Here is a 137,283-nt window from a genome sequence, read left to right on the forward strand (position 1 = left end):
GTATATGTCAACTAGCATAGTCAAAGATAGTGAATTAGCCTGCAGGTCAACGGTTTGATCGTAAAAAGGTAACAGACAGAAATATTTATTTCGCATTTATAGGTAGGTATTACTGTATTTTAGGATATTATTGTATACTAGCGGACGCCCGCGACTTCGTCCGTCCTTAGACCTCTTTAATCCAGCCCTTACAGTTGTATTGCTGTAAAAATCGAGTAATTTCTCCTGTTTTCCCAACGTTTCCCTTCACTGCTCTGCTCCTATTGATCGTAACGTGATGAAAGTATACTATAACCTGTCCAGGAGTATGAAGAATAATTGTACCAAATTTTTTTAAAATCCGTCGAGTAATTTTTGTTTCTATAACGAACATACAGACAGACAGACTTTACTGATTGCATTTTTGGCATTAGTATCGATCACTAATCACCCCCTGATAGTTATTTATTTTGGAAACATATTTCATGTACAGAATTTACCTCCCTACAGATTTAATATAAGTATAGATATTGTATATATTTTATGCAAACCCCTGAATTTGTGGTCAAGCAGTACCATGAGGCTATGAGTAGCTACTAGCCATAGCTCATCCTACCACCGTTTCAGAGAAGAGCTGATTTAGACTAAAAATTAAATTTTTAAATGAAAATCCCGACTAGAAACCAAGCCTCTCTGATGTGAGCTAAATACAATTGGAGAGGTCGTTATTACTAAAAAATAAAATTCTTGAAAAAAACCTAATCATCGGAAAGTCTAATTACCTACCATAATTATTAATTAATGAACTAAATAATTATTTGACTCATTACACTTCATTCAGAAAAGTTTGTTTATGATTCACTCTGCAAATTCGATCAGTGACCGGTGAAAAGGCGGTACAAAACACGCAAAATTTGATTAAAACGTAATATGTAATTCTATTTTATCCTACACCTGTGATTACAATTGTTAAACAATTTTCGTAAAACAAATGATCAGTTCCCAGTGAAAAGTTGGTACAAAACATTATAAAAAAAAATATTAAAAAGTTCGATTATTTTATTTAATAACGCGTCTTTTCAATCGTAGATTAAGGGAAGGTCCAACCTACCTTTAATCTATGATTAAAAAGTTGATAAAATTTGTTAAAATTATTGTGATAGTGATGTATTTTGCGCATTTAACTAATTTAGTTTTATTTTCGTAAAGCAGGTATTAAAAAAAAATAAAGTTGGCCAACCCATTGTGTTGTATCACTGTATCGGTTCGGATGGATGTCAGTGCCATAGGGTTATTGTTCAAGTGCGATGCTGCCGGGTGTACGTGCTTATACCAAGTTGTCGCTCACGAGTTATCATTGTTGTAATAAACATGGCACCGCGCGGTTTGCTGGCGTGGCTCGCCGGCTTCATATGCTGCGCTTACGCACGTGAATGTATCGAAGTTACCATAAAAGACAACATACTGAAAGAATCGATCTTCAATAGGACATTGTTGAATGTTGTCAAAAATGATAGTTACGAAGAAAGTGTGCGGTTCAATGTACTGGGACTGTGGGATAAGTTCCCCAGGATCATGGTGCCGGTGAATGGGACCAGTGAACAGTGTCGGAGGGACAGTCAGCTGTTTTTGGACAGCCTCGACCAGTTGGAGTTGTGGGCGTTGAGAAGTAAATATTTTAATTTTTTTTTTATTGGATAGCTAGCATATTTGAATTTGTATGTAGCTACTGTTTGTTGATTGTATGATTTATTTTTTAATGAAAATAATGTAGGTAAGTTGGTATTATTTATATCAATTAGTATCACAAAACAAAAAGATAAGGCTTAAGCTATATAAATATTTATTTTATCTTCTTTTTATTGAGAAATCTATCATCGATTTCATATGTGTTTTTTGCAATTGATTTAAGACTTGGTAAAAAGATATTTAATTTGACATTATTTATGTTGATTAGAATCACGAAACAACAAGAAGCTAGTTCTTGTAGCTAGCGCAAAGATCCCCTTAAATATTTTGTAACTAAAAAGGTGATTTTAGTTAGATCGAATTACTGTTTCTTGAATAAGTTGAAATATATTTTCAGTTGATCAGCGGGTGATCATGTACTAGTGTTATAACTTATTTTTTTAAACATAATAACAACCGAGGAAGAAGCCGGCCGGTCAGTTAAAAATTTGAACTTGTATTTTCTGTTACACCGCCTGCTCTGTATATAAACATAGGTACACTTACCTAATAAATTAACTTTTATTTTCACCGGAAAATCGAAGATAGATCGTGTTGATAACAATCTTCGATTTGACAACAAATCTATTGACAATGACAATATGTCATCTACATATACACAGCTGAGGTGGATACCTTTTTTGTCCACGACCAGATATTTGTGTGTTCTGTTTGTTTATTTTATTTTATTACTCGTGTGTGGACAAATAAAGATATATTCTATTCTATTCTATTCTATTCTATATACCTACTATACGATATCCACCAGTAAGCACCGGATGACATTTGTATTTTATATCATAGCTACATACGTACATACTGTGATATATAATATGACATGTTGTCAATGTTGTATTTTTTTAATAGGTTGATAATAAATACCAAAATAGGAAATAGGCCAAGTAATCATATTAGCTTTTTATTTAAAAAATAATAATTGATTTTGTTGCGCAATCAACTAGAACTATACTATCTCACTCAAGCACTCAATTATATATTATTAATTAACATCAACCAACAGTAATAAATCAAAAATCAAACGTTGTCAGCCTACTCCACCAAACCGCATTGGACTTTTATACTAACCTGAAGAAAATATAAAAAATATTTATACGCCGTATAGAAAGATTTAGGGTCTGGGACTTAGTACCTACTACCTTCATCATCATTATCAACCCATATTCGGCTCACTGCTGAGCACGAGTCTCCTCTCAGAATGAAAGGGGTTAGGCCAATAGTCCACCACGCTAGCTCAATTGGCAGACTTCACACCCCTAGAGAATTAAGAAAATTCTCTGGTATGCAGGTTTCCTCACGATGTTTTTCCTTCACCGCTTGAAACACGTGATATGCGAACTCCTAAAGTCACGCTAATCCTAGTCTGTTGCCCATCGTAATTAGCAATGGTAGGAGCACTCACTTGTTTGAACGCGCTAACCTCAGGAACTACTGGTCCGATTTGAAAAATTCTTTCAGTGTTAGATAGCCCATTTATTGAGAAAGGATATAGACTATATATTATCCCCGTATTCCTATAGTAACGACAACCACGCGGGAGAAATCGCGCGGCGTCCAGCTAGTCTTATTATAAAATGCCAAAGATCTGGGCATCGCTGGCTGTGTTAACATTCAAATATTTATCAAATAATCGCAGTATAATGTCAATCGCTAACTTGTAACCAAATAAAAAACCATGTTTATGTATCGAAGTATGTCGAGGACTTTGGTACTATTGGATTCGTTTGTATTTGGATTTTTGTACACATTACGAAATAAGATTTGCTCTCTAATTGACAGTACCATGGCATATATTCTAATGCTAAAATCCTCTTTTATATAAGCTACTTATATGCCATACATACGTTGCGTACGTACTGAATTTATTTGTATCCGTAGGTAGGTACTGCATTTTTTTATTAAATAACATTTTTTAGTTTTAGTTCATAGTTATAATTTGGCAGTTGGCTGCTGCCAATTTCTAACTATGAACTAATCTATACTAATATTATAAAGAGGTAAAGTTTGTGGTATTGTTGGGGATATCTTTGGATCTACTGAACCAAATTCTTTTACCACTAGAAAGTCGAGTTATTCGGTAATGACAGACAATATATTTTTATTCCCATAATCTCCCAGGAACGGGAACTACGCGAGTGAAACTGCGTCGGCTAGTTTAATATATATGTTATAGCATAACATATACATACATATATAAAACCACTCTTTTTTAGGGTTCCGAACGTACGTAGTACAAAAACGGAACCCTTATTTTTATTCTCGCAGAAACGTGGATTTCTATCGATAAAAGAATTATCAAAATAGATTCAGTAGATCCAGATATTACCCCTACAACCTCGCAAACTTTACCTCTTTATAATATTAGTATAAAAGTATTGATTACGAAGGTCTAGCGAAAACAGCTCTCAAACTATAAATGGTTAGGTACATAGTAATTAGTTACCTACTCAAGTGTCGGGATTTCGACAGCAAAACTTCGACAGTAAACAAATTCGTAATATGATCTATAATAGTTAAGGTCAATGACATGCTATCGGTAATAATAATTATGACTAACCTAAGGAATTTCTTTTTTAGACGAAGTCATTCAATATCTCGACCAATGTGACTGTGAACCAATTTTAATGTATTTTTTACAAATTAATGATTAACTGCATTAATTTGTAAAAATTTCACATGCTGCCCTATTGACTAATTTGGTCTTCACCTATTATAATTTCTCTCATTTATTTATTTATCTTTTTTTTATTTTTTAACAATGTTAATATAAAAATATAAAATATAATAAATATAAAAATGAAGCCTCCCGGTGCGGGACATTTGAGTGCCCAAGCAACCGGTACAACAACCTATTATATTATTATTATCTATACTAATATTATATAGCTAAAGAGTTTGTTTGTTTGATTGAACGCGCTAATCTCAGGAACTACTGGTCCGATTTGAAAAATTCTTTCAGTGTTATATAGCCCATTTATCAAGGAAGGCTATATATTTTCCCCGTATTCCTACGGGAACGAGAACAACGCGGGTGAAACCGCACGGCGTCAGCTAGTATTATATAAACATCAAATGAACCGAGAAAGTCATCTACCTACTGATGATATCCACAAATAGATTTTACTCTGGGATAACACATAGGCTACTTTTTATTCCGAAAAAATCCATGGTTTCCCAAGATTTGCGAAAACTGACGATTTTGATGATATGAATGTTTGTTACTCTTTCACGCCTCAATTACTGAACCGAATTATCTGAAATTTGGTATTGAGATATATTATAGCCTAGATTAACACATAGGCTACTTTTTATCCCGGAAAAATCCATGGTTCCCGATTGATTTGTGAAAAACTAAATTCCGGACGAAGTCACGAGCTAGTGATGATGATAATTTTGAGCATAGTGCAAGTGAAGTGAACCGCTCAAACGCCAATCTCGGCCGCATTACGCATTCAGAGCCCACTCGCAGGAATTTCACCATCGACGTAACAAGGGTCAATGTTAGCCGGCGACCAACGAAAAACTTGCTCCCATGTTATTGGACGTACGACCGTAACCTTGACTTGACAGTGTTTTACTGCACTGTTTTTTTTTTCTGTTTTTTTTTGTTCATAGTAAGTAATAGAAGAAGACTATTTCGCCACAGTGCTTTAATAACGTGGTATTCCAAAAAACACTTTTTCAAAAGACAATTTTTTTTAAATTAAAAAAAATTTACTCCTGCAAAATAATGTTTTTTTTTGAAATATCAAGTTAGTAACTGACGCCACACGGTTTCACCCGTGAGGTTCCTGTTTCCGTAGGAATACGGAGATAATATATAGCCTATAGCCTTCCTCGATAAATGGGCTATCTAACACTGAAAGATTTTTTTAAATCGAACCAGTAATTCCTGATATTAGCGCGTTCAATCAAATAAACAAACAAACTCTTCAGCTTTATAATATTAGTATAGATTGTAGAAAAATGCAAAGATGCTGATTGTTTGAGTGATAAAGTCCGGAACGAAGTGATTCGCCAAAGGAATAAAACCAAAACCGACATAATATCTACTTGGCTCGACTATTATCTAAGTGGCAATGAGCTGGTCATATAACTCGACCGATCGATGGTCGTTGAAGTTGTGAAATCAGGAACTGGAGACCGCAACTTGGCAAGAGGAGTATTCTTCTTCTTCTTTGTCGTTACACACGATCACCCTTCTCATTCTGAGAGGAGACTCCAGCTCAGCAGTGAGCCGAATATGGGTTGATAACGACGACACTTATGTATGTATGTTTAGGATGTCTCCAATTAGGTGGACCTCCTGAAGATGGTAATAGGATGCAAAATAATAACATAAACCAACAATAAATGTTTGACATTTTCCACGCAACTCCATTAGCCAATAAAAAAATATTTATTTTCCCCGTAGAGAACCATTCAATGTAAAACGAGTGTTCTTGTTATCTTCAGTTGGGATATTCGTTCAAACGCTTTCAGAAATGAATCAATATCACCATTCATTTCTGAAAGCCATCTAACGAATAGCCTGACTGATGAAACAGAGCTATGCTGCTTGACGAATATAAGAACATCGACACGATAACTACAGCACCTGGCTCGAAAGATGTTTGTACTGTGTTTTTATGGATGTGTTTGATAGCCAGGTGTCAAGTTAATGCGCACGGGCTATACATTGTGAAAGGACACGAGAGTAGTCAATTCATATATCAATTACAGAACAAGACATCATTATAGTTTGACGGCCTCCGTGGCGCAGTGGTATGCGAGGTAGATATATAAGACAGAGGTCCTGGGTTCGATCCCTGGCTAGGCCGATTAAGGTTTTCTTAATTGGTCCAGGTCTGGCTACCCTACCGGCAAAGACGTACCGCCAAGCGATTTAGCGTTCCGTACAATGTCGTGTAGAAACCGAAAGGGCATACCATTTTTATCCACCTCCTAACAAGTTAGCCCGGTTCCATCTTCGAATGCATCATTACTTACCATCAGGCGAGTATGTAATCAAGGGCTTACTTGTAAAGTATAAAAAAAAACTGAATAAAAAATAAATTTACCAACCAATGTCTCCAATCACTTAGCTTTGAAAACCCTTTGAAAAACACTGTTATCCAAATTTGAAATGCCTCTAGCAAAGGGTTTTTAAGGGTTGCCACGAAGCGAAAGCGAAGAAGAACGGCGACTTGGATCATTTCTCACGATATCTTGCAGAAAATGTCGGAAAAATGCATTTCATACTTATACTTATGAGAACCATTGACACGTGTTAAGCCGGATTTATATTTGTCTGACGTGTCGTGTTGTGACGCATCAGAACAGAATCGGTTTCATACATTTTGTATGCGACGCAACAGAAGCCATCACGACATGTCATAACACATAAGTGTAAACGGTGCCATACAAAATGTATGATACCGATTCTGTTCTGATGCGCCACGTCCCATCACGTCATCATCATATCAGCCGATGGACGTTCACTGCAGGACATAGGCCTTTTGTAGGGACTTCCAAACATCACGATACTGAGCCACCTGCATCCAGCGAATCCCCGCGACTCGCTTGATTTCGTCAGTCCACCTGGTGGGGAGTCGACCAACACTGCGTTTACTAGTGCGGGGTCGCCATTCCAGCACTTTGGGACCCCAACGTCCATCGGCTCTTATGTGCCCCGCCCATTGCCACTTAATCAATCAATCAATCAATCAATCAATTTTATTTCGCCAGAATATGGTACATTTACATAGTTTTATATTAAGCTTCGCAACTCGTTGAGCTATGTCGGTTGGTTCTTTTGTGTCATTTCTCATTTCATTGCACATCACGTCAGACAAATGTAAATCCGCCTTTTCGTCCTAAAGCCACGGTGTCAGCAATAGTTTCATAGTAACAAAAACGAAATTCGCTGCGTCTTTCCAGATATGACCTCAAAACATTCTAAAAGCATGCAATAGCAATAAAATTAAACTGAAGTTAGAACAACAAAACAACTAAACTCAGTTCACGCAACAAATTCCTCTATCCGAATACCAAGCACACATTTTAAACGTTCTTGTTGTTTTCCTGAAACTCGCACCGTTTTATTTTATCCCTACCCCCATGAATCATATCCAGAACTCTCACATAGTTCCAAAACAAGATTGACCTTTTATCTTTAATCTTGTAGGAGTGCTTTTGTTGACTCATCTGAAAACAAGACAACAAAGCAAGTTCGGATTAAAATGGCCAAACTTTGCCGTAGCTCTTAAGATAAGCTATAATCTAATCGCAAACATTTGTTCCAGTGTTTGACGCAACGGCCAAGCCGCCGGCCGGTATACTGAGCGGGAATGCCAACCAATATGGCGACTTCGACGAATGCTTGGCGGTCGATGGGGCGGTGCGTGGCAAATACTGTTTGGCGTCACTGCAAGTTGACATCGGTGGAGATATGGGATACGATTATTTGGACTATTTGATACATAGTGGCCATTACCTCAGAAGCAATGTCACAGATGTAAGTATTACGACTTATATTTAAGGCGCGTGACTTGTTTTGTGTTAATTGCCGTTGCAATTTTATCCGACACTAGCTAACGCCGCGCGGTTTTACCCGCGTGTTTCCCGTTCCCGTAGTACGGAGATAATATAGCCTATAGCCTTCCTCGATAAATGGGCTATCTAACACTGAAAGAATTTTTCAAATCAGACCAGTAGTTCCTGAGATAAGCGTGTTCAATCAAACAAACAAACTCTTCAGCTTTATAAATAAGTATAGATTATGGTAAAATACCTTCGATGGATGGTAGGATGCGATGTATAATATAAGTCCGTACAAGCTGACTTATCCCATAACTATAGAGCCATTAAGGCCTTCAACAAAAAAATATTTAGCTAGTACCTAGTAAATATTACTATAAAGCTTCCTTTCAGTCCAGCACTCGAATTTACCTACCCATAATTACTTCTAAAACTGGAATTTAATATAGTGTAAATTAAAACATCAAAATAGACGTGGAAAAGCAAACCTTTACCTCAAACAAATTAAATGGAACGCAACACAAATATATACAGTAATCAATACATATCCCACACACACATACATAATATATTAAATGCCTGCGACTCACTACGAGGCGAATATATCCTCTGGGATTAAACTATACTTACCTCTGGGATTAATTAATACTTGGAGTGCATCCTACGGTCTAAGTGTTAATCCAAAAAAGTCCCAGGTTGCCATACTGGGTGGTTCCAAACAACTTGAAAAGATTGCGTCGATTAGTTTACCTCCCATTCTACTTGGCGATGCAGTTGTCAGCATTAGCCCGACTGTGAAAAACTTAGGATTATTAATTGACAATACATTATCCTGGCGCCCACAAATTGCTGAGGTGAGCCGAAAAATTTTTGCCACTATCGGATGCCTTAGACGTTGGAAGAATTTTCTTCCTATTAAAACAAAAATTTCCTTAGCGCATTCTCTTATTCTTCCACTCTTAGACTATGCCGACTCTTCCTATCCTGACTTGTCTGAAGAACAGCTCAACAAACTTGAGCGTCTTCAGAATATGTGTATTAGATTCATCTTCTGTTTACGCAAGTTTGATCACATATCTGAATATCGTGCTCGTCTGAAATGGCTTCCTATCAGACAACGTCGTAAACTGCATATTCTGTCTCTTTTATACTCCATCCTTTATCATCCTTGCACTCCTTCTTATTTAAAACAGAAATTTTCTTTTCATGGCTCAAATACTGAGCGCCAAAATTTGAGAGCTTGTACAAACAGTCGGTTGCATGTTCCTCCTAGCCACACTAAGTTCTATAATAAGTCATTTACACGTACATCAATTACTCTCTGGAATGGTCTTCCTTATGAAATACGTAATTCAAAGACACTGGGAACTTTTAAAAGTCGTTTATTCAAATATTACCTGTATAGTTGTAATTCGTAGTTTCTTTATAATTATTACTCAGGTATATTTATATATTTATTTTATTATATATTTATTTATTTATTTTATTATATATTATGTATATTTTATATTTATACATGTATTATATATAAATATACTATTTTAATTATTATATATATATTTTTTTTTGTTGCACTATCCCGCATTTAATTACATTAATTCCTTTATCCAAAGGTTGTCTGGTAGATATTGCTATAAGCAATAAGACCGCCTTTGCACATACTTGTTTTCTATGTTTTCCTTTGTTATTGTTTTTGTTTTATTTTGTGCAATAAAGTATAAATAAATAAAAAATAAATAAAATATACGTAGTACCTATTTACTGTATAGAGCGGGGGCACACGATGCGTTGCGGCGCCGCATCGCAAAGATTTCACCGTATCAGCGGGCACAAGAGCGGTGCGGCGACGCAACGTTATGTCGCAGCGGCACCGTAGCAGCGTTGGACAGTCTGTTAAAGAAATGTTGTGACGCATAAACAACTGAGCGGTGCCGCTCCAACGTCGCAACGCATTCACCCCTCCCCGCCTCGTCTCGGTGCGTGGTTGCAAGCCCGGTGCGGCGCCGGAGCGCATCGTGTGGAATGCCACAGCTATTGTAAGACGACGCAGCGACACCGCACCGCCGCCGCAACGCCGCCGCACCGCCGCCGCACCGCCGCCGCACCGCCGCCGCACCGCCGCCGCACCGCCGCCGCACCGCCGCCGCACCGCCGCCGCAACGCAACGTGTGTAGACAGGCTCTTACGTAGGTAGACAGGATTATTTTGATATCCTTCATAATTTGTTAAAAAGAGAGGATTATGAAACTTGCGCAACCAGTTAACTTACAACAATATAATTATATGACATTAATTGAGGAAATATTTATTAACTGACATATCAACTTTTGCCTGAGTTTTGCCTCAGAATTTTTCTTTGTTATCTATCATATTTTTAAACATAATTAATTTTTATATATTTTTTATCATACTTAGGCTATGAAAAGATAAAAAAACAGCTTATAACAATTATACTGACAAAAGCAAACATAATTGGATGTTTGGCACTAATTATTTAGAAACAACCTTATGACACTTCGTTCAGTTATTTTTTTGCGTGAAAATAGAAAGATAGACGCTGCTGCGGACGTTGTGGTAATATGAAGTGATTTGCATGTAATAGTATATTTGAAAGAAAGGACGGACGGACAGATACGAACATGACGAAACTATAAGGGTTCCTTGTGGACTACGGAACCCTAAAAAAATATATAACGTTATATTCTTTTACATGTTATTTTTGTCTTTCTAATATTATCTAAAAACTCTTATTTATGATTAGCACTCAAAAGTACCTAAGTACTCATATAAGTAAATCACACTAATATTATAAATGCGAAAGTTTGTGTGTGTGTGTAAGTATGTTTGTTCCTCCTTTACGCTGCGGCTACTTTAGCGATTTGGCTGAAATTTGGATTGCAAATAGATTTTATTCTGGATTAACACATAGGCTACTTTTCATTTCGAAAAATTCCATGGTTCCCGCGGGAATTGTGAAAAACTGAATTCCACGGACGAAGTCGCGGGCGTCCGCGATAATATTTGTTGATCAAACACTTGGCAACAAAACGTATTTGGACCGTGCATAATATATCTATTAAACAATCCGATCAGACTGTTCCAATAGACTGTCATCTTGATTATACAAGTAAAACCATTACAGCCGCCAAATAGTTGACTCATTTATGACGTCATACTATGGTCTTACACGTGCGTCTTATACCGTCAGATTTGGTGATTTCTAAACGATCTTGGGACTATCTTGGGACTACGTTAGGTGCATTTTATAAACCGACGAAAACCGGCATATTTTATTATAGTAATTTAATTAATTAGTAATAAATAGTTTGTTACCTACCGTGACAGCCCAGTGGATATGACCCTTGCCTCCGATTCCGGAGGGTGTGGGTTCGAATCCGGTCCGGGGCATGCACCTCCAACTTTTCAGTTGTGTGCATTTTAAGAAATTAAATATCACATGTCTCAAACGGTGAAGGAAACCTGCATACCAGAGAATTTTCTTAATTCTCTGCGTGTGTGAAGTCTGCAAATCCGCATTGTGTCAGCGTGGTGGAATATTGGCCTAACCGTTCTCATTCTGAGAGGAGACTCGAGCTCAGTAAAAAGCCGAATATAGGTTGATCCTACTAAATAGTTTGCTAATTTACAATTTAATTAAGTTAAAGAGATAGATATTAATATGTATATTCAATATAATATATATAAACGATTCAATATATGAACGTGCCAGAACTCTAACTAAATTTACAGCCAGACATCAATCAACGATGTCTGCTATAAATTATTAGTATTCCGCACGAAGACGAATCTCATTTTGGTATTCACAATCGTTTGGTACTAACTAGGTGTATGATCATTGTCTCAATTTACGCACAAGAACCTTAATTGAAAAGCAGACTACGTACCGTTCTAATGATTTATTGAACAATTGGGTAATCCCAATGATTAAATAGGGATAACAAATAAACCAGTACGATTGATACAAATGTTATCAATAAGATGTAAAAAAAAAATATTAAAAAAGTTTAACCGACTTCCAACCAACTCAACAAATTAACCTAAACTAAAAAGCAAAAAATAACATCTCACCTATGTGCTACCTACCTATGTGATCAGTTTGAAGGCGATGCCAAACCAATGGGTGGAATTAAAGCCGTTTCAGAAAGAACCACACAATTTTTGTGATTTGAACGTGAACCGTCGAGTAGTTCTCTTCACTGTCCTTCATATTCATTACCAGACCCTTAATACAGTCACAACCTATGTTGGTGGAAAGTTCTCATCAATACAAATTAATCAAGATCAAACAAAATGTAACTGCTGTAAATCGTTGACGAGCTCCATCATCTGTGTTTCGGCTCCATCATCAGACCTTCATAAAATTGTAGCGGTACGCACTAACCGTCTCTACAATTTTCGAAAGTTCCCCTCAATTTCTCCAGGATGCCATCCATCATCAGATCCTGACATAAAAAAAAAAAAAAAAAAAAGCCGAACGTAGAACCTCCTCCTTGTTGGAACTTGTTTAAAAAATAAAATAATGTACGATTACTTTTGATATTAAAATATTTTCCAGTAGGTAATCAAGCCATATTAATTATCCTTAAATACTGGAGTCAGTATAAATTATTTTAAATTATTGAAAATAAATTCGATTAATAAGCTTAGAACAATTACATAATATATAAGTAATATATTTTGAATAACATTTTATAAACAAACCATACATAATTTAAAATAAATGAGTTACGAAATGACATGCGTTTTCTACCTTCATTTCTAATTTATTTGTTGGTAAACAGTACACATATAGTAGGGATGTAATATAGACTATAATGTGACAACTTTAGTAGGTATATAGATATACTCCGCGCCATAAAACAAGTCCAGTACAAGCGGCGCTAATGTCTTATTGGCGCTCTTTGCATTTGGTAATGGCGGTCTTATTCTCTTTTGTGTAAAGGGCTGTAAATTTAAGTTCAGTTTTAACCACGGGACTTATTTTGTGGCGCAGAGTCTAATAACAAGATCTTGGTCAAGTGCAAACCTGTCAACTATAAAAAGGCATCTTCCTTTCTTGAAGTCAATTGCAAAATTTCACCAATCTGTTCGGAATCAAGATAGGGTGTACGACCTCAAACGTCCGGCGAGACTTAGCATTTCACGTGGGTAATGTTACGTTAGCTTACGTGATCTGGTTGAACAGTTTAGAGGATAAACAAGCGAAAGGTCACTGATTTGCGATGACTCATAGTTGGTTTAGCTTAACGGGATTTTGGGACTCCTTAGAAACCCTTTTAACTGTTGTTATCACTATCCTTTTTTAGGTAAAGGTCTCAAAAGAAAAGGGTGGAAAAAAGAAAGCAATCGTGATGATTTTTTGGCTTTAGCATATTTTAATTTTTTTTTTTTCGTTACATTTATTAAGTGAACAATAATAAAATTGCTTAACAACTTTACCGTGAATGTAAGTTTGTTTGTTTTGACTTTACGTTTTATTCTTAGAGTTTCCCACCTGTTGGGTGTCGGGCCCGTAATGTAACTTACTAAAAGCCAAAAAAATATTCGGTAAGTCCTATGTACCCCAGATTTATGATTAGAGTGGGATAATGACTGCATTATCCCACTCTAATCATGAATCCGCCTTCAAAGTGATCAGAAGGTAGCACATACGATGTTATTATTCACTTTTTAGTTTATTTTTGTGATTTGAAGTTCAATTTTTTTTGTTAAAAAGATTTCATTAGACATAGACACAGACATGTTGTAAGTAGGTTGGCAAAAGGTAGTCATTTTTGTATTTTTTTTATGACTTGCTTAAGTTGAATGTAAGTTTTAAATTTATTCAAATAACCACTGGTATTTGGTTAAGAAATCCATGTTACTGAAAAAGATTTGCGAGACGACTGAGGTCAATGTCCGGAGAAAGGATAAATGGATTGAGCCACCCGAAACATACAAAAAATGCGCTAAAAGATCATACCTATTACGACAACATCCAGCAATAAATTTGGATGTAAAAACTGTACTAATTAATTTGCTACTATTATTTCCAAAAGGTGCATTTGTGATTTAGTAATAAACGTTTTATAGTGTTACAGAATATTTAAATTACATTCTTCAATAATTCTGATTGATGATATAAAGCAATATTCGTCTTTAGAATGAGATTTCACATTGCATCCAATTTACATTTTCTGTTATCTGTATGTTGCATTTTGATTTATATTATTGATCAATAAAATAAAAATTAAAGTATCTCGCTGGTCCAGTGGTTAGCCTATGTGGCTTAAAATCACGACTGGGTCGGGCTATGAAGTACTTACCAAGCTATTCTTTCTTCTAAAAACTTATCAGTAAAAAGTGAATGCCTATGTGGGTTCGAATCCGGTCCGGGGCATGCACCTTCAACTTTTCAGTTGTGTGCATTTTAAGAAATTAAATATCACGTGTCTCAATCGGTGAAGGAAAACATCGTAAGGAAACCTGCATACCAGAGAATTTTCTGCGTGTGTGAAGTCTGCCAATCCGCATTGGGCCAGCGTGGTAGACTATTGGCCTTATCTCTCTCATTCTGAGAGGAGACTCGAGCTCAGCAGTGAGCCGAATATGGGTTGATGACAACGACGACGACGACGAATGCCTATCCCTGACCCTGGCCTATCCTAACCACCCGGCATTTTTTTCTAATTATTTAACCAGATCTTTATTTATACACTCCGAATAATAACCTGTAGGCTCGCAACACCTAACAATTTTTAACTACAAACGTAAGACATCTTACTTTACGTTCACATAGTCACACGTTCTGTGGCTATGTGAACGTAAGAGCTAAGCTAAATCACTACTTGTACATATGTTTTCTGTGGCTAAATTACCCACTCCGACACACACACAAGCTTACTTATCGTAGTGTAGCAATGCTTCAAGGGCTCCCATTTCGGGGCACATAAAACGGCTTACGAATCCTGCGACTACACACTATCTATGTGTTTTAAATCTATGTCATTATATTATCATCTCCAAATACTTTTACACGGGGGTAAACCTGGATTCTTGAGGCCGACGTTGTATTGGCAGGTGGGCATTCCCCTTTCTCAGAACGATGTTGGACGGTGTTGATACTAAACTATCACTAAGAAATGGTAGTCTTCGTTATATCGTAGCAGATTCGTGGGTCTTTTTTTTTTTTTTTTTTATTCTTTACAAGTTAGCCCTTGACTACAATCTCTGCAATGCAATCTAAGATGGAAACGGGCTAACTTGTTAGGAGGAGGATGAAAATCCACACCCCTTTCGGTTTCTACACGGCATCGTACCGGAACGCTAAATCGCTTGGCGGTACGTCTTTGCCGGTAGGGTGGTAACTAGCCACGGCCGAAGCCTCCCACCAGCCAGACCCGGACAAATTAAGAAAATCTCGATCTGCCCAGCCGGGGATCGAACCCAGGACCTCCGTCTTGTAAATCCACCGCGCATACCACTGCGCCACGGAGGCCGTCAAAGGGTCTAAGCTCCACATCCCCTCTCATAATATGAGGGCGGATATTACTAAGTATATTTAATATAATAAATTCAATACACAAGCGTTTAAATCAGTCATGCCCATCATTAGGTATTTAAGCTCATCAGAGAATTGTATGCTAATGTAACACGTCTTCCGCGAACGGAATGAGATTGAATCAACGAGATGTTATACATAACACTGTATGTACTGCTTACCTAAGATATATGTATAATATTATAACTGACAGACGCCGCGCGGTTTTACCTACGTGGTTCCAGTTCCCGTAGAAATACGAGGATAAACTATAGCCTGTAGCACTCGGGGATAGTGGAGCTTCCCAACAGTGGAAGAATTTTTCAAATCAGTTCCAATTTATCTCTTTACCATATCTCATCCAAATCGGCTCAGTGGCTTATAAGTAAACAGATAAGAGACATAGAGACTTACTTTCGCTTTTATAGCGATTAACAATTATAACGTTTTTCTAATTGTGAGTTTTTAGAGTTTACACCTTAAGAATCGATTTTCATGTGTGAAAAAAAAAAGTACGAATGACAGCGTTACGTTTTTAGTGCGCAACCTATTCTGCACACACACTTTTTTTAATTTGTTAATTATAAGTATACCGTATTGAGACACATTATGTCATGGAAATATTAAATATTCTATTATTAATAAATATTCTCAAAACGGTGAAGGATAAACATCGTGAGGAAACCTGCACACCAGAGAGTTTTCTTATTCTGCCAATCCGCATTGGGCCAGCGTGGTGCAATATTGGCCTAACCCCTCTCATTCTGAGAGAGACTCTAGCTCAGCATATGGGTTGATAATAATGATGATGATGATGAATGATATACCATTTTGAAATCCTCATAAGCCCTTGAATTTGATACCCATATCGCAATATTCCACAAAAAAAAAATCACCTCGAGTCTATAGCGTCTCACAGTCGTAGTGTTGGTTTTTTTTTAACTTACACCTATCTAAGAACACTTGAGTTATTAATACAAATCTCAAGATATCTTAACACGTAAATCCATGTAGCGGTTTGAACGATATGAGGTAGTAAAAAATATTACATACATACATACATATTTATACATAGGTAGGTACATACTTACAAGATACGCGCGAAAAACATAACCCTCCTTTCAGTCGGGTAAAAAATCGCAAACCGACAACGCATACAATAACGCCCATATCATCTGGATCTCGATCACGCAAATTCCAAGGTCCGACAATTCGTTAATATTCCGCGGAGAGTCCAACCGTCCACATTGTCAGCTTATTTGGTCTCTGGCTTTATTTCGATCACAATTCTATTGTGTAACACAATGGCCCTTGACCAAGGCGACACAAAGTGCAGACCGCTGGAAGACTCCCACAATGCAATCGCTACCCCTATTTCGGCACAACAATGGTTCAAAGCACGTAGGGTTTATATTTTGTTTTGTGCTACAAAGTTACCAATCTATCTTATTGTACCTAATACTGCCAGAGGCCCGCTGCTTGGAAACCCCTTACGCTTCGTTTTTAAAAGTACATGTTTTCGTACACAGTTTGCAACCACCTATCCTCCCCTCTATTTGAAGGGTTTAGGGTCATTCTTCATACTCATGAGTCTATAATCTACAAACAGATTTTTTATAATCCTACTGGTAGTTCCCATTAACGTATAGTACATATATTCTTGGTATCATCATCATCATCATCATCATATCAGCCGATGGACGTCCACTGCAGGACATAGATCTTTGGCAGGGACTTCCAAACATCACGATACTGAGCCGCCTGGTAGTGAGGGGTCGACCAACACAGCGCTTACTAGTATACGGAGATAAAATATAGCCTCTGTTATTCACTGATACTGTAACTTTCCATTGGCGATAGAGTTTTTAAAATCGATCTAGTAGTTTCAGTATCTATTAAATTAATTAATTAATTATAGTACCTACTTACTATATTATTAGTACAGACAAACACTTGAACTTTTCCGCTTTATATTCTTTTTTACCATTACATAACTAGGTATGTCCTGCGGACTTCTCCGCGTAGATTATATTCCTTTGGGCACGTCAGGGTTAAAATAATAAGCTATTGCAGATTTGTTCAAACGTTTTAATAGATAAAAATTGTGTAAATAACTCTGCATTGTTTTCTATTTAAATTAAAATAAATTACCTTACCTTACCTTACCTTATCAGCTGATAGACGTCCACTGCTGGACATAGGCCTCTTGCATGGACCTCCAAGCACAACGATCTCGAGCCGCCAGCATCCAGCAGCTCCCTGCAACCCGCTTGATATCCTCGGCCCACCTAGTGGGGGGTCGCCATTCCAGCACCTTGGGACCCTAACGTCCATCGGCTCTTCGAACTATGTGGCCCGCCCATTGCCACTTCAGCTTCGCGACTCGCTGAGCTATGTCAGTAACTTTGGTTCGTCTGCGGATCTCCTCATTCCTGATTCGATCACACCTTCTACCTACTTATTTTATTTTCAAAATAAATTATAGAAGCAGAATAGTCAAGAATAGTTCGACTAAATAGTTTCTAAAACTTTATTTCATATAATTTATACCTATGTATACTTCCATTTACCAATTCGAACGCATTTGAATGCATCTTGAACTTAAAATTGCTTTGGAATTCTGTTTCAGCTTTCCAATCAACATAGCCTTTTGAACTGGGTCAGTACTCCACGCCCAAGTTAAACTATAAATATCCTGATACCATTGCCTAGTCGGCCCAGTGGTGAAGCCTAGATGATATTTCAGATTAAAATGTCCTAGGTCCTAGAGGCAATGAAGTGTTCAGGGTTTCTTTCTTCAAAGAAATGCTTTTTTTATACTTTACAAGTTAGCAGTTGACTACAATGATGGAAGCGGGCTAACTTGTTAGGAGAAGGATGAAAATCCAGACCCTTTCGGTTTCTATACGACATCATACCGGAACGCTAAATCGCTTGGTGGTACGTCATTGCCGGTAGGGGTGGTAAGCACGGCTGGTGGCCTCAAGGTGGGAGCCAGACCTGGACCAATTAAGAAAACCTCAATCAGCCCAGCCGGGGATTGAACCCAAGACCTCCATCTTGTAAATCTAGCACTGCTTTAAGGAGCCCTGAGTTAAGTTGGTTGTGTAACACTCTCGTGTCTCAGGGTAAAACAGTCGAGCCGTTACTATCATTAACATCTGATAGTGATTGTTACAAATTACATTACCATTTATAATCACCCGCCAACCCGCACTAGAGCAGCGTGGTAGGTCTACGTTCCAAACCCCCTTCTAACAGAGACCTTAGCTTTGCGGTAGACCTTGAACTTTTTTTAAAGAATTAGTCGGAAAAGACTGTTTTAGTGGGTATGACAATAATCCAGCAGACAGGGAATGAACCTCCACCTATGATGAGTATCTATGTTGAGTCCCACCCCCTACTACTGAGCTATTGAAAGTTATAGGTAATTCATTAAGTAATATTAATTGTATGTAATCACCGTCAATAACATCAATCTACAAATTATTGTTAACCTGTGTGTTGTTACCTTGTGTCATTGTCAACCCATATTCGACTCACTGTCGAGCTCGAGTCTCCTCTCAGAGTGGGAGGGGTTAGGCCATTAGTCCACCACGCTGGCCCAATTCGGATTGGCAGACTTCACACACGCGAGAGAATCAAAGAAAGAAAGAAAGAAAGAAAGAAAAGTTTATTTAGAATACACATCATACAAAGAAAAGAGAGAAAAAAAAAAAACAATAAATTAAAATACATTGCAACTTGCATGATGTGATCCTAAAAGGGTCACCACTCAGCATATTGCAGTGTCCGTGGGGACACCGCGCTGATCTTCCGTGGAGCCATTAAGGTGACGTTTGGACGGTATCGAGACGTGCGGAGCGCCTCTAACAAACATCGACAAATATTAAAAGAAGACAGATACGTAAAATAAATACAAAAATATTACTAGTAGAAACAAGTGGTAAAAATAAGCCAATTATAAATAATAATACAATAAATAAATGATAACATAATAATTTGGTAAATAAATATTATAATAAATTAAACAAAACAAAGGACCCATTACTTATATGTTTTGAATTAAAAGATAATGTTTTCGAATTTTGGTTTTAAAAGTGGTCTTGGATATTTTTAAATTACGAAGAGGAGGAGGCAAATCATTCCAGCACTTTGTTGCCGCGAATTTAAAGCTTCCTCGAAAGGCAGCTCTGAAATGTTGCGGCACTTTAAGGGTCCAGACTCGATTTGATCTTGTCAAGGATGTTTTGTTCCACTCTAGCTTATCAAATAAGTAAGCAGGCTGCTGAGACTTCAATACTCCAAATAGAAGTGTAGCAAGGTGAAGATTCCGTCTCGCTTTCATATTGAGCAGTTTAGCTTCGTTAATAAACGGCGTAACATGCGTTCTGGGGGGAATATGAAAGCAGAACCGGGCACATGCATTTTGGATGCGTTGTATTAGCCGTTGAGTGCGAACGAGCAGTCGTGGCCCATACAAAGCATCAGCGTAGTTTAATTTTGAGAGTATTAAAGACTCACATATCCCAACACGCACATCTACACTCATATAATTCCGTACACGGTATAAAGTTCTTAATCTATAAAAACAACTGCGCACTGTTTCCAAGATATAACCTTCAAAACGCAATTCAGTATCTATCAGTACCCCTAAATTTCTAGCCTCATTAATACGCTGCAGCACTTGATCTTTAATACATATAGCAGAGAGGTTTGGCGATACCTTTGCGACTGCCTGACGAGAGCCAAGTAACATGAACTTTGACTTGTCAGCATTTAGCACTAACTGATTATTATTCGCCCAGTTTGCTATATTTTCCAAGTCATCGTTTAGTTTACTAACGGCATCACTATAATCATCAGGTTTAAAAGAAATATACAGTTGAGTGTCGTCTGCATACATATGATAATTTGAGTTATTAATACTGTCTACTATGTCTGCAGTATATATAATGAAAAGTAAGGGACCTAAGATAGAGCCTTGTGGGACTCCTCGAGACAAAAGTTTAGATTCTGAGGTAGCTATCCATCCCGTGGAATCGCGCAATCAAGAAAATCAAGAAAATTCTCTGGTATGCAGGTTTCCTTCACCGTTTTAGACACGTGATATTTAATTTCTTAAAATGCACACAACTGAAACACCCTCCCGAATCGGAGGCAGAGGTCATATCCACTGGGCTATCAAGGCTCAACCTTGTATACTAACCAATATTTTTTTCCAGATGGGCCACCGCCTTCCAAGGTATTCAAGTATTCTATGGGGTGTCTGCATTCCGAGCACATGCAGCAGCTTCGACCTGGAAGACGAGCTGTCCTACAAGCTGTCTCACCTCGGCATATCTGTGCGAGTTCAGAACACCATGTGTACTGTCAAAGATGTTAAACGCCCATATTCTTTTGGGAAAACATTATCTATGTAAGTAGATACTTACTGCTCCAAAATAAGAAATATATAATTTATACGATTAGCACGTTGGTCACGTGGGTTTTTCAAGAATCCATTAGTATTAGAAGTGCCAAAACATTTTTTTTTCTATTCTTTACAAGTTAGTCCTTGACTACAATCTCACCTGATGGTAAGTGATGATGCAGTCTAAGATGGAAGCGGGCTAACTTATTAGGAGGAGGATGAAAATCCACATCCCTTTCGATTTCTACACGGCATCGTACCGGAACGCTGAATCGCTTGGCAGTACGTCTTTGTCGGTAGGGTGGTAACAAGCCACGGGCGAAGCCTCCCACCAGCCAGACCTGGACAAATTAAGAAAATCTCAATCTGCCTAGCCGGGGATCGAACCCAGGACCTCCGTCTTGTAAATCCACCGCGCATACCACTGCGCCACGGAGGCCGTCAAAAAGCAGTCGAGCCACATGACAATATTGAAAATGAACTTGAATCTCAAACTAAGGAATTCTGTAAGAACTTTTGCTAATTACTGTCAAAAGCGTAGGTGAATATCATCAACGTCATGTCAGGTCATGGCTACGAGTTCATAAAAATCTTGAAAGTTCTGAAAAAAGACACGCTTTCATATTTTAACAACACCTACAAAAAAAAATAACAAATTAAAGTCTATTTAAAATGAAAGTATAATAAAAAGAAGCCTTACTCGAATAGAAAACCTAAAAACCTCCATCAGCAACCCATATTTGACCCACTTTTGAGCACTAGTCTCCTCTCAGAATGAGAGAGTCCATCACGCTTGCCCAATGCGGATTAGCAGACTTCACACACATAAATAATTAAGAAAATTCTCAGGTAATGTCGTGATAGCCCAGTGGATATATATGACCCCTGCTCTCGATTTGGAGGGCGTAGGTTCGAATATGATCAGGGGCATATATCTCCAACTTTTCAGTTATGTGCATTCCAAGAAATTAAACATTACATGTCTCAAACGTTGAAGGAAAACATCGTCAGGAAACCTGCATACCTGAGAATTTTCTTAATAAAAACCTTCACATCATTTAATTCACAATTTCTACGTGTACTATCAATCTTCCAATGCAACCCAAACTGAACACTTTTTAAACGTTCCTATTTCTGTTTCAGAACATTTTTTCTGGCCATTATCCTATTGTTAAGTTTGGGAACAATGCTGGATGACGGCAAGGAGGGCGGGACGAACTTCGAGAAACTTCTCAACGCGTTTTCTTTGAAACGCAATTTGAGGAAAGTATTCGACTTGTCAGACTCGCCAACAAGAGTTAAAGGAGTCGACGCTTTCAGAGGATTAAATGCTTTTGCTCTGCTCCTTGCGCATAAATCGATGGCTATGGCACACAACCCTTATGTAAACAAGACAAGCTTTTCTGAGGTAAGTATTTTCGTAATTTTTCAAGGTAAGACTTGCGATTGACTACAATCGTAAGCAATGATAATATCTAGGATTTCTATCCTAGATCTCATCATCGCTTACTAACCTTGCTTGCCTAGAAAGTGCCTAATTACTCTTACCTTGTAGATCCTTAGATTATTTCAGAACGCAGTACAACAGATTGTTCAAACGTCTGAATTTCGTCTGTTGTAATATTTAAAAATAAGTTTTATTGTGCTCTGAGCTAATGATAGTTGCAAAACAGTTTCAAATAATAACTAGCTGAAGCCGCGCGGTTTCACCCGCGTGGTTCCCGTTCCCGTAGGAATATGGGGATAATTTATAGCCTATAGCCTTCCTTGATAAATGGGCTATCTAACACTGAAAGAATTTTTCAAATCGGACCAGCACCACTATTCCACCACACAAAATATCAGTATTGGGGTATACCAATACTATAGTATCTTGGCGTTTCCCCATAAGGTGGTAACTAGCCACTATCAAATCCTTCCGCTGAGGTATGTCTGACCAAATTGCCAATGAGATCATTAAATACGACATGAAACATTTATAACTGTGTTACTTTTGAAAAATAAAGCATATACCTACGAGTATAAACCACGCTAGAGTGGTTCAACCCCTTCAAAATAAAATTTAGAAACAAAGCAATCAACTAACGTAACCCAATCCTGAAGGTGGCGTTAACCGTGACATATTTATTTTTACCTAGGACTAAATACCCTAAGATAAAGTTATATAACCGCGCACGCAAAGCAAATCAAACCCACAGCGTCAGCCACTCCTCCATCTAAAACACTTCCTTCATAATAATACAAGTAGATACACGCATTTCCGGCTATTATGACTGTTCAAACCACCTTGACCTGTTCAAGACAAATCAAACTGTATTTGAATGACTATTACTGAGTAAGTCTCAATAGCACACAGGGGTAGGATTCGTCACCGGTGGTGGTTCGTTCGCTGCCCGCTAGACGATTGTCATAGCCTCTCTAATTGGAGGGCAACGAGAATATTGGTCATATATAAAAAAAAAATTGAGAAACCTCCTCCTTTTTTCGAAGTCGGTTAAAAAAGGATATGGCAAATATTCTTAAAATATATATATCTGTACGAGTATATATTTACGCTCTAGCGAGAAGCTCTCAGAATCCACACCTCCTTCGGTTTCTACACGACATTCATACCGGAACGGCTTTGCCGGTAAGGAAGTCCAGTATAGGACCCAGAGCCCGACCTAGACCAATTAACAAAACCTCAACCGGCCCATCCGGGGATTGTACCCAGGACCTCCTTCTTGTAAATCCACCGCGCATACTACTATGCCACGGAGGCAGGCAAACTTACCGTCAGGTAAGATTGCAGAAGAACTTGTAAAGAATAATAATAAAAAAACTGTATTCTATAAAGCGGAAGACCTGGCCCTGTAGTAGTCGTTACAATAAGCTGATAATAATATTTTTCTAACTTTCTTACTCAAGCAATATAATATTTTTCAGGTATTCGGAATGCCGTGGGCAGTCATCGGTCGGTCAGCTATAGTATACACGGACAGCTTCCTTTACCTCAGCGGGTTTCTGAACGCGCACAATTTGCTTCAAGAACTGGAAAGAAAAGGCACCATCGACATGAAGAGCAGATTGCTAACCAGATGGTTCAGGTGGGTTCTAAACTTTAAATCCTATTTAGATATTAGCTGACGGCACACGGTTTCACCCGCATGGTTCCCGTCCCGTAAGAGTACGGGGATAATATATAGCCTTCCTCGATAAATTGGCTATCTAACACTGAAAGATTTTTTTAAATCGGACCAGTAGTTCCTGAGATTAGCGCATTCAAGCAAACAAACTCTTCTGCTTTATAATATTATAGATTATAGATATTAAGATTATAAAGCCAAAGGATTTGTTTGTTTGGTTGAACACGCTAATTTCACCAAAAGAATTAATAGCTTTAAAATATTTTTGTGATGTATATATAGTCTGTTTATCGAGGAAAGCTAGATCAAAAGGAGAGTTATATTGATAAATTTGACATGAACGGAAAAGAACATCATTTTGAGAGCTTCCACGGTATGTAAATGGTTTGAATATTGCAATAATCTTGTATGATGGAATCGATCTCCTTTTAAACTTGTTCCAAAAATATCCGCGGTAATACATTATGTCTATTAGGGAAGACTTTTGTCAACGCTTTCCACGCGGACGAAGTCCCGGGCATCCGCTAATAAAGATTAATAAACAAGGCGAAAAGGGCGTTTTCTAACAAGGCCTTTCCTGAAGAGATGTCGTCGTAGTTTCGGAAAGAAAATTGATAAGATATAAAAATAGAGGAAATCCCTTCATAATGAAGACATCCTATATTTATCATGAAGGGATTCCCAGCAGCAGTGCAGTGAAATCTTTAATTGAAAAAAAATATAGAAATTAAAAACTAATTATGAAATACCGGCTTTATTGTTCAAGTAATTAATAAAACCCCAAATCTTAAAATAAGCACGTGGACATCGTTTTCATTTTCTTTAATCAAATTGCCTTTTTAATGATTATCAAATGACACCACTTGATATTTAGGGCGAGGGCACACGTTGTATATCTCGACCGCAACTAGTTCACCAAAATATATTGCGACATATGAAGAAACTTAGACGATACTTAAAGGAGTATTTTCCGAATGTTATGTACTATCAGGAAGCTACATGTAACATTCGGTATACTCAAAATTATTTTAAAGACCCATAGGGCTAAGACTACCTCGTTATAGGAAAATGGACATGAAACATAGACCATCCACGCTACTGTAATTTGATTGCCAGGCCTTTATTTGACTTTGTAACGATCAATATTAGATGTTATTCATAACAGCCAGGACTGTAACACGTCGATTATCCTTCTACAAACGCTAACGCTTTGAAAACTAATAAAATGTACAGGAATGACATATCCGATCGACAACTGGATCACGTGACATGTCCATAGCAAATGTCATTTCCTTACATTTTTAAGTTTTCGAAACAAAAATGTTTCTACTAAACTAAAAAGTGAAATATAACATCGTATGTGCTACCTTCTGATCAGTATCATTGTCAGTCGATGGACGTCCACTGCTTGACATAGGCCTCTTGCATGGACTTCCAAACAAAACGGTCTCGAGCTAGCATAGCTAGCTAGCATCCAGCGGCTCCCTGCAACCCGCTTGATGTCTTCTGACTACCTAGTGGGGGGTCGACTAACACTGCGCTTTCCGGTGCGGGGTCGCGTCCATTGGCTCTTCGAACTATGTGGCCTGCCCATTGCCACTTTAACTCCGCGACTCGCTGAGCTATATCTGTGACTTCTGGTTCGTCTGCGGATCTCCTCATTTCTGATTCGATCACGCAGAGAAACCCCAAGTATAGCTCGCTCACTGTGATCAATATGAAGGCACTTAATGTGATAAAATCAAAACGATATGGGTACGTGCTGAATTGAAAACCTTTTCGTTTCTGAAGTAATTCGAAAGTCGAATGAAATTCTCCATACTTAGATTAATAACCTATAAATCTATGGCTATAATTAATTATCTGAAAATAATTTCGCGAATCGCTAATAGTTCGCAGTTATCAAATGATACATCAAATGTGCTGTAAGCGCTAAGTACAGAACCCGATTAAGTACTTTAGTTTCAATTGCCTGCAATAATCCTACGTGAATGGGTTTATCGTTCATAGCTGAGTGCCTTCCACTGATGTACCGTAGTGTGTGTAGTGTATATTATCATAGTGTTGTATAAACACAAATCTCTATCTATTTCGATCCCCCAGAATACCTCCAAGACTTGCACTAATTTGCTAAGATACACTTACGCCCGCGACTTCGTCCACGTGGAAATCAATGTTTCACCACTTTAGGGGTTGAATTTTGAAAATTCTTGATTCATTTCGCATTTTTTTCACACTCACTCACACTCACTTTGTGCCAAGTTTCATTTGAATTCATTCAGTAGTTTCAGCGTTATGCCCGGTCAACAAAAAATACGGACAGACTGACAGACAGACAGACAAGAAATCGAAAAAAATATATTTTTGGCTTCAGTATCGATTATACATATACCCTCCAATAAAAGTTTTAAAAATATCTTCAATGTACAGAATTTAATCTGTTACAGTTTTATTGTAAGTATAGATAATGTTTTTTTACTAAACTAGTTAGCACTTGTCTGATGGTCTACAGTGTAAACTCTATACAATGTAATATAAAAGAGAGATAGAGAGCCTCTAGATTATACCTGTATAATCTAGAGGCTCATTGAATCCACCCGGCGCCTCATCATAGATATGGACTCATTTATAAATCTAAAATGGAAAATCACGAAATCTCGAAAACCGCCTGATGTACAATGCTGAAATTTGGCAGGGAGGTAGTTTATAGTTAGTAGGTATCTACTAAGAACGGATTTTGCGATAGGGAAATATTAAAAAGGTCTAAGGGCAGACGAAGTCGCGGGCGTCCGCTACTATAGTATAAAAGCGAAAGAACACATCACAAAATATACAAAAACCACTTGACGTGAAAAGTTAAAATTTGGCAGGGAGGTAGTTTATATTTACTAGGTATCCACTAAGAACGGATTTTGCCAAAGGGATGATCAAGAAGCCCTAAAGGCGGACGAACTCGCGAGCGTTCGCTAGTAAGTATATAAAATGCCACGCGATTTTGTTTTACAGTGCGGGTAGAAAGAAAAATCGAATTGAGTTGAATCGAAGGAATCTCGGTGGAAATTCACTTGCCGTTAGAAGTGTTTTCTGCTTGAGTGTCAATAAAGTATACAGTAGGATAATAAATCGTATAGATACTAGTATATACATATTCTACACGTATAACTCAAGACCCGTGAGCAATAACTTTGTGTCAACACTATTATTTATCGATGCAAATAATCTTGACGGAATTTATAACAAGCTAGTAACCACCACGCAGTTTTACACGCGTAGTTTCCGTTCCTGTAATACGAGGATAATGATCTAGGAATCTATTGGTGAATGAATTTTTCTAATAGGTAGGTTAGCGTCTGAACCTATACAATGAAAACAAACAAACAATCAAACCTTTCCATATTAGAATATTCAAAATTCATTTATTTCTATTAGGCTTAGTTTACAAGAGCTTTTGAAACGTCTAGTTATGTCATGATTTAATGGTGGTAAGTAAAGTCGAAAACATAAAATTAAAGTTACGAGAGTATCAATAGCGCCTTGGTCCGAGAAGAGCTCACAAAAACTGAAGCAACTTTTTTTTTTGTACATCACCATTTTACAAACTTATTTAGAACTAAGTACAAAGTCATATAGTGCAGTTCAACACCAAGCTTTTTATCATTTATATAATTAATCTTGCGTTTAATAAAAACACTTTGAACTTTTTGCCAGTGTCTTCATGTGGCAGTTTCTAATACAGAAAACTGTCATTTTGGTTCAAATTACTTGCCCGAGTTTATACCTACCTACAAAGAGTTTCTTTGTTAATAACGTAGGTAGGTAATTATGATTTTTTGTTTTTTTTTTTTGGTGTAATAAAGAGTTTTATTATTATAATTTATAATATTTTATATTGCATAGATGTTTCAGCGATATGACTGTGTATGTTTAATGTCGTTTCGTTGTAAAAATACTCTGGTCGACAGAAAAGAAGACTTTTTGCGTGTACCTACCAGTAAAATGTTTACACCTATTTTCTGCCTCCTGCCTGGAACATTTCTAGACATTTTCATAAGCATCTGATAATGTCAAATCAGTGATAATTCAAGAAACGTTATCAGCCTAAGCCCATCAAACCGCATTGGACTAGCATTTTTTTTATTCTGTAAATCCACTGCGCACACCACTGTAGGTTTGAATTCGGTCCGGATTGCACCCCTAACTTTTCAGTTGTATGCATTTTAAGAAATTAAATATCACGTGCCACAAAAGGAAACACATCGTGAGGAAACCTGCCTACCTGAACATTTTCTTAATTCTTTACATGTGTGAAGTCTGACAATCCGCATTGGGTCAACTATTGGCTTATCCCCTCTCATTCTGAGAGGACGCTCGTGCTCAGCAGTGAGCCGAATATGAGTTGATAATGAAATAATGATACCACTGCGGCACGGAGGTCGTAAACTTACACAATTAACAAAATAAAATTATGATTATGTTGAAATGACTTGCAAGGTCGAAATTTAAAATAACTGACTCTTTTTCCTACTAGACTGTTTCCATTGTTCCTGAGCCTAATGCTGTTCTGCACGTACATCCTCCCTGACGTCAACAACGGGCCCCAGTGGAACTTGGTGGTGGAGGAGCACAGCCGAGTCTGTGAGAAGAACATGTGGAAGAGCTTCCTCTTCATTCACAACTACTTCGGCTTCGAGGAAATGGTGAGTTTACTTTCTCGATCAGCGCCTACTACTGTTATTTATTATATATCAGCCGATGGACGTCCACTGCTGGACATAGGCCACTTGTATAGACTTCCAAACATCACGGTCTCGAGTCGCTGGCATCCAGCGGCTCCCTGCAACCCGCTTGATGTCCTCAGTTCATCTTGTGGGAGGCGACCAACACTGCGCTTTTCGGTGCGGGGTCGCCATTCCATCATCACTCGCAACACGCACTGTTCGAAGACTTTCCTCTTCAGGCATTGAGGAATTTTGGTCGCCAAGTTTTCCGTACGCTGCCCAACCGAGTTGGATTTGGCAGTTCTTCTCCTTCTCGATATTGGACAAACCTAACTGGACTGTATACCCTAGGTATATTTATACTTGTCTTTAATGTCGAGTTGAGACCTCAACAATAATTGGTTAGAGCGGTACCCATAATCTTTGTCTTACATAAGTTCATTTTAAGGTCCACCTGTTGAGACACTCTGCAGAGGTCATTGGCATGCTAATAAAATCATCCACAGTCTCTGCCATGAGAACCACATCATCGACAAATCGCAGTTAAGTAATGTACTGATATTGATGCCAAATCCGTTACAGTCAGTCATTGGATTGTATTTTAAGGGAAAATAATAAAAAAATATATATTGAAATATTTTTTCCTCTGTTAACAAGTGACCTCTATCGATAGGTAAACATACGAACAACATCGAAATTGAATTCGACATGTACCTACTTGTAAAAGAGCGTACCTAATAAGTGATAATAATCTAAGAATCCACTCGATTGAACAATACTTGCCCGTTATTAAAATAGTTCCCATGGCGTTATATAATCTGTCACGCGTTGCATTTATGTCACCCAGTTAATGAATACTGGGTTTCACTCTTGACTTCGCTCGGTTGAAATAGATCGAAACTATACTAAAAAGTTTGATTAATACTAATGAGACAAAGTATTAGTTAAGCACACGAAATGCATTAATTTTTTTCATAATATGTTTTAATATAAATTGCCTCCTATCTCCTTCATATCTAAAATTATGGTATAAACCTTCGTTTCACATTCTTCATTCTGTGTGTTCCTTTTTTACTAGATCACATTTAAAAAAGTGACATAATCCAAAGGCTAACTAAAGATCTAGTCTTTAGCAGTTAGCCTTTAGATTATTCTTAATATGTATTCTGTGACTTCATTGGATGATTTGTTAAAAAAGCAATATATCTAAATGTAACTACATAACTAATTAGCCCAATAAGAAGGCTACACCTTATGTGTATTTAGTACCTAATTGGTAGGTTCGATATAATACAAAAAACTCCTCTAAAGTTTAGTTCTAAAACAAGAAGGTCATGAACAACAATTTATTGATTGCTTCAGGCTCCAATCCATCTTGTCAAATCTTGCCATCAATTTTCATTTCCTTAATCTCCAAATAATGTTAAATTACGTTAGGAAGAGTACGCTAATCCAACCATCCAGGCGAAGATCGAATCCAAGACCTCTCGGATTTCTGTATCAAAATTAGACAACAAAACAGACTGAGCCACTTTCGCTATGAGTGTGGATGTAAATTTTTTCTACGGTGATAATCATATGATACGCCGCGTTGCGGAGTGCAGAGTTTTTTGCTGAGTTGGCACTTTGGGGTTCATTGTTTGTAAGTGCGACCCAATTACTGGCGCGAGATGAATGGATGTGGGTTAACTGTGATACGGTAAGCTGGCCCATTCGTTAATGCCAACATCTGACTAGAATAGTTATATCTCTCTTTTCAACCGCCTTCAAAATAGGAGTTCTCAAAAGAGGTTCTGAATTCGACGCGTACGTTCTTCGTCATTTATAAACTAACTAGCGGACGCCCACGACTTCGTCCGCCCTTAGACCTCTTTAATTCAGCCGTTACAGTAGTATCGTAGAAATAGTGCAACTTCTCCCGTTTTCCCAACATTTCCCTTCACTGCTCTGCTCCCATTGATCGTAGCGTGATGAAAAGTATACTATAACCTGCCCAGGAGTATGAAGATCAATTGTACCAAGTTACGTTAAAATCCGTCGAGTAGTTTTTGTTTCTATTACAAACATACAGACAGAAAACAGAATGACAGACAGACAGAAAGACAGATAAACAGACGAAAATTTTACTGATTGCATTTTTGGCATCAGTATCGATCACTCATCACCCCCTGATGGTTATTTTGGAAATACACTCCATGTACAGAATTGACCTCTCTACAGATTTATTATAAGTATAGATTTCGAAAACTCTTTTTTTATTTGAAACAGTATACCTACTTCCAGATTGGTCCCATTTGATTTTCTTCAATCAAAATAACTGAAATACGTCTTTCAAATCGGTTCCAATTTTATGTTAAAAAGATTATCTTATTAGCACTCCATGATGGTTAGCGACACAGCAAATAGTTAAATTTTACTATATAATACTAAATCTATGACGTTGATGACTCATCAAATGATGAATGAGAGGCAAGGCCTCCCTTCTTATAGTAGAGGCGTTTTATGAAATCAACTTAGTAAACTTCCACGTAAAGCAGTAGACCAAGTTAATGAAAGTTAATGCCATCAAAAACAACACTTGTAAAATATATGCATCTCGCAACTCAGTTGTTCTACCGTAAAAAGTTGTGAGATCCATGTAATACCAAGATGGTTACTTTATTCACCTTCTGTCTCAAGTTATTGCGTAATTATAACCTAATAACGTCTTAAACGACCATATCAAAATTAAAAATCTATTATATTTATAAATAATATAGATTGACTTGCTTCGAGAAAAGTATGGTACTGCCGTGCTGCTTTGACTTATCGGGGGCACTGCCGTACCTCAGATAAGTACATATAAGAAAGATTAATAAACAGTACTGTCCCAAATTTTAAATTTTTTTTCTTTGGTTTTTTCTTGGTTCCCGGTTCCGTAGGAATACGGGGATAATATATATTATCCTCGGTCTAAGCCTTCCTCGATAAATTACCTATCAATCACTGAAATAATTTTTCAAATCAGACCAGTACCTTATTATATCTACTGTGCCAGTACCTAGTTCCTGAGGTTAGCGCGTTCAAACAAACAAACTCTTTAGCTTTGTAATATTAGTATAGATATAAGTATAAAACTTGTACTTGACGTGATAGTAATCAGCCATAAGTCAGCCATGATTAATACAGATATTACCATTTCGTATTATAATTCCCAAAGCACGGGATCAAAATAATATTTAGTAAATATAACACCGCTTGGGAGCAAATCTCAACAAAAGGTACCGGGCCCACTCCCGCAAGGGTATTTTACGGGGTCAAGCCAACCTAACCCCTTAACCCTAAATATTTCATTTCACATTATTTTCGGGGATTATTTATCGTCTTTGAGGGAAAATTCTCAGTAAAATCTATACTCTACAAATAGTACCTATTCTATACAATTTTAGTTGATCACAAAAGAACAGTTCAAAACACGTGTTCAATACAAATACTTTCTGCTCAATAACATGGACGTACCTGATGTGGATATTAAATAACTTTTAAAAAGCTTTGCGATCATATCATAAAACTAAGTGGGCCTACCTATGTCTCTGGAAATAGCTCTTCTACAAAATATTTTTTTAATCGGTTCTTCGAGGAATCGGTGGACATACATAAATAGGAGACGTGATAGTCCAGTGGATATGACCTCTGCCTCCGATTCCGGTGAGTGTGAGTTCGAATCCAGTCCGGGACATACACCTCCAACTTTTCTGTTTCAAGAAATTAAATATCACGTGACTCAAACGGTGAAGGAAAAACATCATGAGGAAACCTACCAGAGAATATTCTTAATTATCTGCGTGTGAAGTCCAATCCGCATTGGGCCAGCGTAGTGGACTATTGGCCTATTCTCATTCTGAGAGGAGACTCGAGCTCAGCAGTAAGCCGAATATGGGTTGATAATGATGATTGTTTTTTAATTTTTCAGTGTCTAACCCACACACACCAGATCGGCATGGACATGCAACTGTACGTGGCGACCCTCCCCCTCATGCTTGTGCTGTGGAGGTTCCGCACCTTCGGCCTGGCGCTGATACTGGGCGTGGCCACAGCATCCACTGCTCTGAGATATCTCGCCATACAGTGGTACGACATCAGCATGTTCGTGTATTATGGGATTTCGTAAGTATTTATTTTTTTCATAAAGAATATTTCCCATATCTTTACTTATGAATAATATTCCTGTTAAAAACTGTTAGGCATGTACGATAATAGTACAACGGATTCGAATTCCAGACCTCTCGGTATAAGTCCGGGCCGTTTACCGTTGAACTATTGAGACTTTTATTACTAATGTCAGCCACTGACGGTCAAGTAATCTCACATACCTGCTAACGGTTTGACATCCGATAACACTGACCGTGTGTCGTTGATCAGTTTTATCGGCTGTCTTTACTTGATTGTCAGTGGATGACATCACGTCATACACGTTTCAATTATGTTTCAATAGGCGGGGTCGGTCATCGTAGAGCTAGAATTTTATCGCACCCTTATGTTTCAAATGATGTTCGAGGAGACGATGGACGTTGAAGTCCAGAGGTTTGGGATGGCTGTCCCCCATCGGGTATCACATTCAGCACTGTAAGATTGTACGTATCTCCACAGATGGACGACAATAACTGCAACACAGTGTCTCACTAAAGCAGTGTTATCAAATTTATGTTACTGATACACAATGTCATATGTTATACAGATTTTCTTGTGTTGTAATTATTTAATCCGTTACTAAACTTATCTAAGCCGTTATTATATCAAAGCCGTGATAGCCCAGTGGATATGATCTCTGCCTCCGATTCCGCAGGGTGTGGGTTCAAATCCGGTCCGGAGCATGGACCTCCAACTTTTCAGTTGTGTACATTTTAACAAATTATATATCACGTGTCTCAAACGGTGAAGGAAAACATCGTGAGGAAACCTCCACACCAGAGAATTTCTGAACTATTGGCCTCTCAATCTGAGAGGAGACTTGAGCTCAGCAGTGAGCCGTATATGGGTTGATAACGACGACGACGAAACTTTTCTACATCTGTCGTAATAAGTACTGAGATATGACTTGAGAAGTTTACTTTACGCAAAGCGTGATTTTCTCATAACGCCTCAGAAAATTTGAGCTCAAAGTCTAATTTTCTGAACCGTAATAGGTTAGGTACACAATTATATTACACTTTAACAATACTAAATAAATGATAACGACAAATATGATTGCCTCGTGTCTCACGAGTCGCTGGTCTCTGTCAACATGGCCGGCAAACATCGTATAAGTAATTCGCTAAATCCTAAATCATAATATACAGCACAAACAATGTAATCGGTTGGTATGTTCAACTCCTAAAAATATTATATAACTAACTGAAGATGATATTATTTATTTTGATTAATAATATAATACTTATACTACAGCCTTTCTTGATGAGTACTGTTTAGTAACAAACATTAAATAACATGTGTCTCAAACGGTGAAGGAAAATCATCGTGAGGAAACCTGCATACCAGATTTATCTTAATTCTCTGCGTCTAAATTCTGCCAATCTGCATTCTGACAGGAAACTCGAACTCCATAGTGAGCCGAATATGGGTTGAAAATGATGATGAAAATTATAATTAAAGGGGCCTAGGCAAGTGTATAGAAGCTCTAGAAAGCATTCGAAACTATAAGAACAGTGATGAAACTACTCTCTAAGGCCGTCTCCTTTGAGACACGGACTTAAAGCTTAGCTTAGATTTGAGGAATGCACGAAACTTAGGTACTTATACGTAGGTATAGTAAAAGACAAGACACAAATGTGACGTCATTCAAGGATATTTTTTTCGGCTCCTGTCAGTATTGCAATCTCCAGTTAGGACATGCTTCTTGAGATGTTTGGACTGATGATGACGGGCTTTGTGAGTGCTGAGTGAGATTGGCACGTCTATTCTGTAACTAAGTTTTATATCCTTCCTCATTCTATAGTATCGTTTTAGACAGAGAGAGAAAGAGGGGAATTGGAAACTCTCACTTGTGAAAGACATCCTTACAGATTAACCCAGTAGTCCTGGGCTTTTCAGTTATGTGCATTTCAAAAAATAAGAGGGAAATCCATCGTGAGGGAACCTACCAGAGAATTTTCTTAATTCTCTGCGTGTGTGAAGTCTGCCAACCCGCGTTGGGCCAGCGTTGTGGACAATTGGCCTGACCCCTTTCATTCTGAGAGCAGACTCATATTCTAAATAGATAAAGTTTGTGGTATTGTAGGGGTAATCTCTGCATCTACTTCACCCAATAATTATTACACTGATTTTGAAAATTCTTTTACCATTAGAAAGCTGTGTTATTTATGAGTATCATAGGCATATATATTTTATCCCCTTGTATTCTCAATTGTACTATGAACGGGAATTACGCGGGTAAAACTTCGGGACATCGGCTAGTATTCAAAAAACTCAAACAATCAATAAATATTTATTTTTCAGAGTCCAGAAACTGTTAGACGCCGCGAGATATTCGTACATTCTGCCGACACACCGCGCAACTATATATTTAATTGGAGTGATTATGGCATATTTCATGAAGTCCAAACGGTCACACATTAATCTCAGTAATGTGAGTATTTTGTTTTTTTTTTTATTCTGTACAAGTTAGCCCTTGACTATAACCTCACCTGATAAGTAAGTGATGATGCAATCTAAGATGGAAGCGGGACAACTTATTAGGAGTAGGATGAAAATCCACACCTGTTTTGGTTTCTACACGACATTGTACCGAAACGTTAAATCGCTTGGCGGTACATCTTTGCTGGTTTAGTGTGGGCATGAAGAACATGTTGGGCAGGGAAAGTGAGTGCTTATGAGTTCTAAAGGGATTTTTTTCCTTAAGCGCACTCCCAAGGTCACAAGTCCTAGGACCCTAATAAAAGTAAAAGTAAAAGACCCTAATAAGTCCTCTAAATGATGATACATTCTCTGTCCCTGTTAATCGTCACGTCACACTTTATACCATTATAAAGGGAGTCTCGGCTTTTTGTCGCAGTGACGTAGTTCCCATGTTCGCGGGTGTTTATTCTTGTATTTTTTTACGAAGACTTGAAAACTATTCCAGAGCCAAGTGCGACTAGTGTGGGCGGCGTGCTTCGCGCTGGGCGCATACGCCGTGGCGAGCCCGTACCGGCAGGGGCTGGCGGGGTACCGCTACGAGCACTTCGACGCCGCCATGTTCGCCGCGCTCACCCCCGTGCTGTGGGGCGCCTTCATGTGCATCGCGCACTGGTGCATCTGTTATGACTACGCCGGTGAGAGCATGTGCTTATACTGACCATTCATCGACATCATCATCATTAATGATTAAACGAACTTACCTGTAAGTGAAGTTTTTTTCATAATTATGTGAGTCGCTTCATTCGATGATATAATTTTACCAAGTAGTTTCCCTTAACTTACAAGCGGTCCATAGATTTATTTTCTTTGAACCGGTGAATATGTTGTGTGTTGACATCCGGTTTAAAGAAAATAAATCTCTGAAACGTGCGTTGTTGCTTGTAAATTAAGGGAAACTACTTGGTAGAATTATATCTGAGAATGAAGCGACGAAATATAATCATTATCATCATCATCAATCATCAAAAGTCGATTAACGTGAGGACGTCCATCGCCAGCAGTGATGCTGGACATAGGCCTCTTGCATTGAATTCCAAACACCACGGTCCCGAAGCGCCAGCATCCAGAGGCTTCCTGCAACCCGCTTGATGTCCTGGATCCACCTAGAGGTTCGAACAGTGTACGTCCATCGGCAGTTAATGATGATGATGAATACCGTAATATCAAGCTATAAGTATAATTCTAGACAAGAAAAGTTGAATGAAACTTCTTTTTTAATTTCTACAAAATTGTGTTGTCTTTCTAGGCATAGGCTCGTTGTTGGTAGAATCACCAATGTTTAAGTTCTTCAACAAAATCGCTTACGCCGTCTACCTCACCCAGTTCCCAGTGTTCTTCTATAATGTGGGCATTCAGAGACATTCCGAACACTATACGCCCTTCTTACTGGTAAGTGTATCTTTGATTACAGTTGAGTAGTCATTATTTTTTCCCTTCTGAATTTCTGCAAGGGGGAATTTATTATTAGTCTAATTAATAGGTCACTGCATAGGTCTGTTAACAGAAAACAAAAAAAATTTTGATTCTTAACTCAACTATGCTACTTCAATAGGCGGACTTAGGATATAATAATATATCAGTCATCCTAAGGCCGCCGAGTCTGCGAAGATTACTATCAAATACTTGATATTATCACTGGAACCGATGTAGTACAAGATAATAATTTGTAGATTAACCATAGGACCAATGTGGCCCTCATATTGTTTATATTATCCACTCTTGGGTCTTGGTATTAATTATGTGCTCGTCCAAATCTCTGGGTGAAGCTGCGTCGACCTGAAGTTATCCACTATAACCATCCACCGAACCATAGGTAGAGCGATGCATCATTAGTGCGTTGCATTCCGTCATCATAACGAAGCAATGCCTTGTATGCCACACCTGCGTTGCGTTGCGCATAACGTCGCAGTGTAAGAGGACGACGCTCGCATCCAGTCAGACTCAATAATGCAAACAAAAAATGCTCTGTCCGGCGTCTTTTGCTTTATAAATACTCTAATAAAGATTTTTTCTTTCTTTCTTTGAAACGTCACCTGTGACGACGTTTGTATTTTAAAATATATTCTGAATGAAACGATGCGACGTCGTAAAGTAACACAACACACTAATGGGGCATCGCTCGTAGACTAGTATACATCACCGTAAGTAAACAGGACGTACTCTCTTGGAACATGCTCTACAATGCGCCTGTAATCCTGCACCAGTCAAACTGAGAATTTAGTAATCTCACCAGCAATAACACAGACACACAAATAATGTATTCAATTGTTTCCTTTCAGATCCACGTCCCAGAAATGGCCGCAGTATTTCTAGTTTCAATCATGGCCACAGTCACCATCGAGATGCCCTTCAACCAAGTGTATAGGATATATTTTGGTAAGTACTTTATAATGCAATATAAAAAACTACTTGAAGAGTCTGGATGCTTCTATACCTTGTGCTACAAAGTATACTTTTCTAACCCGGGTGGCCAAAACTAGATCTAACGCCAAGATGGTCGCCATTTTGCACGACAACAGACACGACACTAACTAACTTTATGCCACTATATGTATCCTATAGCAAAACTGACAACCTTAAAGACAATTGGGCACTGTAGTTCACTACATTCACAATTTTGTTCAACTCACCATAAATATCACCTTCACAACATTTAAGCAGTATTTGTCATGGATAAATACTGCTCTTTGTCATGGATTAGGCGTCATATGAAATTGGTGTTTTGTCGTGCTTTGATCTCAAATATCTTTGGATATGAATTCCAATTTCACAGCTATTTACTCATGCTTTTATTTTGTTCTTCAGCCCAAGGATCTCGCAAGTTCTAGCGATTTTTAAAGCCTAACAAAATTATCTTATTATATAAAATGTATATTTTTGTTACAGGAAAATCACAAACGAAATTAAAAGACAAATGAGAAAACATAAGATATGACTGAATTATAAATAAATGTGTGAATGGAACATCACGTATAATTAGTTTGTATTGTTTGACTGTTTTGTACGATATTTTATAAGTGTAGGACAAATTGTTTAATGTAAGAAAAATAAATTAAAGAAATACAAATGACGCTAATTTTGGTATTTTTCATTCTGTAATTCACACAACAATATTATTTTTTAACATCAACATTATAATAATACTAAACCTAAGTATAAAACACTATAACAGACAACCCGCTGTTTCTCTCGCTTAGTTCCTCTACCAGTGAAAATACGGGGATTAAATATAGCCCATTTTATTTGGTGAAGGTGCCTTCAAATGCTGAAAGAATTTTAAAATTGGTCGAATACAAGATTATGGAAGTTATCTATCCATCGCAGTAGGTCTAATGACATGACATTTTAAACACTGAGCAATGGGCCACGTGCAGGGGTGGATAACTAACAGACACCATCCCAAAAACAGGCACACGGCATCTTGGCCTGTAGCCATGTGACATGACGATTCTTTTTCTACAATCGCAAACGCTTGGTAAATTAAAAGCCGCATGGGAATGACATTTGCTATTTACAGGTACGTGATCAAGATCTGTCATTCCATATTTTTTAATAGTTTTCGAAGCGTTAGTGTTTGTAGATGTCTTATCACCGTACCGCGTGCCTGGTTTTGGGATCGTGTCTCTGTTGGTTTTTCGACCCTACACGTGGCCTATTGCTCAGTGTTTGAAATGAAAATCAACTTCATTAGACCTATTGATTTAACTTTCTTATCTACTTCACACGTAAACTATTCACACCGACAAAACTCACAGTTAATTCAATAGGTATTTCTGAAAACGAACTTAAAAATTCACAATAGGTCAGAAGACTAATTCACTATCTTTGATGTATGCTAGTTGACTTTTACGAAATTGGTATTCTATGTAACAAAATATGTCATTGGGTGTATATTGGTGGATATTATATAGTACGTAGATGACATTTCTCAATTGACTTGATGTTTATTTTAATAGGTTGATAATAATTAATAGACCAAAATAGTAAATAGGCCTGCTGGTCTCATATTAGTACACTTTATAATATAGTGACCTAAAACTAAATTAAAATTACCGTCAACTGTACGGCTTATTCTGTTGAGTACAATTAAAGCCAGGTCTACACTGACAGACAATCTGGTCATCACTGTCTCTGATGAGCCAGGAGCCGCTGGAGCACGGGCCCTGCGTGTTGAGGATATGGCACGCTCCGTCGAATATCGCCGTGCCTTTGCGCGACGAACATGACGATATCTGAAAAGAGTACAAAATTCTTAATTTATTCCGTTAGTGGCAGACACCGCGCGGTTTCACCTGAGTGGTTCCCGTTCCCGTAGGAATACGGGGATAAAAATATAGCTTATAGCACCCCGGATAATATACACGTAGCTTCCGTGAAAGAACAGTGAAAGAATTTTTCAAATCGATTTCGTAGTGTCAGAGTCTATTCAATGCAAACAAACAAACATACAATCAAATCTTTCCTCTTTATAATATTAGTATAGATTATATATTTTGGTGGCCCGCAACGTGTTGCAATTTTCCAGGACAAAAGTGCCTCTGTTTTAATCTAGGGTATAACCTATCTCCATTAAAATTTTCAGCCAAATTGTTCCGAGAGCCGTGATAGCCCAGTGGATATGATCTCTGCCTCCGATTCCGGAGGTTGTGGGTTCGAATCCAGTCCGGGCATACACCTCCAACTTTTCAGTTGTGTGCATTTTAAGAAATTAAATATCACGTGTCTCAACCGGTGAAGGAAAACATCGTGAGGAAACCTGTATACCAGAAAATTTTCTTAATTCTCTGCATGTGTGTAGTCTGCCAATCCGCATTGGGCCAGCGTGGTGGACTATTGGCCTAACTCCTCTCATTCTGAGAGGAGACTCGAGCTCAGCAGTGAGCCGAATATTAGTTGATAATGATGAAATTGTTTGAGTAATCACGAAGTAAAGGATTAAAAAACATACACACACACGCACACACAAACAAACTTAGGTACACACACAAAAACTTTCGTTTATAAAATAGTGCAGTGTATTAAAAATATTAAAAAAAAATATTTACGAGAATATTTACCTCCTTCCTACCACAGTGCTGATTCTCGCAGACACAAACCCCGTTGTAGCTGAGTCCATCCAACGCTGGTCTTGCATCGAAGTCAAACGCTAGGTGTTCCCCAACTCGGCAGGGCTCAGCCGTGCCTGGTCGATAGCATCGCCGCCTCTCAGGGACGTACAGGCGACCCCTGCCGCATGGTACCTGGAAATGTTAATATGTACTGTCTTATTACGTGTAATCGACCTCGTCCGGGAAAATACTATCGCCTTTGTGTATTTATGTGACAAACCATTACTGCTTTATTCCAGCCTAAAGGCCATGGTTGTAGAATGTAGAACGTCTTTAGGCACTTATGACTGAAATGGGCGTTAGGTAGCGTTAGGTACGTAAGTTGCTCTATTAATTATGGATGGATGTCCATAAACATCGGATATGTAATCTGCTTTTTCTAAATATGTATGTATTCTTATTGTACGGAATCAAAGGCTCAGAGTCAGTCAGCGGGCGTTGGAGCGAGCTATGTTCTCTGTGATCGAATCAGAAATAAGGAAGCTCAAGCTGCTGGAATGATGGCGATTTCGCATCGGAAAGTTGAGTTTTGATCAACCCCTAAATGGATTGACGACATTAAACATGGTTACAAGCAGCTCAGGGCAGGAGCTGTGCTTGGAAGTCATTACAAAGACCTGTGTTCACTGACCTCCAATGGTCGATTTAAAGAGGTTCTGAAGTTCTCACCTTCACACACCGTCCACCTCTCGAAATCATCTCATCTTGAGCACACGGCCCTCTGGTGTAGAGCCTGTAGCATGCGCCGTCTGCTGCTCGCGCGTGGAAGTTCTTACATCTGCACTCGGCTCGGGACCCGTTCCCTGACACTTCAGTGATCGCAAACACGTGGCCCTTGGAACAGGGGCCCAGAGAATCTGGAATATTCCAAAGTCTTTATTAACACAAATCTTGATTACTTTTTAGTTTAATCACTTGTAATTTGTAAATTAATAAGTGGCGACATTTGATTCGATCCGTGGTCGTTGGACTATGATAAATCAAATCACACATAAAGTGCAGTTAATTTTCCATTCGTTTAGTGCTCTTTGTGACAGAGCTCGTCCGGGGAAGTACTGCGTTCATGCTTATTTCAGCTGTTAAATAGTCAAACAAGGTTCATACAAGAACATTTGGAAACAAGTCACCATTTTCCAAGAGTGAATACGACATAGCCCAACCAAGAACTCTCGGGTTTGTTTCTCGCCCTATAGCCGTCGGACATGACATTTCTAGATATACGTTACCTAGTTCATAACAGCCGGCAGTTTCGCTGTGGTACTGTGGCAGTTGCGGGTCACAGCCACAGCGCGCTCCGGGCAGGAACAACTGCCCGCGCTCGCACGGCCCGCGCGAGTAGTGCGCGTAGCACCCGCCGTCTGGCGCCCAGTAGTGAGGACTGTCCGGCACACACTGGAGATTGAGAAATTGACAATTAATGTAAGTATATTGCGGTAGGTTTTTTGTTTAATGAAAGATAGGATAACTAAGCCTGTTGGAAAGCATTAATGCGGTCGAAGTTGGAGCGCGTTTGCCTATAAGATTTCACTCTTGCTTCAAAGGTGTTTCAATTGTAAGTGTCAGAAAACAAACGCCGGAAGGGCGTCCAAATGTGCGGGTTAAAATTGTGGATGCAAGTCGTTTCGTACGAGTTATCTGGATATCCACAACGTAAAGATGCCACCGTTCGCGGCATCTTACTGTTATGTATTTGATTGCGGTCGTTGTCAGACACAGTATCCCAGACTAAAACAACTGTTCTCGTCGTCCACTTGTAAGAATTTTCCGGCACGCATCTAGTATTATTACGTCACAATTTCATAACTCAACAACACAAAGAACTATACGTCACGTTAAAATATTGGGCGGCCAGTAAAGCAAGGTCTCGTTCGCACACTGCTGCGCTGCTGCTTCAAATACCTATACTCTCTAATAATCTTTATATTCTCTATCTTTTGCGTTAGTCATTATCAGCCTATATTAAGCCGTTGGGCGTTGGGGTATGGCCAACACCTGGCCCACAAAGTAAAGATTTGGGTTAGCGTTTAACAAAAATATGTTCCAAACTAACCGTGCAATAGGCGAGTCCATCACCACCCAGATCCAATATGGCGCCAGGATAGCAGGGCCCCTGAGTGAGGCGGTAGTAGCAGCGACCGTCGGGCGGCCAGTAGAGCAAGGTCTCGTCCGCACACTGCTGCGGCTTTACACACATGCCCTGACGTTCACTGGAATACAAATAAGGCTAACGGATTACTCATGGCGACACCATTACTAGCTTAAATGGCTTTCGCTGGGTATGGGTAAAACCCTATTCTGTGTGTCAACGGTGAAGGTTAGCAAGGTTTGTTTAATAGGTCCTTTGTACGAGCTTGTACAGTCAGCCGGATCACCTAGTCAATACAAATCAAAAAAAATAACAGTGTCTAAATTCTAGTTCTAAATTACCAGCTTTTCACAAAAAGCTTAAGATACGCTTTGGAACAGTGTTCTAAAAATTTATATTTTTGTCTGCCTGTTTATTCTGGCTAAACTCTGAAATAGCTAGACCTATTTTGACAGAACTTTCACTGACTGACTAATAATATTATAAGGAGTAATGTATGATATATTTTAACCGCGTATTCCCGCAGGTACAGGTTTGACTTCTGTGACGGCCTCTGTGGCGTATTGGTATGCGCGGTGGATTTACAAGACGGAGGTCTTGGGTTCGATCTCCGGCTGGGCAGATTGAGATTTTCTTAATTGGTTCAGATCTGACTGGTGGGAGGCTTCCGGTACAATTTCCGTTCTGGTACAATGTCGAGTAGAAACCGAATAGGTGTGTGGATTTTCAACCTCCTCCTAACAAGTTGGCCCGCTTCCATTTTAGATTGCATCATCACGTACCATCAGGTGAGATTGTAGTCAAGGGCTAACTTGTAAAGAATAAAAAAAAGTACGGGGTTAACGCGTGGAATAAGTAGTTTTAAATATATTTAAACGAAATCTTGGCCTCCAGATGCTTACCTACCCTCGCATGTTAAAGGACTCTTCGACCGGCGCGAAGTACTCCCCCGCGCGACATGGGCCCTTCTCGAACAGCTTGTGGCACATCTTGGTGTGGGGCAGCTGCGCCGTGCCCGGGGGGCACTTGCACTCCGCCACCGTCCGCCCGCCCAGCCGCCCGGGACTCAGCTCCTGAGTCTCAGAACATGGGTGGCCTTTCTGAAACAAGTTGGCAATACAAATTAATCTCAAGAAGACCACATCATCATCATTATCAGCCGATGACCATCCACAGCTGTACATATGCCACTTTCATGGACTTCCAAGTACATCGTCTCGAGCCGCCAGCATCTAGCGGCTCCCTCCACCCCGCTTAAGTCTTCGGTCCACCTAGTTGCCCTCTACTAGGTGGACCGAACGACGGAATTATACTACAGCCTTTCTTAATGAAAACTGTTTACCAACAAAGAAATTAGAAATAAAGGTAAAAACTTGGTAGAAAACACATATCATTTCAGAACTTATTTATTTTAAACTATGTATGGTTTGTATAAAAAATATTACATAAAATATTTTAAACATATCTAAATGTTGTAAGCCTTTAAATCAAATTTATTTTCAGTAATTTAAGAACAAGTTATTTATAACTATTATTAATAGGTGTCAAATCCCTCATTTAATTAAATAATTAATTAATTTGTTTGTTGGTAAACAGTACTCATCAAGAAAGGCTGTAGTATAGTATGCAATTTTCGTTTTTCCAATTACGTTTTTTAAGTTGGTCGAATATAACTCTTCAAATACCAAGTGCTACTTAGCTGTTGTCCTTGTAATTTCATTATATATACTATTCTTGTGAATTTTTTCACGTACTACCCATAAACAGCCGTTTAGCCGGTAGAGGGTGGGAACACTTGACTAACAAAAATTTGCTCTTAAAAGCTTAGCTTTCTCTTATTTCACAAACGGATCCCTAAATCGAAATATATTGGTAAAAGACCCCTTATATCTTTTAAAGATCTATCCAACGATCCCCCACGCTATGAAAAAAAGGAGTAAAAAAAAAAAATATCCCTACTTTACATGTAGGGGAGGTAGGTACCCTAAAAAAGTAATTTTCAGTTATTTTATTTTACGACTTTGTACACATTTTTAATGTACAGCTTTCTAGTAATCTCTGCGGTAAACCGCGGACGGACGGACGGACAGACATACGGCGAAACTATTAAGGGTTCCTTGTGGACTACAGAACCCTAAAAAGCACAAATGCTTGACCCATCATACACTACCGTTTAATTCAAATAGGGAAGTAATTATAATATATTTTCATGTAATAGTCTTAATACAAAATTCGTCTACCGGAAATCACGTATACGGTGCATATATACGTGACAAGCGATTCTATTCACTAACTTATATATAATAAAGTTTACAATGACCTAAAACGTTATTTCGACAACTGATTTAATCTGCCATTAAACGGTGCATGATATGAATGAAAACATTTTTATATCCACTGCATTTTCGTGTAGAGAATAGCTTAATCGTGCCAAGGCGTGTTTGGAAACCTCGTAAATTGAAAATAAGGGTTGATGATAGAAGGGTCAAAATAATATATTCACAAATGTATATATAGCTAAAGGCACAGTCTATCTAAAGATATAGAAATCCGATAAAGCTATATAATTAGATGGTTAAGCTTAAACTTAACCATTTTATTCGCCAATTGCCCAAAACAGCGATAATGCAATGTAATTCCCTCAAATGCAAATACCTCAAATGCAAATCCCTCAAATGCAAATCCCTCAAATGCAAATCCCTCAAATGCAAATCCCTCAATTGCAAATCCCTCAAATGCAAAATCCCTCAAATGGAAATCCCTCAAACGCAAATTCCTCAAATGCAAATCCTTCAAATACAAATCCCTGAAATGCATAATGTGCTAATTACCTTCCATTCTAGAACTGATCAACACAATAAACAATATTATCACAGTCATGTGTAATATGAACGGAGTTCCCAGGAATGCAACGTTATCTCGAAATGCAATCTCTTCTACTCGTAGCTACTATGTTGCACAACATAACCCTTGAACTCTAAGCAACCTCTTTATGTGAATAGAAGATACATCACGGAACGTTATCGTTACGACTTATCAAAATTCCTAACCGCATCTGTCGGTCTAACCACAATAAACTCAAAAGCTAGTGCTTTTCAAGCGGCTTTCAATTAATAGATTGATTGCTTTATGAGAAAGGTCATCGATTACCCAGGTTTTTTACACACATCAAGGTTTTGAGTGTAGATTGAATTATCATTGATAATAGTCGGAAATTTTGGAAAAAGACAAGTTAAGGGGCTTTATTCGAAAACGCTGTCTAATACCAACCAAAATATACCTACCTAAAGAAAACAATGCATGATGGGATACTTTTCTTTTGTAGAAATTGAAGAGATTTTCTGTTTCGCCTTAATTCTCCAACATAATAAGTACCTAAATATTCCTACTCTAACCCATAATTCTATGCACACATTGCACTTTTTTTTTAATTCTCTACAAATTATTTTTATAATACATAATTTAATTGGAGTTATTATGACATATTTCATTAAGTCCAAACGGTCGCACATTAATCTCAGTAATGTGAGTATTTTGTATTTTTTTTTATTATGTACAAGTTAGCCCTTGATTACAATGTCACATTCAGTAAGTGATGATGCAATCTAAGATGGAAGCGGGGTAACTTGTTAGGAGGAGGATGAAAATCCACACCCTTTTCTGTTTCTACACGACATCGTACCAGACGCTAAATCGCTTGGCGGTACGTCTTTGTCGGTAGGATGGTAACACGGCCAAAGCCTCCAGACCTGGACCAATTAAGAAAACCTCAATCGACCGAGCTGGGGATCGAATCCAGGTCTCCGTGTTGCTGTTGTTCTTACAGCTTACGAGACGATAGCTTACGATACGTATCGTATCGTAAGTTGTAAGAATACTCGCATACTCAACAATTATTCTACTAACTTGTTCCCTGGACCTTATCTTGAAGGGCGTTAGATCTAATAAAGATATGAACGAGTCATCTCCCAAGTGCAGCGATGAGACGCACTACGTAACTAAGGAAACTGCGTAACTGTATATTAAATTAACATTTCCGTAAGTTGAGTAACTTTACTCTTCCACGTACAGGTAACATTGACAACAGAAAACTTAATATATTTGCTAACGTTATATGGTCATTGAGTTTTTTCATGAGTCTCTCACTCTATGTTTAATGTATCATCATCATTAACAACCCGTATTTGGCTCACTGTTGAGCACAAGTCTCCTCTCAGAACGAGAGAGGTTAGACCTTAGTCCACCACGCTGTCCCGATGCTTGATTGGCAGACTTCACACACACAGAGAATTAAGAAAATTCTCAGGAAACTTATTCATCGAACATAGGACATTGTGAATTTATATTATTAAAAATTTATGTTTAACTATTTATCCAACGTAATCTCTGAATATACTAAATGAATTTTCACACGGTTTCCATAACCTTGCTTATGCTTTACTTGCTTATGTTTGATGCTACCTTTCCTTCATTGAAAGTGGGTGTACAGAAAAACGGTTTATATGCTATTCTAATCCTTACCTTACCTTATCAGCCGATAGACGTCCACTGCTGGACATAGGCCTCTTGCATGGACCTCCAAGCACAACGATCTCGAGCCGCCAGCATCCAGCGGCTCCCTGCAACCCGCTTAATATCCTCGGTCCACCTAGTGGGGGGTCGCCCAACACTGCGCTTTCCGGTGCGGGGTCGCCATTCCAGCACCTTGGGGCCCCAACGTCCATCGGCTCTTCGAACTATGTGGCCCGCCCATTGCCACTTCAGCTTCGCGACTCGCTGAGCTATGTCAGTGACTTTGGTTCGTCTGCGGATCTCCTCATTCCTGATTCGATCACGCAGAGAAACTCCAAGCATAGCTCGCTCCATCGCCCGCTGAGTGACTTTGAGCCTTCTAATAACACCTAAGGCGTGGCACAGGAGCGTGGTGGTTCTGTTCTTCAAAAAAGGTGACAATACCTTACTGAAGAACTACAGACCCATCTCGTTGTTGAGTCATGTCTACAAGTTGTTCTCGAGAGTCATCACGAATCGTCTCGCCCGTAGGTTTGACGACTTCCAGCCTCCCGAACAAGCCGGTTTCCGAGCAGGCTTTAGTACCATAGACCACATTCATACGCTGCGGCAGGTTATACAGAATACCGAAGAGTATAACCAGCCACTTTGCTTAGCGTTTGTGGACTATGAGAAAGCCTTCGATTCGGTGGAAACTTGGGCTGTGCTGAGGTCTTTGCAGAGATGCCAGATCGACTACAGGTACATTCAAGCGTTGAAGTGTTTGTATGAAAGCGCCACCATGTCAGTCCGTATACAGGATCAGACTACGAGGCCAATCCAACTGCAGCGAGGAGTGCGGCAGGGAGATGTGATCTCCCCAAAGCTATTTACCGCTGCATTGGAAGATGTCTTTAAGCTTCTGGACTGGAACGGATTTGGCATCAACATCAATGGTGAGTACATCACTCAACTACGTTTTGCCGATGATGTAGTCATTATGGCAGAGACTCTGGAGGACCTTAGTACCATGCTCAACGACCTCAGCAGGGTTTCTCAACGTGTGGGCCTAAAAATGAACATGAGCAAGACGAAGATCATGACTAATACTCATGTACCGCTCCACCCAGTTATTGTTGAGGACTCTGCGCTCGAAATTGTAGACGAATATATATACCTAGGACACACAGTCCAGTTAGGTAGGTCCAATTTTGAGAAAGAGGTGAATCGCCGAATCCAGCTCGGCTGGGCAGCGTTCGGGAAACTCCGCGACATCTTTTCGTCCGAAATTCCTCAGTGCTTGAAGACGAAAGTCTTCGATCAGTGCGTGTTGCCAGTGATGACATACGGATCCGAGACTTGGTCGCTGACTATTCTAATCACATACGGACAAATGTTTTTTTAATTATTATTATACCTATTGCTCATTTTAAATTATTATTATACCTATTGCTCATTAGTTAAAGTACCTATCACACAAACGTGTCAAGATATTAAAAGCTTATAAAAATGCGCTGATAATGCGTGCGAACGGCCCGTTAACAACGTGCGAGCTATAGTGACATAACCGACAATTACATTCGTAAACAACAACTATTGCATCGCATCAGACAATGAGTTATGACACTCTTTAAGTGCAGTGGGTCAGTGAGTGAGTGAGTGAAGCGTGTCACGAACCATCGGTCACGGTCCTCGCCCAACACGGACCGGTCTTCACAGTTTTTTAAACAACCATTGTTGGCTAACAGCACAAAATATGATACACCTAATTCTAATTCACTAACTTTGACGTATGTCAAAGTAATTGAGTTTCTATATGAGACAACTGTCATCCGGTGGTTCCTGACAACCCTTCGTGGTTGGGAAGCTGGAAGAACATTCAGCTTTATAATCAACAGCCACATTACGATAACTTTACGAGTATTCAAAATATCTATTTATGAAAAGTTTTTACATCTACCTAATCTATGGTAGATATGTTATATAACCAACCTTGTATATGGTATAGCATTTTCCATCCGAAGGCCAGTACAGCATCAGCCAACCTCGAGGATGAGATGCGCAGGGATTCCTCTTGACATCAGCCCAGGGTGGTGGCAGTACTGCAGCATGACTTCCACAGAGCAGAACTGTCATCCATATCCATACCGCCATTTTCGAAGTTGACTTTTTAAGATCACAATTTTCATTTACATTTTTGTCTCAGAGTCACTTTTCATTTCATAATAATAGTCAAAGTCACACAACTTCTATGCATTTTATTTATACCAAATATTTTAATATTAGATATAATTTTTGCATTACTTTTAAACCGAATGTCTTATAAATAGTCTATGTTCAATCCTTAATAAATTAATTTATTAAACTGCACTGCTTCGTTTATTTTATTGCAATTATTTTTCATGATTTATTTAACTTTATTATTGTTTATTTTATTCTTTATCGTTTCTACGATTCACTTTGGTTCACAACTCACTCTGATTAAAAAGGTTCCTCCATCTACTGCGTTTTTAAATTACTTAATATCTGCAAAAAAATCCCACTATTCCAACAATTTCGGTAGAATAACAAGAGTTTCTGGCCTAGTACATACTGATGTATGATGATGATGTTGGTATTCTGTGCTGCTGCTGCGGTATCTGCTTATTCCTTAATTCCAACTTAAATTATTAAATGTGGAGTTATTATAAGAAACTCATGTAGGTATGTAAGCGATAAGAAACATGGTTCAGATTCAGATGGAACTTCAGGTAATCCATGTAAAGGAATCGAAATCAATGATTTTACAGGTTAAGTACCTATCTATATATAATTACAATACTCATTTGATTTTGAAACACTGCCTAGTTTCTACGCCTAGTATAAGTTTGTAACATTGGAACACTAAAACTTGGTGCTACGTCTACCGGTAACGAGCCACAGCCAAAGTATACCACTAGATCAAACCTATCGTAATGTAAAAAAATAACTTAGGAAAGGAACACAGATTATAAAATACTCACAGTTGGTAAAAGTTTATGGTAGGTTTAAAGAGTTACACCTCATGATTTTCCCAACTGCGGCTATTTAATAACTAGGCACGCATTCGCAATAGCTTGGCGTGAGCAAATTGCTCTAATCTGCTGTAACGATGTAATGTTACCGTTTGATACCCCGGCCCCCGCGAATGTCGAAACAGATTTCATCTATTAAGCTACGAGTACCAATACAAGTTGTTGCCAAGATTACGTACTAACACGCACTCTACTTTCCATGGGTATTGTATACAGTTAGGATACCAAGGTTATTAAAACCCGTACACCTAGCTTTTTGTCGGCCTCCGTGACGCAGTGGTATGCGCGGTGGATTTACAAGACGGAGGACGGAGGGTTTGATCCCCGGCTGGGCCGATTGAGGTTTTCTCAATAGATCCAGGTCTGACTGGTTACCACCCTACCGACAAAGACGTACCGCCAAGCTATTTAGCGTTCCGGTACGATGTCGTGTTGATACCGAAAGGAGTGTGGATAGTCATCCTCCTCCTAAGTAACAAGTTGCCCGCTTCTATCTTAGATAGCATCATCGCTTACCATCAGGTGAGATTGTAGTCAAGGGCTAACTTGTATGTATTAGTACGATAGCCGAATTACAGCTCAATATTGCCTCCGAAGTCATAATTATCCCTACCTTTAATAGCCAAATATAACCCGAATTTCACAAGGATATTACAAACTGCACACAGCAGTGAGCCAAATATGGGTTGATAATGATGATGAAAATGACTAAGTCTGAATTCATCATTATCAGTGTATTTTAATGGCCCACTATATTGCCAGTCTTCCTTCCTTATAGGACAGGGGATATGAGGTCAGACCTACCACTTTTTAAGGCACACATGTTTAACGTTTTAACGATCACGGAATATCAAGAGGTTTCCAGTCACTAGCCCTTTATTATTATAACTACCCTTGGCTAGAAAACCTTAAAATTTAATATTTAACGGTGTTTTTTAAAGGGCTTGTTAGCCGCGAAGCTAACTGACAACTGATTTCGAAAATAATGTAAATAAAATACGGGTTATATTTTGACGATTGGGGTCTGGATCTTTGAAATATCTACTTTCCAAACAAACCATTACTTACGTATGATATAATAATAGGCTGACAAACTTTCAGTCTTCATAAAATGAAGTAGGTCAGGCTATCACCAACTCACACGGCCATATTTATAGACATTGATTAAGATTTAAACCTCAATTTTCTTCAAGGTAAAGTGAACATTAAGCTGTAATTTTTAGGTTCACTTTACTTTGAAGAAAATATGAATAAATATAGCAGCAAAAAGTAGATGTGTAGGAGTCGTCCGAATTTCATGTTACTAATCAAACTGGTTTCATTTTCCGGTTGAGGTAACTCATTTATCTTATGATGAATATAGATTAGCCATTGTGTACACCTCATTTAGTTGTATTGTTTATAACAATTTAAGTTTAATTCCCAAAGTTTTCGACAAATTCTTATCAGATTGCGTGAAAGAAAACCAGATATACTTAATTAAAAATTACACAACTTTAACCTACTGACTTATAAAGTATTTGTAAAGACTAGATTTATCGATGACGAAAAATATAATATTAATAAGTGTGTAGTAATTTATACCTATGTTGGTTGGCTAAGGTAAAGAAAGCTGCATTTCTTCGTGAATTACACAACTGTTTTTATATTCATCATCATCATTATCAACCCATATTCGGCTAACTGCTGAGCTCGAGTCTCCTCTCAGAATGAGAGGGATTAGGCCAATAGTCCACCACGCTGGCCCAATGCGGATTGGCAGACTTCACACACGTAGAGATTTCAGGTTTGCAGGTATGCAGGTTTCCTCACGATGTTATCCTTCACCGTTTCAGACACGTAATATTTAATTTCTTAAAATGCACACAACTGAAAAGTTGGAGGTGCATGCCCCGACCGGATTCCACACCCTCCAGAATCGGAGGCCGAGGTCATATCACGTATCTATATTATATCGTTTTTATACTCAGACCAATTATAGAAGGACCTGTATCGTACTCATAGTCACGAATAAAATTGTCTGTAATTTTCTGAAGAAAACGAGCTTAGATTTGGTATATATCTTATACTAAACTAGAAGTTTTTGCCCGTTTTTTACACAATTCAATTACACAAAAGGTATTTTTACGGAGCTCTTTAACCGACGAACACGATTAGAACTATTTAACATCGATACTATAGAGACAGTTTTTATAATCGCATTAGATCGTTGATCATATACTTTGACAGAAAAGTAACGTCTAGCGAGGCAGGTCCTATACAATAATTGGTCTGAGTTTTTATATTACAGAAGTTATATTTTTTTTTTAGAGATTGTTCTGAAATATCTGCTTCAGAATAATCTACGCCCCATTTGAATTTGGAATTTTACAATGGGGCATAGATTATGATTTAAGATATCAGGGTAATCTAAGCACAGTGGGCTCAATATTGCAGATAATCAAATAGTTTCATAATAACTTAACAGCAAGGCATGATCGCTTGCTCATATTTTGTTTGCTACTGTTTTTGTTGCTACTCGTAAGCATATGGACTAGCAATTATTATACTCGTAGACTGAGCTTCTATTTGAAAAAGTTCTTTTTAAAACCATAATTCTACGCGGACGAAGTCGCGAGCGTTAGCTGTGCTTATAAGTACTAATAATAAATATAATAAATAAATATACTTAAACAATACACATCACTATCTAGCCCCAAAGTAAGCATATAGAGTAGCTTGTGTTATGGGTACTAAGATAGTTGATATTATAATATTCATATACATTTATATACTACATATAAATACTTATATAATGTATAAATACACACAGACACTGGAAAAAACCCATGCTCATCACACAAATATTTTCCAGTTGTGGGAATCGAACCCACGGTGGATGCAGAAAGCAGGGTCACTACCTCTAAGTCTAAGGGTCTAAGTAACGTTAATATGACCGCAGTATGTCCGCAGTATATGAGTTATTTATAAAGTAAATATAATGCCACTGTTCTGTCTGTTAAATTACCCATGAACGTAATATTTCAAAACAGAAACTAGCTTATTTTAAAACCTGACATCTTTTTGGAAATATTGTATGTAAATCCCTAGTTAAATTCTCGTCTCAGGTTTATTTAGAGATTTATTATTTTTAAAAGACACTCAGGAAACGATGTGTTATACTCTAGATATGTTACGTGCCTATAAAATCACCACAAAAAGTGATCCGAATTTTAGGGATGATGACAGTTTTTAAATTGTATATAAATTAGGCGTATGCTAATAGTAAAGCAATTTTCTAAAAGTAACAGGACATCTGCGATCATTACTTTCGAAGCTACAGGTATATAAAGGGTCAGATTTACAGCACTGCCACGGATCCCTGAAAAACGCCCCCATACATAATGTAACTAATAAATGACGTCGTTGATTCGCTGATCGTTAGATTTGTATAGGCGTTCAAATAAAATTACAAATATCTTTGTTATTTGTGCGTTTATATTTATAGTTCATGTATTGAAAAAGGTCACGTTTAATGTTAGGAAGCCAAAAATGTATGAATTTTAATCTAATTACGATAAGATTTTATAGTCTTATTTATTTTGCAAACCAAACACAAATCCAGTCAATCTTTGTATTTACATACTTATTAATTTGTTTATACCTTATTTACCTGAATGTATCTTAAAAATCAATACATTAAAACCTAGTCATCATCCCGATTTTGTGTTACATACATTTGTGTGTACTTAGTAGGTTTATATAATTTTACAGTTTTTAGGTATTATTTGTTCAAATAACGTTCGTTGTTTGATAGGTAAGCGACTAAATGAAATTAAGACAATTATGCACTTAAGTCCGCCTCAGTTTGATGCCCTAGTGCCCTATCTCTACATATACAATGTCTCTACATAATACATACCAGGTCTAATATAGTAACAAGCGCTCTTTAGAATCAAGTAGATATAAACTGAATGATTTGAAATGGATAAAATTTCACTATTATTTTAAGTAGGTATTATTTTAAGTAGGTATATAGGTAGGTACCTCCTGCATTTTAAAAATGATGATTTCTTAAATTTGTGTGTTTAAAGATAAAATTAATATCGAAATTCCGAGAGCAGCACATAATAATATACCTACTATTTTAGTTACTTGTTATGATCACTACACACGTGAGAGGCGCGTTCACGGGAACGTACGTGCGGGTATCACGTACCACGGCCAAACATTTACTGAGTTGATGAGTTCCGTACACCGGTCACTGTACCGACTACCGTAGTCTATAGGCCGGAGTGCTTTGAGCTTTCGAGAGGAACTCAATAACGCCTTTATTATGTGTCGCTATAGGAACAGCGAAACGGTCTAATTGCAATTCATAAACGTTGTCTCTATACAAATGATTTACATCTTTTCAACTATTGTTACAATTCGTAAACGTGGTCTCCATACAAATAGTTTTTATCGTTTCAATTATTGTTACACCTTATACATGACATTTAACTTGATCATCAAATTATTTTGTAAATTATTTTCCGTCTACATAAATAGGAGTATATTGCCAGAACAAACCTGCTTATTTTTAGAATTTCATGCAAAACTAACCAACCACAAAAGGATCGAAAATTCACTTAAAAAAAAAAATTTTTTGTCAAAATTTCGAAAACTCTTACGTGTAAAATTTTTTTAACCGTTTAAATTTTGTCAGCTGCAGCAATATTGTTGTACGTTTTAAATCGTAACGTTACAATCGTTATTTTTCAATAGATTGATGTGGGCTACCTGTACTTTTTCTTGGAACATCATATTTATAATTTTTTATTTTACAAGTTAATTAGGTACTATTTTTTGTCATTTTATAAGTTATTCACCCGCGTGGTTCCCGTTCCTGTAAAAATGCGGGGATAAAATAAAGCCTATAGCACTCAGGGATAGTGGTAGCTTCCCAACACTGAAATAATTTTTCAAATCGGTTCAGTAGTTTAAAAGACTATTTTTTTAATGCAATTAATCAAATATTTCCTCTTTAAATATTAGTACAGATATCTGTTGAATTTGTGGCTAAAAAATTGGTTTGACTGGGGGTGCACCACGTAAACATACGAGTAGCTCAACACAAAAATATACCTAAATCTATAATTATATAAAACAGTGATATTTTGTTAACTTGTATTATAGATAGGTAGGTTCAGGATGTATTTTCAGTTAGGTCTTTTTTAAACTGCGATGTTATCGCGACACGTAATAGCACCATTCAACAATGTAAACACGGCTTATCGCAATGATGAAATGTTGATTTTGATCATTAGCGCTATAAACCTTAGCATTTTTATTTACCTATTGCTTCCCCTTTACATCACGTTCTTAATACTTTTTTTTTAAAGAAACATTTGTTAACAAACTCAGCTTGTTAACAGAAAACCTAACTTTTTTCAGGATTACCAAAGGCCGGTATACCCCTGATATACTCTAGAGCCAAAAACTACTCTTCCCATTGTTTGCATTTCATAAGACGAGATATTATTAAATTCGTCTCAGTCATGACACTCATAAAATGTAATTATCCACTCATATTAATTCATCAATTTAAACAGTCGGGTTTTTGATTTTTATATTAGTCTAATTAATAATTTATAGTATTCAATTACTCTTCTTAATGAATGAGTAGAATCGATGTAGCTACGTTTATTATGCATGAAATCGCATCACTACCTAATGAAGTTATTCAAAGTTTAAACCGTGATTGCTAATTCTCAACACAATAGATATCGGCCGCAAGCCACAAATCACGTACCGTTAGATCTAAGCATGTAATCAATTGACTTTGAATACAGCCGACGATCACCGTTATCAAAATGATTCTAGTCCGAGAGACCGACGCACAATTTACAAAGTGTAGAACATCTAAGTATTTGTCATAGATAGAATACAGCTAACGCTAAGCCATCATTCGCACTGCAGTTTTTTTAACGGACGTTAAAAAAGCGTTCAAATAGAACAAATGCATTGTGTATCCAAAGTATATGTTCACACGACAGCGTTTTAAAAACACAACGCTTTTTTTGAGCAGTGCTGCATTTTTAATTTTGGACGTTGGAAATAGACCTTAATTTAACTTCATACTATTATAATATATAATTTGAACACTTTCTTAACATCCGGTAAAAAAAACTGTAGTGCGAATGAGGGCTAACGATCAGTATTTTAAATTCGGATTCTAGTCGGTGAGACAGACTGACACAAATGGCCTATGTGTTAAGAACTTCCAATAGATAAGAACAGATAGAGCACGTAAGAAACACGCTTTGCAATGAGCTGCTTTGCGCCCTTCAACGTGAGGCTTAAATGTTTAGCCTTAATGTGCTTGTTCTTCTTCTACCCTACTGCTGCTTTATTTGATGAACGCCAAGGAACAAACGCACCTACAGGACGCTAGAAGGTCAGGACGAGATTGCGATCGCTGGATCAGTCAGGGACGCCGGAGTGGTCAATGCTCATACTCGAAAGCTACTTTTGTTCAGGCCATCAGTGAACCTACTACAACTGAATTGAAACGGTACGATTATAAAGGTTTTTACTAGTAGTTAAGACCAGTACTGTTTAACTAGATTACCTACCTGTGATGGCGACCCCGTCATAGTGACAATTTGACAAGCATACCCTTCAGACGTCAGATCACAATATAGTAATGATGTTTGGCGGCATAAACAAGCATAGTCGAAGTAGGGTGGACGAGCTCTATCACGAAGAGCTCTAATTCTACAAATAAAACGCTCTCCTAAATATAAGGTCAAAAAAAGAATCTGTTCCAGATACCATCTCCTGCACTATTAAGGCCCCACCGCACTGTTACCGTCAGTCGTTGCGCAGTGACGCAAGGGTCTATGCGAGGGTCCCGTTAACGCAAGTTGATCGACCCTGATCGCCTCTCTATAAATCCTATACCGGCAATAAGCGACTACAACTTACGTGACAAAGTTTGTACTACGGTACCTGATATACTGGTAAATAAAATTGCTAAAACACGTTTTGTTTTTGTTAAAAAAATTAACAATAGCCATTTGTATATCTCTTTTTTTTGTAATATACAAAACGTACGATTATATAAAACACGTGTAGAGTTTATCAAATCAATGGGCCTGTCTAACCAGGAGAAAATAACTTTTTTTAAATGGCTTAAAGAGCTAAACTTTTACTTTCGCATGGATAGGGAGGTATACCTGCAGAATTTATTTAAACTGTGTGACGAAAACGCTTGATTCTGGCAAGAGAGTGGATCTTTTCTACTCGTATGTCTTAAAAACTATGATTTTTTTGTAATGAAAAGTATACCCTATGTCCGTCTTCAAGATGCCATCTATTTCTTATTTAGATTGTATTAGCATTCAGAAGTAATAAGCGAACAAACAAGCTCACATTACCTGTATAAAGGGTGCTGGGAAGTATTTCCCATAACTCTGGGTCTGGAGTTATATTCGAAAATTAATTAAAAATGTTCAAGGAACATGTGTTCTAAAATTAATATTTTCAGGTTAAATAATATTTATTTTGTAAATAGATCTTAAAATGTGTACCTTATACGCATTCTTAAAATTATGACGTTGCTAAATACGTATTTTAAAGTGCAAGGATATGAGTAGATAAAGGTGTGTTTTACATGAATAGTCGGAATGATTTGAATGTCTTTGTATGAAAACATAAAAAGTATTTATTTTTTAGTTAAAAAAAATATTAGTTATGCAGTTCGGCTCCTTTTAGTGGACTCGTCAACAAGTTAAAGTTATGGGAAATACTTCCGAGCACCCTGTATCCAATCAATCCATATTAGTATAAATAAAAAGAAAATAAAGATTACATTACAACTTGTAGATATTATACACGTACGTAAGTTAACTTTTATTACTATAGTGTTCCTGCCTTCCCGGTTACATCGTCGGCAAAAAAATGTTTTCCATGGAGAATGCTGTCGCTTGTAACTTATGGGAACGGTTTTTAAAACTTGCTTGACACATCAAGTAACCAGTATAGAGTAGCAATTTTTTTGTGTTTTCTGTACATTGTGTTTTCCATACATATTTATATCTATACTACTTGTTAGTTTTAGTACCTACGAATACGAGATGTAACTATACTATTTCCATTTCTTTATTTTCTCGATGACATATCTAATTTGATAGTGTTGTGACCAAATAAGTAATGATGTCGATCGCATATACAATCTCGTAATTAATGAATAGAACACAAATGCACCACCTAATTATCTAAAACTAATTTGAATATTTTTCCAAAAATCCCTAGGGTGACCAAGTACCTAATATTTTTTTTTTCGGATATTTCAAATCTTTCAAATTTGAAACAGTTTTTTCAATTCTGTAGCTGCTGTAATTAAGATTTTAAATATCTAGTTTTTGTTAAACATTACGAATTAAATTACCAATGTACTATTTTTACAAATAATGTTTTTGTAAAAATAGTAGTCTTCTTTTAGAAGAAGCTTGGAGTGCAAGAATTATTTCCCTTTAAAGGGCCTCTCTGTATGTATATCTGCGTAATTGATTTTTATTAATGCAGTTATTATAATTGACTTGGTATTTACATACTTACCTTCATAAAAGGAGGTATACCCATTTTTAATTTCTTAAAATGCACATAGCTGAAAAGTTGGAGGTGCATGCCTCGGTGACGGTATAATAAAGTTGAAATCCGGTGTAAAGTTGAAATCATGTAAAATCAATTTATTAAATCATGAGAAGCATTAAATGATTTATCAACAACCGGAAGAGGCCCTATAAAATACAAGCAAAGCATTTCAAATACCTCCACGTCTTCCTTGAAATGCATCTCACGCACGTTTCATTTGTGAGTATCCTCGTTAGGAGCTGATTGGAGCTAACGAGCTGTCTGCAGTGAGATGTGTTCCGCGGATCGATGGACAGCAATAGATGCACTATCGCTAGGCGCATTCCTTGGCGGCTTTGCTTTAGCAGACATTTATCCGGAAATGAGAACCTATCTACCCAAGTTACGGTGGTCTTTACAAATCACAGTAGGTAAACAAGATATGTCCACATTATTGTGACAGTATTAGTGCTCTTTGTGACTCTTCTGGAATAGTTATCTACTATAGTCTACTATAGTCATGCTTTTAAGCACATGTGTGTAAAGCAATAGACATCTGGGCAAGCGCTGCCTGACTTAGACCTCATCACTGCTTTCCATCATACGCGATTGTCCAGCGCAAGCTCTGGAGCATGTACGATATGAGAGATACGAGCTCCTACAGCTCTTCCTGATTGAAAAAGTGGCTTAAATTGAAGAAAAGGAAGAAAAAAAGGCCTGATTTAAAGAACTGATGTCCTCAAACAATAAATCCTAATAAACCAATTTCTAATATTGTAACTAACATAGATCAACGTATAGAATAAAATTTCCTCCTGCTGCTGGATCGAAAAAAGAAGTATTTATACTACATAGCCTTTCTTGATGAATACTATTTACCAACACACATCACTAGTCATTTCACACCTAATAATAATTATAATTAACTTGTTCTTAAATTAATGGAAATAAATTTGATTAATAAGCTTAGAACAATTAGATATGGTTAATATATTTTATATAACATTTTATAAACAAACCATACATTATTTAATATAAATAAGTTATGAAATGACATGCGTTTTCTACCTTAATTTCTAATTTATTTGTTGGTAAACAGTACTCATCGAAAAAGGCTGCAGTATAAGTTCAATTATGTCAATAGTAATTACTCGTAACGCGTTGCCAAGGCCGCAGTCTTGGCTATGGGCTTAGGGAAGGAGATTGCAAAAAGTATACAAAACTGAACGCTAAATGGTTCCTAGTCAAAGATCCATCTGAAAAAGGAGTAGAAGTTTAAAAACAGGAAATTATGTAACTAAATTGATAAGTCCTTTAAAATTACCGCAAGGAGATACGTGCTGCGTCGACGATGGATATATTTTGCACGTGACATCGCTCGCATACTTCTGCGATTACTACACCGTTTACTGGAACGCTTCTTCAGAGAATATTAAAATTGTCATACTCGTACCTCAAAAATTAAGCCTTCCGAGTTTGCCTTTGGGTAACGAATTTGGCAGAGGCGTGCACAGAATAATTGACCAGGGTATGCTCTGGAAACGCAGTTTATTTTATGTCAGAATTGGTTTTTTTTACGCTGCTAGTATTTATTGTAAATTTAATAATAACTATAATAATTTTTTACCCGATTTCGTCATCAACCCATATTCGGCTCACTGCTGAGCTCGAGTCTCCTCTCAGAATGAGAGGGGTTAGGCCAATAGTCCACCACGCTGGCCCTTTGCGGATTGGCAGACTTCACACATGCAGAGAATGAAGATAATTTTCTGGTATCCAGGTTTCCTCACGATGTTTTTCTTCACCGATTGAGACACGTGATATTTAATTTCTTAAAATGCACACAACTGAAAAGTTGGAGGTGCATGCCCCGGACCGGATTCGAACCCACACTCTCCGGAATCTGAGACAGAGGTCATATCCACTGGGCTATCACTGCTCTCACCCGATATAATATAATATTATAATTTAATTTCCGACTTCTGTGAAGATGAATAATAATAAGATGAGATTTATCATTTATTATTTGGTACATAAATCATATTATCTTCATTTTAAGTTAAATGTACATAAGTATACCTACTTATTACCTGCAGTAATCTATGTTTATTTTTCGATATTTCGATTATTTATTTAAGAAAGAAATATGAAAATTTTAACCTAATTAAATGAAATAATAACAGGCGGAAGATTATAATATATGACAACAGCTTTACAAAAAGCTACATAACACAAAAAGTCATAAAATATAGCTAGCAAGCAGATTAAATACAGCAACTCATTCATCGCACGTTTTATGCGGATCTTCCGAGGGCAACATTTTATTTACTATCTATTATGTACCGTTACATAATCATAGTAAAGCACCGTAAAGCACTCTGTAGTAAATTACGTAAGTGGCGAGTCAGAATTCATTTAAATTGCAAATCTGCGGCGGTTTGAATGTGATACAATGTTAAACTTGTTTTAATACTGAGTTTGAGTCGCCACAGGTAGGTACCCAGTCCTGGAGTAGCCTATAAGCTATATATATTACACTAGCGAACGCCCGACACTTCGTCCGCGTGGAATTCAGTTTTTTACAAATCCCGCGCGAACAATATATTTTTCCGGGATGAAAAGTAAAGCCTATGTGTTAATCCAGAGTATAATCTAGTTCCATTCTAAATTTCAGCCAATTCGCTTCAGTAGTAGCGGCGTTAAAGAGTAACATACATCCGTACAAACTTCCGCGTTTATAATATTAGTAGGATTTAAGCAATTGCTTAGGGCATCCCATGTAGGCACACCAGTGTGCTTAGTGGCAGTTTTCAATGTTTTCATACTGTGACTATCTCGTAACCGTAAACGCAAATTTGTAAGGAATTTAAACAGTTTTGTAGTAGTGGCACTAGATGGCACTACTAATGGAAGGATGGAAGCGGGCTAACTTGTTAGTTAGGTAAACGAAACAAAAGTTGAAAGACCGGAAGTTGATCCCTTATCTATTTGGAAAAAAACAACAATAGGGTTACGAAAATAGGGGATGATTGATTGTTTACCTACTCCACGGACGACCTATGTAGCTCGTGGTTTACTTAATGAATGTAAGACCACGCATAACTTTTACAGAATACCCAGGCCACTCTAATCTCAGTTACACTTTAACTATAAAATCATATATTTAAAGTTGTAGGTGTAATAAGATTTACAATATTATTTAGACCGTAAACTTGATGTAGTAGGTACCTGCCTACTTCGTTAGCAAATTGTCGTAAAATGTGGAATGTGTTCAAACGAGATGTTATCTTCGCTTCGTTAAAATGTTACATAAGTTGTTACAATTCAATGTTACGAGCTATTAATTTCTATGCCAACGGTGGTATATGCGTGACCAACTTTGTAATTTGTATTACTGGTATAACAGTAGGTAAACACAACGGCAAGTAAGTGTTATATACTTCATCCGCGTGGAATTTAGTTTTTCAAAAATCCCGCGGGAATCATGCATTTTTTTTCGGGATGAAAAGTAGCCTATGTGTTAATCCAGAGTAAAATCTATTTCCATTCCAAATTTCTGCCGAATCGCTTCAGTAGCCGCAGTGTAAAGGAGGGACACACATACACACACAAGCACATACTAACTAATTCATGGTTTCCTAGATTTTGTATGGAAAAATGTGTTTGGCCGCGATTTAACTAGGCAACCTATTTGCAATGCGTCAATGTGAATAATTACTATCATTTATTTCTTCAAATAAATAACAGATGAGGGTAGGTATATATTTCTGCCGGATCCACCTTAACTGAATAACAAATAATGGAGCAGATTAGTCACAGTGGCAAGCTTAATTTGATCCACTTGGTGATTGCGAGGTCAAACGTGGTTCCATCCATCCATCCATTGCAAAGCTGCAGCGGTAATTAACGACTCAAATAAATTAATCGCAAAGCGAAAATGTTAGTGTGGATACTTAGTTCGATGAGCCGATGGAATTCCTGAGGTGCTGAAATGGCGAAACCCCGTACCTGAAAGCGCACTGTTGACTGACCAGCTGCTCTCCTCTAGAAGATAAGTCGATAACTGGTAATGCTGACGAGCTCACCTATATTTTCAAAAATTACTTAATTTAAGATACCAATCTCTCTATATTATTAGGTACTCAGTACAGTTAATAAAGAGCATGATAGATCTCCTTTTAGATATTATGTTCGCGAGAAGAATCCAGGGACGTGTAACAGTTCTCGACGTCTCGTTGAGATTGGGAATCCGGGATTTACTTGTATATTCATAGGTACTTACCTACGCTAGAATAACAATTATACCTAGCTACCTAGTATAAAATACCTTAATAATTAATTTGTATAAGCTAAAACCAGCAATAATGAAGAAACAGTTGCTGCATTTAGGTATTCTAAATAATGGTAGAAAGGTAACCTACCTACTTAAAAATGAATTAATTAAATTAATTGAAAATTTGAGAAATGTGTCACAAACGGTGACGGAAAAACATCGTGAGGAAACCTCCATATCAGAGAATTTTCTTAATTCTATGCGTATGTGAAGTCTGCCAGTCTGCATTGGGCAAGCGTAGTGGTCTAACCCCTCTCATTCTGAGAGAATACTCGAGCTCAGCAGTGAGCTGAATATGGTTTGATAATGATGAGGTACTTAAAAGGAGTTCCAATCAACATTCCAATCGCCAAAAATATAAACTCAAATATTTCTATAATTAGGTATTCTACTCTACAAGTCTAAATAATACGTATGCTCTACGGGCTTTCTTTCCCTGAACGTATTGTTGCATTGACGAAGGCAATAAGATTAATGTTCCAACATTTATTACATCACGTTGCCCAAGGATTTCGCTTTACGCTTATGATTCAACGGACTTTGCCGCAACTTGTTGGCAAGTTGACACGGCTGTCGTATACGAATTATAAGCATTATAACTAATGTTATATAAATACAACTGCATATTGTACCATAATATGTATGCAACTCAGAATCTGAACTGAATATGTTGCTTAATTTATCATTTAATACATTTAAAAATAATCCATCACATATCGATTCGTAGATTCAATATTTCAAAAATAACGATGATTAATAATATATAATATACGGTACAATCACAGACCCATTCAGCTGAGCTAAGGAGTTTTTAATTAATAAATTGTTAGTATCCTCCCTTTCCGGTTTAGAACCAATGCGATAATATTTCTATGCAAATAAGTGTTTTAAGGGTGGGAGTAGGAAAGAAGTTGGAGAGGAGGGTAGAGTCAGGGTAGGGTAGGGGTAGGATTGGGTAGGGATAGGGTAGGGTAGATTTATGGTGGGAGTAGGGTAGGGTAGTGCAGATAAAAAAAGCGGAGCTTGACCCGGTCAATGGTCGATACTGAAGCCTGAAATATTTTTTGTTATTTCTTGTTTATCGGTCTGTCCGTCTGAAACTACTGAATGAATTCAAACGAAACTTGGCATGATTTGAGACCATAATACATAGTGAAATAGGGGTTCGATTTTCATAATCGATGTACCGTCTGCATCCGCTAGTTTAGTATATTTTTATTTAAATACTACATTGGATCGAGTTATGCTTGGACTTTCTCTTTGTGATCAAATCAGAAATGAGCAAACCCGCAGACGGACCAAAGTCACTGAACTCACTGACATAGCTCAGCGAGTCGCGAAGCTCAAATGGCAGTGGGCAGGCCACATAATAAGAAGAGCCGACATTGCCATTGGGGTCCCAAGGTGCTGGAATGGTGACCTCGCACCGTAAAGCGGAGTGTTGGGCGACACCCTACAAGGTGAACCAAGGACATCAAGCAGGTTGCAGAAAACAGCTGGATGCTAGCGGCTCGAGATACTTTTGTTTGGAAATCCATGTAAGTGGCCTATGTCCAGCCGTGGACGTCCATCGGCTATTAATGCTGATAATGATGATGATGATGATGATGATGATGATGATGATGATGATGATGATGATGATGATGATGATGATGATGATGATGATGATGATGATGATGATGATGATGATGATGATGATGGAGGAAATATTTCTGATTAGAGTTGGCAACACTGGATACTCAGCCTCCTTACTGTCACTGTCACTATCAATGTCAATGTCAGTGTCAAGTCTCAACAGCCGAGTTTGTTTGAAGTGTCAATTCAATTCAATTCAATTCAATTTTTGATTTTATGGCTTGCTGCTGTGTTTGATGTGTCATTCATTTGCATTTTGTGTGTATTTGCATAAATTTATTTTCAATTAAATTAATAATTTTGACTGTGCAAGTGTACAAACTCCAATAGTTAATTATTTCAGCGTTTTTAAATGTAGTAAGTATTACTAACATAATAAAGGACATGGAACCAAACAAGACAAAAAGTGCAACAGAAGGTATTGCAGTAAGTAGACATTATTTCCATTCGTTTATTATTCTTGTTGTAATTTGAGAAAGACAAGCTTTAATTAGGTGGAGGTCATCACCGTATAATTAACATCACAATAGAGATGTTCTTTGCACACTATTTTTTAAATCAGTTACCATGTAGCTTACATACAGACTGATGTCTATGCAATAATCTACTGGACTTTTAGAGTATGAAACTAAAATAGTGATGAGCGATATTCTCCCAAGGTGCTAGGTTTGCAAGGCAATTCCGTTTGAATTAAAAAATAGTCCAATTAATAGATGGACATCTAGCCATCACTTAAGACATTTTAAACTTGAAAAGTTTTGAAAACTCACTGATGTCTGCATGCCAAAAATCCATGTAGCTACATAACTTTATTATTATTATCAGTATCCAAGTAATCTTTAAGAAAGTCCCACAGTGCCAAATGACTGTCTTGTTGAATTATAAATGCCAGACCAAATACTTTATTAATTTACTTTAATAAAGTATTTGGTCTTTTTAGAGTTTTTCGCTCATTTCAACTAATTTTATAGAGGCAAACTTTGTCTTTGACCAAACTTGTTTACAATTTTGCATGATTTTTATGAATATGAAATATAAAAAGAAATTTGAAATTTATTTATTTAAAGGTCAGCTTTTAATAGAGTAAAGTTTTTATTTTGTAGCCAATGGGTATAACAGCATTACATGAAACTGTCCTGAGCAATCAACCAGAGTCCCGCTATGAATGCCCGGTGTGTCTCAACTGGTTGCGAGACCCCGTCATCACGACATGTGGGCACAAGTTCTGTAATAGCTGCATCACATCTTGGTTACAGTAAGTCATGTTCATATACTGTGTATTGAAACTCTGTGTTGGCAATAAACAATACCTAATTTATTTAACTCTTAGCCACCTACCTTATATTTCAGTACCTTAATTTAAATAGATGATAATTAATTTTAAATGAAATTTTTGCCAATCAGCAATCTGCATTGGGCCAGTGTGGTGGCCCAAAAGTGGGTTGATAATGCTGAATTTAGTTTATTAACAGCTTAGGAAAGTTAGATGTGGCTTATAGCTTTTAAATAACATTTTTTTGAAAGAGAATAGGTACATAATTTCAACCCTTAATCACCTGATATGTGTGATGATGAAAAAAAAAATAGGGAAGAAGCAAAATAAAATATATTTTGTACACAATATGTATAAAGCTAGAGGGCCTGAAAGGGAATTCTCACACTTAAAGATGTTAGTTAGGGATAATGAGTAATTTTATATTCACATGATATAAAAATACTCCATCATTCTACACTAGAGATAACAACATATAAAATTCAGAGTCAATTTCACTTAAAGAAAAGTTTGCTGTAACATATAGTTAAGTTAGTAACTGCATTTATTTGTGTAGTTATTCCTTATAATTAGCATTGTACACAAAAAGGTGCATGTGTATAATTGTACACCAAACAGCAGTGCAAATCTCTTATGCATAGTCCTCCATACCTTGGAAAGCTCAAGCTGCATACTTTAAGTAGTAAACTTTAAACAAAAAAAAAACATTTGTATGTTTAATTTGTTACAGGAACAGTGGCCACTGTCCCATAGACAACATAAACCTCAGCATGAAAGTTGATATTTTCCCAGACAACTACACTAAAAGGGAAATCCAAGAGCAGAGAATGTCCTGCCCATTTGCAGCTAAAGGTACCTATTTACTACACTATAATTTGAAAGAATGGATTGAACATCATGTTACACAATAGGTTTGAAATTCTCCTTTTGCTAATGCAGTGGATTGAGTAATATTATAAATAGGAAAGATTTGATTGTTTGTTTCTCTGCTTGCTATTGCTCTGGATCCACTGGACCCATTTGAAAAATTCTTTCATTATTTGTTAGCTACATTATCCCTGAGTGCTATAGGCCATATTTTATCCCCGTATTCCTACGGGAAAATGACCTGGGGAGCAAGATCCCTGCGCCTTACCCGTACCCCCACCCGAATTTATCGTCTGGGAGGAGATGACCTGCCTGCATTGAAGTAAATAGTAATTATAGAATGAATAGGTTATAATCTTTTTTTTAGGTTGTGCAGTCAAAGTGACCCCCTTAGACTTGGACACACACATAACAATGTGTGAGTTCAACCAGCCAGACGTGTCCACTCGTACTGAAGCGAGGGTGCCCTGCTCCTTCCATGCTGTGGGATGTAGAGACTCTTTCGACAACCAGGAGGAAATGAACAATCACCTGCACAATGATATACAGACCCATATGAGTGTGAGTTATAATTTTTATTTATTGACTGTCCCTGGTATGTTATTAACTTCTGGGCAATCTACCTCCCTGCCACACGCCAAGTGGTTCTCCATATTTCATGATGAGAGACGTTTTGCTTTTATTGCTTTTTTTTTAATACATTGATTCATAAAAAAAAAAATTTACACTACACTACACTAACTAATGCCCATGATTTTATACATATGAATTTTTTTGCGCACGTCCGCGACTTCAGCTTTTAACAATTCCGGCGGGAACCATGGACTTTTCCAATGATGAATAGTAGCCTATGTGTTAATCCAGAGTAATATCTATTCCCATTACAAATTTCAGCCAAATCGCATCAGTAGCCGCAGCGCAAAGGACGAACAAATACCACCGCCGCCACCATGTTATACTACATTATTGCTTTACATTAGGTGGGCTAGTCATCATAGGCTAGCAGCGCAAAAATCTAACCCTATGATGACTAGTCCACCTTCCCATTGTGTGGTCATTACTGGGCAAAAACGTTTATGAAAAAAAAATGAGAGAAAATATTCAAACATTATTTTAAGAAAGCATTTTTTTTCCAGTACCTGATGAATGCATACTCAAAGATCCAAATAGACAACGACATATCGAATGCCAGCATCGACGCCAAAGAGCAGGAAGCCATGAGTCTATGGGAAGCGCCGGACAAGAATGGTGCCGAGGCCACGCCTGCGCCGCTACACAACACTAGCGCACTCATTAGGTATAATATCTATATAGTTTTAATCAGGGTTGTTAGGGAGCTCCGTAACCGAAACTTCCGATAGTTTCGGTTACGGAGCTCCTTAACAACCCTGATTAAAACTATGTAGATTATCCGATATAAAAAATTATCCGTAACCGTAACCGAATCCGAAATAAAAGTTTCGGATAATATCGTATAGGGCGGAGACGTTATGACAAGTTGTTTTAATCGGCCGGGAGCAGCTGACACACAAGCCGCGCGCATTGTTAGTTTTCTTCTGTTAGTTTTCTACGGAATTGATTGAATTTCTATTTGTATTTTTCTTTTAAAATTCCTTACAAATGATAGCTATTATTTATTTATTTATTATTTATTTTATATTATTATGATAGAAATTATCCGAAACTTCCGGATATAATATCCGTATCCATATCCGGTATAATAATTATTCCTATATCCATATCCAAAATTTCATATCCATAACATCCCTAGTTTTAATCCATACTAATATTATAAATGTGAAAGTAAATCTGTCTGTTTATCACCACTTCACAGCTAAACCACTGAACCAATTTGGATGAAAAAATTTCACGCAAAAGGAGTCGCGCGTACACTAGTAACATAATATGGCCTTGAAATGTCAAACAGTTATCCATTTTACTTAAATCATAGACTAGCCGACGCTTGGCTCGTCCGCGTAAAAATTTTTCATAATTTGTGAAACGCGAGAACCAATATAAGTTGACCAATTAGATATATCTTCTAGTGACAGTTGCATTGAATTCGGTTCCGCCGTACAAGAGGTAAACCTGAATAAACGCGCAGACAAAAAAAAATTATCAGTTCCTTTTAGTGTCCTGTGAGGAACAATAAACATTTGAGGAAACAAGTTCTTGAAATCACACACATTCATCTCATTCAATGTTTCAATGTCTCACCAATTTTCAGCCAAATCGGTCCAGTCGTTCTGAACTTATAAAAAGTTTAACTAACACAACTATCTTTTATACATAGACTTTTATATATATAGTGTGTTGACCTCAATGCAGATGTAAATAATAGAAAGTCCACTTCATTTTCTTCCAGAGCTCTATATGAAAGAGTAGTAGTGCTAGAACAGAGGAACCGTGAACAAGACATAGTCATAGCGAACATGTCCAAACAGCTCTCGGCGCTGTCGGTGGCGAAGATGAAGCAGAACAACGACATGTTGCTACGCTACTGCATGGGCAACTACATCTGGAAGATCGACAACTTCAAGGCGCGCTGCGACGCCATGTTGAAGGACCATTTTAAGATGTTATACAGTCCCGGGTTTTATACGTCGCCGAATGGCTACAGGTATTCATATATGCTCAGAAGCATAATTATCCGCCTATTTTAGTATACTCGCGCATATTAAAGTGGGCGGATAATTATCCCTCTGAATATATTACTTTTTCTCTCAGACCAATTTATAGAAAGACCATTATGCACGCACCCAAATTCAAGAACAAAATTGTCTGTGTTTTTCTGACGAAAATGTGATTAGATTTGGTATATATCCTACACTAAACTATGAGTTTTTGCCCGTTTTTAAAACCATTCAACTACACAAAAAAGTATTTTTACCGACGTGCTCTTTAACCGACGAACACAATTACAACTATGAAACATCAATACTAAAATGCATGTCACTACAGTAGGCCCTTAGAAAAAGTTGATGATGATGGCTATGGCCAATGATTGCACCATTATTTTGTGGTAGAGGAAACACCTCGAGCAGGTCCCAGGACTTGTGACCTTGGGTAGGTTTGAGGAATCCCTTTAGAATGCATAAACACTCACCTCCGCTGCCCAACGTGTTCTCCATTCCCACAATAAACAATTTATGGTCAATAATTACAACAAAACATTATTGCACAAAATCACTAACGCGACTAGCAGCGTGACGGTGTTCACGCTGCCTAACAAACATCACTATTGCAACAACTACAAATACCTACACCTCACCTCCACAATAACATAATAATGAATGTTAATACCACCTTAATCGAGGGACTCGTTACAATCCATTAGAACACAGCATTACTGCCTTAACACATCCCGTTACTTTCAGGTTCTGCGTCCGACTGAACATTTCCCCCCAGAACCCGCTCTTCTTCGCTCTACACGTGCACCTCATGAAGACTGAATACGACGACTGTCTCGAGTGGCCCTTCAATGGACGCATTTCATTCGCAACCATCAACCAATACGACCCAGATATGACCCAAAGGGACACTATGATGTCCAATTCCAACCTCGTGGCGTTTAGGAAACCGACTTCGGAAATATGTGTGCGGGGATTTGGCTACACTGAGTATGCGGTGGTCAGTGATGTTGTGAGGAATGGTTTTGTTAAAGATGATGTTTTGATTGTAAGAATCAATATCAAGTGTGTATGACATGAGGAGTGACTTTTTTGTTGTTTACATTTTGTTTTTTATATTTTTTACTTGGACAAAGCATTTAAATGTGTAAATTTATTTATTTGCTACCTCGAATGGAAAGACAGAATATGTACTTAAAGGATCATTTTTTTTGATTTTGACGTAAGGACTGAGGATTTTGTTTTTAAACTTTTTTCTTGGATAAACTATTTTAATAGCTTAACAATTAAGTACCTATGTATTTTTAAGCTACCTCAGAAGAAAAAGACAGAATAGGTAGAAATAGGAGTTACAGGATTACTTTTTGATATATCAGATGACATAAGGAGTGACCACCAATATAAGCCAGAAATCTTGTGGAAGTGACTTTTTAGTCAAATTAAATTTTGATTTTTAACTGTTTTTTTTTTTTGGAGGAAATATATTGGTGCTATTTATAAAATTGTATTATTACATTGGTTCATATTTTTTTTTAATGCAAGGTAAATTTTATGTTTCTTTTTTTAATTTAAGACTTGCAGTATTCAAAACCTCGTTTGGTTTTACCTGTTTGTTACTGCAAACAATGCAACCGCAGAACACATTGATTGAAATTATACATTCCTTAATATTAGAGAAATCTTTTTGAACTGTCAATAAAATTAATAAGTAGCATAAGTAAATACAACTCACTTTTTATATTAAAGACTTAGAATTTCAAGTACTTATTGTATCAATAGTGAAGGAATTTCAACTTCATTGTCGAATATTCATTATATTTACTGTCAAACAATTAATGTTTGGCACTTATAACGGAGCCCGTCCAAGTGTTAGTATTCTATTTAGTGTTTTTGTAGTTTTAAGATACCTAATTAAAAAAGTACAGTATTTTTATAATCTCGGTAAGATCTGTCATCACTTAAAAGTATTTTTTAAATGTATCAAAAAGGAATTAGAGCACAAAGTAAATGATATTATCAAGATATTTTACATTCCACGTACTTATTCGTACTTATTGTAACTTTGTAAATCGTACCATGTACCTCTTTGTATTACTAATTTTGTATGTCATACCATATTTATAAATATATTATGTTGATTTAAGTAAAATGGTGCCTTATTATTTTAATCATGTTATAAAAATTTTATACTGTTAAATTATACATACATAATTTTATTAAATAAAGTAGGTATGTATTTCAACTCTCGTCTTTTATTTTCATTAAATAGGTACTTGTCGAAAATGCTTAAATTTTTATAATGCAAAATGCAAAATAACAAACTGTTCAATCAAATGACACTGAGACCAGCCCACTTTCAGACAGGTAACATAGCGTAAACGCCTGCAATTTGTGTCGTTCTTGATAAAAAAATATGGTCTAATTTAATTTACTAATAATCGTCGTCATCAACCTATAATCGGCTCTCTGCTAAGCTCGAGTTTCCTCTCAGAATGAGAGGGGTTAGGCCAATAGTCCACCACGCTGGCCCAATGCGGATTGGCAGACTTCACACACGCAGAGAATTAAGAAAATTCTCGGGTATGCAGGTTTCCTTAAGATGTTTTCCTTCACCGTTTGAGACACGTGATATTTAAATTCTTAATAAGCACACAACTCAAAAGTTGGAGGTGCATGCCCCGGACCGGATTCGAACCAACACCCTCCGGAATCGGAAACAGAGGTCATATCTATCACGGCTCATTCATTTACTAATAATAAACTAAATCAATCATCGCCATGCAACCAATTTACACAACACCCAATTGTATTTTTATTTGTGGAAACTGTATTGTTTATGAGAACACAGAAATGTCAGAATTGAACCATATTAAAATCTATAGTCTATAGTCTCTGGTCACTTTTTGATCATTAAATTAAAAAATCGCTAAACATATGTATAAAATGCGAAAACCAATGTATCACAATAAAATGAAACGTGAATTTTTATATATTTTTATTCAAGACTTAGAAAACATTGACTTACAAATTAAGTCTTATAATAAAATATAGGAATATTACTTATAATCTAAAATAACGTAACGCCCAAAGTCCATTATCACATTCAACCATCACATATTTTCTCCAAAAACTTTTAGTTATATAGGTACTATTTTAAGTAGAAATACCAATTTTATATTCCTATATGGAAAAAACGATTACATTCATTTTCGCAGTACTCTAAGAGACCAGGAATATGTGAAAATAATATGAAACTCAAAAAATGTTGTAATGCAAGGATCAATTTCATAAGTAATTTCGAAAAAAAAATAGGATAGTTGAAATTCACGTGATATCTACGAGAAATTTTAATAATAATAATAATAATCATTGCATACTTTAAATTAATATCAATTATAATAAATAACAATCATATTTAGAAAAAATGCATAATGAACTAATAAATAAGTAAATTATTAAAAATACAGATCATTAAAAACTTAATTGATTTCTTGCTAAAGTAACCCGGCTCTATATGTTTTGGCTAGCTCTATGGTCTAGCCCATTAAACCCTGTAGTATTAACCTGACCGGAAATATACATAATGTCGCCATGTTGCAAAAAAAGGAACTAAATTCTCCCATTACCATACACCATGCACCGACTGCAAAAAATACGCTCCCAATCCATTTTATATTTCTGGTCAGGTTTTAATTAAAAACAGATAAAAACAAGGAAACAGATAATAAAATTACAGAGCTAAAGTACGTAAGTATTTTATAACGCTAGTTTAAGTTACACACCACCCGATAAGTGTTGGATAGTCTAAATGTAAGTTTAATCATGGTTTATACATTGACCTCTTATAATAAAAGGATGCACAATCATGTAGAAAATTTCACTTAAAAACTGGGCATTTTGTTTTGACAGTTTTAGAATGATTGGTAAAGAAAATTGTACCTAAAGGCCTTTAAATATAGTACAATATTCAATAAATTCCCAAATTCAAAGCAAACTTTAAGATTGAAGTTAAGGTTGAGTTTTCAAATGCGACTACTTGAATTTAGTGCCAAGAAGTTGTGTTTGGCACTCATTGAGTGGGGACGTTTTTTGGTCGCTGATTGTGCATCTACTTTTTAATAGGAGATCGATAGGTTTATATCACTTTCTTACTTTATGTCAAATGACAAAGACATAATACCTAACACCCGACCAACGACATAATATTTCGTGAAAAGAAATAAACAAATATCAACAAATACTGGCGCAACCGGAAACACTGTATGTCTTTTTCATTGCGTTGGGATAAAAGAGATGGGACTGGGACAACTCCGCCGTCATTGGTCGACATTTTGTCTATTTCTTTTCAGTAGATATGTCGTTGGTCGCATGACATACTGATACTTTCAGGAGATGGTGAAACCATTCCTGTCTTGTCAAATTAGACAAATTTATCATACGTACAAAACTCGCCTTAGTAGCCCTTTATTATTTAGGAATTCTATTTGCTTACTGTTATCTTTAAAATAACAATAATCTGTATTACAAATATTACTATTGCTATTTGTATATAATCGAATTTGCACTACTATTAATCTTATGATTAGTTTTAATAATAATGAGCATCGTGTACTTGATATTTCATACTTTTGCCATATAATTTTAACATTGCTTTGCAAAGTGTATTTTATTCTTTTCCGATTTTTTTAAATGGCAACATTTACCCTGACATTATTTTGTTGTAACTACGTCTATTTTTACCAAATTTAAACTTGGATGCGAAATACATTTAAAAAAAATCTAAATACTCTAGACATGACGATGAAAATCTATTTAGATATCAAGAATTGTTTATATCAAAAGAAATTCACATAGCCGAACACAACAGTGTTTTTGAAGTCTGTTATAAATAAAATATTTTTAGGTATTTTGTTTTATTCGTTCGGTGGTTACCCATACAAATCCCACACAAATACTTTCCATATTAAATTATCATACAAAAGCTACGATTAAAATATATAATTACATACGATTATGAGTTTATTTATAATGTTATACTTATTTATAATATAAAAGTGTATTTATTAAACACATCACCAAATTGACACCAACCAATTACTCGTATTGTTTAAACTTAATTTCAAATGGAATAAAGGAAGACTTTGTAAAACGAAAACGGTGATTTAGAATGTTATATTAGTTATAGGTAGAAAGTATATCATGTGATCTTGATTGCCTGTATTAGGAGTGGGTACGACAATAGACCAACGGGGTGGGAATCGAACCACCACCCCTCGGTGATAAGTCCGACCGCTCTTACCGTTGAGCTATTGAGGCTCAAGCCGACATTGCTTGTGCCTCAATATCGTATCGCTTGCACAGAATTGCAGACTACCCTCCAATAATAACTTAAAAAGATGATAGCATGTCTCTTCAATCGGAATGTTGCGGAAAATTGTACCAATAAATTATAAAGAAAATCAAATTTCTAACCGAAACTATCAATGCGCCAAGTCAGTTAAGAACACTAAATAAAAAAATCCTATAATCTAAAACATATCACAGTTACGGTAAATAAAATGCACGTTTACATAATCACGTGTTCTATGAATATTTGAAAACAATTAAAAAATAGTTTATCAAGATATAGCCTGACCTGTCCTGCCTAACATGTGCGCTACGAAATATCTGGTGAAGACAAAAAGACGAAAGATATAGGCGCGGAAAGAAAATATTGCGTACTCTTTCTACCTATCGCAACGAAAGAGAGATTGATATTTTCGATTCGCCGCTATTGGTCGACAATATGTCTTTTTCTATTTATGATATGTCGTTAACGCATTTTGGCCTTCAAAAAAATAAAGAAACCTCGCCATGTTGCAACCACTTGCTTGTTAAAAACAAAGGAACTAATTTCTTTTACTAGCAAGTATGGCAAAAACTATTACATAATTATATGTATATTGTAATAAATGTGATGTAACTAAAAAGCAAGCAAACATTCACAACACATACAAGTTACATTAAAAACTTACAAATGATATTAAATCTACAAATACACATGAAACTTTCCTACACAATAAAGCCCTGTTTCAAGTCTAATCACTTTACGCAGAACATGAACATTCCAATATGACACATTTATGTTTTTGAAGTAATTTAAAAAAAGGCAAACTGCATAAACGATATGCCTCAATAGTGCGTTGCGTTGCGTCGTTGCAACGGATCAACGCATTGCAGCCACACCTGCGTTGTGTTGACGCACGATCGTCCTCGAACCCTCGTCGCCCTCCCCCCTCACCTCTATACCCCGCAAGCAAGGACTCAAGTTATGTAAGTTTGCCTATAGTCTAAATTCCTCGGCCATGAAGATTTTTAAACACTTCATAACACTATTCATTATTTTATTATTAAAAAATATGGTTGAAGAGATCATGAATGTACTTTTTAACAAACGCAATAAAATAACAATAACCTTTAAACTAAAATTATTATCATTTTCTGCAAATGGCGACTGATTTTAGTTCAAAATCCAGTGTAGATGAAAGTAAGTTATATATATAACTAAGCATACTAACATTATTTTACTAATTTTGTCGACAAATTTATATTTCGACGTAATTGAATAATAATTAACCATACACTTAATACTTAGTTTCTATATTACTTAATTGCAGTATAAAAATATCCTTATACATTAAATGTTGTTTATTTTAAGTAAACTTAGCATTATTTCAATTTTTTTTCTTTCTAAAGACTATATTAGGAAATATTTATTTTTTCCTTCAATATTAATATTTGATGTCAACGGTAGGTATACCGTAAGTAATTTATGAATACATAAAAACAGTTTTGAATTACTTTCCATTATGAATAGAAAGTGTCCTAATTATTAAATTAATTTACCTGGCAACTTAACACATATCACATTATACTTATGCAGTGTCTGTCAAGTGAAAGACAGACCAGTGTTGCCATCTCTAATAAAATAAAATAAATAAATAAAAAATTTATAAATTGGAAAATGTAAAATTGTTTTTTATTTCTTCTTTTCACGTGAACGTCCGTAGGAAGAAATCATCCCGGTTTACATGTACCGTCACCCGACATTCGGAAATTGAATTGAGACAATTTAATAATTGGACGTTCAGGTGGTTCAAACTCGTATTCGCGGTCACATTAAACATTAGTTTGCATTAAATTATTATTACTCACACACTTGTAATTTAGTAGACTAAACAGTAATTTAGTGATTAAAATGCTAAATATACTAGCCTCAACCCTCCATTTATTGTATAATACACAATTCAAACGTTGGCAACAATTCGTAATAAATGTTTTTATTTTTCCTGGCTATATTATTACATAGATAGACTAGAAGCGAAATAGTTGCTAGATATTATGGCAACACTGGCACTGGCGTCGTTCAATCATAGACAATACAAAAACACAACGTACAAATGAGTTGAGATGCTTGGTCAAATAACTTTAGCTACACAAGCGACTTCATTGTTAACTTAATAAAAAATGGCATATGATTATTTTGACTACAACTTTTGTACCATTTCAATACATTTGTAACCGTTTGTCAATCAAAATTTTTCATTATCAAAATTCTTAGTAACTAAATTCTTAACTTCAAAAAGCATTTGGAATATAATTATTACACTCAATAATGTTATAACATTCAGGGCTTGTTTTATCTCTTTCTGATAAGTGTTGTGTAGGCTAAATATGACTTTTGTCACTCTCTTACTTTATGTAGAGTGACAAAGACAAATCTTGTGAATATGCTTTCTGTCACTTATCTACTTATCAGTTGATAAAGAAACAGGTCCTCACAACTCTTAAATATTACACTGATGTGATAAATAAATGATATACAACACTAAGTATACCAATATAATGATAGTATAATAAATAGTTCATGAACTCACTAAACCCTTTTTGATCAAACATTTTGCTGCCGCCAACTCATATACTACCAAAACCGACTATTGGGATCACCAGAACTGAGGGCTACCACACAATCTATAACATCTCAGAAATAATTACATCCATGGCCTAATAAAAGTAGGTAAGTAAACTTTACGGTTAGAATCTTCATGTTTAAGAAATTTTTAATAGTTATTTCGATTTTTTTTCGATTTCGCGGCTATTGGTCGACAATATCGTCGTTACGAGAGTTGTCGACGCATGCCAGGTGTACAGGTTTACTAGCTAACTTATGTAAGTACCTACGAGGGCCATTCATCACTATAACATTATATCAACAATCATCAAATTTTACGATTAGCTTTGCGATATCGCTATTTGCGATGTTAAACTTTCAAAGAAATTTATTTTAAACTGCCAAGTTAACAACCTAATTTACTTAGTATATAATAATTTACCAATGGGGACTTTTTTGTTATTTTTCGCTGCTGGCGCGACTGGGAAAGAATCGGATTAACGATCTAAAAGCCAAATTTTAAATTATCTGGATTCCTTGTTATTCATTTATTGTTTTATATTGTTATTGTTATTATGTTATTATGTTATAAATCAGTGTACCATAGTAATAGGTATTATACTCTTTTATTTTTAGTTATGGTCACTTGAAAAAATAAAGATATATTCGTTATTATATCGTGATCGTCGAAGCGCAATAACCATAATCATTGATTTTTTAATCGCAACAATCGTAATCGCAAAGTGACAATCGTTTAATCACTAGTTCACATTCCTCTTTCCATCATTACGAGCAGTAGCCCAAACGCTAATCCGACACACTACACAATATTACGATGCGTTTGAGGTCCAAATAGGCAGCAAATGTTAACGAAACCTCAGAGGGAGCTGCTGGAGTCGCCGGGGAAGTGCATGAGGTTGTCCCCGCTGCAGCTGGGGGTTGGCGAGGAGGGAGGGTCCAGGGAGGCCCGGGACGCTGAGCTGAAGCTGCTGGAACTTAACTCCTCCGGCTCTGCTTCGAATCTGCCTGTAATTCCTGAAAATTAAATTCAGTTTTAGGATATTGGACTGCATAAAGCTGATTACAAATGAATCGCAAGAAGTTTGAAGGATGGAGTTCAAGGTCGACGTTGTTAAATGTCCAATTATGTAAAAGTTTAATATTTAACTGACTTTCTGTAGCAGCTTTATCTTTTTTCTTATCTGTTCCATTATATACCCAAGCCGCAATTAATTATTATTAGATTCAACTTTTCAAACTACTTTCTGTCTTTATTATGGTTTCAGACAATAAAAACAATATGGATTTTGTTATTAATCAAGTAAGCCAAATCTTTTAACATCGTAAAGTACAAAAGAATCAACGTTTCGTATACACATGATTATAGCATTCCATCAGTCAGACAATCACTCATGGATGGTCCTGACTGAGGTACCATTCAATTATCAGATCAATCTGGATTTCTGGAATACCTATTATAAACAAGCTCTAAGGCTTATTATACGAGACCCACTGAATTGGAGAATACTTCGTCCATTAAGAAGTCAGGGCTGGTAGCCATGTGGCACGTCGATTATCTTTCTACAATCGCAAACGCTTCGAAAATTAAAAAATGTATGGGAATGACATTTGTAATCGACAAGTCACGTGATCAAGTTATCGATCGGATCACGTAATTTTTTTTTAGTTTTCGGAGCGAGGCGTTCACATGGCTTCAGGCCCAGGCAACTTAAAATTTTTCATTCACAATTGCTTACTAAAAAAAATGCCTTAATTCGTTTGTCGGCTAAAAACTAAAATTGGTATTAGAGGAATATATTTTTTATGAAATAAAAAGGCAATGGTTGGTTGTTTTAAATGTCATTTTATAATTTTCCTAAAGATTTTTAAACACTCCATAACATTACCAACACATGTACTCTTACAGTGGTGCCAAATCTAATAAATTTGTCTACGTAATATACATAATAGAGTCAGAATATTTCTATATCGACAAACACTTCTATGTATATACAACTAGACAAGACAAGTTTCCTACCATAGCCAGGGATCCGTAGAACACTTTTTGTACAACTGACTATCCTGGTAACTCAGTTAGCTACCAGAATCAAGAATTTTCGTAAATAAAAAAGTTGATCATCTCATCGAGATAAACAACTAACTTGTTAGTAATCAGTTGTAAAAAAAATTTACGGATCCCGGACTACCAATTTATCTTCTTTCACAAGGTCCTATATTATTTTCTGAAAGAGCCTCAAAATGGTAAAAACGGGTAACTTTGTAACAACAATGTTTACAGTACGATGCAAACTTTATGACGTTTCGGAATATCGTGCGTTAGGTTACGCAATGCAAGATTTTAGGTACACGCGGTAACGTAACGGCGTGGCGGCAGAGCCTCGCATCGAGCGCGCCTCCCACCCTACCGCCGTCGACTTATGCGTCTTGATTGTATTGTATACTCCTTTTCATGAAAGAATTCCCCTAGACGCAGCGCTAATGTCTTCATGGAGCTCATTGTCATTTAAGGCGTTGTCAATGTTAGTTCAGGTTCTAGCGGCGGACTTCTTTCATGAAAAGGACTCTATATACGAACTGAGCGTCGCGGCACCCACAGCTTTTTTCCGAAACATCATAAAGTTTGCATCCGACTATACCAAGAAACACTGGTCATATGGCTCACTTGCAGTTACTGAGAACTACACGCATTTTATCCGACAATTTCTCCTAGAAAAGCCGGAAAAATAGTCTATATAGTACTATACATAGAAGTCTTTGGATTACAATAAAGAATAATAATATCATGGAGTTAAAACGGTGTAGAATAAATTTAGCTTAGATCGATATTGTAAAATTTCAAAAATAAATTTTAAACTTTTTTTTTTGGAATATTATTCGTCAAAAAGACTAACAATTACTTTTACAATAAGCTGCAATTAATATTAAATACTTAAGTGTTACATAACTGATCGTATGGACTGTTTACTGTTTTCATATACATATATAATATCTGTTAAAAATGTATGTTCATTTAAGCAAAATAATTTTATTACTAGAAGACACTACAATTTGTCGTATAACTTCGCTGAGAATAAAATTAGTATGTAACTCTTTTTGTAATATAAAATCTTAATAGGTATATAAAGCATCCTTTGGTGAATCAAATTATCAATTTTAAAATTATAATTGTCCAGAAATATATAAAAACCTGGATTGGGGAAGAATAAAAAAATTAAATTATTTTCATTCACTTTTTTAAACTTTACCAGCTGTTTTTTAGTAATTTATTGGTCATTTTATTCGAATTGTTACAAGCTTGTATAATGAGAGTCAAATCTTCGGAGTTAAATCAGAACATTAGAACCACTTTCTCTAGTCCTAAGATGTGCGCCACTAAATATGTCGTGACGAGGAGACAAATTATCGACCAATAACGGCGATAGCGAAATCAAAAATGTCTCACATTCGTTGCGATCGGACGAAAGTGGAGCGATGTTTTCGATTCCGCTAGTGGTCGATAACATGTCTTACTCTTGACACGAGAACTGTCTTTAAATCTTCCTGAGCCTACTGAACCTTTTGAATTATTGCGGTTATTCTGTAACTGGCATTGCAATTACCATGGAGTTATGATTAAAAGTCGTAGCTCATTAGACCCACCCGGGACCCGACCCGCACCGCCTCGCCTCGCCTCGAATAGTTAGTATTTTGTATGGGCATGCGCTCACTACATCAACTCCGTACCATCACCGGATCGCCTCGATAGCGAGGTGTCCACGCGCAGACTGCGAGTGGACCACACGATGATAGCTCGCTTTTGACATACTTGCCTCGCGTGAACCGCGAGTTGGTCCACCAGTCGACTCTCGGAAATTCGTTGACCACGCGAGGTTCACTGGTAGACAACGCGGCGACGACGAGTGGACGCCTAGTGACGAGGCGGAGCGGGTCGGGTCCCGAATGGGTCTAATGAGCTACGACCTTAAGGTGTCGGAAAGTGACCATTTAAACTCTTAAACTAAACAAGATAAGGTGGTGTTTGACTCTTATACTCTCTCTCATAGACTCATATTTTGGCATTCTGCTGCTACAGGTTAGAGCATCATAAAAGCTTGTGTTTAAAATACATTTTAGTTAAAATATTTCGGCATGTAACAAATAAATGTTACCACACGGTAATAAATAATGCCGATTGATTACATGCAGTCCCATATTTATTTAATTTAAACTAATTATTATTGCTCAATAAAGGGACGCAAGCTTATTGATATTTTTTTTGCACATTGATATGTCTTGAACAAAGTTGTTATGCACCTGTTAGTTAGTACCACAAAAACATATTCAATTGTTATTATTATTTTTTGCTAAATAAATACATGGTAAATGATAAATAAAACTTAAAATAACTATGTTATTTAAAATATCAAATGTATATACACAATGCACCAGTGCATCAAATGTAAACAAGATGTCATAAATTTGCCTAAACTCGGGTTACCCATGTGTCATCAACGAAGTTGCAACCTTACCAGAAAAGTAAAAAAAAAACTAATTTAGTAGCTTCATATTTGCTCTTAAGTCTCATTGCATTAATAAACTTTGACCTTCTACATGTCGAAGGGACAAGGACTATAATAATAAAAATCAGATTTTCTACGCTACGAAATATGCTTTCTATGCCTGTCTATTTAGATTTGGGATTTTAGTTACTGCGTACTGACTAACCAATCCAGTAGCAGCGGAATCGAAAACATCACGCTCTCTCTCTCTTACATGCCATAGCAATGTAAGAGAGAGTGATATTTTCGATTCAGCCGCTATTTGGCCAACTATTTTTTTCTCGTCGAGATATATTATGTCATTGTGTGCCTCATAGGCCAAAGGTTTAAAGAGCGGTTTATACGATTCATTCAAAAACGGGAAATATTGAAACGCGAACTTAACAACATTTAAGTTGTCTTAAATGCAAGTTCTGTTAATTTCAAACAATAAATATAGCGTAATTTAGCAACTTTTCTGGTCAGGCATTACATAGAAAAATAAATATTTGTCATGATTTAACGTATTAAGACTAATATTTACGAGAATAACTATGTGTAGAAATGAATATGCGCAAGTCGCATATCTGGGCTGACTATGTCCTACTTTACCGCTGATACCTAAAATTTTGCATTGTGCATCTTTACCCACGATGTTCCGAGACGTCATAAAGTATGAATCGGATTATTCCGGGAGTCAATTTAGCCTCAAGTACCTACATTGTACAATAACCTACTTTTTATTTTAGTTAACTTCAAAAATGGACAATTTTCATTTGGCCCAGGTGAAATATGAAACAAAATTGACTAATTGCGTATTTAATATTTTGTGGTGCGACGTAAAAACAAGCTTCCTTTCTACGCTCAGTTATTCTTACGACTGTACGTAATATGAACAAAACACAATAAATAATACTCGTTGTGAACAATTTTACACAGAATTTGTACATCTAGACAGCAGTAGGTCACGGTATTATATACCAAAAAAATAAAAAAAATGACTTTGTCATAATAATAGTAAATAAATTATGGAACTTATAACGCAACATAGCAAGTAATACTGAGGTATTCTATACAATATTATGTTACATGTACAACAGTGTGTTTAGTACAGACTATAATAATTATTGTTTTATCTATAAGAAATTATTAATATCATAAATATCTTTAAATTACAGTAATCTAACAAAAAAGTTGGCAAATAATACCTAACCAGGATAAAATGTGATGGACCTGTTAGTCAGTGAATTCAGTGTACATATGTTTATGCATGAACCATGCATGCTTTGAGCATTGAGCATGCATGAATCTTCAGTGTTGATGCAGGATCAGTACTGTCTAAAAACACAGGGTAACAATAAATAATAAATACTTCAAAAATAAATAATCAAAATATACAGTATTCAATTGCAGTGAGATGTCAAAAAAAATTATTTACATATTTTCTCTAAAGTTTGCAAAGGAGACCGACCATTTTGGGCCCAGCACGTTACAGAAAAAAAAATACGAAAATTCTTCATTTAATAATAAATCACCAAAAATAATTACAATAAATTGATAGTTGCTAATATTTTTTGTTTTTGGAATTGTGCATTTTGTAATGTAGATAATTGTCTATATCTTGATTATGCAACTTTCAATAAAACTGAAATTAAACCAGTCTAAAACCGATATTATTATTTATTAAATGATACTAATTTGGACATTATAACGGTTCATTTATTAAATTTGGGCTCATTCATGTATGAAAAATGGTCGATCTCCTTTCTGCAAAAAGCGTAACGTACATGATTGTGTGCCCAGACTATTATCTTTTTACCTTAAACACACTGAAAGCCTTAGCTAGGCAACAATATCTAAATGGGCAAAGATCGAATCTTACGTATTAGTATTGGCCCGTTGACCTTGGAGCTATTGGGAGATACGTTCGTTTGATCGAAACTCTTTGATTGGTTAAAAGCAGGAACGCTATTTTATAACGATATTTTCATCACTCGACACTGTGAGTTCCAATATTAAATCTTCTCTATCTCTGTCTCTATCATATTATATGGTGTAAGACAAGGAGAGATAGAGACACACACTGTCGAGTTATGACAGTGTCGAGTTAAGACATTGTTACAGGATGCGAAAGTACAAGCCATGATTAACGTTTACGGCTCTAACAGTAGAATTCATAGACGTTGTAGGGGCACCCCCAGAGGATTGTTCAGCTGTTGAGTGTCGAATTTAAACTCTACTAGTATTTGTTTGAGAATTTGACACTCAGCGGGTGAATGATTACCTGAGGGTGCCTCTACAACGTCTATGAATTGCCCCCGATAGTCGGGGTTGTACAACATAATGCAAGAGGTTTTAATCTCTACCATAAGTCAATATAAAAACACAGTGAATCCGATTTTTAGGTACATGATTCGGATGAGTAACGTATACAGAGATAATAAACATCTCACCGACTTATTGTCCTTCCAACAATTAACAAATTTGATCGCATAGACAGTGTTGCTTTATTTTTTTATATATAAATAATAAATTAATTAAAATAAGAATAAAATTTCATTGTACAGCACAAATTATATAAAATAATTTTATCAAATATAAATATCTGCTAAAAATAAAAGAGAGAATTATTGTGTACAGAAATTAAATAAAATTTGACAATAAATTAGTGGATATTTCTTTTAAGAATAGCGAGATTCTACTGCGTATAGAAGAAATGGTACTATTACGTATAATTACGAAATAAAACTAGTGTCGTTCTTTTTGACAAGGATATTCATGGAGAAAGACAATCGTCTGCCTTCTGACCTAAGTTCTTCGTAAAGCAAAATCATTATATAAATATAACACCGCCACGTTGCGAAGTACCTAACGCAAGTTTTTATTTACTGGCCTCGTGAATCCTATATAGAAAATAGTGCACTGCGTTTGGAAAATAAAACTTTTAACTAAATCTACGTTTGTAACAAATTCTGTTTAATGCAAAATTTGACACTTAAATTAACAGCACCCATGTTCTATATTTAAAATTAAAATTACGGTAAATCAAATATTAGGGGATTCTTTAACAATAGTAAAATTCCTTATAAGCTCAATTTTCTTAAAAAAAGGCAATTCTTTTGGGTGAATTCAAAACGAAAGACCGCATTTTGGTGTGTATATTGTATGGCTTTGGTATAATGATTATAATAACGTTTGGTTCTAATTCTTTAAAAAAATATTTTGCATTAAACAGAATTGACAATAATAATCTAAATAAAATAAGCAAAATAAGTACTAATAATAGAGCACTGAAAAAGGTTGCGTCCGATTTCTTGAGTTCCTAAACTGTACCTATATTATAAGATCTAAGACCCCGTGATAGCTAGACTTTATAAAAAAAGCTGAACGTTTGTCAGTTGATGCTCTTACCATAGGTAAGTACGGTACGCAAGTATGGTGTTCGGACCACGAGGGACCGACTGGAACTCAGACCACCTTCCAAATCGGAAGGTGGTCTGAGCTCCAGTCGGTCCCTCGTGACTGAGGATCGTGACCACCTTGGCGAGTCATCTTTCGATAGACATTTTGTACGCGATATCATGAGCAACTTGTTAGTAACTAGTCGCTAGAAACTTAATTTCTTGGTAACACGACGTTAGGGACTAAAGGCCCCTAACGTATTAACAAACATTGATTCAATATAAGCATCAAACTAATTCAAAGTAAACTTTAAACAGTAGTGATCCACTTTAATTTGATCGTTTGATCGTTAACGGTATTTTTTAAAGGGACCACTTTGACACGGCTTTACCATACATGCCGAGGAAAATATAAAAATCAATTACGCTTACTTGGACTGTTGAGGGTCTGGACCCTTAAAATCCGCTACCTCACAAAGCCATGCAGATCATAGTTGCCTACTACACTTACTTAGGGTAGGAGACTAAATTTCAGCTTTTATAAAATTACAGAAGTCACTATCACAGACTATAAATCTATTATAATAGGAAGCAGTAGAAGAAACGGTGAGTACCTTTTTTAAAATTGTAAACCCTTCACCAATAAATATATTATCTATATAACCAATGACAATTACTGTTTTACTACAGATGTCTAAGCCCACTCAAATATTTATTTTAGCAATTAGCAACTCAAGAAATCTAGCCGTCATTTTTTGTTATTTTTTCCTACACTTTTTTCATTTTTTATTTATATTTTATTATATGATATACATCTATACTGAGATATCTTGTCAAAATTACAACAAGCATCATCAGCACCGTATATCATAATATTATAAAGAATTATTTGCCTTGTAAGGATTTTTTTTTTTTTGTATTTTATCTGTGCATATCCACTTCAAAATTCATTTGCTTATCTAAAATTACAACAACAATAATAGCTGCAAATATTTCACTAATAACTGTATACTGCATAGCCTAAATAAATCAAGCTCAGAAGATCAAAACTGTTGAACACGATTCTTATTACTTTTTCTTTCTACGTGATTTTTTGGATTTAGATTGTTTCGACGAAGACAAAGTAGTATTAGCGGCTTCGGAATTCTTCTTATCCTCTTTGTCACTGTCAGCCGATAATACAGGAGATGCAATATCATCGTCAGATGACTTTTCAAGATCATTATCTAATTTAGTATCTTCCTCTAACTTAAATTCTTGCGATGTAATCTTAACACTTTCAACAACATTAAAACCTTTCTCTTTACGCAAGGGCACTTTTTCTATATCGATCAGATTAAATGTACTAGATTCGATAGCTTTCTTTGTTGTATCTTTAATAGATGACAGAATGTCGTCAATGTTAATCTTGCATATGGGGCTAGTTATTTTTGCATCTTCCTCTAAGAGACTGTCTCTCATCACTTCAAGTTTGAAATCATCTAAACCGAAATCCATTGGTTCCAATGGTGGCAAGTCAGGCAACACTGAATGATGTTCTTCAACAAAATTAAGATCCGAAGGAGCATCACATTCCGCCACCATAATATCGGTTCTCTTACAAAGTTCCATAAGCTTCTCCTGCAATGATATTTCTGTTTTTTTGTTATACTCTAAAATGGAAGCTACATCCTGCACATCATCTTTTCTTATAGTTTCAACATTGTTTTTAATATCCTCTACCGTTTTAACATTTTTCGACGCTGCAATAGAACTCCATGATTTTGGAGGTTTCTCACTTTTATCACTATCGTGATTCTTCTTTTCTGACAGTAAGGGTGACTTTTTGTGGGTCTTGTTGCCTCTAGTTATTTGAATTTCTGGAAAATCATCCTCAGTTGTATTGATAACATACACCTCCTTTTCATCAATTTCACAAGCTTTTTCTACTTTACGACTATCAAGTTTAGGAGAAGATTTTCTTTTTGACGATTTTGGCGATTCTTTTCCAAAGGAAGTCATGTTAGGTTTAGAATCGAAAACAGGCGTAGAATCTAAAACAATACTGTCTTTAAAATCTTTGAGCGTGTCTTTTGTCGTAGAAATGGACTGGGCGTAAGATTTTGTTTCACTGAAAATATTTTCATTAGTGTTTTTATTTATACTTTTCGTCGTGTCAGTACTAGTAACAATAACATCTTCAGTGACTATTGGAGCTGGTCTCACTGTCTCATCTTTTCTTTCAGGTGTTCTACTTTTTGATGATCGTTGTTTTTTACTCTTAGATAAGTAGGAAGATGCAGGTTCTAGTCCTTCAAATGGAGTTGAAATAGACACAAGATCACCACTTAAAGTTTGCTGCTTATCTTCTATAGCATGTATTTCAATAAAACTGTCATCATCATCTTCTGTTGTTTGATGATCATCAGCTTTTTTAGTTTTTCGATTCTTTTTGGATTTAACTTTACTTTCTTCTATTTTAGTATCTTTAGGTGATACTTCTTTATTTATTTTTACAGTACTATCAGACTCGTTCAAAAGCATATCCCATGCCTGGTCTTCAGTCTTTATCAAAAGTTCTCGTTCTTTTTCATTTGTTACTTTAACAGTGGATTTTGTTATTTCTGTAATGACAGAATCATCCTTTTCAGTCTGACAATGTTGTTTCTTAATATCAGAAGCGTCTGAAACTTTGGTGATTTTCGGCGGCTTTACATCTGCAGACGTATTGACTTCTTCTTTTTTGACATCAATAACTGTTTTCACTTTCGAGGTTTCCCTTTGCTTCTTAGGTACAATAACTTCACATTCATCCGCACACACTCTACTTTTAACACTAACTCCACTAGCAGCTCTATCACTAACTGACTTGGTGGTGGGAGATTTCTTAACTCTAGGTCGAGCTACCGGTTGAATATCATCCGATGGTCGACTCACTTTTGGCAGTGATTTAGATATATCCTCTCGTTCCGTCTCGGCAACCGAGACACTCTCGCACACTCTGTCACTCTTCGCACTATCACGCTCGAGATCTCTATTTACAGCGATATTCTTAACATCTAAATTAGGTCTATCTACATTTACTACATCGGCCATCGATTTATTTGAACGCTCAAATGTTGGCATAAATTTTTCGTCGTCAAAGTCGTAAGTGTCGGTTTGTTCTTCGAAGACTTCCGCATCGTAGACGACACGATCTACATTTGGCGGTAGCCAGGAGCGGACGCCGGTGAGCTCGGCCGGGATTACGACGTCCGTGTTGAGGGGTAGCGGCTCGTCTTCGGGGGATAGTTCTCTCGGCGATACACTTTGCACGGGGATGGTGGTGGAGTGTGGTAGCGGTTGAGTGGCGATGTGAGGTGCGAGGGGAGCGGACGCGCGCACTACGGGGCGGAAGGCGCCTTCGTCATCGTTGGAGCGCGTGTAGGCGTCGGGGTCGAGCGGCGGGGGTTGCTGCTGCCGCAGCGGCGCTACGACAGTCCCCTGCGGCGCAACGGCACGCACTACGCCCGCGCTCTCCGGCCGCGTCTCCCGCGCCTCCCGCACTTCCTCTCGCCCCTCCCGCAGCCCTACCAAAAACCGAAGGCAACCGTTAGTTAACAAAACACCAGTCAACGTGCGAACGATCCGACAAACCGAGGCGTACGGAGTCGTAAGTTAGATGCCGACGCGCGGTTTTCTAACTTGCGACTTCGCACGTCGCGGCGCACCGGGAAATGCGTTCGTGCGTGGACCCGAAATGGATTTAGAAAAAAGCAATGTAGTGGACGAGTTAATTCGAAAGCCAAAAAAAAATGTGTCCGGTGCCTTTGGCTTCGGTATAGAGCTGGCCGTACCGAATGAGAGGGCGCGTCGGGACTTACGTGCCTCAGGAAGGAGCCGCGCGGACGCGTCCTCTCAAGTTCTGTGTTAATTAAGCTTTCTTCGGTAACTTCTCCACTTGCAATGCTTCACTCTTGTGTCACTTCACCGTTTACGATGTTACGCTCATGGGGTCATGACGTTAAGCAAATATTTTCAAGCTTTGGTTATTGTAAGTAATATTTTAATTTGTCATATTAAAGTATGACTACATTGGTTAAACATGATTAATGATTCAAAATGAAATTAGTAATGTTAGATAACAGAATAAATGTTGTAAAAAACACATATGTATGTAATAAACATATATTCGGAGATGCGAATCATTGATGTTTCATTTAGTATATACAGTATACATATAAGAAGACAAACATACCGTGATCTTCCTTCATGGCCTCGGCGAGATCTTCTCTGAGCTGCACGTCGCAAACGGACGGGGCGCGACCACTCTCCGCCAAGAGAGATTTGCGTCGGAAACTGTCGGACGGGGAGTGTTCAAGTGAACCTGAAAATACATATATAAATATTTATCTTTAAAATTGGCCCTGCCTTCTGCATCGAAGGCCAAGGCCAAGGTGGGTTTAATTCCTCTAGAAAATATTTGTGGGACGAGGTTTGTGTGACTCCTTGATCCTACCCACACCCATTGGTCACAAGTCAGAGGCTCAGCTCGGAGTTTCCCACTTAGCCACACTATGGACCTGGCATTCATGGTGAATCCATGGAACGCTTCATCTCTGATTCAGGGTTTCCACGAGTATTGGTATGTTATAGCCCAGTGGAAGTTCTCTTCTTTCGTTTAGGAGGATGCAGGTATCTGGTCCACTGGGCATGCACCTCCAACTTTTCAGGTGTGTGCTTTTTAAGAAATTAAATATCACGTGTCTCAAACGGTGAAGGAATAACATCTTGAGGAAATCTGCGTACATGCGAATTGTCTTAATTCTTTATGTGTGTGAAGTCTGACAATCCGCATTAAACCAGGGTCACAAACTTTCCGACGTAACTTTCTTGCTTCCCCGCGGCGGGAAGGTATCCATCAGGATTTCCCCACGTAAAAAAATATTAAAAAAGGGTCACGAAGTTATCTTAATTCTTTTAATGTGCAAAGTCTGACAATCCGCATTGAGCCAGGATCACCACCTTCTTTCTGGGATATCACAACCTATGTGATATCCCAGAAAGAGGCGAGGTTGAGAGAGGTCAATGTGGACTGTCATCCTATCCGCCGTAAAAGAGCCGGAGGCAGGCGGCTTGCTCACGACTGTCATTTGCCTCCATAACGAGGCCCTCTGGGTGATAGATACGGGGAATCTGTCACCCATCGGAGATAAGTCCCCGAGTTGGTAACGCTAAGTGTTCCCGGTACCCGCTTTCAACAATACCAAAGAAGAGCCTGATGTTCGGGTGTCGCTGGCTAGGTTGCGGTCGCGTAAGAAACCATTCCCGTGGCCCAGTCATTAGGTGACGAGTTGGAACAGTAGTTAGTCGATTGAAGTCCGACAAACCCTAACCTCCTCGTGATGAGAAGGTATCCATGAGGATTTTTCCACGTAAAAAAAAATGGGTCACCACCATAGCTAACCTTTTTTTTTCTTTTTTTTTTACGTGGAAAAATCTTCATGGATACCTTCTCGCCACGGGGAGGCAATAAGGTTATGTCGGACTTCAACCGACTAAAACCCCACGGTGTTCCGACTCGCCGCCTGATGACTGAGCCACGGGAACATTTCGTAAACTACCGCAACCCAGCCAGCGGCACTCGTAAATCGAGCTCTCCTGTTGTTTTATTAAGATTGCTTAGGAAACACTGAAAGCGTTAACAACTCGAGGACTTATCTCCGGTGGGTGACAGATTCCCCGTATCTATCACCCGGAGGTACTCGTACCACCATAGCTAACCTAACCTAACCCCATTCATTCTGAGAGGAGACTCAACAATGAGCCTAGTATAGGTCAGTGAAGGCTGTGTACTGACTGGCCGAGCCGGAGTCGACGAGCACGGGCACGACGGGGCGCGCGCCGGGCATGTTGACGGGGTTGGAGCGAGCCGCACCGCGCGCCGCGCTCGTGTCCACCTCCACCGCCTCCGCCTCCGACAGCGACGAGTTCGAGCTGCAACAACGTGCACGACAATAAGCCTTGCAAGCGAACTAAGTCCTCTTTCGTTAAACAAACAATAAGTGTAGTAACAACAAGTCCTAGGACTGTTTAAGAGGGTATTTGATGACTTGAGTTCAGTTGTTTGTTAGGCAGCGCGAACACCGTCACGCTGCCAGTCGCGCAATAATGTACGTTGTGATTATTAATCATAAATTGTTTACTGTGGGGAGGTGCAGGGGAGGTGAGTGTTTATGCATTCTATGGTGATCCCTTAAACCTACATCCAAGGTCACACGTCCTGGGACCTGCTCGAGGTGATCATAAATTGTCCTGTCACATTAAGTGTAGCGACACACCTGAGGAATGTTCGGTTGAACATGCTCGTAATGTTTTGACCCTGACACACCATTCTTTAGAAAATTCCTCGCGCAACACACGCGCATAAATGTAAAACGCCATTACGTCCCGACCATATGGACAGTTCTGGTGTGTCATACTGATCGAGATGGGTCGCTACAATAACTTTTTATTACCTTTGAAAATGTTCAATTTTTGTGTCATCCAAACTGCCAAGGGCAGAAGTCAGCGAACATTTATTGGCAGCCGCGGGCTCCGTGACGACGACTTAATTATGAAGAAGATCTCCCCTGATTCTGAGAGCTTAAACTTGCGGGCATTGCTGGTTGACGGGACCTTCAGTAAAATGATGATGACCGTCTCAGAGGACGTCCAATACGCCTACTATAATTACATCACTTACCCAGTGCTGTTGTACGTCTTGAAGACGAACTGCGGGCCCATCCACAGGCGGCGGTGCGGGCCCGCGTGCGTCACTATCTCCACCTGCGACAGCCAGCGCTCCTCCTCGCTCATGCACATGTCCGCGCATCTCTGCAACAAGCGCTGTATGATAACTAATGGCAGCAAACAAAATATAACTACTCTAACATTATAAATTTTAATTTTTGTATGTAACAAATAAAGTCAAAAAGTTATTCCACAGATGGAAACATTAATTATCAGGAAGCTATATTGTATTCGAGGTGCTGCTAGTAAAATGTATATTTCGGAACATTAAATCGTTATTCAATGTGATTATGAAACACTAGCCTCTCGGGGACTCGTCGCTGATGTTCTCTGTTGTATATAACTCACCCGACAACTCAGCGGCTGCAGCAGCGGGTTGGAGGGCGGCAGCGGCGCCAGCAGGTCGGCGGCGGCCGGCGGGCGCTGCAGCGGCCACTGCGCCATCGCCTCCACCTCCAGCTCTATCGGGGACTCGTCGCTGATCTTCTCTTTCGGCACATCTATGAACATACCATGAAACTGTAGGCCTAACGTACGACCAAACGACGTATCTCGTGAAGAGAAATGTCAACCGATAGCAGCGCAACCGGAAATATCTATTTCGTGGTTTTGACTACTTGGATTGGATTGAAAAGGCTTAAATTGATTAGTAAATACGACAATTCTCCGGCGCTAGTATTAAGCATCGATTAAAATTGGGATTCGTAATTAGATACAGAAATAAAATATTGCACAAATACACACAATTATTGAGTTTTTCAACAATAACAACTTTTTTGAAGCATTACTCTAAAGGGTCAAATTCATCACAGAGAGGTCATACCCACACCTGACAATAGTATCCATTGTATCATCTAAATTCGTTTTAAATTTCAGCCCAATCGGTTAAGTAGTTGCGGCGGTGTTAAAGAGTAACAAGCATCCATACAAATTTTCGCATTTATAATATTAGTAGGATAAAAAATTAAATTAAAAAAAAAAGCCACAAACTGCGTGCGGCGCGCGGGTGCAGCGCCAGATGCAGCAGCGCCCCGGAGGCCGCCATGAGGTAGAGCGGCACGGACGCCGCGCGCCCCGTGATGCCGTTGACGCCAAAGCACGCGCGCGCCAGCAGCGGCGCCGACCCGCTCTCCTCCGACAGCGACGACAGACGCTGGCGACCTGCGACAGTCGCGGGTGTGAGAATAGTAAGGCTCAGTCCAGAAAGAGCGAATTCGCCGCGATCCTCTCGCGCGTAATACGCGCGACCGTTGCGTCCACAAGGCGCGTACCAACGCGCGAGCATTTGGGGAAAAATTCAGAACGAAACATGGAGTTAAACATGCACTCGCTCTAGAGTTCGCGCGTTAACTGGACGCAACAAGGCGTCCCTAGTATCTCGAGACGCGCGCGATACGCGCGAATCACGCGCGCGTCGAGAGTCTGGCGTAGTGCACGCGATTTACGCGCGTATTTTGAATTCGCACGATGCTTGTGGACGAGATGTATTGATGTCTAGTACTTCGACAACGCGCGTATGAATTCGCGCGATACGATTCGCAACGAATTCGCCCCTTCTGGACAAGGTCTAATACTGCTTGTACGCAGAGATTACCATGGTGATAAAGGGGAACGCCCACCGGCCCATACAACGTCGGCCCAGACAACCCAGGCATACCCCCCTATAAGGAATTGATAATGTGATGTATAAATAAGGATCTGGTTAAATAATTGGCTTAATAACAATGTTTTTTGAAGAAATTTTTTTTAATCACTCTTCGAAGGCAAAATGTTTGCTTGTGTATCAAATGTTCGCTTGTGTAACCGATGTAACATTTGAAGCTGTAATTTTTTTTTGTATTATTTTTTTCTGTTACCAATAAGCTTAACAAACAAGAAAACGAACAAACAAATCAATCTTAAGTCTTCGAAAAATCACGTAAAACTCAGCTTCTCCCCATTGTGGACAAATTAAAGACAAATTGAAAAACTTGTGTGGCAAACTTTTTTTGATAAAGTAATAATTTCATTATTAAAGTAGAATTATCAAAATTTTTTTAGATGTAAGTAAGTTGTCGGATGGTTAGGCTAGGCCTGGGCCAGGGATAGGCATTCCCCTTTGAAGTTTGAAGAAATGTGTTGTCAGTGTCAGTAAATTTTCAGCTATTGAGCAACATACACAGTACACTTACCGGAGCTGGTCCTGGTGATGGTGTGTGTGGCGAGCTTGTGCGTGGGACGCAGCTGCGCAAGCGGCGCACTGCTGTTGGGCTGCGGGTAGGGCGGCAGGCGCGGGTTAGGGAACCAAGCGCCTGCGCCCATGCCTTCGCACACCTGAACCAAATATACGGTATATAAGTACTTTACAAAATTAATAATTTACAGTGATCAATGACAGTCAGAAGATCCACCTTGTGTTAAGTGGAAAACACTAACTATTATCATTGACTTTCGACTGTAGCACAAAATATAGAACTGCGTGTGCGTGCGCACGCCGCACGCGCCGCCGTACGGGCTCACGGCGAACACGTGCGTGTCTAGATGTAGCTGTACTGAGAGATGAACAGACAAACACCCACCGGGCTATGAGCGCAGGGCGCGCCGTGTATGGGCAGGCCGGCGGAGCGGTGGAAGCGCGACAGGCGGTTGACGACGCGCGGCTGCGTGTGCGTGCGCACGCCGCACGCGCCGCCGTACGGGCTCACGGCGAACACGTGCGTGGTGCCGCGCAGCGTAGAGATGGCCGTCCAGCGCGAGTCGCCAGATATTGCTATATCCTGTCAACATTTCATTATTTTTATAATCAAGCTGGGGAAAAAGTTACCCCGTGACATACCTGGGCAAGGAGGTGAATGCCCCGAGGCCCGTACCCCCGCCCCATTTTACGGGAGAAGACAGTAGAAGACACAACATAATTACGGACTAGGGGGCAAAGCCTTGAGGGAGGAGTGCGACAGTGATTGTAGGTACTATTCTTTTGTAGTAGAGGAAACACCTCGAGCAGGTCCCAGGACTTGTGACCTTGGGTGTAGGTTTAAGGGAATCCTTTAGAATGCATTGACAATCACCTCCCAACAACACCCACCTAAACAATTTATGATCAATAATCATAACATTAAACATTATCAATAATTAAAACACAAAACATTATTAATAATTACAACAAAACATTATAACACAAAATCACTACCGCGATTAGCAGCGTGACGGTGTCCACGCTGCCTAACAAACAACCTAGCTCAAGTTACCAAATACCCTCTTATTTATACTATCAATAATATAAATAACGAATGTTAATACCATCTGTAATCGAGGAACTCGTAACACCCACTGTTGAACAGCATTATATAATCATAAAAAAAAAGTCATACAGGACCGACCCCAAAAAATCACAAAGACTGACAAACCAACAACATAAAGATATAAGTTACCTGCACTTTAGCCGTAGTGTCCCCCCTGTGCAGTATGTACAAGTGGTGCACGGCCGCCAGGCTGGGCCCGCAGGGGTGCGGGTTGATGCGGAACACGTGGAAGTCGTGCCCGCGCCGGTCGGCCGTCACCAGCAGCATGCCGCTCGGGTCGAACTTCAGCGCGATGATGGCCTCCGAGTGCGCCACGAAGTGAGCCACGATAGGGTCGCACGGGTCTTCGCAGTCTTGGCTGTCATCGTCTTCGTTACCCTTGATATTAATAACATAAAATTATTAATTCATAAACCCTTGAATGAAACACTCGATTAAGTCATCATATTCGCTTTCATTTGAGACCCTATTCGGGTATATTTGCGGACATTCGGTTATTCTGTCCCCCTTTCACACCTACAACATTTAAAGTGCTCAACACATTTTCATCAAACATGTCTAAGAACACTTGCCCATAAGTCACCTTTAGTACAAATAAAAAACTAAATTGAAATCGCATCATCCGTTAGGCAGCTACAGTGCCAGACAGACAGACACGTCAAACTTATAACACTCCTCATTTTGCGTCGGGGGTTAAAAATACATCTTATTACAATGAATAATGTTCATGAAAACCGACTAAATGTTAAAGCCTTTCAGATCCGGCAAAGGTATCCTCAATTTATATTTCACTTTGAGACTATAGCTTTCTCGAAAGATCTTTAAAAAGTTAAATTGTATAGAATTGCATAACGCAAAGTCATCTCCGTCATCTGCCTATACACAACAGCTGGACATAGAATTTCCCGAGAACGTGCCACCAAAATCTTCATACGACTTCTTCCAGTCACAACTTCAAACACACCTAGCTTTAAGTAACTCGTACCTCAATGTCCAACACAGTGACCACTCCCGGCTGCTGTATGTCCGCGTGCGGCGGCGAGGGCGACTGCGAAGTGCTGCGCCCGCCCGCCAGGCTGTGAGCCACGCTCTCCCCCAGCCCGCGCAGACCCTTGCTCAGAGACTTGGCTGCGTGCAGAACTGTCGCCGTGTAGCTGGTCACACCTTCGCCTGGGAACGATTTTTTACCATTAGAAAGGTACATCTTCACCCGAGTAAGATGCAATGTTACGGCAGCGGGCGTCTGCTAGTAGAATATATTCGTTTTTAAGTGGGGAATTTAAACAGACGGTAACCAACTGGGTTGAGAAAAAGAATTTCAGACAGGAGCTAAATGTAACTTTTTGCAGTTACGAGTTACGAGTAAGGCAGAAGTACGAAATTGCCTACAAAAGAGAGCATATGTTGTGTGATGACGTCACGTACAATATCGCGACCGTTAGCGGGAGTCGATATTTATGCGAACTTTGAATGCATGTAAAATCATAACTATTTGGTATTTTTAAATAAAACAAAAACAGTGTATCTGTATATATATAAAGGCTCTAATGTAACGAACGTTTCAAATGGTTTTGCGTACCTAGTAACATTATCCATTGAGTATATAACTGGGTGGAGCAGTACATGAGCATTACATAATATATATTTTTTACTACATACTTTTAGCAGACTCAGAAGCGCATTACAAAAATAAGAAAAAAATCTAACAAAGATTATGATTTACAATATTTGTCAGGACAACTTAATTAACATTTCAAACTGTAACCAAAATAAGACCCTAGAATGGCAGTGAATAACCTTGAGTGGAGTCACGCACTTGTGAACGCTGTCGTTCCCGCCAACCGTCGTTACCCCTCTCTAACTCCCTACTCTTTACCGAAACAAGTCGCGCCACCTAGCGTCAACACAAGCTAACACTAGATCGAGCAACGTCATATCCATCTCAGACTACTATTTCCTACTATACTGTAATTATTTATGTAGATAAATAACTAAGTAGATCGTATCGATTATATTGCGTACCTAATTACCTATAGATATTGGTGGTTTACTTACTGTATAATAGGAAAAAAAGTTTAAAGCCAGTTGTTTTGCGAATATAAAATCATTAAAAATGCACCGCTAATAGTGCAATAACGAGCGTAAGGTCAGTCCAAGTTGTTGGCCTCTATTCAGACAATCGATAAAAACAAAGCCAACACATTCATATATGTCCGTATTTTCGCAAGCAATTATCTTTTACTATAGTAAACACAATAGTAAATTAACAATACCGAACCTTATGCATTCTACTCCCACTTAAATGTCGGAAGGTTTTACGTACATATTAACATATAATATGCATTTTTTTTAATAAATTATGTGTTAGTAGGACTATTTTAATTTCTTTGATATTTTTAAAAAATATGACGATTTTAAACTGGTTATATATTTTTTTACTTTACTCTTTATTTCTTTCGTTATTTTAATGTAAAATGTAATGTAAATTTATAAAAAGAATATGGACAGTTTTCATGATGGTTTTTATTACATTTCACAACATTTTGATATGGTAAGGTATATATTTCACCATAATATTGTAATAGGTACGAACACAATCTCATATGAACATTATCATGAGTTGCACGTGTTCACAACAATTAATGACTATTTATTTAAATTTAATAATTAGTACTAGGCAATTATTGATACAAAAATTACATACATTAATTATATAATTATAAATAATGATATAAATAATAAATAACAAAGGAAACATTATATGAAACTAAAAGGTAACTATGAATTTATTAAAAAAATTGTTAAGTTAAAAGATTCCGACGAATTGATAACCTACTCCTTTTTTGAAGTCGGTTAAAAATAAAACTCTCTTCTAAACACAGTAAGCCCAAATAAAACAGATACATAAACAAATACAGTAGAATGATATTCATTATCAATAGGTCATTCCCATACATTTTTTATCATTCCAATACTTTTTTTAATTTACAAGGCATTTGCGATTGTAGAAAGAGTATCGATAAGGAAGAAGATAGGACATTATGGCCTAGCCGAGATACACAAACACATCAATTTATCTTTCTACAAACGCTAACGCTTCTTAAACAAAAATATGTATGGCAATGGCATATCCTATTGATAGATTGATCACGTGACCTATCGATAATGATATCCCCAAACATTTTTTTAGTTTTCGAGGCGTTAGCATTTATAGAAATAGTATTGTTGTGCGACAGGCTTCGTCTAGTTACCACCCTACTGGCAAAGACGTACCGCGAAGCGATTTTGTGTATCGGTACGATGACGAGTAGAAACCGAAATGGGTGTGGATTTTTATACTAGCCACAGAATACATATACGCTTAACAAGTTAGCCCGCTTCCATCACTTACCATCAGGTGAGATTGCAGTCAAGGGCTAACATGTAAAGAATAAAAAAAATTGGCTTCAAGCAAAGTTATACGAAATAATGATATAAGAGATTACTCACTTTCACATCCCCCACTGCTTCGTTTCGATGGATTCAACTTCTTATCGGCGTACGCGAGCCAGCGGTCCCCCAAAGTCAGGGGGTTGATGGGGGAATTACCCCCCAGGGGGCATGGGCAGGGGAAGCAAGTGGTAATCGCCAGTCTGTCCTCTAAAGTGGCCGCATCGAAGACAGCAAAGCGTTCAGAGAAAGATACCACCACAGAACGCTTGTTTGCCAACACATCTAGTATTGGGTTCTTGAATTTGATGCTTTTCACCTAAAAATAAAGATTCTCAAAATATTATATAAGTAGTGGTGCTTAAATATAATCAGAGGCACAATTATCCGCCCACTTTGATATACGCAAGTATATTTAATATAATACATATTAAAGTGGGCGGATAATTGTGCCTCTGAGTATAGTTATAACTGCTTGTTTGATCTAGTGGTTTTCAAATTATGAGGTCCTGGAGTCGAGTCCTGGGTTGGGCTATGAAATACTGAACTTTTCTTTGTTAATATACTCTTAATGGGAGAAATGAAGGGACAACTAAATGAAATGAATTACTGACAGATAGTTTGAATATGTAAAGATAGTTTGACTGTTGATAATCGAGGATAGAGATAGGTAGGATAGATCTATCCGTAATCTTGGATAGGTTATTGAAAACGGCCGTTAGAGCATTCAAAACCATTATCATTAACATCATCTGACAGTGATTGTTACAGATTGAAACACCCACAAACCATTGGAGAACATGGGAAGTATAAACTCAATATTCTGTCTCCTAAAAGCAGCAAAGCCTAGAGGATCCACATATGATGATGGAACTCACCTGTTCTCCACCCCTAATGGATATAAAACTGAGCGAGCAGAAAGCCGGGCCAGGGCTGGCCGAGTCACACAAGGCTATGAGGGGCCTCTTCGATGCAAAGCAGTCGCCGTGCTGCGGAGTGGGCAGTATACGGAGCACCCTCACAGTGCCTTGGCGCCAGGAGAGCACCTCCTGAGCCTCCCCGGTGGGCGGGATGAGCCACACTTGCACGCCAGAGCCGTAGCCCAGGATGAGCAGTAGTGGCGGGACGTCATTGTCTATGTCTCCTTCAGGTGTAGGTTCATTTATATCGGCTGTTTCGAACCTGTTCAAAGAACAATGTATGCAATAAATCAAATAACGTCTGAAGAAGCATCAATAGCTATACTGTATTTAGGGGCCACACTCATCACTGAGAGGCTCAGACTAATTACGTAAGGACTAACACCCAAATTCATGAATAAAATTGTCTGTCATTTTTTGAGGAAAATGAGCTTAGATTAGGTATATATCTTATACTAAACTAGAAGTTCTTGACTGTTTTTACAACATTCAACTACACAAAGAGGTATTTAGCTACAGAGCACGGAACCAACAAACACAATTACAACTATGAAACATTGATTCTATAGACAGTTTTTATAATCACATAAAATTGTTGATCATATACTTTAACAGAAAAGTTATGTCTAGCGGAGGCAGGTCCTTCTTTAATTAGACTAAGCCGAAAGGTCATGATATCCGCTCTCTGGACTGTTGTCAAACCCACTCGTAATCACAGTCTGTCTTTTCTAACTTGGGGAATAGGTATATTGGTCATATAAAAAAATACCAATCTATTTCCCAAAAATGTTAATATAACATGCTAAGACCTAGCTTCCCCTAAGTTTTCTACAGTATAATAATTCTCCATACTATGTTTTTACTTTAAGCAATTTTGTTTGGTTTATATAACATACCTCGCCCACTGTATAACGTCCTTAGGATCAACAGTGGATGAAGAAGAGAGCGTGACGTCGTTGATGAAGCCGGACACCGCGTCGATGATGCTGCGGTCGCTGGGCGGCTGCGACGGCACCGTGAGGGGCCCGCCCGCGCGCGCGTGCCGCGGCGACTCCGCCGACATTCTGTTCACTTGACACTAGCCTCTGTAACAAATTATAATAGTAATAATAATATGCTCCCAACCCACTTTTCGGTCACGGTGGCTAATCTCATGAGATTAACCATGTACGCAGGAGATGTTATAGTGCACAAGTGTGTATGCAAGCACAGGTGCACTCTCTCTTCCCTCACTCTCGAAATCCGATGGGACGGCAAACCGACACGACCGGTGAGAAATTAGGCGCAGGACCGACGGCTTGACGTGCTCTCTGAGGCACGGGGTGTACTAGTACCACCAACGTCCCAACTCCAGGTTGCTATTAAGATTTTTCTTGTAAGAAAAATCCCAATAACTTATTTCTTTTTTGTTGGTCTGACCCGGGATTCAAACCCTCGACCTCATTGTCAGTAGCAGAACCAGCTAACCACAGGACCAATGAGGCAGTAAACAAATTATATGAACCGTTCATACTATTTTTCTAAAAGTTTCACTTTATTGGACACTTTCAATGATTACTGTGTAATTTACACAAAACCTTGACATTATAACTATACCTTTTTAATGAATCGCTCTATCTCTTAGTGAGAACTGCATCAGTAGTTTTGAGTTTACCACAAACAGAAATAAAAAAGACTTGTAAACTTAGATATTTCAAAAAACTGATAATCTATACCAATATATACATAATAAATAATCAATGCGAGCAACCTTTTGACAAATCGATCGATCCACACCTTTCTCAAATAAATATTTTATACTACAAACAAATCCCAGTGTGAATATCTAATAAAACTTACCTTGTTTAAAAATATATAGCTCATTTTAATTCCATTTCAATTAAATGGTTGCACCATTTTTTTTGGTTGCACCATTTGAGTCATTTTTACTGGCAAAAAACTGATAATCTATACCAATATTATAAAGCTGAAGAGCTTGTATTTTCCTTTGTTTGAACTAACTAATCTCAGGAACTACGGGTCCGATTTTAAAAGTTCTCTCAGTGTAAGATAGCCCATTTATCAAGGAAGGCTATAGGCTATATATTACTCCTGTATTCCTACAGAATGGGAACTTAGCTAAAATCAGCTAGAATAGTATAACTTGGGTAATTATGTGTTCAAATATTTGTTTCAGCAAAAACTAAGGACCTAGGAGTTGATTATGAATTATGACAAATAATATTTATTCTTACAAAATGTTGTACTAGTGTTAAGTTTTACCACAAAACTATTATAGAAGTTGAAAAATCTTTTATTTGCCTATAGTAAAAATTGACTTTGTTAGACCTGTTGCTATGAATATCAATCATTTACTTTTATGCCATTTTTATGAATAGCTTTACTTTTTCATAGGTTACAAAGATAATAGAGAGATTACCGTCATGTGGAAAGTTGAGTCAGCTATTATTAGTCTTACAGCGAAAAGCTTTGACCAACATTTTCTTAATTGCTGGATCAAGGGTCAGATACAGAAAGCAGTGATCTTGAGACAACCCTTATTGTAAGGAGGTTAAAAACTCTGGAGTCCTGACTGCCTGTTGCTTAGGCACTCAAATGTCCCACAGCCGGCAGTTGACTTTTTTATAAATTTTTTAATAGTGTTTGTTTTATATTTTGTATTAACATTGTTAAAAATTTTAAAAGGGACACATAAATAAATGATAGATACTATATTGACTCAGCAGCGATAGCTTACACATACTTCTTGTTACAACTACAAATTAACTATGAAAAACATCATTGTATAAATGTGATATAGTCTACCCGCTCAGAGGTTGCATTTCTGACAAGGTTGTGTGAATGGGACAAACATTTTCAATGTACAATTAGCTCGTTTTTTCATCTCTCTCTCTCATGTTACATCAACCACTTGTCAGAAACACAATACTTGAGTGGCCAGACAACTATCACAAAGCCATCTCACCCACCACTCAATAGGCCAGTGATGTCTGTTCATGTAGTACCAGCTTTAGTAATTTTAATACTTACATTTGCATAACATTTTATTTTACTGACTTTCATAAAACCTATTTCTACCTGTCTTGAGTCTGCAGTCTCCACCAATAAAGTGGTAACCAGTCTACAACCACTAAGGTCTGGACCTTAGACAGTGTTAAAACAGTGTTTAGAATCAGACATTCAAACCCCGGATCTCCTAGTTACAGAGCTTACACATATGCACTAAATTGAGACTTTTTATGTGGTAAATAAAAAAGTTAAGTAAGTTGATCAAAGAGTAACTTTTTTATTTACCAAAAAGAAAAAAATTATGCATATGCATAACTTTTTTTTTTATAAAAGAAAAAAATTATGCATGGTGAAATTTATATCTGTTTTTGAATTTACAGTCATTGTTTAATACACAATACTCAACAAATTAAACTACTTAATTTAAAAATGGAATTTGGCTCTGTGTTATTAAAACAGATGTGAAACATCTGCAGAATAATTTACGTTCGATACTAATGAAAACAAAACACTGTCAAATTGTGTGGGCAGATTACATAATTACGGAAAATAAACAAACGAGCACTGTAAATACCTACGGACTTTTTATGGAGAATTTTATTAAAGAGAAATACCTATTATACTTAAATTCATCTATACCTGTTCATATATACGGTACACAATCATTTATTCGTATGCAAAAGCAAGGCAAGGCAACCCTTAAGGACCTATAATAGGACAAAGGAAATCGATGCGAGCAACCTTTTGACAAATCGATCGATCGACACCTTTCTCAAATAAATATTTTATACTATAAACAAATCGTAGTGTAAATATCTAATAAAACTTACCTTGTTTAAAAATATATAGCTCATTTTAATTCCATTTCAATTAAATGGTGCAATTGCGTCGTTTTTACTGGCAGTCGAAAACAATGACGTCACAACAATAAGAAAAATATTGCGGCACGCACTCAAACACACACTTTAATTTGGGTAAAAAATGCTTTTTAAATTATATTATTTAAGCAGAATTTATATTATATTTAAAAATACAAACAACAACATACAACAGATGTTTTGAACTTTTGTTTGAATGACACTCGCGTACAGTGGGCAATCAATCCACTTGTTTACTAGTGTGCGTGTTCGTCTATAGAAATCGAACCATATGACTTTCGATGTGTGCTAAGTTGACAGATTATTAATTAATAAATAAAAGCTTTTAAAGACTTTTTATTTTACACAATAAACGGATTTATTTAAAATACTGAGAAGCTATAATAAAATAATACAATTTTTCTGTGAACACTGAAATAATAAAGATTTGTTATCTATACTATTTTATCATAATATTTTTCATGACAATCTATGGTACAGTAAAAAACACCAACTTTTTTATTAAGTAATGTCATTGGAATCATTATATAAAAGAAAATATTAATAAAATATGAATATGCTAATATTTTTAAAAGTATTGTTTTGTGTTGACATTGTTTATTCGATTACACTGACAAATAATTCAATAAATAAAAGCAATGTGTTGATTATTTTTGTTGACGACATGCGACATCTGACGGAAAAGGAAGTGTACTTACCAAATATTCAAAAATTGGCGCGAGAAAGCATTCAATTTCGTAATGCTTTTGCACAGGTAAACTACATTTTTTACTTGGACTTGATTGACTCTCAGACCAAGTATGACTTAATTATGTAAAATATTCTTTCCTCAGCAATCACTATGCGCTCCGAGTAGAAATTCCATATTAACAGGCCGTCGACCTGATGCGTTACATCTTTACGATTTCTACAGCTATTGGCGTGACGTTGGCAACTTTTCCACAATGCCCCAAATATTCAAAGAGTTCGGTTACGATACTTACTCTGTCGGAAAAGTTTTTCATCCAGGGAAAAGCTCTAATTTTACGGACGACTATCCGTACAGCTGGACATATATTCCGTATCACCCTCCTTCAGAAAAGTATAAGAATTCTGCAGTATGCAAGGATAAAAAAACAAAGAGACTGCAAAAGAATCTAATATGTCCCATAACTGTTAAAACTCAACCGGGAAGTACATTACCTGATATAGAAACCTTGAAATATTCTATTGATATTTTAAACCAAAGAAACAGGAGCAAACCATTTTTACTAGCGGTCGGATTTCATAAGCCGCATATTCCTTTAAAATACCCCCACCAATATCTCAGTAAGTTTTTACCATGTATTTTACTTGCTTGTAATTTATTGTTTGTTGAATTTTGGTATTCTCTTGTTATTGTTAACACTATTGTCATATTAACACAACACAAAGGACTCCCTCCTTATTATAGAGGGGTTCCAAACTCTAGTAACTAATGAAACTTATCCATCGTATTTTCAGAGAGAGTTCCACTCAGTAATGTAACCCCGCCCAATAAACCATACATGCCCATCGAAATGCCCCTAGTGGCATGGCACCCATGGTCCGACGTGCGCCATAGAGACGACATAAAAGCGCTCAATATATCGTTCCCATTCGGAACTATGCCTACAAAATGGTCGCTAAAGATCAGACAGAGTTACTATGCAGCGTCTTTGTATGTAGATGACCTTATAGGACAGCTGATGGGGCATGTAGATAACGACACTATTGTTGTCCTTACCAGCGACCATGGTAAGTAAGATCAAGAACATTTTAAATTGCACAGTTTCAAGTTTTAAGAAAAAAGAAAGTTTAAAATTCAAAATTATTGTAATTGGTAATTTTTCATTGATTATTCCTATATTTTTTTTTCACGAATGGTCGCCCCTAACATCTTAGGACCTATTGAGTGTTTGGATAAATTCGCCACTGCTCATAACCTTAGTTTCAACTAAAAAGGTAACTATTGTGCGCGCAAGATAAATTTGCGCGTGGCCAAAATCGGATCTAATCAAAAGTGCCACCATCTTGTCCTATATTCTCTTCTATCTATCTCTTGGCTGATAAAAAAGATCACTAAAGCTGGCAACATAATTGCGCCGCCAGTCGCGCGCACTCTACCCACGGTCCGATTCGTCCTTGTTTTATAAAATAAAACTATGTTCCAAATGTCAGCTTTCTAAGCTTTTTTTTGTTTTTTTTTTTGCTAGTTTTATTTGTGCGGTGTCTCAGTAACTCAGATCATGTAAATAATAGGAATGTGTACATTTGTTTTTAATTAGAAATTACAGTCTGTGTTAAATTCCAGGTTGGTCATTAGGAGAAAATGGCCTCTGGGCTAAATACAGCAACTTCGACGTGGCTTTGAAAGTGCCATTGATATTCCGAATTCCAGGATTCCATCCAAAATCTATAACTACCCCCGTTGAACTACTTGACATTTTCCCGACATTAGTGGACATCGTGGGATTAACAATACCAACACATAAATGCAGGGGATTTAATGATAAATCGACATTGTGTTTCGATGGCACGAGTTTAGTAAGCTTAATGAGAAACAATGCTTCAACAGTTAACAAATCTTTCGCTATATCCCAATACCCAAGACCAGGAGTGTACCCGACAATTAATTCAGACAAACCGAGGTTAAAGCATATCAAAATAATGGGTTACAGTATAAGAACAAAAAGATATAGATACACGGAATGGATATCATTTAATAACACACAATTCACTAGGAACTGGGACGAAATATATGGCATCGAACTATACAATCACATTTTGGATGATGAAGAATCTGACAATCTACATTTAGAAGCAAAATATACACACGTTAGACAGAAATTGTCTAGATTGCTTAGACAGCATATAGATCCTAAATGATTATTATTTTTACAGTATTTTCCGCCAGTACCGTGCTTGTGATATGTATTTTTACAGTGTTGGATTAACCAATCAAACCATAGTAACATTAATAATTGTTTTATCCGTAAAGAGGTAACAGACATACAGACAGACCTTCGCGTTTATAATATTATTATGAATTACTTTGAATGGAATAAAAAAACACAAGAGGCTGTGCTTCTGTATTACAAAAAAAAACTAACAACTGTCATGTTGCATTAACACAGTCACAAGAATCAAAATGTGAAAAGTGGCGTGCACGAGGTGTTAAACTTGGGCAGGCACTAAACATACAAATTATTCAAAGTATAGTATAGCCTTACTCAATGTGTACTGTTTACCAACAAACAAATTCAAAATAAGACCATAAATCGCTAGTCATTTCACACCTAATAATAATTATAATTAGTTATGAAATGACATGCGTTTTCTACCATCATTTGTAATTAGTAGTAGTACTGTAGTGTATAATATTTCTTTTTTAATATAGTGGCCTTGTAATTTTTTTTATACATTTTTTATAGGCAGTGTTTTTTTGCATATATGATGTGTAAACGTATGTGTTGAGGTGTCAAGAAAATTAATTTTCATACACCACATCTTATAACGTCAAAAACTCGCTGATTCGGATAAGCAGGACCATTCTTTGAGTGCGGCCTAGTATATTGCTACAATTAAAGTGGTTAATCCGGCACTGTTTTTTATATGTATAACGGACATACACACGGAATATACCTTAATGAATACGGAATGTCACAATTTAGTGACAAAACAAAATATACTCAGAGGCACAATTATCCGCCCACTTTAATATGACGCGATTGTATTAAAGTGGGCGGATAATTGTGCCTTTGAGTATATTACTATGTCAACATTTTGAATCGATAAGAAACGTCACCATTTAGTAAGTACTATTCCTATGGAATTCAGTAAAATTCCGTAAATACGATAAATAATACATAGCTAACATAATAATAATATTATATAATTACCTAAAAATAACATATTTTAATAATGTATATAAATAATAACTATAACCTTAATTACTATAAAGTCAAGAAACCATATAATATAAATAACAACATAAAAACATCAGGTGTTTTTGTTTTTATTAAAACTTTGGTTTAAAATTGCAACTTAATCTATAATAAAAGGGGCTTACCAAAATAGTAACAAAGTGGCATGAAACGTCGAAATAGAAACAGCTAATAATTTTATCTGTCGATTATAATAACATCCTTTAAGAGCAATTACGCATTGCACCCGATCCTTATATAACCAGAGGCACAATTATCCGCCCTCTTTAATATGACGCGAGTATATTAAAGTGGGCGGATAATTATGCCTCTGAGTATATATTTTACACTGTATTTACACGTGTGTAATACATGATCATGAACCTTTCTATTAGATATTTGAAATGGGTTCAATCAAATTGATTATTATATAAAATTGTTAATACTTATTTAAATGCAAGTAAGATATGTACAACATAAATTATAATACAATCAATTTAATGTGAATACTACACAACCTGTTTTTTTTTAATCCAACTATAATAATTGGGAAACAATTATCATTAAGTAATTGTTAATTATGGTATGTTCATAATACTATTCTCAACTATAATATGCTATGTTTATCTTAGCCGACAATTGTTAAAATTCTACTAATTTTGTGTTTAAGAATTAACAATAGCACTTTTCATTATCAACTTTCTCATATTTATTTGGTGTTAAAATTAAGTACTTACTTCCATATTAAACCAAATCGCGTTTTATTCTGTAAAATATGGTTGCTGGTGTAATTACAGGAGGGTGGGATTGAAGATGAGGCTTGACATGATTGGAGCATTGAAGGATATGTTTCAAATATGGTCTATGATAGGTAATGGTATCTAGTACTGAAGAGACATGATAGCCCAGTGGATATGACCTTTGCCTTCGATTCGGAGGGCGTAGATTCGAATCTACTCCGGGGCACATCCAACTTTTCAGTGGCAGACAACAAACAAAAACGTGAGTAAACCTGCATACCTGAGAATTTTCGTAATTCTCTATGTTGGTGAAGTCTGCCAATCTGCATTGGGACGACGTGGTGGAAGGCCTACTAACCATTGTCATTTTGAGAGAAGACGCGTGCTCAACAGTGAGCCGAATATGGGTTGTTAATGATGATCTAGTACTTTACAATTAGGATGTAGAAAGCGTAGTGTCGGTCTCACTAGTTAAACTAACAACATTAAGCTGGTTGAAGAAAGGCTCAGTCCAGAAATGGCGAATTCGCCGCGATTCTCTCGTGCGAATTACGCTCGACCGTTGAGTCCACAAGGCGCGTACCAACGCGCGAACATTTGGGGAGGAATTCAGTACGAATCATGGAGTTGATCATGCACTCGCTCTAGAGTTTGCGCGTTAACTGGACGCAACAGGCGTCCCAAGTATCTCGACGCGCGAGTCGAGAGTCTGGCGTAGTGCACGCGATTTACGCGCGTATTTTCATTTCGCGCGATGCTTGTGGACGCGATGTATTGATGTTTAGTACTTCGACAACGCGCGTATGAATTGAGCGTGATATGATTCGCGACGAATTCGCCCCTTCTGGACAAGGTCAAAGCCGCTGAAAGGTGGCGGTTCAAAACTGTGCTGTTTGGAAGTTCAAAGTTCCTCCTTCCTGAAGATGACCGGGTCAAAAAGAAGGATAGGCCAAAATAATTGATGACAAATGCCAAACAACTAACCAGGCAGATATGGGGAGGTTATTTTAGTCTAAGCAAGCTTTGTCGGCTGGCAAAAGTCAATGGGGATGTTTAGGTTCCCCAAAGAAGAAAAAATCAGTGGATATCCATTAGCTGGCAATAATGATAATGATGATAGAAACGTGATAGCACAGTGGATATGAACACTGCTTTCAATTCTGAGGGTGTAGGTTCGAATCCGGCCCGGGATAGGCAACTTTTCAGTTATATGCATTTTAAGAAATTAAATATCACGTATCTCAAACGGTGAAGGAAATACATAGTGGGGAAACCTGCATACCTGAGAATTTTCTTAATTCTCTACATGAATGACGCCTCGTGCTCAACAGTGAGCTGAATATGGATTGTTAATAATGACTTATAATGATGATTAGTGCAAGTAATTAGCAAACCATACAATATAACAGATAACATATTCTTAGTCTTATCTCAATATGATCACAAATATGACATATTGGGATTTTTAAACATATCATTATTTAGTTTATTTAATATTGTCATACTAAGCTCTTACGGTCTTCAGGTATGGGTTTCTTGGCTTGCTCCTCCATTTCGAGTTGTTTGAACCTCGCGTACATAGCGCTGCTCGCTAGCACGATGATGTTGGACGACCACCACAGGGTGTTCTTGCTCTCGTTGTACCATTCGGTTGCTATGACTGTCTGAGCGCAGGCTTTGGCCGTGCCCGATATGTTGTGGGTTAAGGGAGACGTCACCTGAAATTTATGCATTGTTAATAACTTCGCTGGGGGCCAACACGAGCGGAGAAGGGGAGCGTTAAATAGTTGTAAAGGGGCCCCTCAACCCTACTGCCAACGGTTGCAAGTCTGAAATCCGCTCGTGGTTGCCTCCCTGTCATACGATGGTTAATTCTGGTTTCTATCTGATAGTATCAGCGCTATCCTTGATCAGTATTGTAGTTAGAGGGTAGAACTGTATTAAGTCATTTTGGTAATAATTGGTTACTTTGTGTATTTGCCAGAACCAACTCGAGGTGTTTCCTCTATCATAAGTATCAGTATAAATAGTAAGACTGAGTAGTTAACTGTGTTAACGATTAGTGAGGTTATGCGAAGTGAACCTAGTGCAAATGGCAGATCTGATGATTAATGTCAGGTTCTGTCCGAAATTATTGAATGAGGAAATGGCTTCTGCATTATCAGAAGTGGAATTTAGTTATTCTATCGTTTTTTAATTATCGTATTAATTATCAACCCATATTCGGCTCACTGCTGCACTGCTGTATGTGAGTGATTTTTATTTTTATTGCTTAAGCTCGATTCGTTTAAGCTTCGTTTTCACTTATGTGCACTTCTTCCCTATCCTACCCTACTCCCATAGTAGTTATCAGTTTCTTGTGGGCTCTTCTTGAACCAGGGCATGTTTAGAACCCTCATAACATTAAAAAAAATCTAGTTTTCGACTTCACTTATCACCATAATAACATAACATGACATTTCAAAAAATACTTATAAATTGAGCTTTAAGAAAATGCTAAATTTGAATTTTTAACCTCACCTTTATTTGCAGCGAAGTCACATATCCAATAGCAAATCCGCAAACGCCACCAATAATCATTTGTATCCAGAAGAAAGTGCTACCAAATTTGTTGTAGTTCCACAAAACGCTCAGCTCCCCGTTCATCACTATCAGGGGCAGGAATATTATGATGGAGTAAGCGTTGTTGTAATATGACAGGAGCCACACCTCCTGGTTGACGCTTGGCAACACTTTCTTTGTGTAGATGGAGTAAAGAGACAGCATGAGGGAACCGGCAACGCCGTATACCGTTCCGAGAAGGGAAAATGACCCTGAAAACGAAAAAAGAAACTACATTTTCAGATTATTTTTAGAAATAAAAATACTACTAGCCTCGCTGTAAATTATCGCCGGAGTAAGCGTGCGCCCAAAAGTTGAAATCTTCCTATTTAAGTCCCTGTCGTATTTATTTTAGAGAAACGTGATAGCCCAGTGGATATCTCCTCTGCCTCCGATTCTGGAGGGTGTGGGTTCGAATCCGGTCCGGGGCATGCACCTCCAACTTTAGTGTGCATTTTAAGAAATTAAATATCACGTGTCTCAAACGGTGAAGGAAAACTTTGTCTAAAAAAAACCAACTTAAAACCCATTTAGTAGTTCAGAGATTACCTTGAAAAGGCGGACAGGCAGGCAGTAAGGGATTCCGAAAAATTAATTTTTTTTGTTCTGCTGCACTTTTTTACACCCACACTGTCGTTATCGACCCATATACGGCTCACTGCTTAGCTCGAGTCTCCTCTCAGAATGAGAGGGGTTAGGCTAATAGTCCACCACGCTGGCCCAATGCGGATTGGCAGACTTCACACACGCAGAGAATAAAGAAATTCTCTGGTATGCAGGTTTCCTCACGATGTTTTCCTTCACCGATTGAGACAAGTGATATTTAATTTCTTAAAATGTACACAACTGAAAAGTTGAGGTGCATGCCCCAGACCAGATTCGAACCCACACCCTCCGGAATCGGAGACAGAGATCATATCCAATGAGCTATCACAGCTCTTTACCCCCACTGTATTTTAGATAATTTGATTCAAATAGTCAATTTCTGCTTATATAGGTAAATGTAAAAAAGTCATAGCAAATACCTAACACATTCTCCTGATCAACTCCGAGGTAGAATCCAAATATGATGCAAGCACAGCACAGCATGCATCTCATAGATGTAGCCTGTTTCAACAGCACCCAACTGAGTGCCACATTGAAGACCGTAGTGAGCGATCTGCCTATGAAGTAGAACGGCACTCCCACATACTTGAGACAGAGGTTGTTGAATGCTATCATCAATGTAAACATTATTGATAAAGGAACCACCTAAAACAAAGTTAATGTACTTTTATGTAGAGCTCAAAAACCTTTTAGTTTGAGATAAAGTCACCAGAGTCAAGGTTGCGGTCCTGTGTTGTTTTTAGATTGGCTGATTTACTGTCTTACATATTTGTTTAGTTGGAGAATATTAGTCAAGTTTTAAAGACCTAGTTAATACTTGTAAAATGTTAATGGTTAAACAGTGGATGTCCAAAGGATCTGAAAGTCAAAAATTTTTTGAAAAAATATTTGATATTATGGGTAAGCTAGCGGACGCCCGCGGCTTTGTCCACCCTTAGACATCTTTAATACAGCCCCATCGCAAAATCCGTTCTTAGTGGATACCTACTAGCTGTAGCTTTACGAACTTCGTTCGTAGCACTCCCAATAGTCCGCGCGGCCCGGGGGTCGTGTAGTCTTCACCGCACGCACGATTTCACACCCGCGCAGTTCGCGCGTGATAAAAAGTAGTCTATGTTCTGCTGTAAAGTCCAATTTATCATAATACCAAAATTCATTTTGATTGGTTCAACTGTTTAGCCATGAAAAGGTAACAGATAGACTTCATCATTATCAACCCATATTCGGCTCAGTGCTGAGCTCGAGTCTCCTGTCAGAATAAGTAAGGGTTAGGCCAAATGGTCCACCACGCTGACCCAATGCGGACTAGCATACTTCACACACACAGATAATTAAAAAAATTCTCTGGTGTGCAGGTTTCCTCATGATGTTTCTCCTTCACCATTTGAGGCACGTGATATTTAATTTCTTAAAATGCACACAACTGAAAAGTTGGAGGTGCATACCCCGGTCTGGATACAAACCCACTACGAAATCGGAGGCAGAGGTCATATCCACTGGGCTATCACAGCTCTAGACAGACTTACTTTCGCATTTATAATATTAGTATAGATATGTACTCACATTCCTTGCCACTTCTTTGCACCAAGGACTACCTTTGGGGAAGCTGAACACACCAGTTATACCTCCAGTAGTGCTCAAAGTGAAACATATAACAAATGAGACGACACATTGAAACCATGTGATGAACAAAGGAGCCTCCAAGTTCACTGATTGGCCGCTCAGCAGGCTTTTGTTTACAAATACTGTGGCTATTGATACAACCCTGCAAACAGATAATAATTGTCAATCAACAATGATGCTTAAAACAATGTCATGTGTCTATACAACACATGCCGCAGATTGTCTCAAGTAAAACCTAAATGACACTAATATTACAAGGTTTCACATAGTAATTAACTATGTGAAACCTTGTAAAATTAATAAAAAATTGAATCAATGCTAAGATATATGTATACACTTCTTGCTTATGTTAGTTGCTGATAGCTTTCCAAAGGTAAGAATTTTTCAAATTAAAGTTGGTTTGGTAGTTAAGCTTTGAATTGAAGCAATTATAATTTAAGTATCTCAGTAAATCTAAATCTCTCACTCAGTTTATCTCAATAAACTAACATTAATCGTTATTATCACTCTTATTATTATACTAATCCTTTCAACTTAACTCAAATGAAATAAAATTTTTTTAAGAACCATGAATCTTTCAAACATAAAAAGTACCCATGTGTTAATTCAGGGTACAGTCTATCTCGTTTCAAAATTTCACCTATATCAGTTCAGTAGTTGTATTGCAAACGAGATTCAAAAACACTTTCTGCCTTTACAATATTAGTGTTATATTCAAAATCAAAATCAAAAATCAAAAATTCATTTATTTCAAGTAGGCTCAGTATACAAGCACTTTTGATTCAAGAATTGAAAATTGAATTGAATTGAAAATTGAAGATTCTACCACCGGTTCGGAAGGCAGATTCTGCTGAGAAGAAACCGGCAAGAAACTCAACAGTTGCTCTATTTTAAAAAAATCATACAATAATATTATAATTACAATTTATGACAACATTACAATTTCTTATAGTTTTACTTCCTGTGTGAAGGTGGAAGCTGATCCAACGGCCTCCAAGGAACTTTGTCATTAAGGAACTCTATTAAAATGCTATTATATGATATTAAAATGCTATTATATGGTGATGATGATAAAATTTGACTGTTTCGGTAGTCTAGCCTTTCAGGTTTCAGATCAAAAGGTCCTGGGTTTGAATCGTAGGTCGGGCTATATGAGATACTGACTTTTTCTCTCTTTCAGGGTTAGGGCGTTCATGGTGTTACACCCCCTTGCTTCAGGTCCTAAGCCCACCAACCTGCATTGGAGCAGAGTGGTGGCTATATGTTACATATTCCCTTTCCTAGAGGATATACACTATTGGTAGAGGGCTGTTAACAGGCTGATAATGATAAGTGATAGAAAATTACAATGAATAACATTTGCAAATATACTGAAATGTAAATTTATTTTAGAATGAGAAAAGCAAGAGTGAGGTTTGCTTTAGAAGAAGATAAGAAATATATCACAAAAAATCCTCGAGGAATCAAACCTAGACCTTCCACTTGTAATACTATAGTAAAGTAAATACCACTATGGAAGATAAATGTGGAAAAAGTGTATAGCTAAAAACTCTTAACCTTGCAAGTGAAGAACTTATCAGTATCTTTTTTTGTAACAAGTCTCTAAGTTTGCCAATAATTACTTCCAGGAATTACTCATTTAACTATTAGGCAAAGATAACATTCGATTGAACGTGATAACATAAAACATTACAACTATTGGTACTTAAAAAATCCATGTCAATGATAGTCAATATTGATTAATAATGCCTTGAACAAGATGGGATCTAAGTTTGTGCAATGGGAATACCCAAATATTAATCTTAATTGATTCTTACCAATAACAGGATACAACTAAGAATATTTTGATGTATTTTGAACATAATTCGGAGCGTGGATCCTTCATCTTTAGATGTAGTTTTTAATTTTTTTAAGTTTGGAAACAAAAAAACAACTTAAATTGAATATAATCAATTAAAGGACAGTAATATAATTAATCGTTTTAAAGGTCACAATTACAATACTAAATTATTATTTTTGTTTTGTTTTATTTTCCACATCACCGGCGGTCGCGGTTTAATATTTTAAATTTTTAAATTGACAATTGACATTTGAATTTTGATTGACCACACCATTTGACATTTTAAACGTTGACAATTGATATTTCACATTTGACAATGACATTGAATTTTGAAATAATTGACTCATTGACATTGGCAACACTCTTCAATTCAATTCAATCTACAGTCCATTCCAAATCCGAATTCCATAAACGTAAACAAGAAACCCCATAACGATGTATGACAGCCCCAACACGCACAACTAAAAAGCACAATTAAAAAGTCGTCCAACTATCGGCCAACTAAAAATTGACAGTGATGGCCACCCCACCCTAAATGGCTCCATATCTATTAATCTGTGCTCTGCTCCTTAGTAATCTGTTTTCAGCTCTGTGGGATGAACGCTGACGTCAGTGACCGGATTATTTTACAAATTCAGGCAAGAACCGAATCGAATAGTGTTTTATAAAATTTGTACACAAATAAAACCCAGTGAGTGTTTATAGTTTTAAATTTCGTTGTTGACGAGTTGAAATGGCATCAGCGCCTGAAACCAAAACTGCAGACAGCATAGAAACTGAGACTCCATCGTCAGAGTCTAGTATTTTCAATGAGTTTCTTAGTCCGGTGAATTTGATTTTGACTGTGATTATATTGGTGTTGTTGTATAAAATACTGAGGGGTAGGTTCGGTAAATCGTCGGCCGAACAGCAGGTGCCGGAGCTTCCTAAGATTCGCAAAGATATGACTGTCGCAGAGTTACGACAGTTCGATGGAACACAAGCAGACGGTCGAGTTCTCGTAGCGGTAAACGGGTGGATATTCGACGTGACACGGGGACGGCGCTTCTACGGGCCCGGTGAGTGCATCTGTTTATTAATAGCATCATCTATAATGCGCTGTGACTCAGTGTTTATTTATTCATGATATTGATATGAATGCAGGAGCGGTTCCGGCGCGGTGGCGCCGCTAATACATGCTGTAATGATATATCTGTGTTGGCGTAAAAAATGACCTTGCAGTCGGTACACTTCATTGGCCATGTAATGTAATATAGTTCAAAGGTTCTTGCTAACTTGATTTGTGGGGTCAAATATATTTTGAGAAACCTAATATTGGATATTACATTTCTATATTAGTTTACTAGTCTTAGCCATGACTGTAGATGTGGAATTTGCTTTCTGTATGTGTTATAATTACCTTTCAGGATAATAAGTCGGCTAAGTAGTCCAAGGTCCTGTACCTGTGTTTCAAGTTTTATTCAGTTCCTTTCACACATTTCATTTCTACAGCCTTAAATCAACTTTACAACAGTCATACATATATATAAAATAATATTAGATTAAGTACCTATTTATTATAATTGTATTACTATTATTTAACTGACTGCAAAAAAAGGAGTTTCTTTTTTTGTTTTTGTATTTTTTTTTTCATTTTGTATAAGCAAGTGCTTAGCTGTAATCACGCCTGATGGTAAGCAATGATGCAGCCTATGATGAAACTCACTTGTCTAGAAGATGCCTATTCACTTTTGAGTTAAAGTTACTCAAATTGTAGGTGGTGAAGAAAACGGAAGCTGGAAGAGCATTTCACTTTGTTGCAGTGTGTATAAGAAAAGAAGAACTAAACCGCTTAATACACGTCCAAGTAATATCAACAACATAGCGGTACAGATCTCTATGATGCCTAGCCTACCTGTAGTAGAATGGCAAAGGCGTGTGTGTTCACCGATTACTAAAAGGCGCCTGAACGAAATTGGATGATTCTTTTTTTGTTTGAAATCTAAACTGCTTGAATCGCCTTTAATCTGATATAAGGTAGCACATATGTACTATGTGTTTTTGTCACTTTTTATTGAGTGATATTGCACATTCTTAATTGAGTGTAAAAACTTGAAAGCAAACAGTCAGAAGACAAATAATCCAATAAGAAATCGTTAGAGAGTGTGTGTGAGAGGATATCTGTGTATGTTTATTAAAGTGTTTTTCAGATAGCATAGGTATGGCAACAGTCACCTGTATGACATTCATAATACATACTATTATGAAATCATACAGGTGACATATGTTAATTTCTAAGTATTTAGTCACCAACCACTAATAACGTTGTTAATACCTAAAAAGGGTGATAGGAAAATATGCAAATAAATATCATCGTGAATCACAGCAAACTGTCAAGAGTGAAAAGAACTGTCACCCACCATACTTCATGAAACAAACTGTAGTATGATATGTTGATTACATAGAGTAATCTCTGAAACAACCAGAGAGATTGTTAAAATATTTTTTATATAATATGATAGACAGACTCATGTATGATCAAAGATCTATACAAAGTTTAACATTTAATGAAAATTTATACAGACAACATTTAGGTTTCACCTTCTTCAATAGACTCTAATACAATCACAAAATGATATCCTATAATAACAAAGAAGTAAGCAAACAGCTAATTCAAATCTTCAATGTGTTACAGGTGGTCCGTATGCAGCATTTGGTGGTAAAGATGCGTCCAGAGGTCTTGCCACATTCTCTGTCACATCATCAGACAAAGAATATGATGATCTCAGTGATCTCAACTCAATGGAGATGGAATCTGTTAAGGAGTGGGAAGCACAGTTTAGAGGTAAGTCAATTGCTTTACTAAAAACTGAATCTGGAAAGATATAGTAAAAAGAAGCAGAACATACAAGCAAAATGTCTGTTGGACTTGGAGTCGAAAATCATAGCTTATTTATTCTTTATTAGCAATAATTGACAGGCCAAACGTATCAACCTGATGGTAAGTAAAAAACCATAATCTTTATGTACAAACAAACCACAGGGTATACAAAGAACACATTTCACACAGTGGTTCCCTGTGTGTGTGCGTGTGGGTTTTATGGTATATGGTGACTTACCTGAGGCATATGATGAGCCTGTAATTTGATTAAACCAATATTGTGTCAATTAGTTTGTGAGTTGTCATACAATATTTGGCACACAATTATGTAAAAATTAATTTCATTCTGATTAAACAATCTTATTACAAGTTATTCCCGAATTCTTCAATGGAATATGGACTTTAGAAGGCACACAAATATTTGTGATCATGTGAGCTTTGGTTTTTTATATGATATTTGTGGATACTTTGTCAAGCTCAACTACTTTAGGCATGTCAACAGCAGAGGAGCTGAACTTAATATACAATTAATTAATTAATTAATAACAAAAAGAAAAATTGTATTTTATGGTTTTTAGAAAAGCATTTTTGTAACACAGCCATTCATATCAATAATTTATCTAAATAATCTAAGTTTATTCCATTTATTAATTGATTACACTAATCTGTATAACTTATCAAATTGCATTTATCAATCAATGCATTGCATTTATTAAAACATATTTTTACAGAGGACCTTATTGCTAGGTTCATAAGGTTTACAATTGTTCAGCAAAAAGTCCTGAAGCCCTAGAACATAAGAATATTACTACCAGTTTTAGATTTTTTCGGAAACATTATATAATTGCAGATATATTATTATGATTTGATGAATATGATTAGTATTAGCTATAAATACACATTACATCTGTAAGTTTAGAACTGGGTATTCAATTTCTTGCTGGAATCATTCTGAAATATTTTACTAATTGACAAGTCAATAAAAGTTTATAGTTGACAAGTCAATAAAGTTTATAGTTGGCAAAATAATATTTATAATATTTTACTAATTGACAAGTATTTTATTACAGTACTAGCGGACGCCCGCGACTTCGTCTGCGTAAATTTCGATGTCAACTTTACTACTACTCCTACCCTACCCTACCCCTACCCTACCCCTACCCTACCACTACCCCAACCCTACCCTACCCAACCCCTACATCTACCATACCCCTACCCTACCCTACCCCTACCCCAACCCTACCCCTACCCTACCCCAAACCTACCCCTACCCTACCCCTACCTTACCTACACCCTACCCCCATCTTACCCCTACCCCCATCCAACCCCTACCCCCATCCTACCCCTACCCTATCCCTATCCCTTTCCTACCCCTATCCCACCCGTACCCCTATCTCACGCCTATCCTACCCCTACCCTACCACTTCCTTATCCTACCCGTACCTCTACCCTACCGCTACCCTACCTATACCCCTACCCTACCAATACCCTAAACCCGGCCCTAAACCTACCCTACCCCTACACTACCCCTACGCGTCCCTACCCGTAGCCTACCTTACCCTGTAACATCTCTATCTTACTCCTACCCTTAGCAAAATCGGTCCAGTCTTTCGAGAGTGGTGGTATGACCAAGAGAAATAGAGACTTCTATGCTAATAATATAAAGAGGTAAAGTTCGTGTGGTTGTAGGGGGTAATCTCTGGATCTACTGAACCGATTTGGAAAATTGTTTTACCAATAGAAAGCTACGTTATTTGCGAGTGTCATAGGCTATGTTTGATCCCCATATTCACACGGGAACGGGAACTACGTAAATGAAAGCGCCGGGCGTCATATAGCGGAATTACTGCGTCTTTTAAAAATTTTGTATTATCTCCGAAACTATTTAAGTAATTAACATACTGTAAAGGGCAAATCTTATCTCCATAATATCCTTGTGATTATTAAATAATTTATTTTAATAAGGATTAAAGTTTAAATAATTTTTAAAACACAAAAGGTACTATATCTGCTAATATATAGAAGATAGATATATGGCGTCGCGGACTTTTTTGTAGAACTTTTAAAGATACATGAAGTCTCCATACATTAATTTCAATTTTACACAATGGTTAAGGCAGCGCATGCGAATAAGTCTGTTTAAAAGGTTTTTAGTCCGACCTGTATGACAAAAACTGTGATAACTCGGCTAATATATATGATACCAATATAGCCTATAGCACTCCCCGATAATGTAGCATTCTACTGGTGAAAGAATTTTTAAAATCGGACCAGTAGTTCCGAAGATTACCCCATTTAAAAAATGTGACAAACTTACAAACTTTACCTCTTTATAATATTAGTATAGATATAGATTTACCATAATACATGACTTGTCAAGTAAAATATTATAAATATATATTTGGGTGCCATGGCTATTGGCTAGTCACTCTAACCATTTGCGGAGAAAAAACATACTTTACCTAGTTATGGACTCTGACATCATTTGATTGAAGTCATTTAAATAAATCGAATACATGTTCATGTAAAATTCTATTTATTACACAGCTATTTTCCTATGGTTGAAGGAAAAATCTTCTAAATACAATTGGTAACGACTAATAACAATAAATAATGAAGTACATCATCCTCATTATAATATCCTCAGTTTTGTAGTGATTTGATTAATAACTTAATTTTTATTAATAGTATTAACTACTGCATAAATAATGATTATTTTATTACTGATTAAGTATTGAAGACCATTCCTACTGTGTATATAAAAAGAAAAGATTTTGATTTTCAAATTAGTATTTGTTTAATTTAGTCACCAAGCTAATTAATACATAAAATATAAATTATATTCCAGTGTCTGTCTGTGACTCTAAAATCATTGTGTTCTAACAAGTGCTATTACTAAGTTATTTACACAATACTAAAACATACAAACCTTTTTAAAATTTCTGTCTGTCTGGGTATTGGAATGGCTGAACCGATTTAAATGGGACTTTCACAGGAAGATAGAGGATGCTATTAGCAACATATACACTATTTTTTGCAGTATAATAAATAAAGCTATGGGTTTCAATGAAGATGAAGTCAATAACTCTACCAGTAACTTGTAATTTTTTAAAATACTGTTTTACATAGCAATGTAGTTATATTGCTGCTTTTTTTCTTAGTATTTGACAGCATCTATATTATATAGAGATAAAGTGGGATTGTAAAGGGTCTCTGGATCGACTGAGCCGATTTTGAAAATTCTTTTACTACTAAAAAGCCGCGTTATGGGTATCACAGGGTATATTTTATCCCCATATTCTTACTAGATTATATTGACGTAAAGACATCATTAGAATTATTGTTTTGCATGGTTTATTCTTTAAAATATTCAATGTACCTACTAATTAATTAATCACTGTACAAATAAGTGTGTGAATTGATTATTGTAAATTATAATGTTTTTTATAATGATATTGCAAGCTTTAAGGCGGAATTTGGTGTTTATTTCAATAAGATCGACTGTAACCTGAATTCGCAATAAACAAATTTTGATTTGATTTTGATTTGATTTAATTAGAATGGGAACTAGGCGGGTCAAATTGCGCTGCGTCGGCGAGTACTTAAACAAAAATCAAACTTACTAAAACCATGGAAAGTTAATACAATACCTAGAAATTAACATTTTCTTTGTTGAGCCTATGTAATCCCATAAATAGTTCAAAGATTAAAGTGTTTAAGCAATAAAGTGATAACAGTATCTTTGAGTGTTTTTATTTTTCCATTCAAAACAATAACACTATCAAACTTATTCTATCAAATTCTTAATACTGAATATTTTTTTTTTTTTTATAAATAAATAAATAAATATACTTAAACAATACACACATCACTATCTAGCCCCAAAGTAAGCATACAGAGTAGCTTGTGTTATGGGTGTTAAGATAGTTGATATTATAATATTCATATACAATTATATACTACATATAAATACTTATATAATGTATAAATATACACAGACACTGGAAAACACTCATGCTCATCACACAAATATTTTTCAGTTGTGGGAATCGAACCCACGGCCGTGGATGCAGAAAGCAGGGCCACTACCCACTGCGCCACGCGGCCGTCAATTATTTCAGACTGTTTTTATGTCCAGTGTCTTATCTAGATTGACTTGCTTCACCTAATTAACTTGTTTCTTCAAAATTTAAATGTTTCATGAGTTTCTATGCGGAATTCTCATTAGCATAAATTTGCATTTCTATGTCCATAGTGTTTTTCGAAACTAACCAAATACATTGTAATTTGCTGCAAGGTCTTCTATAACTTATCTATACTAATATTATAAAGAGGTAAAGTTTGTAAGTTTGTAACAATTTTTTGAAATGGGTAATCTTCGGAACTACTGGACCGATTTTAAAAATTCTTTCACCAGTAGAATGCTACGTTATCGGGGAGTGCTATAGGCTATATTTTATATTTCTATCATATATAACTACTGAGATATCGCGGGTTTTCTCTTACAGGTCGGACCGAAAAACTTACTTATTCGCATGCGCTGCCTCAACCATTGCGTATAACTGAAATAAATGTATGGAGGCTTTTTGAACCTTTAAAAGTTCTACAAAATCTTTTATATTTTAGCGGATATAGTACCTTTAGTACTTTAATAAATTATTTAAATTTTAAACTAAGGTTTACGTCATTATTTACACAACTAAACTTAAATCCTTATCAAAATAAATGATTTAATAATCACAAGGATATTATAGAGATAAGATTTGCCCTTTACAGTATGTTAATTAGTTATATAGTTTCGGAGATAATACAAAATTTCTGAAAGTCGCAGAAATGCCGCTATATGACGCCCCGCGGTTTCAATTACGTGGTTCCCGTTCCTGTATGAATATGAGGACCAAATATAGCCTATGACACTCGCAAATAATGTAGCTTTCTATTGGTAAAAGAATTTTCCAAATCGGTCCAGTAGATCCAGAGATTACCCCCGACAACCACACAAACTTTACCTCTTTATAGTATTAGCATAGAAGTCGCTTGGGAAATTATAGTCTTTTGGTCATTGCACCACGCACAAAAGGCTGGACCAATTTTGCTGAGGGTAGGGATAGGATAGAGGTAGGGAAGGGGTAGGATAGAGGTAGGTTAGGGGTAATTTAGGGAAAGTGTAGGGTAGGGTAGGGTACGGATAAGGTAGGGGTAGTGTAGGGTAGGGGCAAGGTAGAGGTAGGGGAAGGATATGGAACGTATAGGGTAGGGGAGGAGTAGGATAGGGGTAGGGTAGGGTAAGGGTACGGGTAGGGTAGGGTTAAGGTAGGGATAAGATAGGGGTAGGGAAGGGTTAGGGTTAGCGGTAGGGTAGGAGTAAGGTAGGGGTAGGGTAGGATAGGGTATGGATAGGTTACGGGTAGGGTTAGGGTCGGGTAAGGTGGGGGGAGGGAAGGGTTAGCGTTAGCAGTAGGGTAGGAGTAAGGTAGGGGTAGGGTAGGGGAGGGTAGGGTTGGGTAGGTTTACGAGCAGGGTAAGGTAGAGGTAGAGAAGTTTTCATAAATTTTTACGCGGACGAAGTCGCGGGCGTCCGCTAGTTATTAATATAGAGCGTTAGCGGGAAATTCTGGTTTTTCACTGTATTTTTTTATTATCTTAAATATTTTATTCGTTAAATATTTTCCGACAGTCATAACATTCCTAAGGACTACAGTTTAAAAGTGAATAAATATTATGACCTAACAAATGAACTAACTAAAAATGGCTATGTAGTAGTCTGTACGCCGTAGAAGTAGGTGCGAGAGGATTAACAGCAAAATCTCTCTATAACTTGCTTAAAGACCTTGGCATCTCTAGAAGTGCAGCTAGTTCTATATTAGAACGAATATCCAAAGCTGCTCTAATAGGGTCTTACCAAATTTGGATAGGTAGGGAGAACAACACGAGCAGAGAAGGGGGGTGTTGATCGATAGTCAAGCAATTCCTTAACCCTACATCCAGTAGTCACAAGTCCTGGACTTTGCTTGGTGTTTTTCTCTCTACCACGCGATGGACCCGGCACCTGCACGGTGAATCCATGGAATGCTAAGATATTCGTCTCGTCTATCTGTTATATGTCCAATTTAATCAAAAGTACTGCAAAAAGTATCTCGTAATAAAATAGTATATTTGTTCAATTACAGAAAAGTACGAGCTCGTTGGTAAACTACTAAAGCCTGGTGAGGAGCCAACAAACTACTCCGACGAGGAGCCAGAAGAAACCGACAACTCGACCAGCAACCAGGATGAGAAGAAAGACCTGTAGAGAGTTGAAGCGTCGAGCCTGCAGCAGTTCAACCGACCGAACCTCAAATGTGATATTTCCATGTACTTCAAAGGTAGACATAACACGAGACTTCGTCTGCGCGGTACAGGGGTGCGGGGTAGTGACGATAGAGGGGATAAAGACCTGAGGGGACAGATGGGGAATGACATCTATCTGATACCATAGAAAACATATGTACAATACTACCATCTGTGATCTGATCGTTCTGTGTGAAATTCTATTGGTTCTTCTAAAATCCGTTTATTTTTCTTTGTATAGGTCAGGGCTCAGAAAGGGCATTCCATAACTTTACAGTGCGAATCAGGACCGAAGAACCAAAATGTTTTTAAGCGATATAAGAACATAAAATTATTGTTTCAATAAACGCGACGTCGTACATACGTATAAATATTTTTAAAAAAACCAAACTGTTTTTTTTGTTCAGTTTTCCACTTTCAGGAATTTCAGAGTTTTCGTTTTTAGTTTCAGAAATTCAGTTAATTTTTATCTGTCTGTTGTCATACGCCACACACCTGTACCATTAATAGGTAACCGTTTAGTGTTTACTTCGATTAAGTGAAATTTCTGTGGTTAATATTATTTAAATTATACACAATGAAATTTTGTTGTAATTCGTTAAGCAAATACTGAAAAAAACATTATTAGTTTAAAAAGATGGATTAAGTAAAAACTCAGTATAATAATGGGTTTACTATTATTAATGCAGTTTCTATACATTTCAAAATTAAGCTACGTACTTGATACTTTTATGTGTATAAAGTACCTATTTTGTTTACTGTATTGCTGAAAATTACGAAATCGATTCTACAAAGTCGATTTTCTTAATTTGTTGCAATAAAATGATCACGAGTTACATCACTATTTCGAAATAGCAACTCAGATGTGCGCTGACAACCCAAATATATTTTTTATGATGCGATGTAAAGATGTATATTACGGTTATATGTTAATTATTACGGTTGAGCTGCTATGTACTGAATTATGGCTCTTATTTCACTACACATTTATATTGTTGCAATAGTTGAAACAGCGCAATAATGACTGAAGAAGACACCTACGTGAATAACGAGTTGCGATGCGTAGTAGTGTTGCTAAAAAATCGACTAATCAACTATCAATATTGATACACCTTTAAATGGTGTATCTATAAAATTACAGATATTATAATATAACGTTAGATAGGTCAACAGTTGCAAAATAGATTATAGATATAATCTATTTTGCAGCTGACTTGTATAAAATAAAGTAACTATTTTATACAAGTCAATATATCAGCTGAATTGAATATATTTGTAATGATTCTTAAAATTGTTGCAAATCTACAAAAGACGGCTGTAAGAGATTGAGGGCATGACATTACTAATTAAAGATTTTAATTTTTGGTATTTATTTTAAAACCATAAAAAAATTGAAATAGTGGAAATGTAAAATAATTTTCACTATTTAAATTTTTTAAATCAGCAAGGATTTTGGGATTGACAGTCGATTTTTTAGCAACACTAATACACAGGTATACAGTATAATGTAAATTGTCTTACATTGGCTGGTACACACATTCAAACAGTTAGTGTAATATCTAAAATGAGTATTATATTACAAGGAATAATATAATTTACCTAAAGTGTATAAAAAGTAAATTATTTTTACCTGACACTTGGAAACAACTGTATAAAGCAAATGTTGCATTGAAAAAAAGACATTATAGAAGTGCCAGATAAAAGTAATTTAGCATAAACACACACTTTTATATAAAGTCGCGTTTTCACTTATGGGGTAGAGTAGTGTATTTTTTATTTTCGGGAGACGGTTTAACTATGGTTGTAATTGTAAAGTGTAGACAGGTTGTAGGAAGATAAGTGCGAGACAGGTTTGTTTGTGTGTGAAATGAGCGTTAACAAAACATAAACATGTTTATAAATTATCATCTGTCTGTGTTTCCATCCACCTTCAAGGCAAGAGTCAATAGGCACTTTTTAGGTAAACGCATGCCCCATCCTAGTCATCATTGCATTCCATCAGAGGGCCTAGCATGCGACCAAAGACATGTATCAGGAAGAGGAATAGACAAAATATCAACAAATAGCGGCGGAGTATTCCCAGCCCCATCTCGTGTTGCAACGAAAAAGATAAAGAAATTTCCGATTGCGCCCTATTGGTTGACATTTTTGTCTATTGACTATTTCTAGCCTATTGACCATAAATAAAAGGTTGCTAGACAGCGGTTTGTTGTTAAACGGGTTTCTATGCCACACCTATCACTATATAATCATTTTGATCCATGACTGCTGTGACGACCCATTAGTTCACACACAAACGAGTTAATACTGTCAACACACTACTACAACCAAAGATAACCCGACTTCCTGAAGTAGAGTAACTGAATTCGAAACGCAGTTTTCGATCTCTTCCGTCCTGCTAGATAGCGGTGATTCAAAAATGGTGTAACAAAGTAGCCAATTGGCAATAATTAATTGAAATTAGAGTGTTGAGTCATAGACTTGGGACTGGCATCATCAATTACACTACGTATGTACTCGTAGCAACAACTAACAAAACAATAACCGAAGGTCTTTTAATAGGGTTCCGTAGTGAATAGGGAACACTTTTTTAAAGAAAAAAAAAATTATTAATTACGTCACACATCACAATTTCCTAGTACTAGTATTACGCCAGGACGATATCCTGCGAAAAATCCACTTTACCAATTGTGTAATTTTATAATCTGACTAGAAAAATAAAATGTTGCGGACAAAAAAGGAGCAAATTACTTCCGTTGGCATACTTAGCACAAACATCTAAAAATAACTGTGGCGCCCCCTATACATATAAGTGGTTATATTGAAGTGCTAATTTATATTACAATTCAATTGTCAGCTTAATGGATCACTAGTCTATGTAACTTTTTGTTAAGATTTTTTTTTTTTATAATAGCTTTACAAGTGAACAAATAATTCGATCGAGTTATATCAATGACGGAACCCAATGTGAGGTGGTTCCACACGCACTTTACTGGTTTTTTATTCTTAATTTTGTGCTTGATTGCTATGCTTGGTAGCACTAACTTGGTAAAGATACCTTATGGTTATTTCATACTCAATTTTCAAAGTTCGATAATATGTCCTAAAGGCCAACCAAGTCAAAGCGTTCTACCCTTCTAATTTGGTAAGGGAATAACTTGTACCTCTAAGTTAGCTAGGTAAGTTCTTAATTCACATGATCACTTGATATCACGTGCGATCAATCTAACGCTAATCATCGTTGCTTAAAGAAAACACTGTCAAGTTTCTTATGAAACAGATAATCAAGTATGTTCTGATGAAATTGGTTTTTTTCTTTTAATTATTTATTTATGTCAATCGCTTTTGAGCACGCTGTAGTACATGTTTAATATCACATTGATTTTTGAATAACCGCCCAGCAGGCCCTTGCGATGCTTTATGATAACAAAACTATATAATACTTATATAAAAATAATAATTACCTATACTTACAAAAAGCAATAGTCTGTTTATAAGGTTCCATGTAGGTATGCGGCCTAAATAACTTTTGTATTTTTACACATTGTAGGAAATTCTGCTTTCAAAATGCAATGCTTGAAGTAGGAAGTATTTTATATGGAAACCACATACTACTCAAGCGTACAGGTGTGTGGGGTAGATGATGATTTATTAAAAGGCCCATTTTGCCGCCTGCACCCATTGACCTCTTATAATAAATGGACGCACAATCATGTACAAAATTTCACTTAAAAACTGGCCAATTTTGCTTTGACAGTTTTAGAATTATTGGTAAAGAAAATTATACCCAAAGGCCTTTAAATATAGTCCAATCCAATATTCAATAAAATCCAGAGCAAATTCAACCTTAAGACTTGAGATTAAGGTTGAATTTGCAAATGTGACGGCTTGAATTGAGTGCCAAGAAGTTGTTTTTCACTCATTGAGTGGAGACATTTTTTGGTCGCTGATTGTGCATCCACTTTTTAATAGGAGATTGATGCCCGCAACACACTTTTTCCCCTCTGACGTCATACCCCGCTCCCCTGTACTGCGCGAAAGAGGAATTCGTGCGTTTTGTCTTGATTTGGCTCTTTGATGTAGTGGTAGTATTATTTTCGGCTGATTAAATTAGTAAATTCAGATTAATTTATTGTATGAATACGTACCACTATAGTAGATATTTTTTTTAAACAATCAGAGGCCGCAATGACCAACCAATATAAATAATAATAATGTATGAATTGTTGTTTATTGCAAATTTTTTAAAACTATATTGTATGTGTACAGCAATTATATGTATAATTGTATATATATATTACAGATTTTATCTGTTTGTACATCTAGCAGTAATGGTTTAGCAAAAGTCATTGGCAGTCAGCTCTTAATTATATAATTGATTCTGATGAATTTTAACCGTTAAATTTGATTCAAATTAAGTTAATTAAATTCAAAATTAATTATTTTATATTCAAAATTATAATCAGCCGCGACGCCGCTTCGCAGGTTGGATCGTGCCGCGTTGCAAGAACCAGCTCATGACTAAGGGCCCCATATGGGTTTGAAATTAGTCGGGCATACTCCGACCTAATATCACGTGAGTTTCGGTCGTGTTTCATAATCAATTAATATGAATTACATTCACAATAGTTAAAATTCTAAAAAATAAAATAGAAATTTTAATTATAAATTGTAAATTGTCATCTGCCTTTAAGTTTTTTGGTTAACGGCTATTGCCATTATGTTATACCCTATACAGTATATGTAAGTATTTCTGGTTTGCTACTGCTCTTTTAGTTTATTTACCTAACTTAATTTGACTGTAATTAATTAATATAAATAGGTATTATATGCTACTGTATGATGTGCTACTAGATGTATGAACAGATATTATGAAATGAAAGACTGAGGTGGCAAAATATGCTGATAACATCGTGGATCGAACAAAATATATTCACTGCACATTCCCGGTCAGGTTCGATTGAAGAATTATGTATACAGTATTTATTTTACTGCATAACACTGTCTTTATGTAAAAGGAATATCATGAGATTGATGGAACTTCGGTGGTACAAAATAATCAAGATTAAAAAAATGTAGGGATAGTGAGATCATCACAGAGAAAGTAAACAACTTAACTTGCTATAAAGCTTTTATTTTAATCACTTAATTTTCGACTTTACTTTATACAGGGTGCTGGGGAGTATTTCCCATAACTTCAAGGGTAGAGCCGAACTGCATAACTAACATTTTTTTTACTAAAAAATAAAAACTAAATGTTTTCATACAAAGTAATTCAAATAATTCCAACTATCCATGTAACACGGGCCTTTATCTATCCTTGCATTTTAATTTGGCTACTTCATAATTATATGCGTATAAGGGACATATTTTAAGATCTATTTACAAAAGAATTATTATTTACTCCGAAAATATTAATTTTAAAACACATCATTGAACATTTTTAATTATTTTTCGGTAAAGAATATAACGCCAGAGTTATGGGAAATACTCCCCAGCATCCTGTATAGGATATATTTTGTTCAACTGTAATATAAAATTAATTGATAACAAATGAGAAAATGGAATGACAGCAGCAAATCTGTTATCATATTACATTCCTGTTGGATCATGCTTAGTTGACATTCAACTTTGTGATGTTAAATGATGAACAGTAATTATTGTTTGTTGTATTTTTCCGATCAGGCGAAATATCAACAGTTTTTTTCATTAATATCATATTGAAAGTTTGCTTTTTAATTGATGTTACAGAAAATATAAATTTATTGTTTATTTATTAACAATATACAATCAAAGGAATGGCCGTTCCTTTTCAAATAATAATTAATTTTGTACTTGGCTGAATTTTCACCAATATTTCCATCAGATTAATAAAAAAATATTTTAAAATAAAACAAACCAAGTCAATATTTGTCTCGCTTACAAATCAACCGCCTAATACTAAAGACAGTTCAGTAAAATAAAAAAATACTCAACTTATTTGAGTAGTTAGAACACTCTGTATTGTACCAACTTGTTAACAACTGCCATGGTTACTGTGTTGTTTTGCATTTATCGTGAGTTGCGTTTTTATATATATTTGTCTTTATTTAATTCCTGAATGTTTTAAGGTTTTAATAGTTGACTAATGAACTAAAAAGTATAAAGTTAGGTCACCGAAGCGGCAATAATAATGTAATTTGAAGTTTTTCGTTTAGGGGTAGGGCCAGCAAATAAGGCCTGACGCCTACCTGGCGAACAAATCAAAACGTATTACTTAGTGTATAACTTGTTAAAGCTACCATTGAAAGAACCGAAAAATTGGCCTATCAGAGATTAGTTTCGTGTCAGTTTTCGACTTTATTACATTGCCAGCAATCTCTTATCATAATAGATTGTTAAATATGTTACTCTGTCCCTCTTCAGATTTACGTCTGCCTTTTCGGCTATCCGATATCTCCAAAACCTGGTAAAGTTCAATTGTTCTAAACGTTTAAAATATGTCAAAATTCTTTATCATGTCTCGGTGACCTTGCTTTAGACTACCCAGTGTTACTAGTTCCACCCCTCGGTACTTAAATGATACTTACGTATATAAATAAATGTTGCAAGTGTAAAAAAAATACAAAAAAAAAGGAAATGTGCATAATGATTGTTAATAATGTGTAAGATAATCTAAAAAATCTGTGGTCAGTGATAAGTGATAATGGAGATTTGTGCGTTTTTTTTTTTTGGAATTATATTATTGGCATCGTCTTTTGTAACACACACCTAAGGTGGGCCATACATGGGCAGGTCAAGTTAGCCAGTGATCACCATATATGGACTGCTCAGAGTCAATAGCTTGAAACTAACCCCTCAGATTCCAACGGCGATTGTAGTTGTAGACGCCCGCAAAACGTCCTTTACGATCTTGGCAATGACATAACGACCGACAATACTTCCCAGGGAACACAAACACAAGCTACACAGCGTCTTCGCCGGCGAAGAAGAGGTCCGTGATATCCCACGTCACCCGGACGTGACGTGACCCCCTTCCAGAACGGCTCTCTAAATCGAGGTCCGAGTCTCAGAGACGCCCTTAGAGAGTCGTTCCACCCTGTCTGTGCCTTCGAGCCCTAGTCCTACGGAGCCTTAAGCGGCCTCACAAAATCTAAAAAAAGAAAAAAGCTTAAAACTGTCATTGATCAACCACCCGAAGCAGTTGCAACTACTTGAGCGGTTCGTATATGTACGTAAAAGTTTGTATGTCGCAGTCGACCCTGACTGCTTCAAGCTTTTCGTGTATGCCCGGCCTAAGAAGTTACTAGTTTAGAATGTATGTTAAGGAAGTAAGGTTATTTTATGACAGAAGTCTTCCCAAGAATAACTATCACAAAGTATTGGTATGTCGTCGGCGTATTTCAAAGGATAAAGTCAAGTGAGCTGGTTTGACATAAGTAGGTACGTTGCAAACTTCTTTGAGCGATACAAACAAAATATTTTGTAGCACGTCTTCTATGGAAAACCATATGTCAAATGAGTGCAGTGGCTTTAATTTTAAAAACATACGGTATAATTTTATTATGTGATTGTGTAATATATATTGATTGTCTCGAGTTTCAGTCACGTCTCGTGACATCAGTGGGGTGCACTTCATAGATGCGTTAATGCACTGTCTACTCCGACGATTACAAATGGTCTAAGAACCGGCATCAGAAATATATACTCTCATCTGTTTTTCATTAGTGATAAGAAATAAATGACAGATGATGTTCAAAGTGACATTGCAAATAGATTGCCTATAGTCTGGCAAGATTGTTGACACTCCCATGATATGCGGGCGACAGGGGAAAAGACTGCGTGGGTGTGAAATAGTGCGTGCGGGCGTGATGGGATGCGTGGGATGACGTGGATCAGTCGTGGGTTTTTCAGTCATCGCTAGACGCGCCCTGGCCCGCGCGCAACATCGGAAGTGTTACGAACGAAGCTGCCAAGCTATAGTTAAATTGCGGCCAAACACATATTGCATACAAACTCCATAAAATAGATCAAAGTCAATTTTATACAGTTAAATTGAGCTTCGTTTGTCATATTAGTTTTTACTAACGGCCAGTTTCTTCATCGCAAGTAACAGTCAAAGTAGCGTCATAAATCAAAAGTGACGGTCTTATTCACTGAAAAATAAAGTCTTCTTTACTACTTACTACTTTTACTGTTACTTTAGCTTTACATGAAGAAACTGGCTGTAAATAACTGATATTTTCTATCACTTATTTCTTATCGTAATTAAATAACAGATGAGGGTACGTTTTTCTTATGCCGGATCTTGTACTAGAACTTGTATTAGAGAAGGAATTTCCCATTTTGTACAACTTGTACGTAAAGTGCCTACCCTAGTTAAACCCCTTGTGCACGCCACTGTGTGACACGTGGCGAGGTAAATCAAATCGGAAGTATTTAAGGTCTTGACTCAGAAATGTTATACCGATAGTCGGTTAGCCTTAAGGATGCTATAGGTGTATGTTACAAGCGGAAGTAAATTATGGTTTTAGGTGTATTTGAATGTTGTACTGCTTTATTTATTGTTCTTTTTTTTACTATTCTGATACTCTGTAATATAAAAATCATAATGCTCTGATGAAGCTGGTAATTTTTAACGCTTTTTTATACTATTAGATTATTATGTGTAAAAGCATCGAATTTAGCTACTCCACTGAGCGCACATATACACAATTTTTTGTTTACGCATATTATAATTATATTTATGTACTTATATTATACAGGATGCTCGGGAGTATTTTCCATAACTCTAGGGTTATTTTCTTTGAGGAAAAATAATTAAAAATGTCTAAAGAACATGTGTTCTAAAGTGAATATTTTTGGAGTAAAAAATATTTATTAGACCTAGCCAAACTTATTCATTGATAAATGTCATGAAGTAGCTTACTAGTGATGTACGGAGTGAGAGTTCCAATATCTCGACGATATCGACAGTCTTACGCGTGCAAATGCAAGGAAAGATAAAGTCCTGTGTTACATGGATAGTCGAAACTATTTGAATTACTTTGTATGAAAACATAAAAAGGTTTTTTTTTTTATAAAAAAAATAGTTATGCAGTTCGTCTCTTATAAGTGGACTTGTCAACACCTTAAAGTTATGGGAAATACTCCCGAACACCCTGTATAGTTTTTCCACTTCATGAATTTTAATATTTACTATGCCACTAAATGAGTGTTCGCCTCGGTTTCGACGCGTTAGTGACATGTCTAATAGTATAAAAATCTTTGCCTTGAAAGTTATGAAAATACTTATGTGGGTATGAAGTTGTATCATAATATTAATTATGAGGGTACTTGTGATTTTTAGTCATAGAGTGATAAGGCCCTGTTATCTTAAGGATTGTCGTTTAGATTGGGGAATGGAAAATTAACTATTGTTGACTATATTATATACAGACTAGAATTATTTATGTAAGTTTCGCTTTAAGTTTGGGGAACTCTCTGAATAATATATGTTTTTAACAATTAATCTGATACTTTTATTTTAATTATCCTAACCTAACCTAATAATCTGTCATAGCAAAAGTGTTGTACTTACAAAAACATTTTTTTGTTTTGGAGCACATACAAATAACCCGCAAATAAGGTTATAAAAATCAATCAGGTTTTCTTTTTGTTATCACCATCCCACCATATTAAAAACTCAATGCAGCACAGAAAAATCCAAAGCTAAGTAGGTACTGTAGCCTTTACCTGTAGGTAGTTCACAAGTACTTCACACAGCTTATCATCAATACAACCCGTGTTTGGCTTACTGTTGAGCACGAGTCTCCGTTCAGAATGAGGGCTTAGGCCACGCTGTCCCGATGCGGATTGGCAGACGTCACACTTCTAGAGAATTTAAAAAAATCTCAGATGTGCAGGTTTCCTCACGATGTTTTTCCATTACCGTTTGATACACGTTATATTTAAATCAGCTTATACGCAAACGCAATTATTTATTTATTTACACTAAACTATAGCATAATTAATAACTGTATTACCTTACGAGGCATTAAAATATTATTATTAAATTAAACGGCATTAAAAATCAATCATCAATCGGCATGATTTTTCACGTTTCTGGTAATAAAATAACTGAATGGGTAAGTAGTTATATAAAAATAAAATTAAAGTTTCTGTCTGTGAGATTAAAATACCTGTGTTTTTCAAGTGATTATAATTAGCTATTTACACGACACCTAAACATAATTCATAACCTATAGGTAGGTAGGTGCAATGTACAATGTACATACCTACTGTAAACAGTCATTCGCCTAAATCGCACGGTTCCGCGAACAAACTGCAAGTACAATAGTGATGTACATCAAAAAAAATCGATGATTTTTTTAATATTTCTTTCTTGGCCTAGCGACTTATAACGACATAATTATAATACGTTATTCTACAACCACTCTTGAGGCAATTGGAGGCAATTTTCATCGAATAAAAAAAATTGGTAAATTTATTCATTGTCAACATGTATGATTTCAAAAAATCTGAATCTTCAGATAAAGACGTAGTATTTTGTCTGTATTAAATATAGACTTTTGAAACATATGACAGCATATTATTTCTAAATTATTATGAATTTATATTTTTTAGGGGGACAACTCAATAATTAAGGCGATTTTAGGGGTTTTTGACACCGACTTTAGGGATAAATATTTTGGAGAGTCGGTAACACTGGTACTATTAGATTCTTATAAATCACCGCAAAAAGTGTTCCAAACCTAACCTAGTTATTCCACTGAGCGCACACATGCACTTTTAATTTAATTACATTGTATATTTAAATTTTATTTTATGTATGCTGATCTCTTCTTGATATGATATTATTTTATTTGTATCTATCTATATTTATGTATAGGTACTTAAAGGTAGGTATAGTTATTACACTTCCTGAATACACAACTCGACATTGTAGACAATATTTACTCGTAGGTAATATTATGGTAGGTACTTACATAAATAACTTTTATTGTTTACTTTGCGACTAAATGAAATTAAATCAATTGGGTGCCTTTGTTCGACTCAGTTTCGAAGCTCTAGTACCATTTAATAGCAAAAATCATGGCCGTAGCCCGTAATGCATTAGGCAAAGAAATGGTGATTGTATAACTTTTTTTAATAACTAATTACTTATAAATTATTATTATTTATGCTTAGATATAACTTGGTCAGTAGGTTTTTTTATTAAAGGTGCCTTTACCTACTACATAATATAATCTTATCAAAAATGACATACCTATTTGTTATTATAAACATACCTAATAAAGTTTACCTACCATGTGGCTTATCAGCGAATGTGCTCTTAATCAGAGTGCATAACAGACAATCATCATGAGTGTGTGATTCGACATACGACTATCTATTTAATTTAACAACATAGGTATAGATTCCGGCAAGTAAGTTGAACCAAAATAACGGTCATTTAAAAGCGCTGGTACTACTCGTATTATAAACCAATGGACGTGTGCTCTGATTGGCCGATACAGTAAAGAAAGAAAGATGAGAAATAATCGGTATCATACATTTTGCGGCACATCAGAAGCCATCACGACATGATATCGCTTCTAGCTTTGACTTATATACACTTCTTCCCTATCCCTACTCTACACTATTCTACCCCTACCATACCTTACCCCTACCCTACCCCTACCTCGAGACCTTCCCTACCACTACCCTAGCCCAACCGTACCCTACCCCTACCATACCCCTACTGTACCCTACCCCTACCGTACCCTACCCCTAACGTACCCTAACTTACCCGTACTTACCTACTAGTAGGTTCACGCGTGAATACTTTTTGTACTTAATCTGTGTATCAAATCCAAACTCCTGCCGCTTGACAGTTAAAAGAACAATTTTTCAACAGTCTACTCGTAAATTCAAAGTAATCAACCACTTTATTGTTTCCAATTTAGTAAACGACGACCGCCAAATAAAGATAGAAGGTCGTTGGAAAAAAAATGATTGTGCATTTATTCACTACAGGCGAGCAAAAGTTCTTATACGTATTTGAAAAATATTATAATTTGATTAATAGTGTTGTTTTCATAATAATCTAAGGAATTATAGTAGAGTAGGTATAACTACTCTATCATCATCATCATCATCATCATCATCATCCATCATCGTCATGTAAAGCCGATGGACGTCCACAGCTGGACATAGATAATTATGCATTTTTTTTAAATAATAGATAAATAATAATTACATTATATTAAGTTTTAGGTTGGAGGGTATAAAACTAAAATAATAGGTGTAACACTAAAAATTAGAAGACTAAAATGGAAATGGGCAGGGCACATGATGCGAGGCCATGAGAAATGGAGCAAGAAAGTGTCAAGGTGGTATCCCAGAGATGGTAAAAGGAAAAGAGGCAGACCGCAGAAAAGATGGGATGACGACATCAGAAAAGTGGCTGGAGTGATGTGGAACAGGGTGGCTCACGACAGGTGTGAATGGAAAAGGTTGGAGGAGGCCTTTGCCGATTGGCAAACAGATCATCAAAAATTAAACAAATTACAAATACTAGAATAAGCTAATTATTATTTTACGTATGATTAATGTTACAAATAGTACCTGCTTCCCGCCTATTTCGTATAGATAAGTGTCGCCGCCTAGCGTATAGTAGCGTCATTTCATTTCATACTTTTATGACTTCCGGTTATTATAGTTAAATTTAATTAAGTAACAATGATTATCAATCCGAACAGTGGAGAGGTTATTGTGGCGATGCATTAATATTTAGGTTATATAATAATTGTAAGTTATTTATAACTCTTTAAGCTGCATTGTACAAAACCCACGCAACATTCCTTTGTGTTAGAATTACGTAACGCCGATGGAA

At 36.9% G+C, this 137,283-nt stretch overlaps 7 protein-coding genes across 16 annotated transcripts; 4 read left to right on the plus strand and 3 right to left on the minus strand.

The window, feature by feature from the left end:
* The first annotated feature begins 1,247 nt into the window (after window positions 1-1,247).
* Window positions 1,248-38,770, plus strand: LOC112046580 (nose resistant to fluoxetine protein 6). The gene is made up of 12 exons (XM_024083278.2): window positions 1,248-1,648; window positions 8,010-8,221; window positions 21,010-21,203; window positions 22,341-22,605; window positions 24,123-24,283; window positions 28,851-29,019; window positions 32,993-33,186; window positions 35,515-35,644; window positions 36,140-36,329; window positions 36,941-37,083; window positions 37,974-38,070; window positions 38,581-38,770. Exons 1-12 carry the CDS (start codon window positions 1,351-1,353, stop codon window positions 38,610-38,612), a joined length of 2,085 nt encoding a protein of 694 aa, XP_023939046.1. The 5' UTR covers window positions 1,248-1,350; the 3' UTR covers window positions 38,613-38,770.
* On the minus strand, window positions 38,580-54,708 carry LOC112046602 (uncharacterized). 8 transcript variants are annotated; one of them, XM_024083314.2, is made up of 8 exons: window positions 54,555-54,708; window positions 49,372-49,905; window positions 43,795-43,988; window positions 42,853-43,009; window positions 42,029-42,194; window positions 41,472-41,659; window positions 40,752-40,934; window positions 38,580-39,926 (listed from the first exon to the last, which is right to left on the minus strand). In XM_024083314.2, the coding sequence occupies exons 2-8, from the start codon at window positions 49,531-49,533 to the stop codon at window positions 39,750-39,752; spliced, it is 1,227 nt and encodes a 408-aa protein (XP_023939082.1). In that variant the 5' UTR covers window positions 49,534-49,905; window positions 54,555-54,708; the 3' UTR covers window positions 38,580-39,749. The 8 variants fall into 8 exon arrangements, with proteins under 8 accessions (XP_023939082.1, XP_023939096.1, XP_023939112.1 ...); XM_024083328.2 differs by having other exon boundaries at window positions 54,587-54,682; XM_024083344.2 differs by having other exon boundaries at window positions 49,372-49,881; window positions 54,555-54,668.
* Window positions 54,709-65,205: 10,497 nt separating this feature from the next.
* Window positions 65,206-72,010, plus strand: LOC112046594 (TNF receptor-associated factor 6). The gene is made up of 7 exons (XM_024083286.2): window positions 65,206-65,424; window positions 66,102-66,253; window positions 67,002-67,123; window positions 67,506-67,699; window positions 68,275-68,435; window positions 69,504-69,758; window positions 70,516-72,010. Exons 1-7 carry the CDS (start codon window positions 65,383-65,385, stop codon window positions 70,841-70,843), a joined length of 1,254 nt encoding a protein of 417 aa, XP_023939054.1. The 5' UTR covers window positions 65,206-65,382; the 3' UTR covers window positions 70,844-72,010.
* A 736-nt stretch (window positions 72,011-72,746) lies between these two features.
* On the minus strand, window positions 72,747-104,156 carry LOC112046656 (breast carcinoma-amplified sequence 3 homolog). Of its 3 annotated transcripts, none has more exons than XM_052882247.1 (14): window positions 103,857-104,150; window positions 100,914-101,102; window positions 99,976-100,279; window positions 99,158-99,416; window positions 96,654-96,838; window positions 95,798-96,046; window positions 94,946-95,143; window positions 94,559-94,700; window positions 93,378-93,548; window positions 92,736-92,887; window positions 92,341-92,471; window positions 91,456-91,592; window positions 89,854-89,982; window positions 72,747-78,733 (listed from the first exon to the last, which is right to left on the minus strand). In XM_052882247.1, the coding sequence occupies exons 2-14, from the start codon at window positions 101,078-101,080 to the stop codon at window positions 78,576-78,578; spliced, it is 2,382 nt and encodes a 793-aa protein (XP_052738207.1). In that variant the 5' UTR covers window positions 101,081-101,102; window positions 103,857-104,150; the 3' UTR covers window positions 72,747-78,575. The 3 variants fall into 3 exon arrangements, with proteins under 3 accessions (XP_052738207.1, XP_023939137.1, XP_023939146.1); XM_024083369.2 differs by lacking the exon at window positions 72,747-78,733 and adding an exon at window positions 79,543-89,185 and having other exon boundaries at window positions 103,857-104,156; XM_024083378.2 differs by lacking the exons at window positions 72,747-78,733; window positions 103,857-104,150 and adding exons at window positions 79,543-89,185; window positions 101,857-101,905.
* A 241-nt stretch (window positions 104,157-104,397) lies between these two features.
* LOC112046670 (iduronate 2-sulfatase) lies at window positions 104,398-106,953 on the plus strand. Its single transcript, XM_024083391.2, has 4 exons — window positions 104,398-104,658; window positions 104,738-105,212; window positions 105,387-105,659; window positions 106,216-106,953. The coding sequence occupies exons 1-4, from the start codon at window positions 104,455-104,457 to the stop codon at window positions 106,788-106,790; spliced, it is 1,527 nt and encodes a 508-aa protein (XP_023939159.1). The 5' UTR covers window positions 104,398-104,454; the 3' UTR covers window positions 106,791-106,953.
* A 3,086-nt stretch (window positions 106,954-110,039) lies between these two features.
* Window positions 110,040-115,489, minus strand: LOC112046679 (GDP-fucose transporter 1). Its single transcript, XM_024083403.2, has 5 exons — window positions 115,215-115,489; window positions 113,338-113,539; window positions 112,194-112,419; window positions 111,088-111,380; window positions 110,040-110,285 (listed from the first exon to the last, which is right to left on the minus strand). The coding sequence occupies exons 1-5, from the start codon at window positions 115,280-115,282 to the stop codon at window positions 110,067-110,069; spliced, it is 1,008 nt and encodes a 335-aa protein (XP_023939171.1). The 5' UTR covers window positions 115,283-115,489; the 3' UTR covers window positions 110,040-110,066.
* Window positions 115,490-115,808: 319 nt separating this feature from the next.
* Window positions 115,809-133,917, plus strand: LOC112046689 (membrane-associated progesterone receptor component 1). Its single transcript, XM_024083414.2, has 3 exons — window positions 115,809-116,295; window positions 117,912-118,061; window positions 124,268-133,917. Exons 1-3 carry the CDS (start codon window positions 115,971-115,973, stop codon window positions 124,387-124,389), a joined length of 597 nt encoding a protein of 198 aa, XP_023939182.1. The 5' UTR covers window positions 115,809-115,970; the 3' UTR covers window positions 124,390-133,917.
* Window positions 133,918-137,283: the final 3,366 nt, after the last annotated feature.

Source organism: Bicyclus anynana, chromosome 6 (assembly GCF_947172395.1).
Source record: "Bicyclus anynana chromosome 6, ilBicAnyn1.1, whole genome shotgun sequence".
NCBI classification, from domain to species: Eukaryota; Metazoa; Arthropoda; class Insecta; order Lepidoptera; family Nymphalidae; genus Bicyclus; species Bicyclus anynana.

Bases quoted from the DNA above. Each gene is read 5' to 3' on its own strand.
- LOC112046679 (XM_024083403.2), bottom strand. From the start codon at position 115,282: ATGAAGGATCCACGCTCCGAATTATGTTCAAAATACATCAAAATATTC. The intron at 113,540-115,214 runs GTAAGAATCAAT...ATCTGTTTGCAG, and splicing joins TTAGTTGTATCCTGTTATTG to GGTTGTATCAATAGCCACAG. The intron at 111,381-112,193 runs GTATTTGCTATG...TTTCGTTTTCAG, and splicing joins TGATCAGGAGAATGTGTTAG to GGTCATTTTCCCTTCTCGGA.
- LOC112046670 (XM_024083391.2), top strand. From the start codon at position 104,455: ATGAATATGCTAATATTTTTAAAAGTATTGTTTTGTGTTGACATTGTT. The intron at 104,659-104,737 runs GTAAACTACATT...TTCTTTCCTCAG, and splicing joins TTCGTAATGCTTTTGCACAG to CAATCACTATGCGCTCCGAG. The intron at 105,660-106,215 runs GTAAGTAAGATC...GTTAAATTCCAG, and splicing joins TGTCCTTACCAGCGACCATG to GTTGGTCATTAGGAGAAAAT.
- LOC112046594 (XM_024083286.2), top strand. From the start codon at position 65,383: ATGGAACCAAACAAGACAAAAAGTGCAACAGAAGGTATTGCA. The intron at 67,700-68,274 runs GTGAGTTATAAT...TTTTTTTTCCAG, and splicing joins ATATACAGACCCATATGAGT to TACCTGATGAATGCATACTC. The intron at 69,759-70,515 runs GTATTCATATAT...CGTTACTTTCAG, and splicing joins ACGTCGCCGAATGGCTACAG to GTTCTGCGTCCGACTGAACA.
- LOC112046689 (XM_024083414.2), top strand. From the start codon at position 115,971: ATGGCATCAGCGCCTGAAACCAAAACTGCAGACAGCATAGAAACTGAG. The intron at 116,296-117,911 runs GTGAGTGCATCT...AATGTGTTACAG, and splicing joins ACGGCGCTTCTACGGGCCCG to GTGGTCCGTATGCAGCATTT. The intron at 118,062-124,267 runs GTAAGTCAATTG...GTTCAATTACAG, and splicing joins GTGGGAAGCACAGTTTAGAG to AAAAGTACGAGCTCGTTGGT.
- LOC112046602 (XM_024083314.2), bottom strand. From the start codon at position 49,533: ATGGCGGTATGGATATGGATGACAGTTCTGCTCTGTGGAAGTCATGCT. The intron at 43,989-49,371 runs GTTGGTTATATA...AACTTGTTTCAG, and splicing joins AATGCTATACCATATACAAG to AAAGGCCACCCATGTTCTGA. The intron at 41,660-42,028 runs GTAACGTATATC...GGAATATTCCAG, and splicing joins TGCCGGCTGTTATGAACTAG to ATTCTCTGGGCCCCTGTTCC.
- LOC112046656 (XM_024083369.2), bottom strand. From the start codon at position 101,080: ATGTCGGCGGAGTCGCCGCGGCACGCGCGCGCGGGCGGGCCCCTCACG. The intron at 96,839-99,157 runs GTGAGTAATCTC...AATCGTTCCCAG, and splicing joins AAGCAGTGGGGGATGTGAAA to GCGAAGGTGTGACCAGCTAC. The intron at 89,186-89,853 runs GTATGTTTGTCT...GGTTTTTGGTAG, and splicing joins GGCCATGAAGGAAGATCACG to GGCTGCGGGAGGGGCGAGAG.
- LOC112046580 (XM_024083278.2), top strand. From the start codon at position 1,351: ATGGCACCGCGCGGTTTGCTGGCGTGGCTCGCCGGCTTCATATGCTGC. The intron at 8,222-21,009 runs GTAAGTATTACG...ATTTTTTTCCAG, and splicing joins TCAGAAGCAATGTCACAGAT to ATGGGCCACCGCCTTCCAAG. The intron at 37,084-37,973 runs GTAAGTGTATCT...GTTTCCTTTCAG, and splicing joins ACTATACGCCCTTCTTACTG to ATCCACGTCCCAGAAATGGC.